This window comes from Passer domesticus, chromosome 12 (assembly GCF_036417665.1).
Source record: "Passer domesticus isolate bPasDom1 chromosome 12, bPasDom1.hap1, whole genome shotgun sequence".
Taxonomy (NCBI): Eukaryota; Metazoa; Chordata; class Aves; order Passeriformes; family Passeridae; genus Passer; species Passer domesticus.
The window spans coordinates 20,215,773-20,359,951 of NC_087485.1; the positions used below are offsets into that span (position 1 = coordinate 20,215,773).

The 144,179-nt window shown below is 42.2% G+C and overlaps 3 long non-coding RNA genes across 15 annotated transcripts; all 3 read left to right on the forward strand.

Moving 5' to 3' along the window:
- Positions 1 to 3,460: 3,460 nt before the first annotated feature.
- Positions 3,461 to 102,637, forward strand: LOC135279605 (uncharacterized). Of its 11 annotated transcripts, none has more exons than XR_010346830.1 (6): positions 3,467 to 3,572; positions 88,448 to 88,532; positions 92,437 to 92,602; positions 92,921 to 93,016; positions 96,943 to 99,667; positions 100,249 to 102,637. It is a non-coding gene; the product is annotated as an uncharacterized LOC135279605 (long non-coding RNA). The 11 variants fall into 11 exon arrangements; XR_010346829.1 differs by having other exon boundaries at positions 99,590 to 99,667; XR_010346827.1 differs by lacking the exon at positions 92,437 to 92,602 and adding an exon at positions 88,636 to 89,464 and having other exon boundaries at positions 96,943 to 102,637.
- Positions 68,454 to 72,007, forward strand: LOC135279609 (uncharacterized). 2 transcript variants are annotated; one of them, XR_010346840.1, is made up of 3 exons: positions 68,454 to 68,529; positions 70,068 to 70,155; positions 71,647 to 72,007. It is a non-coding gene; the product is annotated as an uncharacterized LOC135279609 (long non-coding RNA). The 2 variants fall into 2 exon arrangements; XR_010346839.1 differs by lacking the exons at positions 68,454 to 68,529; positions 70,068 to 70,155 and adding exons at positions 70,772 to 70,983; positions 71,337 to 71,395.
- Positions 102,638 to 108,691: 6,054 nt separating the features above from the next.
- LOC135279607 (uncharacterized) lies at positions 108,692 to 114,576 on the forward strand. Of its 2 annotated transcripts, XR_010346836.1 has the most exons (3): positions 108,695 to 109,245; positions 113,445 to 113,667; positions 113,764 to 114,576. It is a non-coding gene; the product is annotated as an uncharacterized LOC135279607 (long non-coding RNA). The 2 variants fall into 2 exon arrangements; XR_010346835.1 differs by having other exon boundaries at positions 108,692 to 109,245; positions 113,445 to 114,576.
- Positions 114,577 to 144,179: the final 29,603 nt, after the last annotated feature.

Consider the following 144,179-nt stretch of genomic DNA (forward strand, 5'->3'; position numbering starts at 1 on the left):
TTGAAAAGATTTTTGCTGAAAATAATAAATTCTCTGTGTGGGGAAGAAGAGACAAGTATCTTTTTCTGGCAGCTAGTTTGTGTGTAGGTCTGAATATCTTTCTGACTTAAGCCTTTACTTCCCTGCTGAAGTGGGCTGAAATTAACATTTATTCTCAAGAACTTGCTCCTTAGACTAAGAAACAAATTGAGATAAATTTGAATGAAGATACATGGCCTATCATCCCTGTGAACAGAAAGCCAGAATCTTACTTAACACCTTTTTTGAGAAGTGTGAGGAAATGGGGTGAAAATGGGCTGTTTGAGGGGATGCTGGTGGTTTATATAGAGTTGACAGCCTCAAGTCTTGTCTCTCTGCAAAGATAAAAGTAGAAAATCATTATTTCCATTTCCTTGAGGACTTTATTTTTTAAGGGGAAAAAACATTTTTGATCTTCAGTTGCATTGAAGCTTCATTTAGGTACTTGTGTCTGGGTGAAAGTTCAGGATTTACCACAAAGGAAAAAAAAATCCAACCATCATCTTGAAGGCACATGTTGGAAATACACCTTTCAAGGAGGAAAAAGCCTTCCCTGCTCAGCCCTGCAGTGATCACAATCTCTGCAAGAACAGTGAGGGGAGCTCTTTGTTGAGGCAGAGCTGCTTGGGTGTGGGGATGTTGTGTCACACCGGAATCGACCTGTGCTGTTCTCAGTCTTCCATCCAATCCTTTGGGAACTTCTGACTCTTCTTAAATGCAATAAATATATAAACCAGACATCAGGAAGAAGGCAAACACACCTTTCTCACAGCCCCAGTGCACTTCTGAAATTTGTTTGCATTCACAGAAATGGTCTGAATGAATGTTGTCAAAACTACTCATGTGATTGAATGTTCCTGCCCTGGACTCAAACGTTTCAGTCTCGAGGAAGCAAATATTGTTCCAAGGGTATCAAAAAAGGAAGCCTTTGAGAGTAATATTTTGCAAGTCTTTGTTAGCAGACATCATGTATCATTCCATCTCTGCCCTGCTCTAATTGATTTGCAAGTATTAGGCATTTAGTGAGTGTGGGCTTATTATTTATTGAGCTCAATTTCCCTCCTGCTCTCTCCTCCCTGGCAGCTCAGCTTTGCCCAAGGTTGGGCTGGAGGAGCCCAGCCTGGCTGTGAAACACAGGGAGAGAGAGCCCTGGGCTCTGCTGCTCTGGACAGACCTCACCCGCCCTGGAAATGCCAAAAACCAGCACCGCCCTGGCACACAGAAATACATAGAGAAACAGCCCTGGAACACAGCAATGCAGCCCTGCACTGCTGTGACACACAGAAATGCAGCCCTGCACTGCTCTGGCACACAGAAATGCAGCCCTGCACTGCTCTGCACTGGAGCAGGGCTGGCTGCAAACCTCCCGAGCGCCTTCCTGGGACAGCGGGGCCACAGGCTGCAGCACAAATATTGTGAATGCCCCCTGTGAGCAGGTGTCATTAACATGCTTGTGGTTATGTTTTAATCAGAGCCATGTCTCTGACATCCCTGTGCAGCTGGTGGAGTGACCAGTGCAGCTCAGTGCCCTTGGTCTGTTATGCATTAATAAACCCCACTGTGGGGCATCATCGTTTCCACTGTGGATTTTGAAGAAAACCTGGGGGTTTAATTGAACCTGGCTGATGATGGGGAAATTGCCAAATTAGCTGCAATTTATGGTTACCCAAGTAGCTTTCATGGCTGACAAACAAGGAATGTAAAACATACAAGGAAAGTTAAACAAACAAAAGCTGTGCTGCACTGGATGAATGGGATTGTGACCTCTAAGGAAATGTCTGTAGCTTTCAGAGCTTTCTAAGTTATAAACCGCAATCAGCTCCAGGCCCTGAGGAACTCAGTCATGTTTTCCTTGTGTGAAGGGTGCAGCCTTTGCAGAGCCCACATCTCCTGGCAGAGGGAGCAGCAGGGTCACAGGGCCACTGTGCTGCATGTGCAGGGGCAGGACAGGCTCCGTGGCCAGGGTCTTGTGTCAGCATTAACTCTGGGAAGAGCTTTTAAAATATTGTCTAATTAGAGGGAAAGGGGAGATGAGAAAGGCCCCAGCATGGCATCACTCTGAATTGCTGGCATTATGCAGAGCAAGAACTGTATTCCAAGATCACACTGATGACTCTAATGGGTTAAGGAAAAAATCATTGTTTTGCCCATTTTACCCCTCCTTTTTAATTAAAAAAAAGGAGCCAACATAAAAATACTGTAAATTCTACAGAAATATCATGGAAGAAATCGTCCCAGCACTGCATTGTTGGTTAATGTGCTGCCTTTACACGTTTTCAAATTTGGGACCCCTTGTTCCATTGCGGTGCTTCCTTGAATGTCTGGCTGCATTTAATTTTATTTCATTTAATTTCATTTAATTTAATTTCATTTCACTTCATTTCACTTCTGCCTGCCCCTGAAATCCCCTCTGCAGTTCCATGGGATAGGTGATGGTTGTCCCTCTTGGACACCCAATAATCCAGCTCTGCATCAGTGCCCTTCTGTTCTTTAGGAAAACTCTGTTTTCCCAGGTTATGTTTGGGCTGAGTAACCTTTCTGTTTTTTCATGCTGATTTATCAGGTAGTGATTGCTTTCTATCAGCTCACAATACCCATTTTCTGCATAGTTGCTATAATTAATTCCTTCTCATCAAGTTACTGGACCTTTTCTGTGCTGTTACTACAGGAGATCTCTCCCTTCCTGGGTTGTCCATTTGCTGGCAGAAAAGAGAAATACCCACTATTTTTTTCTCTAGTCAGTGGCATAAGAAGTGACCCTTCATGCCTATGAGACTCTGTCAAATTAAATTCCTTGAGATTTTTTGTTTATTATGACAGAGGTACAAAAGCGTTTTCTTTTCTAGCTATTTAGAGAAGGAGAAAATGTCCCCGAATGCTTTAGAAATGTCTGGCAAAGGTAACCTAAGATATTAAAATTAAATAGGAAGATCTGTGGATGTCACTAAATGTACCAGCTGTACCTGGATCACAACATTTCTAAACCGAAAATATAGAAACATTCTGAGATGTGCTGTGAGGAATCACTGCTTAGTTTCACATGATCAAGCTTTTTTTTCCCCTTCCTAATTGTTATTTGTGTTCCTTCACCTGAAATAGACTTTGAATTCCTTTAATGCACTTATGAATCTACTTTGCATTTCCCATCCTGGAGTTTCATTTTCTCCCTGCAATATGGACAGCTCATTACTCAGTCTATCAAGTAAAAAAGTTTCCTCCATCCCTTCATTCCTGGGGTTCTGTCTCTCTACTAACACTTAGAAATGAATCTTCTGGTATTTTAGTGGTCTTTCTGAAATGAAACGTGCAGGTGTGGGCTACTGATAATGCATTTAAAATTCCAACCTTTTCTAACAGGTGAGAATTTATCACATTTTTAAAAAAATTTTGTCTTTGGAGAAGGTGGTGAGGAATTGTCCTCCTCCCCAGTTTGGGAGCTGAGGGCTGCCCAAAGCACAGCGGCGCTTTGACAGTGGCAGCGCCTGCCGGAGCCAGCGAGGAGGGACTGACAAAATTCTCTTGGCAAACAACACTGAGCAGATGCAGATGGAGTGGTGAGGCTTGAACTGCACCTATAACTCATTGCGAGGCACATTTTGGTACTATATTTCTGAAATATGGAGTGCTTGGCAGTGTCTGGAAGCTGTCTGGTGCGGGCCTGCGTGCGCTGTGCCAGAGCACGAGGATGGCTGTGCAGGGCAGGGCCTGGGGCCAGGCCCTTCTCTCAGGGAAATGCAATTAGCAGCGACACCCAGCAGCAAGGGAGAGTAAATTTGAAGAAGAGATTTAACTTCAGTTGGGATTGTAAAAGGGGAAATTGGATCTTTACTCAATGATCCCTATTGACTGTTCTTACAGATTTATGCAGAGAGATTTATTTCAACAAAGAAGTGCCTCTGTGGTCACAGGGGTTCGATGTTGGCTTCTCTGGTCCTTCATTTGGGCTGGCTTTGGGGATTTAATTTTTTCTAATCTTAAGCACCTTTATAAGTCTCCCAAATCAGGAGTCCAATTGCTCTGTGAAGGTGGTGGCAAAAATAAGCCTGGTCAGTAGTTCCCATGGGCTGCAGTTTGAGATGATGGTTTCTCAGTTTTAGCTCTGCAGGGAGCCCAGAGTGATTGGGTTCTGCCTCAGGCTCCAAGCACTCCAGCCATCACACGTGTGACTCTGGAGCTGTGGCAGGGCTGCAGGGCAGACCCAGCTGGGAAGTGCAGCCAGGGCCAGGATGTGCTGCCCACGGGAGAAAATGCCAAGCTCAGCCTCTCTACTTTCCAGGCTGGATTTCCTTGGCTGAAAAACAAGCAGCTTTTATTTTACAGCAAATATTTCAAGAAAATGACATCAATCCCATCTGAGACTGCCCTGGGGCATGAAAATAACATAAGGGAAATGTTTGACCAGCGTGTTTCAGACTGAAATAAGCAGTGTCTAAGCAAATATTCCTGTATTGTTTCTACAGGCAGACTCTGCCAGGCAAGAGATCCCTGCTGGAATGGGGCTGATCCATCCTGGTACCTGGGCCTGCAGTGAGCTCAGTGTGAGAGCTGCTCCTTCCTGCTCCCAAGGGTGCTCTCAGCCCACACAGGCAGGGGTTGTTCCCTCCAGCAGAACCCCTTTCCTGCATGGGGGGTGATTAAAAACACGTGGCTGAGCTGCCAGTCTGGCTCTGAGGAGCTCAGCCTTGTGTCCATTGGATCTGAAACTGTTGCTGTGTCTTTCAAAGCAAGAATTCAAACTATTTTTTTTTCTTTTTTACAACCTTTTTCCTAATAGATGTTTTTTTATGGAAAGTTGGGCCATGAAAAAATATTCTATATTTGCACAAAGAATGGGATGTTTATCTTTTTAAAATGTTTTTTTTTTGAACAGCTTAAAAAATTGAAATCACTTTTGCAATTTAGAGGAAAAGTGAACTATTTATTTAAGTACTTAATCCGTTGTGCATCAAGGCACTTTAATGAATCAGACAAGAAACAGACCTGAAGCACAACAAAGGCGGTGAGAGGAATATGCGAGGAGAAACTTGATCTCATTTACTTTTATTGGTGAGGTGGAAGGGAAAAGTGGCTGAAATCTCCTAGGTTAATGGAATTCTGAATGCTATCTTATGTGACTGTGGTATCTTGAGGAGCAGATTAGCAGCTGGCTGGCTCAGGCAGCTGGCAGAGCAGCAGAATTCCTGAGCTTTGGCTGTCTCCGGTCTCGGACCCGGAGGAGCTGCGTTCCAGCTGCAGACGGAGCTCAGCCGCCCTGGGCGGCCCCACTCCAGCAGGCCAGCTTCATTAGCCCGAACTGATGATGAAAAAACTGTTTTAAGGAGCAATATTAATCACCAGCCCTAGCAAACATTGTTTGGGTCAGCGGGGAGAAAAGCTTTTGTCCGGGCTTGTGCAATTTCCTGCAGCCGGGCGCCGCCAGCTCGTGCCGAAGCCGCAATTCCCATTTTTACTGAGGAGAGTTTGCTCCCAAAGCCTTGTCTGCTTGGTCACCCCTCAAGGAGAAAGAATGCCTCTCCATATGTCTTCAGCAGAAGGCAGCCGGGGCTGACAGATAGCAACGAGATGATGTATTCCAAGAAATGCTCAATCCATGGCAAGAAAATGAGCGTGGGGGGAAGGGGGAGCTGAACCAAACTCGCAGAGATGGAAGCCAGGGGAGGACACCCAGAGCTGGGCAGCCACAGGTCAGGCTGGGCACACAGCACAGCATCTGAAAAAATAAAAATTTGAGGAGGAATAAGTTGAATATTTTTATGAAGGAAGTTGTAGAAAGTTCAGAGGCATGAAAACCAACAGTGTTTTTTTTTATTTCCTTATAAAACAACTCAGAAACATTCAGGAAGTGGTATATTGAGTGGGAGAAGAAATCAATGGAGTTTAATGGGTGGCGCAAGCATAATTTGAGAGCTAAATCTAAGGCAAAATCTGTTTGCATATACATGTGCCAACTCAAGTGTCTGTGTGAATGGTAATGTATTGGCCTGTTTTGTGCATAATAAAAATACTTCAGTGGATGAAATTCTCTCTGTGGTACAGGACTGTAAAGGACAGGGTGGTCGCTTGCACATAACTGATCAGCTGTAAGGCCATTTGGAAAATGAACCTTGTCACCAGAGCTGTAGGACAGCCCAGAACTGGCACCTGCCCTGCTGTCAGTGCTTGGGTAAGAACACCAGTGGAGAGCCTGGGCCTGTCTGGCAAAAGGCAGGAGAGAAATCATCATTACTTCTCACTCTCCAGTGTGTTGTATAATGTATTTTAGCAGGCAATTTATCCCCAAAACTGCAGCTGATGTGGAGTGTCTGGCCCTCTGAGTCAGCAGCAGCAAAAAACAATATAAACTCTGATCTCTATGTAACAGGCAGGAGTCAGAATAAAGGTAGCCAGCTTCAGGCAGCCTCATTTCTCAAGGCAGTTGGATTTTGTTTTCTTGCTTTCCCTGTTTCCTCCTGATAAACACTATTGCCCAGTCTCCAGTTTCCTTTGATTGTTTTCAGCCTCATTCATGCAGCATCCCACTTTGTTCTGTGAAAAGACCAGTCCCCTACTCTGTGGAGAATTAAAATGAGTTGCACTCAGTGTGTAACTCACTCCCAGGGCCGAGTGTCTGTGGTTGGGCTCACTCTGGCCGAGGGATGCTCTGGCAGGGCCTTTCCCCACCCTCTGCTGGGGGATTTCTCCCTGGTGAAGCAGCTCACACCAAACTCCTCCCCAACACCAGCACCATTCCCCAGGCAGGGTTTTGCAGGGTTAATGAAGGCAATTAGCTCAGTGCTGTGAGCAGGAGAGCTCCTGGGGAGCACAGGGTTCTCCAGAGGGGCTGGGAAGGCAGCATAGCACCAGGGATGGAGTAGCCAGGGCTGTGCAGGGCTGCAGCCACAGCACTGAGTTGCTGCCCCTCGTCCTCATCCACAGGGAACTCTCCAAGCGGAGACACCCACAGCCCCATCACTCTGCCACAGCAAATGGCATTTCCCAGGCATTGCATCCACGGGGATTCACTGGGGACTCAGCCCTGCCTGTGATTCCTGGGGCTGGGATCACTCCTGCGCAGTCAATAGAGGAGCCATTCCATGTTGCAAATAGAGTATGGGCAACAGAACCAGTGTTTTACTGGATCTGTCAGGTTAGAAAGACAGGACATGAGAATAAGGTTAAAACCCATAAATCTAAGTCCTCAGGTACTGGAGAGGGAAGTATTGTACTGCTTTTCCAGAGTGTGATCTGTCAGTCAGGAGCAGCTTTTCTGTCCTTCACAGTTGGGACCTGGCTTGGTCAGGGAGTGTAACTCGCAGAAGGGAAGAGAGACTTCACAAAAGCACCAGCATAACTTATTATCCACCTCTCTGTTGCTCTGTTGTGGTGAGTTTGGGTTTTTTTGAGGGCTATATTTACTGAAGGAATCCTTAAAAAGGTAATTTTGCAGTTTCAGATCATTGTTCATTCTCCAGTCTCCCTGATTAATTCTATTAAATTCTCGTGGACTTTGTAAAACCAGGTGTTGAGGAACACAAACTTTCCACAGCCCAAACCAGATGTCTCCTACAATTCAGTGGGAATATCCCTGTGGAAAATGAATTGAATGTGGTAAGGTCTTGCTGTCCTGGGAAAAGTGAGTAAGAGGAATCCATCTTTTCCCATGAGTTCTCCATTATTAAGAGTTCCTCATCTGTTTTTATACAGCAGTAGTAACCAGCCCGTCGTGTTTTTATTCTGTCCCTCTCTGATTACACTGAGCCCCTCAGGCAAATCTTTCTACTCAGTAAGTCTTCTGTCAGACTATAGAAATCTTTGTAGCAATAGATTGTAATGAAGATTAAGTTGATGGGTTCATGAGTGATTTATTATAAATTGTTGTGCAGTAAGGGTTTTTCCCCCCCTTGTGTAGTGAAAGAATTATGTGCGTGTAGTCTCAGGGCAACCTCTCAGGGAAATGAGGAGAATAAAACAAGTCAAGAGTGTCCTCAGATTGTCCTCTGCTCTTTGATGCATTTTGGAAGGCTTTCTTGGAGATGGAGGGGTTCTCTGGTGGGAATTCTGGAGAAATGCTTTCCCGTGGCACTCCAGCCCAGGGTGATGCAGACCTGGGGAGGAACTGTACATAAGTACAAGAATATAAATCAGCTTCAAGATGAAAGCTCTTAAATCTGCTCTGTGCTGCTCACGCTGATTATCATGGCCCCAAGGCGTAGTTACAGAAGGATGCACTCAGGAGGGCTACTTCAGAATTTCCACAAGTCATTACTGATTATGGATCTGCACTTCTAAGTGTTTATGGGGGGATGATTGATACACTGAGGATGTACCTTTCAGGACTGCGTAAAGAGGAGCAAGGCTTGATTTGCACTTGGATTTTCATTATTTTACCATTTCAAGTGGCTCCTATTTCATAAACAGCAGCTATGGTAATGCATTTAGGATGGTTTTCATATTCATGGATACATATATATGCATATTTTTACCAGATAGGCACCTTAAAATTTTCCAGTCATTATTATGAAATGCAATATAGCCTCTAAAGCTCATTCTGAAAGGATATCTATAATCAATTAACTGACTCTCCAGAGCAGCCTTAATATGGTGTTTTAATTAACACCATGTTGGAAAGCAGAGCAAGCTCCTGCAGAAGTCTTGAAACAGGAACTGGGCTTCACAGCCCAGCTTTGCAGGCAGGGTCTCTCTTCAGGTCTGAGGGATGCTTTTTGTATCCCACAGTTCCACTGCTCAAAATCCTACCTGTAGGATCAAAAGGAAGAATGAACAGGCTTCTTATTTCCAAGAGAAACAGAGAGCAGTGCAGCAACTTCCAAGTACATAGGATGAGATGCTGCTGGAGCATAGCCAAGCAGAGCAGAGTTTTACCAGGGAGCACAAGTGACCTCTTGCAAACCCCAAAGCAGGAGACAGGGGAGGGGGGAGCAGCCAGCAGGATGCCAGGCAAAAGCAGTGTTGGCATGTGCTCCTTGCAGAGGTGTCTGCTTCAGGATCAAGCAGCAGCATAATCACTGTTGATATCCCTTTGTCAAAACCAGTAATTCTTCAGCTGTGATTTGATAAATCTATATTTATTGGTTAGCATTTCACTGGGTCTCACTTGGCAGAATTTCATTACACTGAGTCTGCTCTGCAGCTGTTGAAGCTCTTCAGAGTCAATAATTTACACCAGGAAAAGCTCCAGTGTTTGTATTTAAAACTTTATGGTGCTTTTTGTGCTTCTGGTCTTTTCTGGCAGCTCTGGGTGATACCCCCAGTTCTGGGCTGAGTTTCTGTAGTTATTACCTATAGAACTCTTTTCTTTTGTTTCGTGATAATAAACAGAGATTATTTAATGCAGATAAATAGTTACAAATCCAGTTTGTCACTCCCATAATTTATTTTCATGCAATGACGTATTTCTCCTGCTGGAAGTAAATTATCAATTTTTCTGAGGGTTTTATTTCTTTTCACTATTTCTGACTATACAGAAAACTCCACATTTAGAAACACAAACTTTTCTGATTGTTTGGGGACCTCAGGGTGCTGGAAATGAAAACAGACATACCTGCATATGGCTCAACACAGAGGACATCCAATGATTTTAAGGGACAGCAATCTTTTCTCCATAAAAACTTGTACAGATTTCCTAAATCTCTTCTGGTGTTGAAAGACTGGAAACAAATCTGATCTGAAAATGACACCAGAACACTTGACTATTTAGCTATGTAAGAGGCATATTTGCATTAGTTATCTAGAGTTTTAATTGCTCTTACAGGTGGATGTTTACTGAAGAGACTCTTTTTGATAAATGAAAGAACTAAATGACACTTTTATTCTTAGGGTTTATATCTACATTTTCTTTGTCTGCTGGTAGAGTAAAATGTGCCACACAGCCTGCAGGGGTGTGTTTGTCCACACAGAAATTGCCTTTTCCTGGGCTTTATAAAACAATTAAAATCTTTCTGTGAACCTTGGCTGCCTCTTGGCTGCCTGACTGAGCAGGCTGGGGAAGGGAGGGAGGGCCAGGAGCTGTTCCTGGTGTGTGGCTGGGGTGGAATTCAGCCCAACAAGTGGTGGGCGCAGGCTGAGCAGATCAGGAGAGTGATTAAATTCCTGCTGTGTGTAATAATTGCTGTATTGATAGAACAGTGGGGTAAGTGAATTTGCGCTTAATCTGCTGTGTCAACCTGGAAAAAATGTGCCTTGGGAGTGAGGGCATTTTTGTGCTTATATTAATTTGATACCACTTTTGGTAAATGGGTCAGTGATCTGAGGTATTGTATTTTTGGCATTAAGAGAAGTGCTGGGCACTCCAAAATGTTTTAGCTTTTCTTTCTGTGAAAATCACTCCACTTTGTTTTCCTGGACTTGGAGATGATGAAATATGTTTGTGGCTATTATTATTATTGTTGTTGTTATTATTATTATCATCATCGTCATCATCATCATAACTATCACTATCACTATTATTATTTTATTGGAGAGATGAGCAAAATTTTGGTCTGGCACAGGCAGGAAAAAAAATGAAGTGACATCCAAACTGCACTTTGCAAATACACAAATAAACTGAATAATAATAATAATAACATGTTAATCAAATAATTTGACCTTGTTAGGGCTCTAATACATCCAGCAGAACCAGCGTGTGCTGACAGGAGTTTTCCAGCCTCCTGTTCTGCTTCTGGGAAAACACTGGTTGTTTCACAGTGAAGTCTGAGGGAGGTGACTGAAGAATGCTGTTAGATTTTGGTGGCATGAGAGAAAGTTCATTTAATGCTTCACATGCTATTATGCAGACCAAGGGGTTCAGGCATCTCAAAAATAATTTCCAGATCAGTACTAACAAATATCAGTTCTGCTGAAATATCTGAGTGCTGCCCTGAACTGAAACAGAGCTGGATAATTTTAAGCTGCACGCAATGAAAATTCCTTGCAGGCTGTTAGAATTAACTTGTTTGGTCAAAACAAAAGAGCTGAGATTAAATTACGTGGTTTCATCCCCATCTGGGACTTCCAACTTCTTTGAGAAAAATGGGATTTCAGAATCAGAATAACCCTTGGAAGAGCACAGGGAGGTGAGAAGAGGCAGAGCTGAAGGAAACCCAAGCCTGAGGAGTCCCAGGGATGGCTGGAAGAGGGAAGTGCTCCAGGCCAGCCCCTCTCCTCGTTTCCCCAGGGAGATGCCTGGGTTAGGGCAGAGATGGCAGCTGGCACAGGAGCCTCCGTGCTCTGCAGAGCCACTTTGCCAGCCTGACCCGAGCTTGCAGGGATGGAGATTCCTGCCTGGAGTGGGAGTGGGAGTGCACTAATTATGTGCTGATGGCAGGCTCTGTGTAATAGCAATTCTCACTCAATTACTCAGTGCACAGTGTCACTAGTAGAACCCAATTAATTTTAAAAAACATTCCCATTTAAAGGAAGGCAATATGTTGCATTTCTACAAGTTATCTATAGTGTTAGGATGGCCAATTTAGCCAACTCTTCACTGCATTAGACAGTGATGCAAACAAAGCAGCAAAAAATGGTGTGAGGAGAAATAAATATCTGTCTTTGTGGTGCTGAAAGCTCCCGAGGCTGTGCCTTGCAGGCCTTTCTCAGGGTCTGTCCCAGCACATGCAGGCCCACTGAGGATGTTTTAAGCCAAATTTCACTGCAGGGTAGTGGTCTGCTGTACTTATTGTTTCAGGTATGAACAGAAAGGAAGTACCAGCTAAGGCCAGTGGATAAATAAACATTCAGTGTTCAACTTCTACTGTGATTTAGGATTGAATTTCACAGAACCAAAGAGCTGTAGAATGATCTGGGTGGGAGGGGCCTTGCAGACCTTGTTCCCCCCTTGCCATGGCAGGGACACCTTCCACTGTCCCAGGCTGCTCCCAGCCCCAGTGTCCAGCCTGGCCTTGGGCACTGCCAGGGATCCAGGGGCAGCCACAGCTGCTCTGGGCACCCTGTGCCAGCCCTGCCCACCCTGCCAGGGAGCAATTCCTTCCCAGCTTCCTTCACTCACAATGAACAGGGTTTTACCTACAGGTCTTTCCTGAAGAGAGAACACCACAGTCACAGTAAATATTAACAAGAGATTGCTAATTGGAGGCTTCCTTTGGTCTATGGGAAGTGTCAGCTTCTGGTGTAACATTTAAGTAAAGAGTAATAAAATATGTAAGGTTAAAATTAAATGTTAATAAATATATAGCTCAAAGAATGGACTAGAGTCTTCTAAATTGTAAAAGAAAAAAAAATCGATTTTGGCCTGAGTGTGAGGCATGTGCTAAGACAGCTCCACTCTGTTTCCTGGCTCTTAATGTAGCTGATGCCATGTACACCTGGGGAGCCCTGAGACACCCCCCATGAGTGTGTGTGAAACAGCTGGGGAAAAGGGGAAATAAGCCTTGGTTTGGGGCAGGAGCTGTTCCTGCAGCCTTTGAAGCCAGCAGAGGAGTGGAGCCCTGGCAGCTGTGCTGTGTCTGTGCCTGACCTGGGGCTTTGGGGGATCACACTGCTGCCACAAGAGGAGTGACTGCCCTCAGGAAGGAGCAAAGAGCACCTGACAGCCCGTGGCTACAGAAAAATTAATTGGGAAGTGAGCAAACTGCTAGCCTTATGCCTGGCCTTGATGTAAGCAGCAATGACAACCTCTTTGCTCCCAGATTTTGCTGTCACTTGGTGGTGAGGTTTCTATCTGGACTGCAAGAGATGTTTTAGATTTGAAGCGACTGACTGGAAGAATTTAGTGGAACAACTCCATTTGCACTACTCCAAAATGCACAGGGCTGTTACCTGACAAGCTATTCAAGAAATGCTTGTAAATGTGGGTTATTTGTCATTGTTTGTTTGACTAGGAGGAAAACCTCACCTGTTTTCCACCAGCAGCATTTGCTTTCTGTTGTCATTTTAAAAGCTATTTTAATGCAAAGGTTGCATGGGTTTTATGTTGGGATATGATGGGGCTGTTCTCAGAGTTCCCCTCAGATGGGAAATACAAACCCACAGGATTTCTCAGCTGCCATTCCATCCCCAGATGTCCTTTGAGAGGGTGTTTGTAGCCCCCATCCCTGCAGTTTGCATTCACTGGTGCTATGATGACTTAGCCATTTGGGGAAAGAGGTGGAAGCAAACATGGTTAAAGCCCAGCCAGTGCCCAGGGAGTCAGATCCTCATTAGCAGCACCTTCCAGCCATAATCAGTGAGCCTTGGAGAGCAGGTTTTGTCTTGCTCTCCACCAACCTTGCTGCCCACAAGTGATTTGCACTCTTATGGAGCAGAACTGGGAACAGAATGGATAAGGATAATCACAAGTCTGAAAATGCTCTGAAAGCAAAAAAAACCCAAAAAAACCCCAACAAACAAACAAAACCCCCCCCAAAAACAAACAAACAAAAAACCCAAAACAAACAAACAAACAAAACAAAAAAAACCCACCCCCAAAAAAAACCCAAACACAAAAACAAAAACAAAAAAACCAAACCAACCAAACAAAAAAACCCACCAACAACAAAAACTAAAACAAAACAAAACAAAAAAAACCCCAAAACAAAACAAAACAAAACAAAACAAAAAACCCAACGACACACACACAAAAAAAAAAAGCCCTGGGCTCAGGGACAGCAAACCTGGAATTCAGAGCAGAAAATAAAGAACATTAAAAGGTCAGGTCTGTTGGAGCTACAACATTGTGAGTTTGTCACTGGATAATAAATCTTTATTGCAGGAAAATATCCCTGGGGCCCTTCCATGTGCTTCCTCTGGGGAAGGAGCATGTTTACCCTGATGAGCATTTCCTCATGGTGAAAACCATTAATAAATAATAAATAAACCTCATTTATTGCCTGGGGAAGCAGTGATCAGAGGGGAGCACGTGCCCAGGGTGAGACCCTGCTGCTGCCACAGCCTCGCCTGGCTCAGGCTCTGCCCAGCTGGAGCCGAGTTGGATTAAATGGGATTTCAGAATTGGAAATTTGATCAAATCAGATTTTCTGGGAGAAGCCACCAGGGAGGGTGGGTGTGATGGGCAGGGCTGCTGTGAGACATGGGGCTGGAGGGTGGGATGGGGTGGGGGATTAGGATGCTGCTCCTGCTTCATAAACCCCTCCTGGCCTGCACTCCTGGGCTTCTCAGAGACAGATTTTGGTGTGTGTGAAAAGTTTTTATTTCTGTAATTATCTTTCCAGCATCACAATAGCTTAATTCAGTGGTGAGTTCCCTAAACTGGTGGTGTAAGACACAGGGCAACCCTGTGTGGATGTGCAGCTGGGACAAGCTGAAGGGAAAACTGGAATTCTGGGCATGGCAGAGCCCACTCATCACAACACAGACTGGCCAGAGTTGTTCTCCAGTCTCATTACCAATTTACAGTCCTAATCTAAAAGGAGCCACCTTGACCTTCTTTCCTCCCTGTCACTCTCAGTGCAAATTTGGTGTTTGTTTAATTATATTCACTAATTTATATGTTTTAATAACATGCTAAGCATCTAATTTATATCTGAATTCATTAGATAAAATAGTGTTTCCATGGAAAATTTAGTACAGCCACCACTGGATGTTTTTCTTTCCATAGGTTTATAATTTACCTCCAGTATATTACATTTCCATGAGAAACCTAATGATGGCACAACACACTCTTACCAACAAAAAATTCCCTTATTTTGCTATTTAAAATTTATATTTTAAGAATTCTATTTTCCCTCTTTAAATAATAAACTGTAGATGAGGGTATGTGCATCTTTCTCCTGTGATGTTTAACTGGCACGGTTATCAAGTTATCTTTGAAGATTATTTGTTGCAGAGCACGAATTGGAACCAAACTTAGCAAGTAGGAGGTGAATTTGTGCTTGGAACCGTTATTGAGGGAGAAAAGCTATCCAGAGTGGAATGGCACTGTCCATGGGAGAAAAGTGAAGGGCTTCCTAAAGGATTTATTTGGATTTCACTGAGGAATACTGACTCAGGGCAACTTAAACACAAGACGTAAACATCCTGTGCCTGAAGCATGTAGTCAGTGTTCCTTTGGAGAAATCCACATATATCCTTTAATGGAGGATAATCAGAGTTCTTTGGTGAAATCCTGACTGCCTTGGGAGGTGCAGGGTGGAGTGCTGGGTTTGCTCTGGCTCCATCCTTGGTGGCAGTGGGGCAGCCCAGGCTCACCCAGGGCCCTGGGGAGGAGCTCCCCGTGCCTGGGGGTTTTGTGCATGGGGCTGGCTCTGGCCAAGCTGCCCTGTGAGACTCCAGCTCTGATTAATGGAAGCTGGGTGGCTTTGCTGCTGGCATTATTGCTTAAAGTCCAGTTCAGCAGAGCTCAGGTGATGTGCACAGGCACTGTGCTTGACCTAAGATTATTTCAAAGAGGACTGAACACTGCTTTTGAATTTAGTGAAAGCCTCTTTGAAAACACTGCATCAGCCCTGTCCCCTTTAACCAATGCTGTTGAAATGTCAGCTTTGATAGACACGTCTAGTTTTGTTCTGTGTCTGAATTTGAGCTGAAGGATGACAGCTATAGACTTTAATATGACTTATCTCCCTCTTCAATCCAAGCTTTAGGTATTCATGTTAATTAAAATGCATGGTAATGTCAAGCTGGTGAATAGTTACAATGTAAAATGCCAATTATCCTATTTTTGAATGCATCTGAAATAATAAACGAATTCATCAAGCCATGAGCCTCCAACTAAACAGATGTCTGGGATGTAAATGGATGGGAAGGACCAGTGCCATAAATCCTACAGACATTTGTCAGGCCTCTGATGTTCTCTGTACCTTTGCTGTTAAGTCTGTTGAGGTTGAAGGCTCATCCACAGCAAGAGGGGTTTGGCTGTGCCTGTGCCAGCTCTGGCGCAGAGCTGCAGGAGAGGCTGCCTTGGCACCTCCAGCTGCTCCTGGATGATGGAGAGGCACCAAAACTGGCTGTCCCTTGTAAGCTCAGGCCCCCACATTGGAGTGGGATATGTCAGGTTTGTGGGAGATTTTGGTGTTTGGTTTTTTTTCTTTTTTTTTTCTTTAAACTACCGTTCCACCTAAAGTACTTGGCAATGCTAATGTTTATTTTTTCCCAGTCTGAACTGAAGAGGTTTAAGCTTAAACTGAGAATCTGCAGGAGTGAGCCCTGCAGGGAGGCAGTTCTCTCTCTTGGTCAGTCTCCGCTGCAGGCAGGTGGGAAGCAGCCTTTGAGCAGATTGGGCTGCATTTACAGGCATTTGATCTCTGCTGAACTGGGGTAACCAGATGAAACGTCTTCTATTATTCACTCTGTATTCACTCAAATAATTCAGGACCAGTGGTCTCCAGCCACTTTGTGATACAGCTTGCCTACAACATGAAACTTTCAGCAGCTGCATTTGAATCAGCTGACAGTTCAAAAGCATGGTGTTAGTTTGTGTTTAAGGGATCCAGATTAGGATTTAGAACTGCCCTGTGCCTGGAAATGCACCAGCACATCCAGGCTGTGAGCAGAGTCCAGAGGCGTTTTCCTGCTCAGCTGGTGCACTCCACAGCTTCAGCAAAGAAGGGATGGATGCTCCAGAACTCAGGCAAGCATACACAAGATTATTTAAAGTGCTGTGCTACTAATACCAGCATTCTGTGAGAGCTAGGGATGGGTGAGGTGATGTCAGAAGTGGCTTTCAGCTAAGGAAATAGGTATTTCCATGCCGAGTTCTTTGTAGGAGGATTCATTTTCCAAATTGGTCAATGCTTTCAAGTGTCTGAACTGCTGGTTTTGCTTTCCTCCAGAGACTTTCACACACACTTCCATCCATTCAGGACTTGGGAAATGTTAAAAATACAAGGTGTAACCAAAGACTGGCTCTTTATGAGAAGAGTCAGGCAGAGTTTTGGCTCATGTCTCTCTCAGAGCAGGCTGGAACCACAAGGAGATCTCATGATAAGCTCTTCACAAGCTTGGAGAAGCCTGGTCTGCTCTGGTGACGGGAAGCACTGCAGGTGGCATACAGAGAACAGTGCCCCTCACACTGAAGAACACTGGACAGGACAGAAGGAAGTTGCATTTTTTTTTTTTTTTTTCTTACCTTACATCTGATACCTGCAGACCTGGGCTCAAATCACAATTCAAGAATAACTTCAAGGCAAAGGTGTAGGTGTGCACCCACACAAAACAAACCTTTGGCTACAATTAAGACCCCCTAGCATATGTCCTGTTTTGTCCTGAGGACTGGAAGGGCATTGTGTGCACAGTGGGCACAGCTGCTGCCATTCTTAGTTAAACATTCGGTTATTGAGGGATGTAACCGTGCTGCTCAGAAACCTGGACTGTCTTTGGGGGAGCAGTGGTGCAGTTACAGTTCTTTGTGAAGGGGATTTTTGCTCAGCACAGAAAATGTCCCTCCTGTCCAGCACTGTGCTCTGAGCAGTGGTGGCAGCACAGCTGACTCATTAATTTGCTGCTGTAGTTAATCTGCAGTTGTGAGGGTGATGGAGAGCTGAGAACCAGGGAAGGAAGGTGACATCTGGAGACCCAGGGAAGAGAAAGTGGAAGTGCTTGCACTCTGAAAAAAGGATCCTGCCAAGAATGTAAAAAGTACATATGGGTGGCTCTCAACCAAGCTGTAGAAATGTTCTTGATCTTTGAGTTTTCTTCTGCTTCATTTCTGTGCTGTGTCTCCACTCGTCTGGTGTCTGAGAAAGAGCAACTGTCAGCAGTCAGGGAAGGCAGGAGAAGTTCTGTTGGGTCTGTGAAAGCTCTGCTCTGTGGTACAGGATCTCTGGTGATTGACTCCCTCTATGTGATATGTGAGAGAGAAATCCAGACCATGTAACCCATCTGTCCTTATCTACTCGCACACAAAGGTTCACTATCTCCTTCCTTGGGAAGCCAAATTTTACACATTCCTTAAAAAAAAACAAAAAACCACAAACTCAAAACCACAGACAAACAACTGAAAAAATCTACAAGACAGAGATAAAAGTAAAACCAGAAAAGGTTAAATTTGGGTGTGGTGTTAATGACACAAGCTTGTGGGTGCAAGCCTGTGTGGGCCAGCTCTGGACTCGATGGTCCCTGTGGGTCCCTTCCAGCTCAGAAAGGTCTGTGGCTGTGATCTGTGACTGTGACTAATTTTAACTAATTGACCTTTACCAGGAGTAGAGCAGAGTGCCCCCAGCACTCTGTAGGACACAGAAGGGTGCAAGGACTGTTCTGCATTAAAAATGGATGAACACAACTTATTCTGCATATAAGGTCAAAATCTACTGTTCAATGAACAACTAGGATTTTACAGCCTTAATGCTTGGATAGCCAAGCATTTCTGGACATTTTATTTACTAGGAGAAATGTGTGTCTTCTCAAGGGATCCATGGCCACACTTTGGCTGTGTTATGAGCTGTTACTGACCCCCAGACCTGTCTCTGCAGGGCTAATCCTGCTCTCATCCTTGGGCCACCCCTTGGTGTCAGGTTCTGTCCCCATCTGACATCCCTGTGTTACCTTCTGCACACTGGGTCCAGCTCTGCTCCAAGCACTGCAGGGGTCAGTGGATCTAAGCTGTTTTCACAGAGTTTTTCTTAACAACGGTGTTCATCCTAGCAGCCCCAGTACCCAGCAGTAACCCAAAGGCCAGTGAATCCCTGAGGCCACAGAGGGATGTGCTTACAGAGGATGTGTTCCTCTGACTCACTGAGATGTCCCTGTGCCTCAAGCAGCAAGCTGGAAGAGCAGGAGCAGGGCTTTGTGCTGGGCAGGTGAGCAGTGCTGCCTCAGATTGCTCTGGTGCCACAGGATTTTAACATTTTGTCATCTGCTTCACCAGGAAAGGACAATTTCCTGCAGCAGGACCATCATTCAGAGATGCCTGACTGCTGGCCAGGGGTGATGTAGGGACTTGCTAGAAAATAAGGAAAAGGTGGGTGCTCAACTCTCAACTTCTTCGCTGAAAGGAGCTGTAGGTCTGGGTGGGGGTGGCCAGAGGTGGGAACTGTCCTGGCATTCAGGAGTGCTGGAAAAGCCCTGCTGGGATTGTCAGTGTCACCTCGGGTCCCAGTTCACAGGTCAGAACTGCTCCTCTCAGCCAGCACAGGGGGCCTGAGTCCTCTGTCCATGTGGAGGGTCCTGGCTGGGGGTGTTGGGCATCCCTGGGACCCCCTTGGAGAGGGTTTTTCTTTACATCTCTGAAGCTGTTCCGACCCAGACACCTGTGCTTGACCAGAAACCAGTGCAGAGCTGACAGACAGTTGAGCACACAAAACACACACTAGAGTGTGAAAACCAAAATGTGCCAGGGCTGTTGGCCCCTGAGTTGGGTGGGACTATTTATTTATGGACAAACTAATTGTATCCTTTCTCCTTTTACAGCAAGAGGACTTACAATGGCTTTTTATTTTCAGCTCTAATTAGGAAAATGTTCTGGAAGTCCAATGTTATTTATTACCTGCATGTTAGTGACAAAATGAACGAATTCTAAAGTGATCAGTGATGGCTATAAACTTGCTCATGGAGTTTGGGAGAGACTAAAATTAATTTGTTACTAAATGACAGTGTTTTGGTGAATTCTCATCTTATTAAAGACATGCAAAGGACTAAATTATTTGCATAAAGTGAAATTAAATAGATTCTTTAGATGTGAGAGCTCTTATGACAATTCAAAACAAGGTGGAGGGCATTGCCCCTGCAGATTTTGGGTCAGCTTATAACACTTTGTGTTTATCATAGGATAGTTAGCACAAACCCCTTACTGTTGTTTGGCTTTTTGGTTTTTTTTTTTTTTTTTTTTTGGTTTTTTTTTTTTTTTTTTTTTTTTTTTAATTTGGTTGGTTAGATTGTCATGGTGTTGCTTTTTAAATTTGTTTTTATGTTTTCATTTTAATCAAGGGAGTAAAGTGTCCTTATTTTCTTTTCCAGTCTTTTAAATTAAACAGATTAACAGCTCTTCTTAGTGCTTACTGTCTCAGAAAATTATTTATTCTTTGGGGAAAAAAAAGGATTTAATATATTTGTGTGTAGTTGTGTACTGGCAGCTGATCCCACCCACATTGCTCAGAAAAACTTTGAGTAGTGAAACTTTGCCTCTTGAATTTTGCTGTTCACTCGCTTGAATGTTGTAGCCAAACACCAAGTGAAGGTTCCAAAGCATCCTGTTCTGTAGTTGCACTGAAATCACATGCTTGTTTATTTTAGTCCATGGTGCACTTTCAATTTAAAGAGGGGAAGGTTTCAGAACTTGAGGTAACAGCAGCTCAATCACACTCTCCCCCTTAGGTCATCCAGACCGATCTGTACTGGGAGCAGACCTTTTCATTTGGAGTCTGAATTTAACAGCAAAAACTATTTACAAGAGCAGGGCTTGGGCCATGTTTTGTTAGCAGTTCACACTTCAGTTACCTCTTATTGTAGTCGAAACAAAGAAACTTAATTTTAATTAATCTGGTTTTTTGTGTTGTCATAATAAACCTACTGATCTCTTGATGCATTAAGAAACAAAAAGGTTAAATTTCAATAGCATTGCTTATTTTTGCATAAGAAATATAGATGAGAGAATAAGAAAATGTGTGTAAGACACCTTTCCTTACCTATTTCATTTCTTGTTATCTCTAAAGTAGGGGATGCAAACCAAAAATTTCCTCAATCATTGTGGTGTTTCTGCCTCAGTAATTTCTCCTAATAAACCTTCCTCTGCACTTGCCATCTCTGAACAAGAAATTGCTTTAAGCTATTAATTATACATGCAATTTCTCTCTTTTTTTAATCCAATTCTCTCTCTTTGGCCTATTATCTCTGTGGAGCAGCAAATAGCAATTCAGATAGATGTGTATCATTACCATCTAAAATGTTGTAGGATTCAGGGTTTGTTAGAACCATCTCTTTTGTTAAGGTATGTAGGGTTTTTACATTTTTTTAGTGTTGTCCAGCAGACTGGGAAGGCACTGGGAAGGGAGGTGCTGGCATTGGGATTCCATAAGTGGACAAAGTGCTGGCCAGTCACCTTGGTCTGCAATATCCTCTGGGCAGCCTCACTGATGTGCTTTAAAATATCCAAAGCCAGTTGTCGCCTCTGCCATTCACTTCTTGCTGCAGGATGGGGTTTTGGACCATCCCTTCCCCACTTTTCATGGCATTTCATCAAGCTGGGCTTCAGCAGAGGTACAGGGGCACCTACAATTAGGAATTCAGTCTCTTCAGCTTGAGAAGGTCCCAGCTCTCAGATGTTTTGCTCCAAGCTGGTTGTGCCTGCAGACTCTGCCTCACACCATTGTGTTGTTGTGCTCCCATGGTGCTGTGTCTGCTCTCTGTGCCCTGTGCTCCCAGGACAGCCTTTGCTTCTCCCTGCGTTCAGTGGGGGGTGTTTGCCCCATTTTTAGATCTGAACATTGAATTGCAGCTCTCAGCATGCCAAGGGAGGGAAGGCAGAGCTCTGCTTGGGGGTTCTGAAGATGATGTACCTAGGAAAAGTCTCTGGTAAAAGGTGAAAACAGGTGAGGCAGTCCCTAGAGGCATCTCTTTTCTATTTTGTCACTGAAGTTCCCTCTCGCTGCTGCCTGTAATAGAGTTTGCCTTGAATTCATTGCAGCTGTAGTTTCTCTGTGTCTGAGGAGTCTCTAGGGGGGTACAAAGTCGTGTGGTCAGCTTTGGATTGTTCAATTACAACATCTGAGAGCACTGGGCACCCAGCACACAAGACTTGTCCTTGGCGAGCAGGTCCCCAGTTGTGATGGCTGCAGCTAATTCCCTTTTGGAATTCTGCTTACATTGTAAAGTAGCTGTAAAATTTCAGCATTAATCAGTGCTACCTGGAGAATTTCTGAAAATATAGTACATAGGTATCAAAAAATGGTTTCAGGAATCATAAATTTCTTTTGCTGTGTCCTGAGAAAAATGATAAAATTTCCAGATGCGTCAGTGCTTTCCAAATTGAGATGTTCATCTGGCAATATTATAAAGATGATTTTAAAAAAAGAAAAGATTTAGTAACAAATAAATTTCCCTGGATTTATCTCCTATTTAATATTGTAGCAGCCAGGACTTTTATGTCAGAGGATCCTAAAACTAAGTTATTGTTAGAATTAATCACAAAAGAAGTTGTCGTGCCTACCAAGCACCCAGAACCAACCAGTAGTTTTTCAACCTCAGGTTTAAATCTCATCAATTTCTCAGCTATTCTTGCTTAATATCCTACACCCTGCGAGCAGTGCCAGCACTGCTCCAGCTGCACCTCTCCAGGGGAAGGTGTCCTGGAGGGGGAGTGACCCTGCTGGGAGGCTTGCTCAGAAATGTGTTCCCTGAGGGCTCTGCCAGGCCCCAGCAGGCAGGAGCTCACTGGGAATGGAGTGGGTTTGGGTTTCCTTTGCCTTTTGGGATCCTGGTTTTCAAGTTGTCCCTGCAGGGAGTCAGCACCAGAGGCTGCAGCAGAGGCAGGGGTGAGGGCAGCTCTGCCCCAGGTCGGGGCACCTCGGAGGTGACAGGGACAAACCTGAGGTGCTGCAGGGTGCAGGGAGTGGGGATGGGAGAGGGACAGGGCAGCAACTGGACTGAGATCCGAGGAAATCCCCAGTGCAGGGGGAGAAGGCAGTGAAGAGTCTGAGGGCTGTGAGAGCTGAGGAATTAGCAGTTGTTTTGTGTATCTGTGCATGCCCCACTGTTTGCAGCAGTCGCTATAGGGAGCACCTTGAGCAGGTTGGTCACAATATCAGAGGTACAGACTCTTCCTGCCCACCAGAATCCCTTCACGCAGTTCTCAGCTTTATCTGCAACGTTTTATCTGCTGCACTGCTGAGGGTTTGCTGGTCCAAAACTGCCAGGAAAGAGGTGCTAGCACTGACATGTATTGGATTTTCCTGTTCCTATGTTTTCTCCCACCCATGCAGAATTCTCCTTCTTAGCATCTCTGATACTCTGATTAACTTTCCTCGATTCCTTTCAAATCTGGTCCTGAAGGGGCATCTGACTGGATAGGTACAGCATTCCAATATCTCCCATTCCTGCTGCTTTCTCTATCAAAGTTGGTAGTGACAGCTCTAAAAAAAAAATTAAAAAAAAAAAATATATATATGAAATTTTTGTTATAGAATATAACACATTGCCCACTATCTGTTGCATAAGACTTCCTGACATTGGAATTGGTGAAAATTTAATCCCACAGACCTTATCCCCCAAACCCACAACCTCTTCAAATCTCTCTCAGAATAATTCTGTCAATAATTATTACGTGCTTATGTTTCTTTAGTATGTGCTCAGTCACAGGATTGCTCAGGGATCAACCCTAGTAAGCCTAATTTGGAACCCCACAGAGCTTTTAGACTGTGCATGGGGTGCTGAGCACCTCCTGCTTTTGTCAGTCTCTGTTCTGTCCAGTTTTCCCTTTTCTTTATTTTTTGCATGTATTTTATCTTTATGGATTCCAAGTTCAGATGCAATTCTAATCACTGTTTGAGTGAAAAAGGGCAGCTGGTGCTGCAGAGCTCCCAGGAGAGCCCGAGTGGTGCAGCCAGGGTGTGAGCAGGGTCCTTCCTGCTCAGGAGAGATTCCATGAGGAATGGTGGCTCACCAGCAAAGAGGACAGGTCTGAGAGAGGAAATGTGCTTCAGAGCACCCCAGGGAGTGTGCAGAGATGCTTTTTCTCTGGCTGGCTCAACGTGCAGGTTTGTCCCTTCCCTGCTGCAGCAGCAGATCCCACTGCTTAAAGCACTGATTTGTTGGCAAAGAAAATCGTCTGCTGGGAAACTGCAACAGCTGCCTGAAAATTAAGAAAAAAAAGATAAATTAAATAAAATGAGGTCCTAATTTGTTGTAGGGTTAAAAAGATCTTACTGCACCAAAATTTGCTAAATCCATCAAGCAGCAGAATGAACCCACCATGAATTGTGATATGAGAGCCACCAGGGCTGCTGCTAACCAGAGCACAGGGATTTGTGGAAGTGCTTTCCATCCTTCCATGGCATTTTACCATTCAAAGGTGTTCTCTGTCTTCCCTCCTGCCAGGTTTGTTAGCAGACCTGAGCAGTTGCTGTACTGATGTCTCTGTATTGCAGCACCATCCTCATGTGAGCTTTGCTGTTCTCCTCAGGGCTTTGAGTGACAGGTGGAACAACTGAAAACAACATATTTCAAGACCCTTTTGCCCTCCTTCAGAGCTGTGTTAAAACACTTTGTTATTTATATTTAATCTGCCTTCTTGGGGTTTGATTCAATGTAATGGCTTTTTGAAATCCAGAGGGTATGGGATCACACACTTGCACTTGGACAGAAATTGAAAATGTAATAATACTGTGAACTCCTGGATCTGACTGATCCTTCCTGTGCAGGGGCTCCTCACATCCTCAGTGGTTCCAGAGAGAACCTGGAACCAGCTCAGTGCAGCCTAAAAATGAGGCTTAATTGGCACCAGTGATGTGTCCAAACAGAGCTGCCTTTCACCATTGTGCCCCATCTCACTTTCTGCTGTTTCAACATTTTCATTGAGTTAATACAATATTGATAAGAGAAAAAAACAGAGTTGTGCAGGTTTTTTTTGGGATATGCCTGGATATTTTTGTCCTTTCTGTGTTTTCCTTTATTTGCAGCAAATTGTTTTCCAGTACCTCAAGTTTGAGAAGTTCATTTAAAACAGTTAGAAAACCCCAGCTGACCTACAGAGATTAGGGCTCCTGAGGTACAACAAGCAGTTTTCTTGCTATTGAAAACAATTTTGAAAATATTTTTTTGGGGATTAATTCTGTGATTGGTTTGGGTTTGGTTTCTTTGGTGTGGTTTTTTTGTTGGTTTGGTTTTTGGTCTTCTTGTTGTGGTGGTGGTGGCTTCTGTTTTTTTGGTTTTCTTTTTGTTTGGTTTGTTTTTATTTATTCTGTTTCTTTTTAAGTAAGTCTATTTCTAACCTTTTTGTTACAGTGCACTTAGTACAGACACATTACACTACCAAATATTGAAAAATTTCAAGAGAACTTTCCAAGAAACATCTGATATAGCAAAAAGAAAAAAAAAGCTACTGAAATATGCATCATACGTTACCTGAAATATCTTGTGAATAATGGCCAGATACTGTACCAGCAGGTAATCTTTAAAATAACTTAATCAAGTAGCAACTGGTAACATTGTGTGATGTTGCTTCTGGGAATAGTGGCAAGCAGCAGAAATGTTGATTACTTGGCCCTTTGCCTTTCTAGTGCTGAATTACTGAAATCACAGTGAAACTTTTGCATAAATGCACACCATTCTCATTTTTATTTTTAGATATTAATATTTTTTGACTGCAGAAAATGCAAGTCAAACTTTCCCCGCATTTTCACTGACGTTTCTGTCTGGCTTAGATCTGTGTGGGTCCTCTGTGTAGGAATATTTTCCTAATTTGCAGCAGACTAAAAAATGGGTAAGCAAAATATCCATGATACATGAATGCTCATAGGTAAGATGTTTCTTAAAATGAAAATGTGTGCTGCTGCAAAAGACAGCCCAAATCCAAGCTGCATCTCAGAATCATAATAATTGAGATTTTTCTTTTAATCTTGCAAGATTTATTAGAAGGCATGATGCAGTTATACTCCTACTTATTATAGGGGAGATGTTTATGGATAATAATCTGTAAAATTTTAATTTGGTGTTAAAAAAAAAAAAAATGAAATATATATTTCTTTGGATCCAAGCCTTTGGTTTTGCATTTGAAATGTTAAAGGAGCTGTGAAATTGCTAATTTGCATCCCCAGGAAATGTGGAACACCTGCTTTTTGGCAAAGGTCTTTACTGAAAAGGAGAAAATAGTTTCAAAAGATGTGTACTCCAGGGCTGATCACAGCCAGCAGGGCTGGGTCAGCTTTAGTTTAAAATGGAGTTAATTCCAATCTTGAACACTGGATGAACAGGATTATGGGCAAGTTTTAAACACAGATTTCCCTTTATGAGTGTATTTTTCAAGTTTAAAACTGGGACTTCTTATTCTGTCCCTCAGTCACTTGGGGACAGGAGCTGTGCGTTGCTGAGCCTGTCACTCTGTAGGTGTAAACTGAGATGCAGATCCTCTGAATTGTACCTTTGTCAATACGAAACATTGTCACAAGAATCCTTGGACCGTCTTCCAGAGCTCCTCCAAATCAGAGTAGGAGTGTTGTTCCTCTGAGTGCTGACCCCACAAAGAGCAGGGAGGAGCCCCCCGACCATGATGGGGAGCAGAGATCCAGCCTTTGGCAGAGCTTCCCTGACCTCCTGAACCTGGGCTAAAGGAAGCTGTGCCGAGAACCAAACCCGTTTGTCCTGCTCCTTTCACAGCACAGCCACCTGCCTGAGGCAGGCCAGGATGGGAAAGAGCTGCACAGCCCCGTGCCACAAAGCTGGGCTGGGCTTTGGGCTTTGGGCTGGGCTTTGGGCTGGGCTTTGGGCTGCAGCAGCCCTGGTGTACCCAGGCAGCAGAGCTGAACACGTTCCTTGAGCTGCTCAGCCCTCTGCCCCTGGCCCTGGCTGGGTGAGTGAGCAGCTGCCCCACAGGCAGAGAGATTTAGCGCTGTTAATTAAATAATCACTAATAATGATAATTAAAATCCCACTGGGGGTACCAACAGAGTCTGCACAAAACAAACAGAGAATACTTTGTGAAATGCTGAGGGAGGGTGGAAGCACCTTCAGCCCCTTGAGTTCCAGTAAAGCAACAAAGTCTGGCCATGGAGAAGTTTTGGTGGGCTTGCACATATCCTGAAACAGTCCCTAAAACAGGCCATGACAATGCCTTCTGTGTCATCAGGGTAAAGAGCACCATTTCTCATCCATACCTAGGGGAAGAAGTGTTTTGCTGGTGCTGTGCCAGCACCGAGCCCCCAGCACCTCCTCATTCCACGCTGCCACACGCAGGAAGCAAAGCCCAGCAGGGAGAGGGAGCAGCCTGGGATCCTGGACTGAATTTGGTGGTGGGCTTTGTGTGTGTGGAGACAGCTGCTGTTTATTCCTATCGTGCATATTGCAGTGTTCTCAATTTGCCTCCCACACCAAGTTATGTTCCTGGATTCAGCTGAAAGGGCACTTAAAAAGCAGTATGACACTTCCCTGTGCTTGCAGCCAATGTAACAAAAACTCTACATTTTCAAGACCTGCAGCACAGCATCAAATACATTTTTAATTTAGGGTAGTAAGTATTGAGGCCACAGTGATGTAGAAAATTTATTATCACTTCTTATATGACTTCATCTGTAAGTTATCACTGTGTTGAGCCTGACTGGACATTTGTATGTGAGTTTGTAACTTTGCTTGAGGGGAAAAAATAAGGAAATCATGTCTTGAAGTTCTCCAGTCATCTCTCCCGGTAGTTTGCCACTGGTTGCTTGCCCTGACTCTTAAAACGTGTGCCTTAATGCAGGCTGATTTTTGTTTGGATTCAGTGCCCTGTTTGCCCCTCTCACCTCATTAGGAAGCTTCCTCCTTGCACATCCACATTACCATTCCTGGGAAGCAGCCTCTCTGCTTTCCTGTGCAGGGCAGCTCTGCAGAGATCTTCCTGAGAGCCCAGGCAAAGTCCTGACATGCCAGTGGGATGCTGCTCCTCATCTAATTAGTCTGGCTTGGGTGCCTCCCTCCTGTTTTCTGTGTTTGATCAGCAGGGCTGCAGCTCGGAGCTGGCGGGCTCGGAGGGGCACTTCGGACAGCCCTGAGTTGCTGCTCTCATGGGTTAAGAGCACCAAAATTGTTGAGGGTAAATGTAAAGCTCTGTTTTTCCAGCACTCAAATATTGTTCTGCCATAAGGGGTCTGTTCATTCTTTGGATTCAAAAATGAGCTCAAAGCTCATTCAAAAATGAGCTCAAACATCTGAGGTTTTGTAAATCTTAAAAACCTGGAAAGCATAACAGAGAGAAGGGAACAGAGCTGGGAAGGGGCTGGAGCCCCAGGAGGGGCTGAGGGAGCTGGGAAGGGGCTCAGCCTGGAGAAATGGAGGCTCAGGGGGGCCCTTGTGGCTCTGCACAGCTTCTGCCAGGAGGGGACAGCCGGGGGCCGGGCTGTGCTCCCAGGAACAGGCACAGGAGCAGAGGGAACGGCCTCAGGCTGGGCCAGGGCAGTTCAGGGTGGACACTGGGAACAATTTCCTCACAGAAAGGGTTCTCCAGCCTGGCACAGCTGCCCAGGGCAGGGGTGGACTCTCCATCCCTGAAAGGATTTTAAATCCATACAAATGTAGCACTTGGGATGTGGGTTAGTGGTGGCCTTGGCGGTGCTGGGTTAATGGTTGAACTTGATGGTCTTGGTTGGAGTTTTCTAACCCAAATGATTCTATGATTTTAAAGTGGAGGGAGGTTAGTAGGCTCCAGTCTACTCACTTGGTGTTCTCTGGGATTATTTCCAGAAAAAGGCTGTGTTTCTCTATCCATATAATTGGTGGATTGGACAGGACAGGACAGGACAGGACAGGACAGGACAGAACAGGACAGATTAACACCAGCTAGTCTTAATTTGCAAGTTTACAACTGAACTGCGATACTTTGGGCAGTAAATGAATATTTATGTATGTTTTATATATATTAGTATATTTTGCTGTGTGGCACGAATGACTTTTTATGCTGGAAATGGCTTAGAAAATAATTTTATATCAAGTTGAATCCTGACAACTTTGTTGCAGTAACTTCCTTACTTTTTCCCATTCAGAGTCTTTGTAAAGTTTCCTTAACATGTGGTGTTTTCTCAGAGCACAGTTTTTATTTTCCAATACTTTTATCATCTGAAATGCTTTTCTCTGAGGTCCCTCTGATCTGTCTATCTCCCAGGCCTGCTGCTCCCCAGCACAGCCTGAGATCTAATGGGACTTGGATAATCGTGCTTATTTTACATCCTCAGTGCTGTGACCTAAATACCATCACTTTTTACATGCCAGGGTTCCGTTGCTGGCTTGCACTCGCTGCCTTATCCTGCCTGACACCCAGCTCTGTGTCTGTGATGCTCCTCTATGGAATCTGTTCAGGGGAAAATCCTCCCAGCCTTGCTCAGTTTCAAGTCCCTGCATCTCCCAGCAAAGTCAGGGGATATCAGCAGGAGTTGCCAGATGAACACTGAACAAAGAGCTCAGGATTTGGTTCCCTGTTGGTGCATTTGTTTGTTCCTTCCAGCTGAAAATATTTGTCATTTGTTTCTATTGAATCATAGGACAAATTGATTTAATTATTTTGGTCCCTCAGGGTCTTTGACATCTTGCATCTTGTTTAGGGGGGTTTAAAGCCTGGCAGTTTTCTCTCTAACTTCTTATATTTAATAATAAGCAATAATAAGGTTGCAATATTTGTATTCTAAATGCATGTTTGGATATTTTGAAGAGTCTACTTTGTAGCTTCTTAATCATAAAAACTTGCTGAAAACGTGGCTTTTTCAGGGAGGTGGGGAGAAAACCTTCCAAAGAAAATAAAGCAAGTGACAAAACTCTGTGTCACACAGATGTACTTCTGGAGGGGAGAAAAAAAATAACCCCAAAAGTCCCAAATCAGTTTGTGATCTTAAAGACTCTTTGTGTTTTCATGTTTAGAAATAAAGGTATGATGGGAAAGAGGAAAGTTAGAAAAGAGTTACTTTGTGCTCCTATTTTTGGGTATGATGACACATAGACTTATGTTATGTAGAACCCATTTCCTCTCCATATTTACATGAAATCTGCAAATATTTGAAGTAATTGTATCTCCTGGCATACACATGTGCATGGTGAATCATGTTGTGAGTTCATACTTAAATCAGTTGCAAAATACTGGTGTTTTGCAAAATCAATGCCTTAAAGACTGAATTTTTTTTTAAGGTGAAATCAGCAGCTTTGTCTCTTTCCACTATATGGAATCACCTGTTCAAACAGAATCACAGCATGGTTTGGGTTGGGAGGGATCTTAAACTCATCTTGTTCTCACCCCTGCCATGGGCAGGGACACCTCCCACTACCCAGCTTGCTCAATCTGATGATTTACATGGTGTGTGTCCCACAGCCTGAGATTGGGATCCTCAGGCTGTGTTTCCATGTGTGGATATCCCCCCTAAAACCTGGTGCAGAGTTTGTGGCTGGGGAAGAGGGGGAATGACTGAGATGGTTTTGAAAGGGATTGATCCTCAGCTGTTGAGGCCAGAGTGAGCTGTGGAGTGCCATCCTTGAAATGCATCTTTGAAAAGTGACATTTTTATTAATTCAGCGAGTTCATTGAGGGGAGCACTGATCTGTTTGAAGAAAGCTGTGAGAGTCTGGTGCTGTGACTCTTGTGTGAGTATCTCCCATCACAGCCATTCCTGCAGTGCAATATCAGTGCAGAGAAACAGCACAAATTTTATCAACTTTCCTGCTGTGGATGCACATGAATATGAAAAAAAAATGCTGAAAGTTTGAAGCTTAATCTGTTCTTTGTTACTGTCCCATCCTTTACCGTCCCTTTTTGTCCATTCCTCCAATTCATAATTAAAAGGGAGGAAAAAATAGGAGGAGGAGAAAGAACAGGAAAAAAAAATGAAATCTTCCCTAGACTTTTGGCTCTAATTAGATTTTCATTAAGGTTTTATAAAATCTATTACACAAATCCTCATAAGAAATGAGAGCACAGTTCATAGAGATGATTAACAAATTGGCTTAATGAACTTATCTTGAACCTCTCAGACCCACTCTGGAGTTCTCGTCCCTTGCAGTGTTGGAAGGAAACACACCCAGAGTGTCAGGATGTGTCTGCTCAGCTCTGAGCAGGGCGAGGAGGGAACCAGGACCAGACGGGCCCAGCCGTGTCCGTCTGTCACTGTCACATTTTCTGAAAAATCCCTTCACCAGGATTTCGTCTCCTGGGAAGCTGAGAAGCTTCAGCTTCTCCCTGTTTTGCTGCTTTGGAATGTGATTTGGGGATGGTTTACCCAGCATGTGAATTGTTTTTCTTAATGACCAATCACAGTCCAGCTGTGTTGGACTCTCTGCGTCAGTCATGAGTTTTTATTATTCATTCTTGTTAAGCCTTCTGATGTAGCCTTTCTCTATAGTTTAGTATAGTTCTAGTATAGCAATATAATATAATATAATATAATATAATATAACATAATATAATATAATATAATATAATATAATATAATATAATATAATATAATATAATATAATATAATATAATATAATATAATATAATATAATATAATATAATATAATATAATATAATATAATATAATATAATATAATATAATATAATATAATATAATATATCAGTCTTCTGAGAACATGGAGTCAGATTCATCTCTTCCCTTGTCCTGGGACCCTCACAAACACCACATCCATCCTTTTCAGGAGAGCACAGCCACCTGAGCTGTCTGCTCTGGCAGCTGCAGCAGGGACAGGCCCCAGAGCCAGGCTCAGAGCGTGGGGCTGTGGCAGCTGAAGGCACTTTTACCTCCTGCACTCCCGGGGCCGTACCTGGAACCAGGAGTGCCTGAGCCTTATTTCTGTTTGCCTGGGGAGGGAAGGGGCAGCAGCCCCTGGCCCCGTTTGTTTGCAATGCTGGAAATCCCAGCACTCTGATCCCATAGTGACCTGCTCAAGGGCTGCCAGCAGACACCCCAAGCAAGATTAGAACTGCCAGAACAGTGCTTCCAAAAATTATGTCTGAGAGGGGAATTAAGAAATTGCTTTAACTTCCACACCTCTAGGATGGTGAGATGACAATTCCTAGAACTCCTCTATGGTTTATTCAGTGATATATATCTATATCATCTATAGCTATATCTATCTATATCTATATATAACATCAAAACATTTTATAAAAAAAACCATTTCTTGATGTTAAGCAGGTGCAGATGGGAAAGGTCTCCTAACCAGATTTTGTTTGAGATGGTGTGCTTGGATTCAGAGTGTTCTGGGATATTTAGGTTTGAATATAACCATCTGAGGTCTAAAAGCACAGGTGAAATCAGGGAGTTTGGTCGTGTGTCATCATGAGAAAAACCCATAAAAATTATGTTCTTTAAGGAATATTATTGAAATATAATGGTTCTAGACAGGATTACCAGATCCACTGGGACAGATAACTCCTGATGGAATTTCTGGCAACCATGGCCCTGCTCTCCCTTCCTTCTCACACTTTCTCTGCCTTCTGCCCTTGCAGGTAGTGCAAGGAGAGCTGTTGTACAAATCAGGGAGGTGCCTGACTGGTTATGGTTTTCGATGGGATATTTTCTACTGGATCATTCCCATCCTGGATCTCTGAGTGTGCTGTTTGCCTCAGCACAGCCCCAGTGAGGGAGATGGGAATGTGTGGCTGAGCCCTGGCACTCCTCAGCTCTGCTCTTGAATGTCCACCTCACTCAGCTGCTCCAGCCTGAGAATTAAAACTGAGTTCTTTTCCCTTATGGGAGGGAGTAACCACCACAGCCCCTCTTCCTGGCTCTGCTCCTAACTCAACTGTGTGGGGTGTGCATGGTGCCCCTCTCCCTTCCATCTGTGCAGGAGCTCATGCTGCAGCTCCTGTGCCATTCCCCAAGAGCTGCCTGAGTGGGAATTCAGTGGGAAAAGCAGCACAGAGTGGGCGTCGCAGCTTGTCCTCATTGCTGCAGCCTCTTGCCAAGCCTAAAGCATCTCCTTTTCACTCGTTGGAGAGGTTATCAGGCACTTGGAGAAGCAGAAGTTCTGGAAACCCAAAGTTTGGAAGTGAGGCAGCAGCTGTCTGGGAGTAGTGCCCTTCAGTCCCCAGCTCGGTGCCTGAATCCACGTCTGACACTTGTCAACACAGCATGTCCCAGTCCCTTCTGGGCATTGTGCTCCAGTCCTCACCTCAGAGCTCATCTGGGACTTGGAGCTGGGATCTGCTCACTTTTGCCAACACTTATCTTCAGGATACAGCAGTGTTCAAATAATGTACAGCATCTCATCTCCAATCAGGGCTGCAGCTGATAAGCTTGGATATAGATATTTTGCCAACTCTAAGTACATATTAGGAAAAGTCTTTTATCTTTGTAATATCAAGGTTAAAAACTGCTTTGCAGCCTTACAAGTTATTTGAAAGTTAGGTCTTAAAGGTTAAGAATTAGAAATATCTTGGCTTGCCCTTGTAACCTTGAGCCACTTCTTTGTGCACACACACTATTTTGCAATTATTTTAATTGCAGAATAGCAAGCCCAGCTTCACATCCTGCAGTTCATAAAGGTTAAGGAATTGCACCTGAGGGCAACAGCTGTGTCACATCGAGGCTTTCTTCAATGTGTCTCTGCTGGAAGCAAATATGCCTTGCTGTTAAAAGAGACTTTGTTAGTCAAATAAACTGGGACTGTGCTGGTGCCACCCATGTCTGGTCTCACAGTAACCTTAAACATATATGAAGAAATGTCCCTTAAGTAGTGTAGTGTTCACTTTACTTTGGAATTACCTATTCAGGTTCTCTGCAGTTTGTTATTCATTTATTAAGGGGGAGAATGAGGGTGAATAGGGGCAGCAGAGCTGCAGTTGTGGGCTGGTTTTGGGGTTATTTTGCTGCTGCAGGAAGGGCTGGGACCCCACTGAGGGCACACAGAGGGCTGAGCTCACAGCGGGCTCTGCAGCTCTCTAAATTGAGATGTAAAAGAAACCTTGTTCCCATAAGCAATTGAGCTTCTTGTTGCAGAGGACCAAGGCAAAAGTTGGAAGAATGTTGGTACTGGGTTCATGTACCTTACATGAACTGGCCTGAGCACTGGAGAAGTTGGAAATTTGGAATACAGGCCAAATCCTGTGTTTGCAAAGACTATCAGTTAAACTGGAGTAAAGAAATTGTGGCCCCCTGTTCCCACTGCAATCAGCCTCCAAATCCTGAATGAATTCAGGAGGATGAGGATTTGGACAGTGACTCCTCCTCTGCAGACTGGACCAGGACTGGACTGATAAATCTCAAACTATATATTTCCTGAGGAGGTTTTAGTTTTGATAGGAGGACATGAAAATTAGCATTTAATATTTGCAGCAGATTTTTGATATTCTATGCTGCAACACCAAGGACTTTTACTTGTAAATGATAATTCCAAATATCAGGAAGCAGATGTTTCTTGGGGAAAAAAACCCCAAAACCATGACAGCAGACGCAGTTAAGTATGTAAATAAATACAAAATATAGGGCAGGCTTTGCTTTTTAGGGGGTTTCTGCTTTTTTGAGGGGGAAAAGATGACCTTTAAGATGGTGTATATTTGTGTTTTACCTAATCACAATTTTTAATTTTATTGTATATTTTGATCTCTAGTCACCAAATTGTTCCTTAGCAATAATCAGCTCTTTGAAACTGTTCTCAGAGGAAATATACAGGAAATTCTATTGCCTGTTTGGTGATGTTTACTTGAAAGGACTTGCTAATTAAAAGTAGAGCAAGTTGGGACACCTATTGTATTTATTGACTATTAGGATATTTAAGCTGGGTAGTTGAATGATCCATCTTAGATCTATTTTTGCACAACTCCATCTCACTGTTCATATACATAACATTAAATGATTAATGTATTTTCTCTCTTTTTTTTTTCCCTCCCACTTCTGTGAACTTTATTTTGGATGTTTCCAGCTTAATTTATTAAATCTCTCTGTGTGTATTTGTTTCTCTCTTTCTTCATTCTGAGACAGTTATTAAATTCAAGTTAAATTCAAGTTACTGAGAACTAGTGGATGGAGTAAGGCCCTGCAGTCCAAGGAGGTTTGCTGGTGGAAGTGCTGGATGTCAGTTTAATGTGGTTTATTGCACAGGCTCTACAGTAAAAGCTTTGGTTTCATTCTCCTCCTGATTTGGCTTTCCCACAGCAGCAGCTGGGATGCAGTGGCACTGGGAGGCACTGGAAACCCTTCCAGCTGCTCTGGCCCTGGCAGAGGGGATGGCACTGACTGAGAATCCCCGAGCCCCAGGAGCTCAGGGCTGCCCTGTGCCTGTGCTGCCCCAGCCACGGGGGCACTGGAGCTGTTTGTTTGCTTTTTAAATCCCTTGTGTTCTCCTTTTCAACCCAATGGCATAAGCTATTAACACCTGTTCAGTTTTATAAACTTAGCAATAGTGTCTTCTTTTTCTTTTTAAATAAAATTGGTTAATCTCTGGCTTTTTGGCTGTGGTGGCATGAGGTTCTTAACTTGTCAAGCAGTGAGCAAAGACGTTCATTTTTTCTGTTCTCCCCTCCCTCAATTATATATTCTCATCTTATAAAACCCATTTTGATTAATGTATCCACAGTTTCCAGGGCTCTCTGTAGAGCCTGTACTGGTTCAGCACACTTTTTTGGCAGTTCTCGTTGGCACAACTTCTATGACTTGCATGCTAAAAAAGAAAAAAAAAAATCAAAAAAAAGGAAGAGAAAAAGAATAATCATCTGACTTTGTATTCGTAAATGAAGATGTCAAAACTCTCCTCAGCTTCCTTGTTGCAACATCAGCCATCAGAGGTTTTTATCCAAGAGGTTTTCTCTGTTTAGATCCTTCCAACAGAGAATTGTTATCAATGTATTTTGTGTAAAATTCCATCCTGGACTATCCCATCCTCAACAGCAGAACCAAAAGCAGGATTGCTCCTGCTCCCTTGGGGAATTAACACCCCCAGTGCTCCATGACAAGCACAAATCCCAGCCAGAGCTATGGATCTTTGCATACAAATTTTAAAATGGCTTTTTCTTTGGGGCCCTACTAACAAAAACTGGTACATTTTTCCTAAAAGTGATTCAAATTACTGGATTTCAGCCTCGCAGAGTAAGAGCATATTTCTTAGTGATTTATGTACTGCATCTTCACAGTGAATGTACAGTTCTGAAGGTAAAATGAATAATTTGTAACTCTAAATAGAGACAATGTTTAGTGTTTAAAGCTTCTTCATGATTTTTTTAAACCCTTCTCTTCAGAAGGGTTTTAAAACATGAGGGAAGGCTGAGAGGAGCACTTAAACAACTTTTCTAATCATGTTTCTGATTTGAAGCCTTGCTTCAACAAGAGTATGTTAGACAATGGCCAGGAGTGGGCTGAGGGATCCAAGTGTCTGAAGCTGGCGTGTGCTCAGTCTCTTACACCAGGGATTTCCCTGGCCTGATTCTGGCATTCCCCACACTCTGATGATTTTTTTTCATCCTCCTTGAAAGTTTCAAATTCATTTTCAACAAGAAATGGCATCAGAGCAGCTGGTGTGCTTCAGGTGGTGGTGAAATGGCATGCAGTGTTGGAATGGTCTGGCTGTGCTGCAGCCCAGGGGAACCAGCACCCACCAAGTTCTCCACGTGCAAGTGGTGATCCAGTTGCTTTTTCTGGATTTCAGGTGAGGATGAGTTAAAATGTGAGACAGGCTCTCCTTGCTGATGTTGATCCCCTTTGTCCTTATGTTTTGTTCTATTTTGTTGTAAGGATTTAATTCTCTGGAAGGTTGGTGGGGAAATGCTTTAAAGTCCAAGATGCTGCCTTGCCATATCCCTCGACTCTGGAATAGCTCCTGGTGTCCTCTCTGTCTCCCCTTACCTGTTTAATGTCAGCTGGGTTTGACTTCCAGCCTTGCTGGAGCAGTAACTTCAGTTTGGAACCAGAGAGCAGCAGCTCTAGTTCCAAAAAAACAGTTTTTGGTTTGGTTGGTGGTTTTTTTTTTTGGTGGTGGTGTTTTTTTTTTTTTTTGTGGTTTTTTTTTTTTTTTAATTGAAATTGCTTATTTGTGTTCGGGAAGTTTCTGAGATAACGATGCTGTGATGTATTCATACTTGGTTTAAAAAAATAACCAAAACCCAACAAAGCAAACCAGCTTTTAAAATCAAGCTAAGTCTTTGTGTAAGAAACTCAGGGAATTCAGTGGAGCTGCTCCCACGGAGTTTGCTCACAATGTAGGGCTCAAATGGCATTTGGGCAGTTGCTACATCTGATTTCAAACTTCTGGTATGCAGATTTCCCCCCCATCAGTCGGGGGGATGAAAGTTCCTCCTCTCCAGTCATACTCGGTCTTTATTTCCATGATAACACAGGCAGTGGTTGCCCGCAAATTTCATGTGTTAGTCTTTTTGCCACAAGAAATTTCAGTGTATTTAATCTGATAAATAACTAGATGTTGCTCATGATATTTAAAAAACTAAGAGGGAACAAATTAGAATTTGTGAACTTACATTTGAAAAGTCCAAGAGTTTTCTCAAGGTGAATCAAGGCTCAGAGATTTAATTCCCTTCAGCCAGCTGCCCATGGAGCTGATTCCTAAAATGGTGCTAATGACTGTGGCAACTTAGACACAAAAAAAAGGTAAACCAAGTTTTAATACTTCCTTCAGTTGTCTTTTGCTTTAAACCAGAAAACTAATTATAACAATATTCTCTTGCTTTAATTGTGACTGTGGATGACTGATGGCAAACATGTAATTAACTGATGCAGGAGTTGACATAAGACAGTTGACACCAATTTTTTATACATTATTATATGAAGACATGTAGTGAAGCAATTAGTCCTTCATTAGTTCGGAGTTATTTCAAAAGCTTTGAAATACTTCTGTGGTTAATTTTTAATCATCAAGGAAATGTATCTTCTAATGGTGTTAACTTCAGGGACTGAAATTAAACGTGCTCCCCTGAGACCCACTGCAATAAGATAAACGTCCCGCACAGCTGCTGGGCCACAGAAGCTTTGGGAGGCTTTGAGGGCTCAGCAGGGCTGAAGCTCTAAAGATTCTCCTTGTTTTTCCCAGCTCTTGGTGCTTGCAGAGTGCCAGGGATGCTGTGCTCCTGCACACAGGGGAGGAGCTGCTGCCTGCACCCCCTGCCCTGATCTTGGCCCATGCTTTGGCTCTGTAGTTGGTGCAGCCAAGAGCTGCAAGCCAGGTTAGGTGTTCCTGTTCCATTTCATGGGTGTTTCACTCCTCCCTTGCCTCTCACAGCTCAAACAGAACTGGAATGTCACCTGGTGAGGACAGGCAGCTGCTGAGCCACGGGACAGGGGATTTAGTTCATGTTTCCTTTTGTATGCCTTTTGTCTACAATTTGTGTTCCTATTCTCACCTGATCGTGATAAACCTTTTATGAACTTTGACATCTTTCCATCTACTTGAAAACCTTTTTAAAAATTGTTTTGTTTAAGGAATTCCTGAAAAGATGATCTTGGGCTTTCACTGGCAATTTGTCACCTTTTCCTCTTAGGAAATCTCTCCTTGGCTGGGCTGGATGCAATACACAGCATACGTGTGCATTGCAGCGTGCCATGTGGGGGATCCTCCTTCTGTGCACAGTATTTTAAAAAACCCCTTTATAGCTTACATTTCTGTTGTGAAATTATAGATAGCTTATATAAAAAGTGGGAAACTTAGCTGTCAAAGGCTGAATGGGTCTCTGAGCAACCTGGTCTAGTGGAAGTCCGGGGCAGGGTTGGAATGAGATGATCTCATGGTAAGGTCCTTCCAACCCAAACCACTCTAGTTCTAATGAAATAAAACCATGCAGGAGAAAGAAACTGTTTGGAAAGCTGGAAAACCACTTTCCAAATGCAGATGTCCTGTAAAATGTTTTGTTCATAAATTTTTGCAGATTTCTGATTAAGCACTGAAAAGCTGTTCTGGAATAAAGGCCAGTTCTGTTGATGTGAGCATGCCTGGAATCTGGATAGGATGGCCTTTTTGTACATGTTGCAAAAAATCTTTTTCAATGCACTGCAAGCATTAAAGCTATGTTAGGTTGTCAGCTAACAAAAATTAAAGCAGTCTGAATTCAGTGAGGAAAAATTATAACACCTGGGCCTTTGAAACAGACATGGTACTTTTCTATATATATTTTTTTTATTTTAGTAGTAATAATTACTTTGTAATTAAGCTTTCATTATTATTTACCTAATTCTGCTGGGACAGAAGTATTTAATTTCTCCCACGATGTTTCAAGGTGCTTCTTTTCCTACCAATCTCCCTAAAATGCAGTTTTGGGTGTGCTGAAAGGAGTGCTGTCACATCAGCTCCTTTCATCTCGGTGGCAATCAGTCCTTGGTGTCCCCAGGATGACTGTGCCACACAGATTTGGCAATGCAGCACGAGGCAGCCTCTGAGAGGATGCTTGTTCTGAGGATGTGCTTCCACCTTCCTTTGTCAGGCAGGAATAAAACTCAGTGGAGGTAGCTGTGCCCAACATGTGTGAACAGCACAAGTAATTATTTTTCCTGATGCATTTGTACCTTTAGGACACATTTCCAGCTGTACTTGGTGGGAAGGGAGTGAGGGAAAAAAGGGAATCATATTGGTCACAATTTCAGCTGCACAAGTCTCCCTTCCCATACGTAATTTTCTGCTCTGAACAGGGGACATGTTCTGAGGTACATGGGGAGGACAAGAGGTTGAGGATGTTCATGCGGGATTGGAAACTCAAAGATAGAAAATGTTATTAGGCTTTTCAGTTTTTAAATGTTTTCCACACACTTTAAGAAAGTTTTAGAACAGGTTTAGGAGAACTTCTACTAGTATCAGGTGGTTTGACGTTTGACAGTTTATTTGTTGTTGGATGGCAAATTGTAGTGAATAGTATTGCAGAAAAATAGAATTTGTGTGAAAATGAGGGAAAACAGGCCTAAAGCAGCACTATACATAAAAAAAAAAAGACAGGAAACCCCCAAACAAAAAAAAAAAAGTGAAGAGAAGGAAGAAGACAACAAACAAGAAGGAGAAGGAGAAAGAAGGAGAAGGAGAAGGAGAAGGAGAAGGAGAAGGAGAAGGAGAAGGAGAAGGAGAAGGAGAAGGAGAAGGAGAAGGAGAAGGAGAAGGAGAAGGAGAAGGAGAAGGAGAAGGAGAAGAAAGGCTGGTCTCAGTTATTTGTGATTTGAAGTCTGCAGGGTCTCAGTGTCCCTTCTAAGGACCAAATCCTCTTTCCATGTGAGAGAAACATTTTCAGGTTTCAGGCTCCTGGCTGTGTTCCAGGATCACAGAATAATTTAAATTAGAAAAAACCTTGGAGCCCATGGAGTCCCAGCTGTGCCCAATGCCCACCCTGTCCCCAGCCCAGAGCACTCAGTGCCACCTCAGCCCTTCCTGGGACACCTCCAGGGATGGGCACTGCAAACCCCCCTGGGCAGTTCATTCCAACATGGAATTCTCCCTTCCTAGGAAGAAATTCTTCCCTGAGTCCAAGCTCCCCCTGCCCCAGAGCAGTTTAGGTTTGAGTTGCAGGTGAGGCTGTGTGGCACCACAGGTCTGTGCTCCAGGATGAGCTGCTGGCTGTGGAAAACTGAGCTGCACAAGCCTCCTACACGCCTCTCCCTCTGCATGAAGGTTAAATGAGAATTTTGGAGAGGAAAATTATATTTTTCTTTTAATTTTCTTTTTAATTTCACCCCCCCTCCTCCTGTTGTTCCAGCCATCTGCATCCTCTAACAAAAGGTAAGGGAAAATGCAGCATAAAGCACTTAGGCCTGGGAAAGCAGCCTTTAGCAGGGATGGCATTCTCACTCTTTTTTTCCCAGGGAAAAGTGTGTGGAATTGGAAGGAATCCTCCAAGGAATTCTCCAAGGAATTATCTGTTAGCTCACAGAGGAACCTTTTTTACTCTGCTGTGAAAAAACAAATCAAATGGTGCCAGTCTGTGCCTGTCATGTGTCCTAGCAGCAAGAGAGGTCCCAGTGGATCCAGCTGGGGCAGGCTAGTTTGCAGCACACAAATATCTCAGACTCGTTCTCACTCTTGAGCAAGTCCATAGAGGAGAAAGAAATAATTCTGGGAAACTGATGAGCAGTACCTGTGTTTTTTAATTTATCAAGCAGGCGGAGAAAAGGAAGAATGCAGGATTTTTTTACCCTTGGGTAACACACAAGGTTGCAGATGACACAGGCATTATTTTCCCTGTATGCTGATAACTCAGGAGTTGACAAAGTATTTTAAGCATTACGGATTTGACGCTATGGAAATGGAAAAATGTCAGTCATGCTGGTATTAGAGCAGGAAAAAAAGAATGATAAGTACTGAGTTTGTCACTTAATATTACTTAACAGCAAATACTGAAGGTTGTTCCATTTCCAGTGCTTCTTTTCTTCTGAATATTTAAAGTTATTTTTAATATCAGAAATAAACCAGTGGTGGTTGTCTCTGCTCTCCAATCCATTCCCCTGTCCTGGGTAATGCCAGGTGACTGCACAGTGTCAAAGAGGAATGTGCAAGAATTCAATAGTGTGAATTTCCTAATTTGATCCTTTAAATTGAACTTCTCTGCTATGTTTTGTGTTGGGAAGGGTCCATGAAGTTTTTGATTTGTAGCACTGACTGACGTGGCCCAGCTTGGCCATGGTGAGGCACAGCTGGACCAAGGTTAATGTTAATTTGAGCAGGAGTCTTTGGTGGCTTCTTAAAACCCTCAGGGTGGTGGCATCCACAGACCTTATTGAAATGTTGGCTGATCAATGGAATCTCAACTTTGACTTTTCTTTTTCAGCATTTTTAATAGTTTGAAAAAAACATTCTTCATTTGGTATAGTTCCACTTTGATTATATATAGCTGGTTATTTTAAATATATTTTTAAAAATTCTATTCTTACTGGTCATACTGGGCTGTACAAATACTTGTAACAGAAATTTGCTGGATGATATTTTAAACAAAAAAATAGAAATTCCTCTTTGTTGGAAGTAGATATTTTCCTTTTCTTCTTCAAATATAATTTGTGGCCAGACTTTTGTGCTTTGCTCTTTAGATGGAGGGATGCAGGAGAATTCTTCTCTTGTGGTGAAAAGAACACTTGCTTTTGCTGCATTGAGGAATTAATTGGAGACTCAGTTAATGGTCATTTATTAGCAATGATCAATAGGCTCCTGCAGAGCTGAATATGGAGCCCATTTTATGGAACTTTAATGCACTCTGAGGGCACCCTGTGCTCCTTTTGGCCTGGGAATAAATTAAGTTTTTCCCTGTGATGGTTGAAACACAAGTTTACGAGAACTTTAAAGAATTATAGAATTTTTTCCTTGATGTTGAGAAACAGAAACTACTGAAATGTCTGGGGTTCTAAGCAAGAGGAATGGAAGTAGACCACAGAAAATGAAAATAGATTAAATTGAGACTCCATGGAAATCATCCTCCCAGCTTTGTGCCCTTTCAGAATGGATCCTTTCTTCCAGTGCAGTTGTTTAGGGTCACTAAATTTCTGTAATTTTCTCTTTTGCTTTTCCTGACAGGCTTCCATGAAGTTTTCCCTTTGCTGTGCCCATGGGGCACGGTCCCTAAAGCATTCCATGATCCTGTGCTAGATATAAAATCAATAATGCAGCTGGCACTGTTCTGTTTCCACCATATATACAGAATAGAAGTAATTCAGTGGGTTTTTGCACCATCAAAATTCATTCCATTCCTTATTTTTTGAGGAATGAACACTGAATAATTTGTAATATACCTCATGTCCTGCTGAAATGGAGTCCATGGGAAGGGCTTGCATAATCCCTTCCTCCTGGAGAAACTGCAGTCCTTTTTCATCCGGGTCTGTTGCTGGCTTTGCCTCCTGGGTGCAGATCAGTGGGACCTGGGGGTGCTCTCAGAATTCCCTTTGAATGGATGTTAGCAGGAAAAGTGTGTGGCATTTGTTGGAAGTGACCCAAGCACTGCCCAGCAGGCTCAGGGCTGCAGACCACACCAGGTGTGTGTCAGGAAAATTGCAAAGAGGCCCAGGGAGATTACTGAAAAATTGATTGCAAATTGGCAGGCAGGCACAGCAGCCACTGCTGCAGAGTCTATGATTTGTTTATGTTTACCTAATCATAATTTAATCTTTCTGCTGCTGACACTTAATGCTAAACCAGTTTCCTGAGATCATCAATTCCCAGTGTTTTGAAGATGATTCCAAGAGATTAAGTGATAGCAGCAGTCAGAGGAAACTTAACTGGGCTCTACCACACACCCCAGATTTTGGAGCAGAGTTATCACATGCAATATGTTAATTAATAATTTAAATTATAATACTGCTTTGTCTTCAAAAAGAATATTAAGTGTTCTGAAAACATAAACATTGGTTCCTAAATCTATTTTCTAGTTTTCATTTACCTTTGTTACCCTGGCTCAGAGGTTTCCTTGAAGCTTGCTTGGCTGCTGGAATACAGATACAGCTCCTGTTTGTGCTTCTATGCATCTGATGTTTCATTTCCATAAGATGAAATATTTTCCTAATGAGATTTCTATCCTGCCAGCTGTAGTGTGTCCCAAGGAGAATGCCAAAGGAATGAGTCTGGAGAGACCAATCCTGTTCTGTAAATAGAACAGGAAAGACAGACTATTGGAGATTCTGCTCTCTGTTAAAAGAAATAAATAAAGGTGAGGGAGGCAAGAAGGGATTTGTCTCTTGCTGCTAAATTCAGGTTTTCCCTTCTGGTTTTCAGAAATCTAAGACTTTAATTTACTGCCCTTGTGATAATTTCAGCTCTGTGCTGAAACAAAGACGTTAAATTTCGACAGGAAGAATATGTCTTTTTCCAAAGATATTTGAAGAACAGTGAAGGACCAAGAAAAGAAGAAATCCCAAATTAGCAAATCTTAGTAATAAACATTCTTCAGTATTAATTCCCTGGGAATCAGAATGAAGATTAATATCAGCTGTTACTTCTGGCTTACCCAGCTTCCAGCTCACTTATATTCCCAAATACTGAGTGTTCTGAGCTTTCCCAGGTGCCTGTGGCTATTAAGTGCTGGGTGAACAACACGTGAGTAGTGACAGAACCACTCTTTTAAATTGTTGCCCATATCCACTACATGAGAAGCTTTTTTCTTGTAAGTGTGTGAATGATGCTACACCAGTTGAGAGGACACCTGCTGCCTGCAGGATGTTTGGATACATCACAAGGATTTCTGTTCTGCACTGGTTTGTTTCCATGGACTGGTGCCTAACTTGAAAATTCAAGCTCAGTATTTGCAAACAGTGCTGGGAAGTTTTCATCATTTATGTCTCCAGTGGCAAAAATAACTTGGAAGGGATGGGTGATGGTTTGAATTTGGTTAATTGCTTTATTAAAGGAGGAGCTGCTTTCTGAAAGGCCTGCCCAGGGGTGTTTTCTGGGTGTACAGATAATATACCTACTGGCAAAGTTCTGTTCCTCTGAGGGGTAACAGAACCCACTGGTCCTGCTTTACTACCTTTGACCTGTATTCCTCTCAGGGTTTCAGTTTGCTGTGTAAAGCACAGACAAGTGCACGTTGCCCTCTGGCCTGACTGAGCTGTCCCAGCCCCAGCCCCATGCTGGCAGCTCTGCTCTCCCCCTCCAGCAGTGGGAGTGTGCTCAGGAGCAGATTTGGAGCACAGTGCACAGCATGTCTTCATGCCAATATTCATGGGGTTTCTTTGTTATCAGGAAGGGCTGCTCGGAATTATGACTGGAATAATGTACAATTCTATGTGTCTGGAAAAAGAAAGCACCTCCCAGTTGGGAATCAAGAAAACATGAGCTTATTTAGTTCAATTTAATGTGTGACTGAGGAAGGGAACGTGGCCAGGGCTGGGTGGCAGACAGCAGAGTACCAGCTGTGTCTGTAGGGTGCTGAGAGGTGGGGAATGGAGCTGCTCCACTTGTGGAGAGCCAGGAATTGGCTCTTTTCCTCTGGAGCCAGCAGAAATCACTGCTCCAACCCTGCATGCCATGTCTCATCTCTGTACAAGAGGCTGAAGGTGTGAGGTGGCACCTCAGATGTCCCACTTGTGGCACAGACTGTGCAGCTGTGCTGCACCCCAGGAGGCTGAAAACTCTGAGTTGAGTTGTGTTTTAATGCTGATGAGGAAAAAAAAAAATAAAAGAAAAAGAGGAGATCAGGGAGATGGAATCTAATTCCAAAGTAACAAAAGTTGTCCAAACCTGCCACAGTGGCAGGATAAGATGTTCCTCTCTCTGTTACTCAGCATTCCCCCTGGCTCTGGCAGGAGAGTGTTTGTCCTGCTGCCACCAACAACTGGACTGGACTCTGGACTTGACTCTGTGTCTGCAGGATTCCCAGGAATTCTGGGCAATGGAAAGCCTGCTGTGCTGGTTTATTATGGACAGATCCAGCCTGTCAGGCTGCTCTGAGAGTGAGATCAATGATGGACAGATTTATTCCTTGTTTGCACACCTCCCTGTAAAGTGCTGGACAGATGTGGGGAATGGAGTCTTCCTAAAGTCTGATCTGTTTGCATGAATAAGAGACATTTATGTCAAGAATCAAAAAATCAAGCTGCAGTTGATGTGAACTTGGGTTAAATCATCCTGTTGATGACATCAGAGGTTTGCATCATGCCCATATATGTGGAAAACGTGGAATTTGCTTTTAAATACAGGAGTAATGTGGATTAGTCACTATGGTATTATGGGATCCAGAGCATATTTGGCTGCAGTGAAAGTGCTGGGGAAGGAGAGCTATGCACTGCAAAAAGGGAGAGAGCAAAGGGCAGTGAGAAACAAGTGCCTAAATGTGGATTTTTTTTCCTTGGTTATAGCTCACATCTTGGATAATCTGTTGCTCCTAAATGTCTTAAGTACTGGAGTTACATAGAAATTTCTTGTGGAAATGAAAATTGTCCAGTACAAAGGACCTTGGTGGTTTGGGTGTGTTTGGTTTTGTCTTTTTTAATTTTTGGCCTGAAAATTAGCTGAATGCTAAACTGGATAGAAAATGGATTTTTCCTACTGCATAATGATAAAATATCTGAAACAGAAAACGTGTCTAAATATGAGACATTTAGGTGTCCACATAAATGGTATTTATTCTTTTGGTTTGAATGATGTTTCTTAGTTATTGCCATGGGTTGGAGTCTCTCATTTAATGGTGCAGTGTCTCACTGGTTTTTACCCTGACTAAAAAAAAATTACAGCTAGATTAGGCAGTCTTTAATCTTCAGTAATTAAATTATGATTTGATTTCACAACAAAAGATGTGTCGATGTCTCTTAGAATAGACTGATAATGAATATCTGAATACTTAACACTAAGAACACATTGGGCTTTTTCCTTTGAAAGATAAGAAAGAGTATAGGGTACTGTAAAATGGAATTTAGATGAGTGTAGTCTGTTACACTAAAGCAATTTCAAAAACAGTTTAATGACTAAAAGTATTAAACATACTTAATATATTGAAAAATAGCAAATTAATATTATTTCATTTATTGTATAGAGTTGATTTAGCTGTGCTAAGTGGACAAAAGGCAAGTTCCATTGAGATTAAAACAGAACTGAGTTGAAAAGGAGTAAGGTGTGGAAACAAGCTGGGCTGTACTTTGTGAAGCTGCACCCCAGTGTGTCTGCTCCTGAGCAGGCTGATTCTCCCTGTGCCAGGGTTCCATTTTCCTCCTTGGTGTTCCCCTCTCCCCTTCATGTCCCAGGAAGAGCGTTCCTTGCAGAAAACCCCCTGAGGACACTGTGTGCCCCTGAGCTCTGGCAGCAGTGGAATGGAGCACCCCTGCCCCAAGGCAGGACATTCATTTACTGAGCTGCTCCCTCTCTGCTTCAGAAGAGGAACCATGGCAGGACCCCAAGGCCAAGGCCAGGCTCTTCCAACACTTGCAGCAATACATCTGAGAGTGGAATCCATGGCAGCAAAGGACAGGCTCATCCAGCCTGCCCTTTGAGGAGTGACTGCTGGGGCTGAAGGGAGCAGGGAGAGTTTCTGCACTAAACTTAAGACATGAGAGCTGGAGGGAGTGACAAGAAAGATTTCCCTCTGTGCAGCAGGACTGTGAGCAAAACAGAAGGTTATTTTTCCAGGCATGTCTTCAAGCAGTTTGGGTCAAAATACTCATTGGTGTAAGGCCATTAGACTATAGAAGAGTTACCCTGGGTTAAACTCATCCTCAGTGTGTCTGAGGCAGGGGAGGGATTCTAGCTTTGAAGAAAGCAAGCTAGAGATTTATTCTCTTTTAAGTATCTCCTCCTACACTGTTGTACCTTTTTCTCTGCCTTAAAACTTTTTGCCAGCAAGCCCCTGGTTTTGACAACCATCTGTCAGCCCTGGGAGATAAAAGAGCAGAATTGCTGAAGGCTTCACTGAGGAGCGCTGTGCAAAGCCTGAAAAGAATTGTCCACTTTTAAGCTGCCCTACATTTAATTATATGGTTGGAGCTTTTAAGTGAGCACTGGGATTTCAGATGGGATGAAGCCTGCAATTTCTGTAATAGCTCTGAGGACGTGAGTACTGTGACCTCCTGTTTATTCAGGATTGATGTTGTGTGCCTGGCACTGCCCAACTGCACAGGCTCACACAGCAGAATGCACAACGACACAAAAGGCATGAGTTGACAGCTTGAGATAAGCTTAAACCCTTTGCAAATGTAGTAATTATAATATATGTGCTAATAAGAGTGCCTAGAGCTTTTATTTCATACTCTGGTTGTTGCTGCAGCACAGCTGAGTGAGGGTTGTTAAAATGCTGTGAGCTTTGGACATTGGTCAGCTGTTGCTGAAGCACCCCCAAACACCCAGAATGTTCAGGAGCTGAGTTAGTTACTGGAATTGCTCAGTCCAGGGAGGCCTGAAATAAGGAGTCTATTCCAGATTAATATCAGGATAAATGAGGCTCTTTGGCTATACTGGAGTTTGCTGAAATGATATATTTTCTTGTAAAGACAGTGGCCACTACCTTCAGAGGCTGAACTAATTTAATACTTGAATGCACTGAAGAAATAAGATCCTTGACACCACAGAGGCATTGCAGCCTGAGTTCTTTGCCATAGCTCTGTATTGTTATGGAGGTTGCTCGAGGGTCCTGGCTGCATGTCCTGCTCAGGTTTAGAGGCAGGGGTGCTGTCAGGACCTTTTGCTGTCCCCTGGAGCAGGAGCAGCACATCCAACACTGACCCAGGCAGCAGGATGTGAGCAGGTCTAAAGCATTTTTAGATTCTTGGAAGCTTCCCTTTCCATGTTGACTACATGCATGGATCCCAGATTAAAATACCTGGTAGGTACAGAAAGCACTGAAAGCAAAATCTTTTCTCTATTAATAGCATACTTGTGCATTTAATTCTCTTTTCTCCTGCCTGTCACTAAGCCACACAGGATTGTCAGGCAAAAACAAATGCCTATTTTCACAAACAGAAATAGTTTTCCAAACCTTTGTGAATACTCTCAATATTGTTTGCCTCACTTAACTGGGGAATGAAAAATGCCATGTGAGAGAAAATATGACTGAAATTGGGAATGAGATGTGGAACTTCAGCTTTTTCATTGCCCGATAACAAGTTCAATGCTTCATATCAGCTTCTTGCTGGCACAGGAACTGAATTTGTATTTAAGGACACAGCCAGCTTAAAACATGAAAATTGAAGTTATTTTTCAGTGAACAACCTTTTTTTTTGAGCAAACCTGTGAACAGAGGAGTTCTCAGTTCTGTAAGACCTAGTGGCTGAAAATAACTAATTAAAAAGAAATACTTTAATAATTAAATAGTCAACATTGTTTGGGGTAGAAATAGTGATTACAATAGCATCCTCTCTGTGCCTGGGCCTCTTGCCAATGAGACTTTCACATGGAAATTGATGAGTAAGCAGCAAGTTTAATATTGCAGCTTTCATTGCTTTGCTGGGAACAGCATCACTTCCACTAGAAAATATAGGAGAAATGCATTATCTGCTTGCAATTTATTTATAAAGGGAACAAGTTCAGAATTAGACTTTTTATTTTCTATTTCTGATTTGCCATTATCAGGAATGCATTCCCCACTTTTTGAGGCAAATATGTAGCTGTATGAATAGTATTGAACTTATTTTTCTGATTTGGACTTCATGGACCGTAAGAAGACTATTTTCCATTTCTGTCCTTTAGAATATAAAGGAGGAAAAGCAGTATAGATACTGATGTGGTGGCCTCATGGAAGCTTTTGCCCCTGCTATGGGAGAGTAATGTTTGTTATGCTGCTGAATGCAGGGGTCACTTCTTTGTTTCCTCACCACCTTTATAAACGTTTCAATATGACCAGAATCAGCTCTGTAAAATGAGATGCTTTCCCAGTTTGTAGGAGCCCCTAAAGATGGTACTGAATCCTCACTCAAGCTAAAGGGAATGCAGATAATCTACAATTCCTTTATTCCTTCCCTGGGTCCTGCTTTGAGGCAGAATTCCCCCCCTTCACCCAGAGGCCATGCCCTGCCCAGGAGGCAGCAGCATTCCCAGCTGCAGGAAGCATGGATCCAGCTCCTTTAGCACCTGGAGTGGCTGTGCAGCACAGGAGCTGTGGGAAGGCTGGGTAGAAAATCCTTCCTGAGCTCCATTCCCACTACCAGAGGCAGAATCCCACCTTGTGTGCTTGGGCAGAGCACCCTGTCAGCAGCTGAGGGCTGTTGCAACGTTTAAAAGGGCAAGGAAAAAAAAGTCCTGATAAAGCAGGATAGCATTTTTGCAGTGGGACAATGTTCTGTGGTGTTCCAGTCTCAGGCCAGGAAAGGAAAATCTTCCTCCAAGGGTTAGATACAGCCTGAAAAACAAAGCAGCACAGCCTCTCCCTGCCTTGCCTGCAGGTGAAACGTGTGGTGTTTATCAGGAACCTCATCCCCCGAACATGAACTGCTTTGAATCTTCTTTGCTCTGTATGGAAAGTGACAGGTATAGAACAGTTCAGGGTGGTGTGAAGACTAAGAAGATAGGCTAATGTGGAAATTGGCCCAGCTGTGACTCAGAATCAGCTGGACTTTACCCCAAAAGGCCCAGGCATTAGTTTCAAGCCCTGGGAATAATTTGTTTAATTTAAGGTGAGCCTAAGAGTTCCCCATAAGCCTTTAGGGTTATTATGCTAATTTGTCCAAGTTCTATTTCCCTATGGTTGTAATTCTAGAATGTCCCACCCCCAAGTGTTACTTGGGTTATTGTAAATTCCCTTGTGTTTCAGGTCTTTGAATCCTGCCCCTCTTACTGTACACAATTTCTCCTTGTTTGTTTTCACCCTTTATTTAAGTTTTATTTTTGTGGGCAGCTTCAATGTTCCCACTGCTTTTTCTTTTTGCCACCCTGGCTCTGAAGTCAGGGGACCAGGGAGGTTTGTGGCACTGTGACAGGCTGGGGCTGCTGGAAGCACACACAGGAGTTTGTCATCTTATTCACAGGGAAATGCATGAAGCTTTCACAGAAAGTATTGTGTGGTGCTCCAGCAGAACCATTCATGTCCAAATGTCCAGTGTCAGGCTGGAAATAACATCAGGAGCGCAGCACTTTTTCCTGCACAGAGAATGCTGCACTTTAGCACATGAGGGAGAAGATGGTGCTGTACTGGGAGGCTTGGGAGGCAACCACAACCTTCCAGAATTCCACAGCTGTGGGAGCTTAAAGAGAAGGGAGGAGAGCAAGAGCAGCAAGGTAGGCAAAGGCAGCATGTTTGCTGTAAGGAGGGCAGGCTGGAAGCAAATGCAGAATATTTTGCCACATGCAGGATCATGAGGAGCCATTGTGCCCTTGCCATCTCCCACCAGAATGCTCTTTAACCATTAAATCTCCCACCTGTGACACTGCTGTGAAACCACACACAATGTACCCAAGCCCTGGCCCTACACTAAGGGTTGGGTGCTCCTGCTGCAAATAAAATCCCTCCCTCCCCTTGAGCTTCTCCTCAGTGCTCAGCCCCCAGGGCAGCTCTGGGTGCCCCTGTTTCAGAGTTCTCCCCAGGAGGTGCTGTGCTCTGTGTACCCCTGTTCCATGGCTCTCCCCCAAAAGGGGCTGTGCTCTGTGTGCCCCTGTGTCCCTCCTGTGCTCCCCTAGATTTCCTGGCTCTTCCAGCAAAGCTGAAGGCCCCTGCAGTATCCAGCATGGTGTGAGATCAGAGCACAGCCATGGACACCAGGCATGTGTGAGTCCATCACTTCATTCCCACATGGGGTTCTCAAAAGCTGCAAATATGCATTTGCATTTTTACTTCTGTCTGGCCTTAATTTGACATCTAGGAACTCTAATTTTGCAAGAATCATTCCTTAAGCATCATCAGTGCTGCCTCCTTTCCCCTGGTACATGACCAGAGATAATAAATTGGCTCAACTGAGCCATGCTGGACATGGCTGAGGCTTTTTTCTTGAGGGGCATCAGGTACAATTGGCCAGAAATGGGAATAAATCCCTTTGCACCTTCATCTCTGCCTTGAATAAACTCAAAACCTGGGGACAAACATTAATCTTTAACATGTGGTGGGGCAGGAAGGGAACTTGAGAATGGTGAAGCAGTCGGGTGGCACAGGGTCCATTTAGCCTGGACAAGGGGGCCTGTCAGGGGTTTTTCCCTACAAAACTGGGCTGCTTTGTTTAATAACACACTGTGCAAGTGAAGGGGAGATCACTGATGAGGAAGAGAAGGAATAATTGCTGTTGTAATACTAAAAGAACTTTATGAGGACTTTTATTAAATCCTTATGAATTCCAGTTATAGCAGCATCTTTCACAAGTTAAATTTTTAATTTCTGAGCTATCTCATTTTGTTTTTTTAACACTGTGGAGCACTCCATCTTAAATAAATGCACTGGTTCAGAAATAATAGCAGGGGAAGGACCAAAAAAGCAGTACATTTTTTACTCAGACTTCTACAAAAAACCTCCCACAACATTTATTTGATGATTGAAGCAAGTAAATGAAGTCTTTATTTGCTATTTATTTGCCTTAAATAGCTGAACTTATAATTATTGGTTACCTGTGATGACACAAAGCTACAAATATCACATAAACCAGGGGATGTGCAGTACTGATTTCTAACAAATACCCCTAGGAAAGCATCAATTAACTCAAATGAGGCCATTTTCACTGAAATGTAGATGTGGATAAATAATGCATGGAAACAAAGTCTGTTTGATAAAATTCTTCACGAGGTTATTCCTGGAGCTGCATTTGTATTGTCTTTATCTGCAGCACGCAGGCTGAGCCCGTGCCCATCGTGTCCTGCTGTAGATGCTCTGTCAGGGGAAAAAGTCCCTGTGTCACATCACTCTGCTGACAGAAGTGGCTGAAAACCACCCAAATTCAGCAGCTGCTGCACTGGTTCTGCTGCCATCGTGGCTCTTTTGGTGATGCCATAAAAGCAGTGGTGTCCCCTCAAGTCTCCCTGAAATGGGTTCAGTGGCACCACTTCATTGATTGTTGTAGGAAAACCTGTGTCAATAGAAATTAACAGCCCACTTGATAAGTTCTCTGGGTGTCACATATTAAGAATTCATTTAGATCTCTTCTGAGCATCCTATTCAAATAATGCCATGGTAATATTTGTCTGTTTAAGGGTTTATGTGCATATCAGAGAGGGTATGTGAGGGGGTGTGCAGCTCAGCAGCAGAACTTTAATGATGCAAAAATCAGATTTTGCTCCAGAAGTTCATTTTAGTATGTTACTGCTACCTCTGTAGGGTTCAGCTGAATTTGAAATGAATTTACTGTGGTGGGGTTCATATTTAATGGAAAATTAAAACCTGCCCAATGCTTTTTCCTTTGTAGTGTGTAAGCTCGGGACTTTTTACTGCCTCTCTCCATTTAAGTCATTTTGCTCTGGCAGAGGAAACTGGCCCTCTGAAGAGAACAGCCAGGGTCTGTGAGAGCACAGCCAGTGTATCTCAGTGCTGGTGGTGTTCCTGGCCATGTTCTTGCCTTGGGATCAGTGCAGATATCCCGTGGCAGAGAGGATGCTGCTGCCTGAGGGGATCCTGTGCTCCACAAGTTTGTCCAGATGTGCTTTTCCCTCCCTCCCACTCCTTCAGCTGGCACTTTGAATGACCATATTTTGTTGTTCACAGGGAATTTTGCACAGAGTTTTTGCAGCAGTACCAGGCAGTTATTGTGGTGGATGATTAATTGGTGTTTATGGATGTCAGAGGTTGTGCTGTGTGATTTACCCTTCCTGCTTGGGCTGGCCATGAATGGGAGCAATTGAGGGCTTTGTCTCACTCCATGTGGGTGCCTGTGTCCCATGGAGAAGGTGCTTCCTCGTCCAGGAGAAATGTCAGAAATAAAGATGGTTTCAGTCACCGCCAGCCTCAGTCCCACCCATGATCTCAGTTGTGCCTACAGTGTTTGTAGGAGGAATTGTTTTCCGGCTTTGTATGCTGCTCCTGCTCTCAGGGAATATGAGGAGCAGGATAAGATTTTTTTTGGTAAAAATCATCCCCTGCAACAGAAATATTTGTGTAGTTCAGACATTCTGATACAGGTTTTTATGGTTTAACAGATAAATCAGCAGCTTGTCTGTTTGCAGTTTGGATTTTTGTTTTATTTTGGGCAGTGAGTAGAAACTAATTCTCTTTGAAATTCTATTAAAACATTGGACTTTTTAGTTTTCTAAATATAAAGTTACATGATTAAAGATGTATTTTTGTCTAATCTAACATTTGGGATTAACTGGTTACAATTTTGCCTGTTATATAAATATTTTAGCTTCTCTCAGGGCAAAGTTCATGTTTACTTGACTATCAATCAGTGTTGGGGGATTAATTCAATTCATATAATGGTAGCACTGATTGTTACTTAGGAAATGTAAAAGCAGAATTTATATAAAATTATTTGATTGAAATCTTCAGAAAATGAGGTTCACTTTAAACCCAATCTCAGTTCTTAAATATCTGTCCCATGATAATATGATCAGCAATTTTTTCTACTGGGAACTTCATTCATCTTGGCTCCATCTGTGTTTAGTTAATGATAGATTTAAAATTTAAATAAAATCACCAGCAACTGAATTTCTGTCTAAAGAGACACCTCTGCCAAGACTTTTGAAATTGTGACATTGTGGTTTTTATTTTTCCTTAGAAATTGGTATTGAGAAAAAGTATCCTGCTATATCCTGATTTAATTCTAAATTATTCATCTATAGAATGAAAATTTTGCTCACTCCTTTTGAATGCTGCTAAGATTTTAATGGTTTTTAGCATAAAACCAATTTGGTTTTCCTGAATACTCATGGCAAATACCTGGTTTCAGGTTTTTGGTTTACAAAAGCTCCTTGACTTTGATAATAAATCAGCTGTCAGAACTGCTGTTCTGCTCTTGCATGGGATGTTTTCCTGTTATCTGCTCTGGAGTTGTGCTGAAGAAGCAGCTGCCTGTTCACCCAACAGGACAGGATCCAAAGAGGAGAAAAACAGCCAGACAAAATATCTTACTTATGAATTCTGGTTTAATAAATGTGCTTTCTATGAATGATTCATGGATTTTGTGATTGCATTCAATTATTTTTCAACAGCTCATGCTTCATTTCATCAAGAATTTCAATCAATGCCAAGTGATTAATTATCATTCTCCTAGTAGCCTTTTGTCTAATAAACAGTTCTAATGATCATGTTCAGTTTTGGCATGTATACATGTCAGCCATGTACTAATGAAACACTCCTGGAACTGGATGCTGGAGGTGGCCATGCTTTAGGTCTGGTTTTGGGAGACACAACCCCAGTCTCCTTCCCTTGGCTTGCCCTTTCCATCCCAGATAAAAGCTGTAGTTGAGCAGCAAAGGCCCAATTTCTTCATTCCTTTGTGCCATGGTGAAATACTGTTAATTTCACCGTCTTGACCTTTAATTTTTCATCTCCTTTTTGCACAATACATTCAGCAAACTTTTTGGAGTGGCTTTCACCACCCTGTTCTGGGTGTTTTCTGTGTTTTATTTCCATCCCCATCTGCTAAACCCCAGATCTCCACAAGCCAAAGGAGCCTCTGGCAGAGCCTCGTCTGTGTGTGGCAGATGAGCTGATGCTGGTGCCCTTTTTGTGTTTAATTCTGAAACATCTGCAGCCAGAACCTTTCCAGAGCAGGGCTGGATATTGCAGAGCTGCCTCATGGCTCCAGGCACGCTGCTCTTGCATACCTTGGAACAGATGGTTCATTTAAGCACTGGCAGAGTACCTCAGCTAATTGCTTGAGACCTCCCATTTTTCCTCTTTATTTGGGTAAGGAGTGGGCAGCCCTGCCTGCACAGATATGTGAACATATGAATGGTAAATGAAAACAGAATGGGAAATGTGAAACCACCCTTAAGTAGTGAGTGGCTTTCTTGAATTCTCACAAAATGAATTAAGGAGAAACAATAAGGATTGTCTGGGTTGGCACTTGGGGAACTGGATGCATTTGTAGCCATGCCAGCTGTGTGTTCCACTAAAGGCTTCCTGCCCTCTCACAGCTTCCTGCTCTCTTGTGGGAAGGTGGGATACAGATGGAGTGATGATTCCCCAGAAAGTCCTCCCAGACTCTGGTATGTTGTCTTTCAGCACTGGATTTTCTGTGTGGCTGTGTTTAAAGGCACTTGACAGATTTTTGGTTTGATAATTTAATGGATTTTTGTATTTTTTAAAACATTCCTAAAATCCAGGGGCACAATGTTCCAGTTCTGTGTGAGATATTTGTGTTAATTCTGGACATACATTCATACATACACACATAGTTGTTTTGCAAAACACTGAAACTTCCCCACCTTCCCTTGTCCTGCTGCTCTTCTCTGCACCTTTCTGTCTGTCCAGGGAATCCAGAGTCTGTTGGGGATGGAGGGAAAAAAACCATAAACAGCTCTGGGGATGTGACTGCATATGGATATTCAGTAGGTTTCCCCCTTATAATTTCTAAGACTTTGCTTTCTCTTTTTGTCCTTCTGGAATGTTGAACGATCTGTTTGAATGCCAAGGACTTTTTAGTATGTTCAGGGGATACTGGGAGGGCTTTCTGCAATTCCATGCCCACTACCCTTGGTGACTTCTCAGGAAATTCTCAGGAGCTTTGCTCCCCTTCCAGTCATTTTCCCTGATCCCTGGGAGTGTTGCTGACTGGCCCAGGCTGCTGCAGTGCTCTTCCTCCCCCTGGAAAAATCTAAACCCTTATTCCTGTCCTGGGAGCTCTTCCTTGTCCCCTGGCAGCTCGGTAGGAGGGACTTTGGGGATGCATGGCTGAATGTTTTGGGAATTGCCAATGTAATCTGCTCCATCTCCATTTCAACCCTTCAGGGTGTGCATGCTATGTGATCACAGCCTGTCCCTTTGTCCCCAGCTGTGCTGTCCCTGCTGAGGGATTGCACTGCTGAGGCTGCTGTGACAGTGCAATTTATTCAAAACTGAATCACCGCGTGGACACCTCTCAACACAAAGTTAATTTTTCCCTTTTTTATCCTAAGGCAGGCTTACAGCACAGGGAAATGCCATGCCCAGGGAGTTTGTTTGCTGAGTTTAGGCTTTATTTTGATTATGGAAAATGCTCTTTTTGACCATGTAAGCCATGATAGATTAGGCTAAAGTGTGCTGGTGTGCTGTGGTTGCTACAAAGAGAAGTCTGGTTAGTGTTGCACCTCACCAACTTTGTGTTTCCAGTTAATGAATTATGATAAATTTAAAATTATCTTTTTCATAGATCTGGAATGAATTTCATTTTTCTGGTGTTTTTGCTGTACTGTTTTATTGTTGTACTATGGAAAGTCCAAGGCTGTGCCATACAAGCAGGAACTTGTGAAGATGAGTGAGAAACAGTTGTATCCTGTGCCTTTTAAATTCTAGATGTGTACTCCAAATTTACAGTGCAAGTGAGATGGAGAGAGAAACCAGGTCCAAGAGAGTAAAATTTGAAAATTACAAATGTGTTATTTACTGTGAAATTCTGTGTGGAAACAGTCTTTCTTTTTTTCTTAGGCATGTGTGGGTGTTCCTAGCCCACTAGCCTAGCAAACAGATGTATTTCCACAGTAAATGTAATATTTCAGTCCTCACAGCATTGCAGAGAGCCTTTGAAAAGTATTTTTCATGCAGCAGGGTCATTGAATGTTTAAGTTCTGTGCAAAGATGGAATTCCAGTCTATTGCCTAAAAGGAAGAGAGAGGAATAATATGAGGCTTCTGTGGATTGTTTGTTAACTCTCTCTCTGTGACTATTGAGCATGAACAAGTTTAAAATACTTGTTCCTGTATGCAGCTCCCCTCTCCTGGGGGAGCTGGGCTGTTTCAGGGAGGTCCTTGGTGCTGGATGGAGCCTGGGTTAGGAAAACACCAGGGTGTCTCTTGCAGGGTACAATATCCAGGACAGGAATTCCTCACACCAGCAGCCTGCCCACACTGAGCATGGAATAGAAAGAACAGATCTTTGTTTAGCATCTAACAGGGGAAGGAGGAATAAGAGCCAGCCAGATAATATCTGTAAGTATTTTCAAGGAGTGTTCAGAAGGGCTACTGCTGTGAGGTAGGGCTAGCCAAGATAAACATTTCATTTCAGGGCAAATCACCTCTCACAATGGATACAAATAGTAGGAGCTCTGAAATGGGTGATAATGTAGGTTCTCAGTTGAATTTCTGCTGTACTCTGTATTTCTTATCACCTGTATACATTAATAAAAATACACTCAGGGTTGGGAACTGTGAAGCATTTAAGTGTGATAAATACTCTGTCTAGTGTCTAATAAGGATGATATCTAGCAGATAATATCACAATATTAAAATACATCACAGTATTGTAAAGCTTGCAGTTGCAGTCTTACAGGACACAATAAAAGTACATCTTAATAACAGCAGGAACATGACCAGAAATTCCAAAGAAACACGCCATGAGAAACATCATTCTTCAGCTCTTCTGCTGAGTGCTTCAGTCTGAAGGTCAAAATAGCCCAGTGTCAGATGGAAAAGGTGTGATCTGCATCTTCTTTTGAGGATTCTTTGAACCTGGGTGGATAGTTTTGGCATCCAGATTGCTTTGTTTGATGGAAAGCTGAGGATGTTCCTCAGTACATCTCATTCAGGATAGGGAAATGGAGACCCTGGAAAAGTAATAAAAGTAATAAAAGGGAGAAGAACTGAAATAAAGACATGACACTTCAGTATGAAACTTGAAGTTGTTACACACTCCCATAATAGCTCCAAAGTTATTGGCAGGCAGCTGCTGTGGTTCTAACAAGCTGACACAGCCTGTGCTGAGGAATGCCCTTCACTGGGCCCACACGATTCCCCTGATGAGTATCCATCCTCATCTGCTTGGGAGTGAGCCTTAGCTTGAGCCACTCTGGAGAACTTTACCTGAATGGACACTTTTACATGCAGACCAAGCCAGAGAAAGAAATTATTTAATTTGTTAAAGCATGTGATTGTGGGGCTTTTCTAGAAACATGTTCCCTGTTCTCCTCAGCAGAGGTTTGGAACTTGGCAGGGTTTGGCTTTGGCAGCTCTTAGTGCTGCCCACTAAACCTTGATCTTAGAACATGGGAAAGGATCCCTCAAGAGCAGGGTGGCCACTGCAAAGGCAGATTGTTGGGGAAAAAAGGAGGAATTCATCTGCTGAATTTCATGTCTCAGATCTGTGTGTGTGTGTATGTTACAAGTTTTGGGAGTTTGAACTTGCCTTGAGACATTTTGGGTATCAATATTACTGAGAGTTCTTGGTTTTCATGTGATTCCTGGTTTTCATGTACTTCTACTCACTAGGAAGTGCACAATGCCTTTTTACTTGAGGTGTCTTGGACAGTCTGGTGCTCATTTTTTACTTTAATCTCTGTATTAGCACCTTTCTGACTCAGAGTATTCTCATAAAGATAAATTATTTGGAAAACTACGAAGTCCTACAGCAACAAGGTTCATTTACAAAGCAAATTCAGTATAGAGGAATAAATAAAAGTGAGCAGGCAATAAGGAGATGCATAGAATCATTGTTTCTCAAAAGACAGTTATCATACTAGGAACCAAATTAGAAATGTTGAAGTAAAAATAATACATATTGAAGCAAGTAATTAAGATTTTCAACATACATGGAAGAGAACAGAGAAGTTTTACTGTCAACTTTGAAAATAATTCTTCTTGAAAATTCTAAATACAAACCCCATGCTGAAAGGACTCTGCAATCCTAACTGATATTTAGGGGAGAGTATTTACATACATACATAAATTTCATTTTCTAATAGAGTTGTGCAGGGGACTGTTTGTCCTTCCACTTCATATTCTGTCATTGGTTGAAATAAATTTTAAGAGATTGGTTTTTCATAAATTTTATGGATTATAGAAATAAGGAAGGACCCAATATACCAATTTTTACTTCCTTCTTTGCATTCTAAAGAATAGCTTTGTACCAAAAGCTCCATACTTATGGAGAAAATAATACTGCAGGAATACAAAATAGAACATTCTAGCATATTTAAAGTGTGCCTGAAGCTTCCAAACCCAACTGTGTATAAGAATTATACATTTATGAAGAAAATTTAAATTTTCCCAACCTACTGCTTACATTTTTGTAATGTACAAAATTGTTTTGTAGCCATGTGTCCCTTACAGTGTCACAGACCACATTTTTACTGCTAACAGTCTTGGTATTTTGATTAAATAAAATAATTCCAGTGGCTGTGCCTGAGTTTTGCATGTTATGGACCCAGATTTAAGCCATATATTATTCCTATTAATGCCATGCTGCTGCTTGAGTAGTTATTCAATTTAAGCCCCTTTAACTGGATGTTTCTTGTTGCTTTTCACCTGCTGAATTTCCTCTCCAGCAGACGTTTCCTCCTTTGTAAATGTCATATTTCCTCATGTGCACCCTGGTTTTACTGTCTCTGGTAGCTTTCTCATCCCCAATAAAGCAGATCTGCAGATGAGCCTCCACAGGTACTGTGAGTGACACGAAATTTCACCTGGTACCTTGTGAAATTTTATTGCTATTGGCAAATGACCCACGAGTGTATTGTAGCATAAACTAACATTGTCTGACTGACTGGTAATGAGCTGATTAGTAATGCAAAATAATTGCAAACAGAATTGATATTGCACTCCTGTGAAAAACAGCAAAATCAATACGGTTCCACCTCTCAGGCTGTAGTAATTTTTCTCTTTTTTTTGCTTATGTATTAAAATTGTGGAATTGACTCTCCCTAACCTGTTCTTTCTCAGTAGAAATGCATTAAATCTGCGAGGTGAAATAGGCTTAGGTGAACAGTGATACTTAGTGGTTTTACAGTCTAGCTTGTGAACTGTATTACATCATTCTTTTGTAGAGAATTAAATTCTTCAAGTCACTTCAAGTATGGTCCACATGTACAAATGATTATTGGAATGTGGCAGCTACATTCTTTGAGAGAAGCAAAGCAGAATGGCATCCTCCTAATTAAGCTTCTGCCTTCTGGAAGGAAAAGAAAAAAGGGGGAAAAGAAAAAGACCGAGGTTCTTACTTAAGTGGCATTTGCAAGACAGAATCAATTGAAAATTAACTTCAAGCTCCCGTCTCAGACAGATTTTAATGCATGTCTGAGTGCCTTTAAGCCCATTGACCAGCTTATAAATGAGTACAGAATTCTCCCTGAGGCACCCAGGTCTTGCTGGGATCACGTCCTTGGGCTGCTCACAGTGGCAGTGACAGGCTGAGGGCTTGAACCAGCCTGCAGATATCGGAACAACCCTCCTGTCAGCTGGGCATGATACCCTGAGAAGGGGAGTTTGGATAAAACTACTGTTTAAACTTGCAGAACAGGACTGGCCAATCCCCTCTGGCAGAGTGGTACCCGGGGAGAGGAATGGGATTCTCTCAGATGTGCCACAGCCATAGTTTCAGAAGTCTTCCAAAGAGCATTAGTACTGTAGGAATTCATCACCCATAAGGATTGTATTTACACCCAAACTGATAAAATTCCATATTGCTGTAGTGAGGAGGAAGGAGCCAGGACTGCAGAGGGACAAAGAAAGGACCATGTTGTTTGGATTTTTAAAATATTTTGAAAGTTTTGAAAGCATTATTCTAATGAGGTGAAGCAATTCAGTAACAATTTTGATTTGAAGACTGCTTTTCAAGGGTTTGAGCTCTTTCACAAGAGTATTTATGAAATAATTCTCATAATGTGTTTTAAGCCACTCTGTCATTCCCACTTCAGTTAGTGAGAAATAGTATCTTCCCAGATTGCCTTCCCCTACCCAAACCAAGAATTGAATTTTCAGTTAATGTTATTATGCTTTCTGTTAAGTTTTATGTTAATCTGACCCATAATGGTTTAAGTGACTCATTGATTTCCTTATTTGTTAAACTTTTGTTGCCATTTTAAACTTATTTGAGTCCTGTTTGAAATGGGAATGTAATTTCAAAGCATCAGTCCAAATGTTGCTTTAAGAAATTTCCTGGGCGATTTCACAGCTTGTGTGTACATCAGGGAAAATACTCAAAAAGCAAGCAACAAGTCCAGGGGGATTTTCATGTCAATGAATATTAAAAAAGCACAAACTATATGGTCTGAAAGTTTTGGTGGCCATATAAATTTGTATATTTCCCCATCAAATTATCCCAATGTGAATAATTTACCTTAAAGGAATCACTTTGTGAGCAAAGATCGTTTGACACATAGAATGTCCTGGGCTGGAACATCACCCAGGATCATGGATCCAGCCCCTGGCCCTGCCCAGACCCCCCAACAATCCCCCCTGTCCATCCCTGGTGTCCAAAGGCTCCTGGGGCTCCGGCAGCCTCGGGGCCGTGCCCATTCCCTGGGGAGCCTGGGCAGTGCCAGCACCTCTGGGGGAAGCAGAACCTTTCCCTGCTCTGCAGCCTGAGCCTGCCCTGGCCCGGCTCCAGCCACTCCTGGGTGCTGTCCCTGGCCCAGAGCAGAGATGCCCCAGCAGGTAGTTTGGCAGGTGATGTTTGTCTGGAAGGAGTCCGTGATGAGATGAATGAGCCCAGATGGCTCCTTGGGTGCTTGGAGCCTTGCTGCCCCTTTTGTAGAGCTTGGCTGTGTCTGCTGTCAGGCTTGGGATGATTTCCTCTCAGGCTGAGCACACAGCTACCTTTTCTTTCCCTCATTTGATTATTTCTCACTTGCTTTTCCTCTCCCTTCTGCTGCTGTTTCCAGGCCAAGTACATTTCATGAAAAATACCATTCTCCATCAGAATGCGTGCAAGTCCCAGGAAAAAATATTTCAGCTTAGGAAAAAAGGGAATTAGAGAACAATTCCATAAACAGCAACTGTAGCACCATCACCACTACAGCCTGCTAAGAGCTCCATTTATGAGTGCAATTAGGCATATGGATAGCTCAGGTTTTGTCATCAACCCAGAATGGGACAACTTAGTGAGGCAGATTCAATCTAAATCTATAACAGTAAAGCTGGTCTAAGATGTAACCCTATAATATGTCTTGAAATGAGAAGTTGTTGGAGAACTGCTTTGTTTGGCAACATTTGCTAATGAAAGGATGCAATTCCATACAGCAGGGAAAAGGATCCCTGACAGACATACCTGCTTGATGCAGGGGTTGAATGCCTCAGATTTATTAAAAATAACTGGGGGGAATCAGGGCAGGGGGACAGTGCTCTGCTCCCAGTTAAATCACTCTGAGGGGCCAAGCAGGGAAAAAAGGGAATAATCTTGTTTACAGGATGAGAACAGACTGAAACAGAGACACAGAAATAATAAATGAAGGAATTGCACCAAAAATGATTTTGTATCCTGTGTGTTTTGGGGTATTTGTGACTAAGCTTTGGGTTTCAACAGGAGCAGACATTTGTGCCCCATTTGCAGCTGGGTAATTACAAACCTTCTGCCCTCTGCTTAAAAGGGACAAAAACCCACCTTCTGTTGGAGCAAGACATAAATCAATATTATCCATGTGCTATCTTCAAATATAGCTAAATATTTTTCTGCTCATTAATTTACTGGTTTGTGCTTCCCTGTTTGTGGGGTTTGAGTGGCAGTGCCTTGTATTGCATTGCTGCTGGTGGGGGGCAGAGGGGAATCACTGGGATTAGCATACTGGGTTCAAATATTTCTGTTTTCTCCTTGCTTCCCAGGCAATAATCATATTTAGCAACTTCTGTAACTGTACACCAGATTGTCAGGGAACAAACATCTATGGGGGTGGATCTCATAAAATTTTGCTGCTTGCTGAAGTAGAAAATGAGTATAATCAAGCATGGGACTGTCAAAGTGCAGCACTCCCAGAGAGCCAGGGGTTCAGTGCCTCTCTCCTGCCTCTCTTTTGCACCAGAAATCCAAGCCCTGCTGCTGTTCAGAAGCTGTTTTCTGAGCAGCACTGTTGAAACATCCCCATTTTTTTGTCTTTCACTCGTGCTGTGACTTTGCACTTTTAGGAGTTCTCCAGACCAAAGTTATAATAAATTCATTGAGTAGTAGCTGAATTTGGGCAATTATCTCATTTCTGCTCTGATTAATTTTACTTTTCCTTCTTGTCTATTTTCAATTCAAATAGAAAATCATTCTGTAACTCGCAGTTCTGCCAGATGTGGATTTGTAAGCAGCAATGGGCCTATTTTACATATCAGTTGGACCCACAGACCAAAGGGGTTTAAGAGAAGCATGCTAGCACCTTAGTAATGAACCATAGAGTTTATCATAGGAATTTTGTATTTAAATCCAGAGTAGAATGTTTTTAAAAAGCAAATTGTTCCAGCATTTCCCCTGCACTTTTCAGCTTTGCTAAGTTGGAGTCTGTTTTCAGGAAATGAAATGCCCCTTGTTCCAAGATAGGGATACTTTGAATGGTCTTTGAACCAACAGAGCTCAGATGGTGCTGGGATAGGTGAAGCAGTTTAGCACTTCAATCAGTGCACAGACACACCCAAACATTCAGTATACAGAAATATTTTGAAACAGGCTTTTGCAAATTATCTATAGAATCACAAAATGGTTTGGGTTGGAAGGGACCTTAAAGCCCATCCAGTGCCACCCCTGCCATGGCAGGGACACCTTGCACTGTCCCAGGCTGCTCCCAGCCCCAGTGTCCAACCTGGCCTTGGGCACTGCCAGGGATCCAGGGGCAGCCACAGCTGCTCTGGGCACCCTGTGCCAGGGCCTGCCCACCCTCACAGGGAACAATTCCTAATTCCCAAGATCCCATCCAGCCCTGCCCTCTGGCAGTGGGAGCCATTCCCTGTGTCCTGTCCCTCCAGCCCTTGTCCTAAGTCCCTCTTCATCCCCCTTGTAGGATTTCTTCAGGCACAGGAAAGGTACAATGAGAGTTACCTTGCTTTCATATTCTGCACAAGTGAAATATGTTTGGATTTGGGTGGTGGGAGGGTGTTTTAGACCTATTGTTTATAGTTTGGAACTTTTTCATTTTCAAGTGTTTACAGAACTGAAGGGCAGCATTGTCAAGGCAACGAAAAGACTTGATTCATGGCAATAATGTGCTAATTTGTGTTGGCATCAATGAAACAATCACTCAGAATAGAGATGCAGGAACATGAAAAATAAGTGAAGGACATAATACTTATCAATGAATTTGAAAGTCACTACCGTTTTTGGAGTGTTTCCTTTGTGAGCCATGTAAGAGCTTCTCTGCACAGGAATTATTTTAGGTTAATTAAGAGAGGAACTGTTCAAAGTAAGACATGGCAAGTGTGGAATTTCTAGACTGGCTTTTAAACCATGAATCTATCTCCTGCCTCAATCAGAATGAATATTCAGCTGCAGAGAAGACAAAACTTAATTTTAAGTGGATTTTTTTTTTCTTGTTTCGTGTTGTCTGGAAGTCAGTTACCTTAATTTTTATTTTAAATCAAGAAAGTGATTTGCTCACTGCCTTGGCCAAAAGTAGTTTTTAACAGTGTTGCATAGTCCAGTCCATTTCAGCTTCTGACAAAGCCACTTTGTTCTTTTTTTAAGGATCTTGTGTATGGCCTTGTGATCACACAGAGCTGCACTGATACCACTGCTTTCTTTGAATAGCCCTGCTCTGCAAGTGGCTGCATTAGCTTTAATGGAACAACTTGAGGGAAAAGCGTGCTGCTCTGTTTGAGTAGACTGCAGGATCCTGGTCTTTAGAAAGCACTAAAGTAAATGAGAAAAAACTAAAACAACCCAAACTTCTCCCCTTTCATGTTTCTTATCTAGCTGAGCAGAATAAAAATGGGGATTTAGGGTTGTACATGATGCTGATGAAAAGTGAAATCTCACCATTAATGTGTGAACATTTTTGCACACCTCCACAGTAGGGATTTTCCCTAATGCCTCTTGCATTAACAGCTGTGACAGGAACTCTGCTTCCAGCAGCTTCAAGTGGTTAAATCAATAATAGAAAGAGTTTAGAAATACTAATCCAGCACTGCTATGTGAACATTCCTTGCCCAGCCTGCTGACTCTGTATGCAAACAGATAATGGTGAGCATCAATAATTTTCACTGCTGAATTTCTCCATATCTAAAACTTCAGTAAATCCTGCCTCAGATAATTTTTCAGAGGGCAGAAGTAGAGTTAGACACGTGATGTGTAACCATATGCTAAGAGAAGTGATTCACCACTGCTGATGGAAGGAATTGAACCAGTCTGAATTGGCAGTGGATAATTTGACATATGCAGCTAGGCACTGCCTAGGCCCAGAATTTCTGGGGTGTCAGTGCCTCTCATCATGCCAGGGAAACAGAAGCAGCTGAAATTCAGAAGGTGTGATGCCCTTGTCAGGGACTGGAGGTGGAATAGAACAATTTTCTTATCTCTTGTGATTTGAAATGTGTGTTAGTATATGGTTTTGGCTTCTGAAATAGGGGTGGTTTGGGAGTAAATTAGGGAGATTATAAAGATCTAATAATTCTAGCAGCAGCACCAAGGCTGTATCTGGTAGAAATAGTGCAGCTCTACTGCAGGTGATGAGGACTGAGTGAGTTGGGTGTCAAACATCCCAGTGTTCAGCTGGGATAAATACTGAGGTGAACAGGAGAACTTGGTGGGCTTGGTGGCCTCAGATAAGCCAAACCTGAGCTCTGCTGGGCACACCTGTGGGGTTTGGGAAAGCTGGGGAGAGATTGCTGAGCAGTATGGGTGGAGAGTTCCCTACTGCAGGTGCAGAGGTGGTGCCCCTGATGCTCTGGTCAGTGTGTGGAGTGATGGGCAGTTCCTGTGATGCACTGACCTGGGCTCTGCTCCTGGCTGTGGAGCTGCAGGAAGGGTTTCCTGAGCACTCCAACAGCTTTGCAGGTGCATTTCTGCACTGGAAGGTGAACAGGCAGCCTAAATAAATGTGTATCCAGCTTCCAAGCCAAGCTGAAGAAAAAAAATTTTGAAAATGCAAAGGTTTTTCATGTTGAGAAAAAACCTGGAATGTGCCTTGGAAGCAATGGTGATCTAAGGCCTCAAATCCCCATAGCATAAGTCTGATTATAAATTTCTGACTCCCATTTAGTGTTTTGAAACTTTCTGTGAGTTTGTAAAGTCCAACTAACCCCAGCCCATCCCCAACTATTCCACTCCCCCTCTAAAGATGTCCTGGGCACTAAACCAGGTGGTCCTCACCCATGGCTCTGTTAACAAGGAGCACTCCTCACAAAATCTCCTGTTCTTCAGTTGAAAGGTGCCCTGTAATCTCCCACTGCTACTCATTTCCTGCCTATTATTTATGATTCTAGCTTTGAAAATAGTTTATCCCATAATTTGACTTTGAGTCTATTCAGTCCACACTTTGATCTAAAAGATTAAGACGGCTGGGTTTTAGATGTGGTCCCTCGACAGAGATCACAGGGAATTCATGAGGGCGTGGGGTATAAAAATAATTAGGGAGAATATCAATGTACAATACAAAAAAGTTGAGCTTCTTTGCAGTAAACACCTCCCAGTAGGAAAATGAAAGAGAATCTCAGTCCATGTATTCCCAGTGAATCTCTGCCATATTAAAACCCTAAATGGGAGTTAGAAATTTATAATCAGACTTGCACTGTAGGGATTTGAGGCATTAGTTCATCTTTGCATCCAAGGCACATTCCAGGCTTCTTCTCACTGTGAAAAAACCTTTGCATTTTCAAACAGACCAGGAGGCTAAGTCATGTTTTGCCATTGCTAGTATCACAAAAATATATTTTCATATTTATAGAAACCAGCGATTGGATTCTATGGGAAGAGAGTCCATATATCATCTGTCTCTCTATCTGTTCTGCAGTCATGTGGGGCTTTCCTCTGTTCAAGGGATTAGTCAAGCATGTAATAAGCAGATCACTGACAGTTTAAAATTATTTTTCTGAAATGGTGCATCGTCAGTTGACTGGAGACAACTTATTCCAGGGATTTCTTCCAAATATAAAAGTGGCCTTTGACTTTGAAGCCAACTTTATATTTGGGGTTTTTTCCCCAAATTAAAACAAAGTAACTCACGGAGTAATGGGTTGCGTGCACATGATGCTCCGTAGTGCTGTATTTTGTATTTGTCATGAAACAGAATTGGGAAGAGAATGGGGATTAACTCTGCATTAACTCTTTGTATGTCCATATGGGGTTGGTGTTTTCCAGTGTGTCTGTTGTGGGACCTGGAAGTACCCCAGGAGAGGGGCGTGGTGCTGGGGAGGGCAAAGGGCAGCTGGGAAGTGCCTGTCCCTGTGTTCCCGTGCCTGTGTCCTTGTGTCCCTTTCCCCATGCCTGTGTCCCTGACCCTGTGCCTGTGTCCCTGTCTCCCTGCCCGTGTCCCCATCCCCATTCCTGTGTCCCTGTCCCTATGTTGCTGTCCCCGTGCCCCCATTCCTGTGCCAGTGTCCCTGTCCCCCTGCCCGTGTCCCTGGGCTCCCATGGCTGTCCATGAGCTGCCCAGGTGGCTGTGCCAGGCTGAGCAGGTGGCAGCTGCAGGGCTGATGAGGCTGACACTGTCAGATGACAAACCTGAGCATGGCACTGCCACATGCCCTGCCCCTGCTCCCTGTCACTGTCCATCAGTGCCTGTCTGGCAGTGCCACCAGCAGCTCTGATCTCCTGGGACTCTGTGCCAGCTGCAGATGCAGCCCGTGCCCCACAGGACCCAGAGCCATGGAGGGTGTGGGGTACTGGGCAAGCCACGCTTGCTCCTGCGGCAGCTGCAAAGCCAAAGGGGGGAAAACATTTGTTCTGAATTTTGTGACTCTGTTCAGATTGGGATTCTGGGTTATTCTGCCACAAGACTTGAGCTAACAAGCTTTGCTGAGGGTTGGGAATGTATCTTGAATCTGTTCCTTCGTAAACACTATTGTGCTGTCAGTAATTGCACATAGGAGGATGCTGTTACCTGAGACCTTCTGTTAAGTCATCATTTTGCCAGAAGGAAGTTCATAATCTGTCACAGCAACAAGTCCCTGGGTAGGCTGGATTCCATACAGGGGACCCTCAGCCAAGCCAGTTCAAGCCTAGATGCAGGGACACCACTGGCTAGAGATCTGGGCAGAGAGAGATCCCAGCCAACCAGCTGTTTAAAGCACGGCGTTTCAAACCCCCTAGATAAAGAACCTTCCATAATAAACCATTGCTGTTGTTTTGTGGATTTCTGAGAGTTTGTGTCGTCCCTGCCTCCGACCAATGACCCCACGTGACAATAACCTTGTGCTGTCTTACGTTGTCTGGTATAAGCTGTGTTTATCTGCCATACTTAAACAGCTACTACTCTCAAGTTCCTTCTTCTTTCAGTAAAAATGATTTTACTTTATTTTACTTTAACACAACATATCTGTGAGGGGAGCATTTTGCCTGTCAGCTTTTGACTGAAACTGATTTTTGGTTGGTAATTTAAAAATCATTCTAGAGAACAGAGTTATCAGAATTGATTCAGAATTTCTGAGGCAGTGTGTCATAGAAACAAGGAAAATTAAAGAAGGATTTTGAAGAGAAGCTTCTATAATTGTTCTACTGTTCCTTACCATTTTATCTAGAAAATGGGGACATGCCTGTTCCATAGTTCTATAGACGCCTCTTCTAGGAGTTAAACTTTGGGTTGGGCTTTTTGGTTGCTGATTTTCTTTACTTTTTAATGAAATATATTTAATTTCAAGGCAAAAATTGTTTAAAATTTGGAGCAAGACAAACATCTGTCTGGTAGTATTTATTTTGTCTATTCTCTAGGAATTCCTGCCTTCTTCCTTCCCTGTTTTCCCTTCTTCCTTTAGGAAACTGCAGGAAGCACAGCAGGCTCCCAGGTACTGTACACCTTAAATCTCCACTGGACACCTCAAATACATGTAAAAGCACAGAGAATGCTTGAATCTTGGGTGAAACTGAGTGATTTGCCCCACGCTGCCCTGCTTTATATTTTCAGGAGAGTTTCAATGTATTCAGCCTTTCCTGATATCCGCTGGAGATGTTTTCTGGTTATTTCTGCTTGGGGATTTCCATCTTGGCCAGCCAAAGATTTACCCTATTATTGCATAATTAGTCTCATTCCTTTTAGCTGGGGAACAAAATCTAAGTGAATCTGAATTACTGTTCTCAAGTGCACACCAAATTATGACATAAATACCAGTGTATAATTAATGACAACCACTTGAACAGTATTGCATAGGCAATTTAACTTTTAAAAAATACATAAATTCAATAGAGCCTGAAATATGAACTTGAGATGTTGAATGCAACACTTGGAGGATTTCAGAAGGCCGTATTTTCATATGTGTGAATATCTAGGTATGAAATCTGGATTTAGTAGTGGAAAGGGGACTGCATTTATGTGTGTGTGTATCAGAATATACAAACACATTGTGTGTGTAGGAGCATACAAGCAGGAGAGGGTGCAAATTACTGAAAATAAAATTAAAGAATGATACTGAAAACAGAGATGGTATCAGAGCCATCTCTCCCAAAGCATCCTATAGTAAATTTTGAATAAACTTGCCGAAAACTGCATTCTAGTATTAAATAAATTATGAAGTTAAAATATCTCCCTAAACTAGAAATATCTCCCTAGACAGGAATAAATATGTTTGAATTCCCATTTTATGCCCTATCTCATGGCTTGGTTTTATCATACACTGTTTCTTGGAACTGAAACCTGGCTAGCTCTTCTTAGAACTCTGATTTTATTTGACCTGAATAATATTTATCCATCACTTTTGTTTTTGAAAGCATTAATATCTTGCAGCAAGGCTTCAAAATGGATTAACTTCCTAATCTTTCACTCTGGGAGACTTGGGTTAGATCTGTCAGAGGTGAGAATGATAGTCAATATGTTATTTGGCTGGTAAAGAGGAGTAGATAAGGTGGTGCTGTGATCCAAGAGTTCATTTGCAGAGCTCTGCTGCACAGTAGATAGGTAGTTGCTTAAAAAAAAAAAAACCCGAACAAAACTCCAAATTATTTTTTACTAGCTATCAAAATAAGAGCATAAGTGGATTCCTAGGATGTTGTGAGAGTAAAGAGGTATATTCCAGCCTTGGTTTTGATTATGTTCGTTTTAAAGTGCAGTGATCAACAAAGTTATGAATATGATGAGTATGAATATATTTATTTGCCATACTAAATGCAGAATATATAGAAAGCAAACAGTTCTATCAGCATGTTGTGATAAACTGCTTTTGGCCATCTGGCTGAAATTAGGTGTGTTGGTGTCTCTATTAGTAAAGAATTCATTGGAAGAGTTGTTTATGGAAGTTGAGTGTGTTGGAAGAGGTGCAAGATGAAAATAAATGTTTGTGTGTGTGTATTCAAGTATATGATACCATGGTTAAAATCACTCTGTTTCCAGGTCCTTTTGTCCAGGAGAATGCAAGAATTGGTGGAGTCCTTCCAGAATCCTGGAAGGACTGAGCTGAGACAGGGAGTGCTGTGATCAGGTGGGGATAGGAGAGCAGGTGATTCTCAGCACACCTTGACATTGGTTTTTCTTCCTAATTAAGACCTTTTGCATCTTTTATAAGTGAATATCCCTTATAAATGTATGTCTTGGTTTGAAAAGACAGGTCTGCTAAGGAAGGCAGGAGCCCCCCTTGAAATGGGAAATGTAAACCCCCTCCCTCTGAATGGTAATAATTTTGAAATTAAGGGACTCTCAGGCAAAGATATGAGCAGGAATAACAGTTCTTTAAAAGGATTTTTTTTTAAATATGTAGTAATACATAATAACACTGACAGAGTCAGAATAGGAGCTGACCCGCTGTGGGTCAGGGTGGTGGCACAGTCCCATTAAATGGTGGCTGCAGCCCTCCTGAGTGCCAGCTGTGGTTCTGTTGGAGCAGGGATCCTGTAGAAGGGTGGAGTTTTCCTCTGAAGATCCAGTGGTGGCGTAGATGGGCCTGGTCCTCTTCTGGGAATCCAATGGAAAAAGGCTGCTCCTCTGGGAATCCAGTGGGAAAAGGCTGCTGTGGTGTTCCAAATGTCATAGTATATCCAAGTAGGAATGCTTGGCTCCTCCCCCTGGGCAGAGCATCTCCCAATGGGATGATGTCATTCTTATCAGTCATGCAGTGACACTCAATGGCCCATGAACAAAGAGATCTCCTGGAGGGAGGATGGGTCATGGAAGAGCTAAAGAAAACTGCCCCACCTGGTTTTAACAGCTGTCCCATTAACAGAAGATAACTGCCCCACCTCTAACAGATAGCAATAGAACATACACACCTCAGCCACATCGTGCATTTGCAACCCAAGACAATGTATCCCTTGTAAGTGAATATCCCTTGCAGTCTTAATAAATTGGGAGGCTTTTGCCAATTCATTTTTATTTTGTCTTTTCTCTATTGCTGCTTTCTACCTTGTGCTGTGAGGAGAAAAAAGCATGAGCTTTTTTCCAGTTTTATTGCATTGACTAAGCAGATAAATACAATTTTCTCTAAGTTCATTAAGTGTTTTTCCACTCTCAAAGCATTTAGGTATGTGCTTGCCACATATAATTAGTCCCTCAAATTAAATGAATGTCATAATAATGTTTTGTTTTCAAATAGAATTAAGAGAGTATGAGGGATTTTAGAGTCAACAGAGATGTTTATACAAGCAATTCTTATTCATTTTATTATAGGTTAATGATTAGGTTTAATGGGAAATTGTTGTGGACATTCCCTATATGGCCTTGCAAAGGTGAGTGCTGTTTTCTCACCCAAAATTCACTAAAAAGTCAATAGAATCTGGGATTAAGGACAAAAATGTTCAACATACTTTACTAGACTCTCTAAAGTTCTTACTGGTTCCAAAGAAACAAACCAAAACCAAAAAGAACCCCCCCCCTCTCATATTTTCCCAGGACTTTAATTAATTTAATAACTTAGCATCAGGATTGCATTTGCTTCTTCACCTTTGCTGAGATTCAACTTCTGTCATCCTCATGGCAGGAAAATGCTGGTGGGATCAGGCAAACAGGAATGAGCAAGACTGAAACCTGAGCTTGGCTGAATCAGTGGCAAAGAAGATTGAAAAAACAAACCAGCAAAGCAAGGAACATAGAAATGAAAGAGCTCTCCCTTAAATCACTACTGGATCTGGTCACTGAGGACTTGTTCTGACACTGACAAACACCTGTTTCATTTCCAAGTGCACAGTCTAAGTTGAGAGTCTTAATGAGTGTGTTTTATCTTGAAGATCAGTGGCCAGTCCACTTTGCAGGGTGCTCTATTTCTTCCAGCTTTTCATTTGCTTCTCTCACACTGTGAGTGCACCTTGTCACTGACCAAATACATCTTTTTGAGCAAAGTGCATTAATATGCTGTAACAGTCTACTTAAAACTATGGAGTGTACCTTGTATGCCTGTGCTAGTTAATCCAAAACAAAGATTAAGTAAGATTTTTGTATATAAGGGGAAAGCTGAATTTGAAATTAAAATGTAAATCAAAAAGTAATTGGCTTTTTGTGCATAGTTTAGATAAGATTTACTTTTGAAGAATGACTTTGTGTTTTAACACAGCAGGCCAGACACCATGTGGCACACTTGCACTTAATAATGGCAACCAATCTGGGCCATAAATATTGCAAACGATGCTATTTGAATGAGGAGCCCTATGAACCATAATAAAAACTCCCGTGATTAATTCTAAAACTGCTCTGTTCATATTAGACCTGCAGTGGCCTCCCTGATGAGATCAATACAGCGTAGCAGAGTGATTCTAATAGAAGTGTTATTATCTTTTAATCTTCGGGAGAATGCCAACTTGGAGAATTCTTCAGCATTGTGGCTGCTTATTTTCTTGGAGCAACCTTGAAGGCAGTTGTTTTCTGAAATGAAGATGCATTAGAGTCTTTTCAAGGCTTTATCAATAATAGGACACGGTCACTGTTTGGGGAGCCAAAAGGCACATTTGTATGCTGAGACTCACAATTGGGCACAGTGACCTTCCCTGTCAGCCTCGATTTGCTCAGCAGACAAATGCCTCCAGTGAATGAGGAGAAAGGACAGGCAAGGGAGTGGGGTGATGCAGAGTAGGGCTTGCCAGGCAGCCAACAGAATCCTGCTCTTCCCAGAGCCTTGGCTCTGTGTCCTGGGCTGAGCTTGGAACCTTCTGTGTCCTGAAGAGCTGCAGGCAGTGTGAACTGGACTGAGGACTTTGTAACAGAATTCTACCAGTACTGGGAAAGAAATTTCAGTGAGCAAATGGTAGAATCACAGAGCCTGAGGCTGGGTGAGGCTGGAGGGGCCCACAGGGGCTGCTCTGGTGCCACCTCCCTGCTCCAGCAGGGCCATCCCAGAGCACAGGGCACAGCAGAGTGTCCCTGTGGCTCTGCAATATCCCCAGGGAGGAGACTGCACAGCCTCTCTGCCCCATCTGCTCAGGGCTGGCACTGCCCAGGGCAGCAGTTCTGCCTCCTGGGCAGGGGCAGCTCCTGGGCTCAGGCCCTGCCCGTGGCTCTGGGGCCATGGCTGGGCCCGGAGCAGAGCCTGGGCCTGCTCTGCCCTCTGCACACAGGGACACCCAGGGCTGAGGCCCCTCTCAGCTGGGGCTCCTCTCCAGGCTGAGCAGCCCCAGCTCCCTCAGCCTTTCCTGGGCACCCAGATGCTCCAGGCCTTGCTCAGCTCCAGGAGCTCCTGTCCCTGCTGTGCTGAGGATCCAGAGCAGGACACAGCACCCAGAGGTGCCTCCAGGGCTGGGCACAGGGGCAGGATCACCCCTGACCTGCTGCCAAGGCTCTTCCCCATGTCCTCCTGGGGCACCCTTGGCCTCCTTGGCCCCAGGACACTCTGCTGGCTCAGGGACAGCTCCGTGTCCCCAGCACCCCCAGGACACTCTGCTGGCTCAGAGACAGCTCCCATGTCCCCAGCACCCTCAGGACACTCTGCTGGCAAGTCTGTAGAGATGCTTTGCAGTCAAATCATTCATCCAAAGCAAATGAAAAGGCAGAAGAGTTTTGTTCCGCTGTTTACTGCACTTTTACATAAAATAACAGGAAATCATTCTTTAGCTTGTAATCCAAAAGTGGCAAGATAAGGTTAAGTATCCATCAGACATTTTTAAAGATTTTTCCAGATGTGGGCGGGGGGAGCGGTGTCACTAGCCTCATACTGAACTGCTGAGGAACAGATTTGCTTGACCAGGTTTTATATGTTGCTGCAGATTGTTTGCAGCATTATCAAACCCACAGCATTATATAACATGCAGCCTGCTCAGGGGGGAATGGAGCATCAGAGTGAAGAGACACCACAGCAAATCACGGAAAGGGAACTTCTTTGATGCGTCTTATTTGCCTCTGTTCTCTAGGAATAGAAATGCAGTGTCACTTATTTGAAGTATCTGGGTTATAAATAAGTTTTCTACAAGAATCTTAAACAAATGGGAAAAACATGGTGAAAATGAAGCTGTTGACTGTAATAAAAGGAAAGTGAGAGTTCATGGTGATTCCTGTGCAGGACCTGACAGCAGAGCTGTCTGCACATAATGTGCTGCTGGTGCTGATGGGGTATGCAGAGATGCTCCTGCATGGAATCTTAGCAGGGAAATGGTGTAAATAAAGGTATATTGCTTCCTGTTTAGACTTGTGACTAGTTCTATGATTAAGGGTAGAGATCAAGGATCTTTGTTTTTGCTGCCGTTTTCTGTGTTGTTTGATTTTTGGTGTGAAGGTTTTTTTTTTTGTTTTGTGTGTTTGTTTGTTGGTTGGTTATTTTTGCCAAAATTTCTGTGTGCTCCACAGAAGTTTCTTTGCTCCCACAGCTAGTTCTGGATGTGCCTGAGGCTGGCACACAGAATCCCATGCTCTACATGAGTACAGCTCTGTTTCAGTGCTGTGCTCCTTGGTGTGCACTGCAGCTGGGGGAGGCTGCTTACACACCCCGGGCTTTCCAGGGAAGGGAAAGCTGTCTCACCTTGGAGCACAGACTACAGGCAATTTGCCTTTGCAGGAGCTGCCTGCCTGTGTTTGGCAATAGTTCACTGTGCACCCAAACTGCTGTACCACTGAAGGGCTAAAATTCCCTGAAATTATTGAAAATCAGTCCTTTTGAGGACACATCATCAGAGGAGAGCAACTTTATATTTTGGGGTTTAGCAACAAAAAAAAAAAAAAAAAAAGACCAAAAATTCTGGCAGTGCTAAATGGGTGCTCTGAAAATATTGACATTGTTTCATTGTTTTCATCTTTTCTTTGGCAACACAAGTTAATGCTGTTGTAGAAAATAAAGGTCATGTCAGATGAGCTACTCACCCATGGAATTCATAAACTGTTTATGGGTTGAAATTTTGTTGTACAGGCTTTCATTTTTAAGTGTTTTTCTTTCTGCTTTAAAAAAATACAAAGTTTCAAAGGCCATGATCTTTTTTTCTCTTTCAGGAAATAAAAAAAAAAGGAAAAAAGCTCCCTGGCAGACACTGTTAATGATGCTAAATGTCTTTGCAAATGTAATCCTCATCTTAGTTTTGTTCTCATTTAATTGAATTAAGAAGGCATAACAAACTGAAAAAGGTTACTTTCATGGCCTTAACTTTGCATAATAGCTGAGGTGGGATATGTGTTTCTCTTGTAATATATTTCTGTGCATGTTACTTTACAAAGGACGATTCTTCTGCTTAGGAATTGTAATTCATATTCATGTGCTTGCTTTGCATCCTAATTTTAATCAGTGTTAATTAAAATATATTTTCTTTGTGCTCTTTTTCTTAATCTTAACCTACTAACACTCATACAGGCTGTTAAACAATGGGAAGTCCTTTTGAAAAATGTGTTTTGCAGCCATAAAATGTTTCTGAAAATGGAGGTGAAGTTGTTGTTTGTCTTTGCTGCACACCTGCTGAATGGGCAGAGATGCTCAGGGTACCTGAGTTGTGTCAGGCAGAGCTCAGGATTAGAGACAAACAAATATCCTCCTATCTGAGGCTCGTGGCAAGCAGACCAGCTGAAAAAAAATGTGGCTTAATTAAGGCATAACTTTTACAGTTTAATTCGCACAGAACTATCTGGCAGAAGTTCATACAGCACAGATCATAATGCCTAAGTAATTTTTGTCAAGTAGAAGAGCAGTGTTATCCTCACAGTCTGTTACTGGGACTGCTGTGCTCTTGTCTTGTGTGAATTTTAGTCTTGGCTCATATGAAATTTCAGAGTCCTGTTCTGTTAAACAATAGAATATCCACATTATTTTCCTCCTTAAAGGGAAATCCTCTCTCAAAACCCTTTTCCATTGTAGTTACACAGGGAACTGTGCAGGATGTGTAGCAAACATGCACATATTTTACCCTGCATCTGGACTCCTGCCCTATAGACTAAATCCCAGTAATTATATGGGGAACAATTTCCAGAACCAGTCAATAGCAGAAGAAAAAGAATCTTAATTCTCAGGTGGTTCATATAACACTCACAGAAAAGCAGGATAGGATCTCACAGGGTGAGAGGTGGCACTGCTGCTGGAGGGGTGGCTTTGAGGGGTCAGGGATGTGCCATCTTCTGCTGAATCACAGTACCAAGGTATTTTTAAATTCCTTTGCCAAGCTCTGTATGGGACACTTAAGAAATGTCACTGGAGCCTTCTTCCACAAGGCTAAAAAGGTGTTTTATTAATTCTCATTCCCCCTTTCTGAGTTAGCTGTTACATTTCTGAGTCTTGGCTGGCTTGGAGATGTGCTGGGGGTGTGCTGGAGGGCACACCTGGAACTTTACATGCTGGAAAGGAACTGCTCCTGATTCTACACACTGTTTTACCTCACCCTAGGGAAGAAATTCAACATTGCTCTTTTCCAATCATTTTCTGAGGGCTGTCTGGTTAATCCTAAAATTTCAAGGAGTATTTACAAATATGGATGAGATACATTTATAGGAGATTGGTCCTTGATCCTTGAAAAGCAGAATTCCAAGTAACGTTTGAATAGGAATTGGACTATTGAGCACCTTTATTTACTTTTACATAAAACCACACATGCACACAGATATATAAGAGCAGGAAGCTCCCAGGGATTGATATGTGCTTGCAGGAATTTATGCTGGGTAGATTAAACTTCTATAAAAGGTTCCTTTTTTCACTTTAATATTGAATGACAGTTGTGCTGATAGCCAAAAGACACAGTTTGCTTATATTCCATGGCTTATTTACAATCAATCAATCAATCCTGATAATTTTTAAATTTGTTGCTTCAAGTCTTGTCCCTCTTATTTTTAAACCAAATGAATCATAAATATACATAGTGATGATAATGAAACCTTCCTAAAGAATGTTAAAATATTCAAGGCATGGCCATTGGCTTTGCTTTTTGCTTTCCTGTTCCCTCAGCCTTTATTTCTTTCTCGCTGTCTTTACTGTGCAACAGCCTTTCCTAAGAATGCTTTGGATTCTGTACAGACTATCACAATCTGAATTCCAAAATAAAAGTTACAGCCATGGTCTGTGTCTGGGGGAGGAGGGGGAGGAAATGATCCTGGGTGCTGTTGCTAAAGTGAGCTGCAGTTTTGGGGATATTGGCATCATTGGAGAGTTCTGAGGCTGAATATAGGAAAGTAAAACTGTTCCAAATTACTCGCCCAAGCAGATACAGAGATTAAACCTTTTTATTTAAGCCTGAGCAAAACTGGCTTTCAAAGCAAAGCTGTATAACAGGGCTTAGGAAAGGTGCAGATTGATTTACATCACTTTCGATATATATCCAAAACAGAGAAAAATGAGGAATGTGATTTATAGATTTTTTTTAAATTGTAATGGATGATTTTTTCTCTCCATTTAAAATTTCTACCACCTCCCCATATATATGTATATTTATTGCTTAATTTTGCTGACACTGTCAGTCACTCTAGAATTAGGTGTATTCTGAGATTTTCTTAGACAATGACAGTAAAATCTCCAACCTAACACCCCATGCCTGAATGAAGTCTCCAAACATGATTTGAGAACTCTGTACAGAATTCTTGGTTTGTTGTGTAGTTGTCTTTTGGGTATTTTCTTTGGGTATTTTGAGTATTTTCTCTCTTTGTTTTATTAAGTTATCTAAAGAAATAATTGATTGCTAGTAGTTGTGTGACCATTCAGAAATGTGCAGGGAAACAGGAGTGCTTTTAGAAAAGACCTACAAGTGTTATATCTGGAATAAAGAACTGGTCTTATTTGAGCAGATAAAAAGGTCTCGACTTGTTTAGGTAGCAAAATAAAAGTTGAGAGGGGAAATGGCTGCTGTTTCTGAAAATCCACATGCAATAAACTTTGGGAGAAGGATTACTTTAAATTAAAAATAATAATCCTGTGAGATAAGCCAGATATAAATTAAGCATAAAACAGTTAGACTGGAAATCAGAATGTGCTTCCATTGCTGCTAGAAACATGAAGTTCTGGAATCGCTTTCTATGCTATTTTAAAAGAAACAATCCAGCTTAATATTCCCAATGTATTTGTACTTCATTAGAAATGAAAATTTTAGCTATTCAGAAATATTTTTACTCAGAGATGTTGTGCTTTTTCTACTCTTCCAGCCAACACAATTCAAATGGCTCCAAACCAAAGAAGAATCCCTACATTTTAGTTGCTCATCGTGGGAGCTTTTTGACAGTATCCAAGTAGGAATGAAAATTTTGGAAAACGGAGGGAAGAGATTTATGCTCTATTTAGGGTTAAGTAATGAGATGCGTTTTACTGATTGGATACTTAGATCCAAGCATTAGTTTTCTAATGTAAACTTAAAATTATAAGGTTTTTTTTTACTTTGATCTTTATATTTTTTTGCAAGTCTCTGGCAGTTTTAACAGATTTCCTTATGGTCAGCAATTTTGAAACCAAGACAATGAAGGAATTTTTTGTGGATATATGGGGTATTCTTTTGATTTGTTTTAGATTTTTTTTGCAGAAAGTTGGATTCTAATGTTTATCCTTTACTGAATTTTCTTTCAATAAATTATGAGTTGCTTTATTAGACTGGGGGGGGTGATATTCTGTCAATATTATCCTTTGTTGGAAAGCTATGGAATTGTCAGCACAGCACCTTTGTCATTGGATAAGGAGCTTTAAAATGTTTGTCGCAGGTATTTGTTGAGCTTTTGGGTGAAGGTAGTTGAAAATACCTTGGTATTTTGGGAGTTGTCTTTCTCACAAGAAAGGGATTTCAGTGGGATTTGGCGATGTGGCTGCTGGTGCCTCTTTCACAAAGATGAAATATGTGTGTTAAAGTTGTTAAGGATATTTCTTTGTCCAGTTCCCCAAACTCAAGGATGTTTATTATTCTCTGGTTAAGAACGAGAGAATGATCTGATGAGTCTGGACTGTGTGAATGGAGCTCATTGCCACTTTAAACTCCTGGCTGTGTGGTAAAGCATGTAAAAAACCTGGACTGAGAGGGGATCAGGCTGAAAGGCACTGTCTGGTGTTGCACCTGCCTTTATCCCATCTGCATTCAATTCCACTGCTGAAGCACCAAGGAGGAAAAAGTCACTACAACATGAAGGGATAAGAGCAGTGAGAAGACAAAAACATTCCTTATTTGAGCTGAAATAACAGGAAAGGCTTCCAAGTCTCTTGTTTATGCAAAAAAAAAAAAAAGGGGGGGGGGAGTAAATAGTGTTTGTTTTGCTTCTGAAAGCACTAGGAGTCATTTCCTAGAGATTTATTCTCCTGACTTGTTGTTGTGACCCTTTTTGCAGCTGCACTGAAATGCAGTGATGTGCTCTCCTTGGTGTGGCTGTGTTAGAGGATCAAGATATAAGAATTTTGGTTTTAAGTCCCAGCACCTCATATCAGAGTTCAGTTCTGATTTAACAATCAGAGTGGGAAGATAAGCAGTGAAAGTTAATAGAAAATAAGACTGCACTTTATTAATTCTCCATCAGTTCCCCCCATTCCTGCTGGTAGGACCTTACACCTGTAACTCTCAGGAGGTGGCACATGTGGCAGTCCAGCCCCCAGCGGAGCAGCAGACTCACAGGGACAAGCAGGACAAGGTGGTAGCACTGCCACCTTTGGAGGTGGATCTAGTGGTGCTGTTGCCAGTAGACACCAAGATAAAACATTGGTGAGAATTAAATAAATTCTTGTGTTCACAAGTACAGGAAAACACAAGCTATTGAATCCCTGGGAGATTCCAGCTGTCCCAAAACCTGTTGGATAGTAGGCTTGGGTGCAGCAGAAGAGAATTTCTTAAGGCAGGTGAATGCTGAGCTGAGTACAGGAAATGTTCTGCTCAATCTCCTCCTCAAAAACAAGGAAAAGCTGGCCAAAGACATCAAGGGCACAGCAATCTTTCCCTGCAGGAAGGACAGAATTGGAGCTTTAAATCCTGTCAGACAACGTCAGAAAAAGATCACGAGCTTGGATTTTAGGAAGGCAAATTTTGGCTTACTCAGGGATCATCTTGGCAGGCTTAATGGAATGCTGCCCTGGAGAGTCAGAGGGACACAGGACAGCTGCTTGGTGTTTATTCACAGGCAGCCTCCTCAAAGCACAGAAACAGGCAACTGCAGAGTTCAGAAAGCACAGAAGGAGGCCAGCACGGCCAAGTGAGGAGCTCAGACTCAAGCAGGAGGCACAGGGAAAGTGGAAGCACTGATGAGTTACCCTGGAGAAACACAGAGACCTTGCCTTGGCATGCAGGGAGAGAATTTGGAAGTTTGAAGCTCAGCTGGAGCTGAAAGAAGAGAGGGCAGTGAAGGCAACCATGATGTTTCACATAAGTGCACTGAGAGCAAAGAGGAATTATGAAAAAATGTGGGTCAGTTGCTGTAGCTGGACATTCAGCTGGTCCCCAGCTGGACTGGGTGATCTTTGTGGGGATTGTCTGGCCTACACTGTTTGGGGTGAGGTTTTAGGCAGCACCTCCTGCTGGGGAGTCCTTGTGGAACGAGATCATCACCGTGACAAAAATGGGCATCACTGCACCGTTTTCACTTTTTCACAAAAATTTGAAGCCAGCCCTTGCAGCAAGCCTATCAAATGAGTGGATGTAGTCTAAATATGTGTGGTGTGTATTAAAAAAAAGTGATTTATCAAGGTTAAATGTCTGGGTGCAGAGATACCATTCTCAGGGTCATGCACCAAAAGAGAGGAGTTCAGTTCTTTTTGAGCCAGGAAAGGAGGTTTGTCCTATAATGACAACTGCAATCCACCAGCACACAGGGACAGTTTCTGGAATTTCCCCAGAGCTCTTCACCTCCAGCAACCCAGAGAAGGTCTCATTTAATGACCATCTACATGGTGCTACTAAATTAACCTTTTAAACTGTTATTTATGCCATAAAATAATACATTAAGGTCTTCATTTTACCTCTTTCTTCCCCCTGCCTTTTACTGTAATTTGCACCTGTGCAAACTGGGGTAATTTCTTTTTATAGTTACAAAAATCTCAGTTCCTCTACCAAAGATCACAGAAGTCAAAAGATATCTTTAATGAGCTCCAGTGGAGTAGGCCCTAAATGACTGCCTGATGTACAGAGCAGAGAATTTTATTGGGCCTAGTAAAATGAATTTATTCATTTTAGATGCCTGTCTTAGCAGTTTCTTAGGATTTCCTTGTTGTTGATTTTTAGGTCTTGTCAATTTTTTGTTCTGGTTGAACCTTTCTAAAAAATGGCTCCACACCACTGGCTTTTCCCTGGAAAGCATTGTTATTTTTCTTTTACTCAGAAAAAAAGCAGTGTGTCTGTAGAAAATACCAGCATGACTTTCTTTCTCATCTGTCAGTTCTGTCTCATTACTCCTGGGATAATGTATTAGTCAGGAGCAAGTTGTCTCCCTGTTCTGCTATTCAACATTTATAAAATCAGAACATTAAATGACTGTGGTGTTATCCCAAAGCCTCGTTTACTTTGGATCTCTCAATTTCAGAGGCTTTTGTGTTTGTTCTGAACTTATTTGCACAAGCCAGCATAGAGAGCTGATTCTAGGTTTGTGATGCCTGCTCATGTATTCCATGGCTGCAGCACTGGGAATTTCATTTGGCCAGACCTGGAATTGTTGTAGTAAATGGCTGAACATTTAAGTCATATATTATTATATTTTATAAGTAGTTATCAATGAAACAACAGAAGGTCACACATAATTTTGAAGATTAAGGGAAAAAATAATACCAAGGTTCCCTGCTAGACAAAAGAATTCGTCTCAGCTAAATTAAAAGAGTATTTTTGTGTGCTGTTGGCAGCTGTAAAACAACAGGGTCAGGCATCTTTTCCATGAAAACAACTCCTTTTCACTGGACTTTGTAGGTGGTAACACCTGTCAGGTGATTCTGTTGAAGGCAGACTATTTTCCTGAGAATTGAAGCATGGTAATTAGCAAGGTATTTTTTAGTTTTATTTTTAAATGATGCTGTTGGGAATTTCTGGAGGCATTTATCCATTTAAGGTGGGGGGTTCATAATTGCAATTAGATGTGTAGCAGTGGGAATTCTGCAAAAGTCTCTCACTGTGGGGCTGTTGCACTTCAACACTTGAAAAGAAAATGCTTTGAAGACACTCTTAAAACTTCTGCCCCAGTGTCTCACTAAATATTTTCCTGGAAACATACCAGCAGTAAAACCAGACAAAATGAAGTTTGCCATTTAGCCAAAGAATGCACTGTTGGTAACTCCAGTTATATTTCTGTTGCCTTGCTGAGGATGGAAGGTACCTGTGCCATCGAAAAGTGATTCCTCTGAAAATTTTGTAAATTTGGAGTCCTTTAAATTAGAGACAATCCTCTTGTCTGCTTGAACAATACTCAAACCAGTAATGAATGAAGGTAGAGGTTGATATTGGTTTTATTTATTTGTTTTATTTGCGGGAGTTTTTTTGGTAGAACACAGAAAGAACCATCTCAACATAGTGATATAATGTTGGTGTAAAATTCTAAAGTCTGCTTTTGAAAAATGTTGTAAAACTGGTTAATGATAAAGTTCCATCTGCTCTGTTGAAAAAACATAATATTTGTATTAGCTGCCATTAAAAGTAATATTGCATAAAATACTTCTGAAAGTATTATTCACCTAGAATTTTTATAACAGTTTGCCTTCCCAATCTATTTAGCAGTTGCCAATCCTTCAGGATTTTCCACCTCTTTTGCTCCTAATGGACCCTAATTCCTAGCTGAATGTGTATGAATCTTTACTGATCAGACCTGTCTGCTTTTCCAGATGTTCCCAAAACCTAATTATGACACTGGGGCTCCATTTTGTTCTGAGAGAATTTGCTTTCTGACTCTGGTTCTCAGTTGCCTTGCTCAGTGCTCTGTGCCCCTGTGGGATTTGTGTTTAAAGTAGGTAGGGTAGTCACCAAACATTTCTAAAACATAATATTGTGGGGTTTTTTAATGTAAGAGCTGATGGGAGGAGCCTCTTTCACACCCATGCATACAGACATTTCTGTGGAAAGTTTTTTTGCTGGAGTGAGATATTCTGGTAAATTCAGAGGAACAAACCTACAGGGGGGAACCTGCTGGAGCAGTTCTGGGGGAAGGACCTGGGGGTGCTGGGGACATGGAGCTGTCCCTGAGCCACCATGGAGCTGTCCCCTGAGCCTTGGTCCCGGGGCCAAGGAGGCCAAGGGTGCCCTGGGGACATGGGGAAGAGCCTTGGCAGCAGGTCAGGGGTGATCCTGCCCCTGTGCCCAGCCCTGGAGGCACCTCTGGGTGCTGTGTCCTGCTCTGGATCCTCAGCACAGCAGGGCCAGGAGCTCCTGGAGCTGAGCAAGGCCTGGAGCATCTGAGTGCCCAGGAAAGGCTGAGGGAGCTGGGGCTGCTCAGCCTGGAGAGGAGCCCCAGCTGAGAGGGGCCTCAGCCCTGGGTGTCCCTGTGTGCAGAGGGCAGAGCAGGCCCAGGCTCTGCTCCGGGCCCAGCCACGGCCCCAGAGCCATGGGCAGGGCCTGAGCCCAGGAGCTGCCCTTGCCCAGGAGGCAGAACTGCTGCCCTGGGCAGTGCCAGCCCTGAGCAGATGGGGCAGAGAGGCTGTGCAGTCTCCTCCCTGGGGATATTGCAGAGCCACAGGGACACTCTGCTGTGCCCTGTGCTCTGGGATGGCCCTGCTGGAGCAGGGAGGTGGCACCAGAGCAGCCCCTGTGGGCCCCTCCAGCCTCACCCAGCCTCAGGCTCTGCTGTGGGGTCAGAAGCAGGACAGGAGCTCTATGACAGTGAAAATTCCCACCACCAACAAAACAAATTAAAATTTCAGAAGTTATCTAAACTATGTCCCAATTCTTTTGATCAAATTTCTCTCTGTAGGCTTGGGTGACTAAACATTTTGCACCGAATCACATTAGGGAAAAAGTTGAAGACTGTAAGCATTTCTGGGTAATTCTGCTGAATCATAATGAAATCATAAATTTTCTGTTGATAAAATGTATGACTGTTTAGGCTTCATAAGTCATTAAATCCTAATAATGAGTTAGATGTTTAGCAAAATTATGTTTAAACTTGAAAGCAGTTGGGATTTTTTGCTATAGATGACTTACTCACCCTGCAAAATTAAGAAGAATATTTAAGAAGGCTGCTTCTGATTGTGATGAATTTGTCCTGAAAACATGGAAATGTCTATTTTAGGAGTTATTTTCTTCATACAAATGACAGTTTTTAATGTGCTCCTTTTTTGTTTCCCTTGAAGCACATTGTACCTCATGTTTGTCCAGCTTAAAAAGGCAGCTCTGCACTACATGTGTATATATATATATATATATATATATATATATATATATATATATATATATATATTTATATATATATTCCCCCTTTTGAAGCTGCCTAAAAAGAAAGCCTGAAGCAGTAATCAAATGAAAAGAGGCATGCATTTTAATCTGCTTCCAAAGTACACCTTCAAACTTCAAGTGATAATTTATTTTTACTCAGAGGTCCAGCCAAGCATATCAAATGATGCGAGGAAGTGGTAAGATAAAGCTTCTGGAAGCTCTCCTCTAGAAATGTAGGCTCATTTCTTTCTTAGGGAGTTATTTCTGGGACAGTAATGTGGCAAATAATATGGCTTACAAATAATGGTGATGAAAGTGGCATAAACAAAGGTCTTTTTGTGAAATGCAGGAGGAGAAATTTTATTTCATTTATGATACTACAATGCCTCAGACAGTCTAAACACTGGGATATATATCAGGCTGTCAGTGTGTCTTCAAAGCCTGAGTAAAGTCATGTCCTTAGCAAAGCAGGAAGACCTCTGAGTACCTAGCAACATTTCCCTAGTTCAAATTTATATTTAGGAATACAGGCTAAAAATCAGTGTTCAAAGGTATTTGAAAATGCAGGTAACAATGTTGCTTTGTTTGGTTTTGTTTTTTTTTACTGTTTTGTTTGCCTTTCACGTGTGTGGAATATTCAGATAGGACATAGAGCTAGCCCAAACTGCGATGTGTATAAAAATAACGTGAAGAGTTTGAAAACTCAGTAGAAAAGGTGTGTTTAGTCTTTTTTTGACACCAAGCTGAGCCTTTTTTGACCATGCATGACCAAGGAGCCTTCCCAACAAATGAGCAGTCCCTGCCAGGGAGGGTTGGGGCACCAAGCAGTGGCTGCTGTGTTTTGTTGGGCCAGGGAAGTGCCCATGGTGCTGTGTTCTCACACCCAGCAAATCCAGCTGTGTAAATCCAGCCAGGGACTGAAGCACTGAAGTCTGCTCACTGCTCTTCAGCCCATAGCAGAAGGACTCTCACAATGGAAGATCATCACCTCAGCAAGGCCTGGGAGAGGTCTTGGGAGGTCTGGGAGAACCCAGGTCCTTGGTCTCCTCTCTTCTGGATATAAAGGAGTTTCTCCCAGTGTAGAAGCCGTGTCCTGTTTTGATTTGCTTTCACAAACACAAAACACTCTTGTTTCCATCTTAAATGCTTTGATACTTATTTTAAGACCAGCTTTTGTAATTCTTAAAAATGGATTGGGTTTTTGGTCATTGAAATGGGAAGACCCTGATGATTACCAATTTTATTAAGAAACTCTTGTAAAATAGAGATCCTCACACGAAATTAGGAATGCTGCATTTTGACAGGGTTTGCCAACCCCAAACCAAAGCTGTGAGCTGTGAACTTATCAAGTAAGTTTGCCATGAATTTCTTAATGGTGTTATAAATAATATTTTAAGCGCTATTGAAAAATTATAGAGGCTGCAAAAATTTTTAATTCTGTGCAAATGGGGGGAAATCCAAATACCTCCTTGGGCATTTTTGCTGTTTGTTCCAAACCAGAAGCATGTAGAGCATATATAAGGTATAAATGATGCAAGAGAAATTGCCTTTGACTTATTTGATGTAAGAAGATATGATTTTATTTGTATTAGTTGCATTTTAAAAATTAAAAATTTCAAGTCATTTTAAAACATCTCTAAATAGAGGCTTATACATTACTGAATTGTTACTAAACCCAGAATTTTGTTTTTCCACTTGAGTCTATTTACACAGTACAACAAATAGGTTGAAATGAAGACTCTAAAGATTGATAGGTATCTAAGGTGTCAAATTATATGTATTTTTACTAGTTCACTGTAATGTAATCATTAAAATTTTATTAAGTACAGGGGGTTAAATTGCAGTTCTAAACCTGAGAGAATGCACAAGTCCAAAATCAGAGACTGTTTACAATAAACTTCCAGTACTTTTGTTTCCTTTTTGCATCAGGGTGGCTGCACATCTCAGGAGAGATTGCCAACTACAAATATGAAAACATTGTATTTATTTATTAATCAAATGTGAAAAATCAAAGCAGCAGGGTTACAGCTGAAACTTGGGGCTGCAGGTGCTTATATGAGAACAAAAATTTTTCATAGAAATCCCTGGATTTCAGCTTCCTTTGATACTAAGAAGAAACATAAATGTTGACAAAGGTAAAACAGTGTATTATTTAAGTAATCATAGGGGACAGAGAAACTACAAAACTAGAAAGTTCTACATAAAAAAATAAATAATTCTTCCAGTGTTGGGGTTAGTCATTAGTAGATAAAACCTTGGGAGATTTGAGTTACACATGGATCTTCCTGTGGAAAGCTGGAGTAATAGAATGTGTTTATTTGTGGTGAGGACAGTGTTAGCAACAATAAATATAAACAAACCAGCAATCAGTTCAAGAAAAGGATGGGTTTGCCAGTAGGTCTTGATCTCTTGGGGCTTTTTTTCCTTCTGTGGACTTTCATCCTCAGCACATCTTTGTTTTCTCATCTCTGACATGATAATAAGATTTTGCAACATTTCTCACTGACCATGTAATGATAGAGCCAAATTTTGGGGATTCATGGCTTCTGACCCTCCACAACTCCTCCTGGGAGCTGGGACAGCAGGTCCTGAGTTTTAAACAGTCTTTTGACCAGAGAAGAGTTCTGAATATTTAGTTTAAAAGTGCGAGGGTGTGGGATTCTAAATGTTGACTGGGTGTAAACATGTAAAGGTTTTATGCTGCTCTGTAGTCTGCTTTCAGAAGCAATCTGGTGGAGGTGGTTGTTAAAACATTTTTAATAACATTCAGTGCCATGAGGTACAAATGGAGTGTATTCCCTGCCAAATCATTACATTTTGTCTTTTTGCTTTTGGCTGAGTGCAATAACCCCTCTGCAGCTGAATACTTGTTAAATTCTGTACTGAGTATTTGGCCATGTGAGGAGTCCACAACTCTTAGCATTGGGACCTTCAGTGAAATATAAACTTTGCTGTTGGAGCTTCATTGGTGATAGTCTTGCTTTTTAATTAGATTTAACTAAGTTTGTAGGTGGCATCCTGCATTTTGAGGGCTTTTTGGTTTGAGGAAAAGGGTTAGAGATGCACTAAAATGAATCAGTTTTAACATCTCATGCCAGAAACCTCTTTTAACTGAAAGCAGAAAGTATTTAAGTTGGTTTTGGTCCAGAATGAATCATGGTCTCTACAGGAAATCACAGCAGATGAGTTCTATTACAGAGTATCCATGAGTGCCACATGAGTTACATGTATTAACAGGTATTTGTCCATAATAAATTAGATTAATGACACAAAACACAAGGCCTGGACAACTGGGGGTTCCTAAACCCACTTCTCAATTAATTCATCATCACTTTATACTTTCAAATATCCAAATTAGTACATGTATTTCTTAATACTGGAGAGTTTGGGAGAGTGTGGAATTCTGACATGACTTTTCATTCTTGCACATTTTGTGCATTTCATGGGAACATGAAGCCAATATTTTTGTAATTTATAGATAACATAAGTAGAATGACTATTTTTGGAAATGTTGCTGATCTTATGCTGAAGTGTTTGTGGCATTTTTTTGGGGGGGAGGAAGGCCCATTTCTGAAACCATTTAAGATGCTGAGCAATTTTAGGAATAAAAAAGTCTCTGATAAATCCTGTATAAATATGGAAAAAAAAGAAAAAATTGAGCAGAGGTCTGGTTACCCACATTATTTACTGATCAGAGATTCCAAGTATTTTAGATGCTCTAGAGAATTAGATGTTTTAGACTTTATTTCGACAACAAATCCCTTTGAAGCAAATTAAGTCCATACTTTATAGTTGTGGTATTAGGACTTAGAATCCCTTTTTATGACTTTTTTTCCACATATAGAAATTATTAATGTCCTTGTTGCCTTCCTGAGCACTGCTGTGTATTTATTGTTATCAGCCCTATGCTGGCCATTAACAGTCAGGGTAAAAGAAAATCTCTGCTCATTTATGGAACTACAAACACACACCAAGGTGCATCTCTTTTGAAGTACCTATTTTAAGGCTGCTTGTCCATGGAAGCTCTTCAGCTAAGGAAAAAAAAAAAGTGAGAGAATGATGTATTCTGAAAAATATTCTATGTGGTTTTTTTTATAGAGATATGAGAACTGATGCCATGTCACAGTAAAACTTGAGGTTTGAAACCCTTTTGCCCTCTGCCTGCTGTTGCTTTTTAATTGAGGTGAGAACAGGAATAAGCAGGGTACAGTCTCATGTGAAAAATATTTTTAACGTTAAATTTATGTGGATGAACCTTGATACAACTGTATATAATTTTCTTCTAGTGAAAGCAGGATTTCCTTGCCTTTCCCCACTGCTGCATCTCCTAAACAGAGAGGTGAAAGAAAACTATGAAGCAATCATCCATAGTCTGAGCATGTATAGAACACGGAGACTCCACTGCTGTGCTTAAGGCCAGTTGGCAATCGCTGTCCAGAGGGAATGGAGGGGTTTGGGATGGAATTCTGTTTAAAAAGCCAGCTCTGCTCTGCTCTGCTCTGCCCTGCTCCTCCCAGGGAGAGGAGGGACCTCAGCCTACACCACAGCCTTTGGCTGCAGCATCATCTGTAAAGATACATGAGGCAGGGTTAGGAGGAAGGCTATGTTTTGCAAAGCATTTAAATGTCCTAAATTTCAGTTCCTTCCTAAGGAACACTCAGGGGTTGTGCAGAGCTCTCTGGTTGCTCTGAAAGGGCCCTGCAATCCAGGGTTGTCCATGGTTGTAAATCCACTGTGTCCCAGGTGGGCTGTGCCAGGGAAACTGCACCTGGAGACACAGCATCCCAGGAAATGTGGTGTGTGGCTTGTTAGGAAACACTCTGAGGTCCTCAGGCTTTAAAATGCAGGAGAGGGATTTCCTGGGTGAATTTTAGCTTCTTCCCACTGTGTGTTTAGAGAACTCACCTTCCATGCCCAAGGGGTGAGTGATGATCCAGACCAACATTTGGCAAGGCTGCTTCCGACCCAGACTGAAGTTCTTCTCTTGAGTCACAAACAGAAGCCAGCATTATGTGCTTCTACAGCCACGAAACAACATTTGAATCCCAAAAAAACATCCCCCTCAGTATCACTACTGTCTGGCAAACAGTGAGACAATGCCCTCCATAGCTGTAGGTAAGTTCTTAGAAGTTCATCCTTTTCCTGTCTCAATTAACCAGCTCTTGCCTCAACTTAGGTGCGGCCACCTCCATTTTTTTCTTTTTTTTTCCCTGTCAGACTAAGTGTCTTAAATTTGTGGGTCTCTCCATGATATTCATGTGTTTGATGTTGAGAAGAGATGGGCTGTAAAAATTCTGGCATAATTTAGGGCTCCTTGGAAGTATCTTTTGATATGTAATCAGCTGTGTCTGATGCTGAGGAGAGCAAGCTGTGCTTTAGAGATAGGTTCAAAAGTGTTGCTGTGAGACTACAGAACAGGGGACTTCCCACTTAAATGGAAGATTGACTTCTCATGTATGTTATTTAATGGTGGCTTAAATCCTAAAACTTTGGGTTTTACTCCTTTCCCAATTTAATTTTCCCCTTCTTGTAAGCTAGACAGCTAGATAATAAAAACCTAGGACATAGAAAGGACTAAAAGTGACCACTGGCTTTGTGGAGACCCTGCTATGAATAGATGCCTCATTCAAAGTAGTCCCACTGCTGTGAATTGTACATCCTACCAGGAGGAAAACAATGGGATGAAATACCAGCAGCAATAGTGGAAGAGTTATTATAGGCTCTGGGGCTGTAATCCTCTGGAAAGTTTCATCACTTTGCAATGAAGCAGAGGTTTGGAGTGTGATTTTTTTTTCTAGTTGAGTTGGTTGGTTAAAAGGGTGAAAGAAATCCGGGCTGCCTACCTGTGATCCATGTCAGGGATAGGTAATGGCAGTGCTGATTGTTCCAAAGGGGCTGGAGGTTGGGATGGCTGTATGGAGACCCAGGGGTGGGCAGGAGCAGGGAAAAGTCAGGAAAACTCTCCCCATCCCTACAGGATGGACTTGTAAAACACAGTTTGTATTTGAAAATGGCTGTGGCCTTATGTTATATTTCTTAAGGGCTGTGTGAGGTTCTCAAAAAAGATGGACCCAAAATAAAGAGGAGACCAATAGCTAAAATTAAAAACTGTGATCTCAGAATACTAAAGCCTATCAGTGACACTGATGTGAAGGGAAGGACTATAAAACACAGTAAAATAACTTAGAGACAGATTTAACAGTCATGACTAGATTTTAAATAAATAAACAAACGAATAAATAAATAATTTTAACAACATCAATTTTATTGAAAGTGGTTTAGGTAATAAGTGGTTGTAAATAGCTGAAATTCTTTGGTTTATGATTATTGATATATTAACAGGAAAAGCTGACATGGGTAGCTGTGTCAGCTTTGGTCTGACCCATCTGCAACGGGTTTGTGTTATGCCAAAGCTTGTGGATCAGTCAGAAATGTGGTACAAAAAGGAGGATATTTCCATCAGTAAAACAGCAGAATGTTCAACATCAAAACCTGAGAACTACTCAAAGAGAGTCCAGTGCATTCTGCCTAGAGCTGGCTGCTTGTTGGAAGTTGAGATGAATATTCTGCACTCTGCCCTTATCCTGAGTTATTAATAAAAGGGAATCAATATTTTCATTATTATTACTGGTGCTTGGCAAAAACAGTCTGGCAAACTTCTGAGTCTTTTTTGAAACTGATGGCTCTGTTGCATCACCAATAAATTATTTAGCTTCTGGAGGGGCAGGGGATTTTAAGAGGCATCTCAGCATCTCCTGTTGATGTTCTTTGTTGATTCCCATAGCAGCCTATTTCCTCTAAAGCAACTAATACTCCTACTTAGGAGATGTTTAATTATGAATTCCCCTGCCTTATAAAACACCCAAAATGTTGTACTTAGTCCTTAGCACTAGGGAGGACTGGGTTTTTTTCTGGTTCTAATTCTCTTTCCTTATAACATGAGCTGCTAAACCTGCTGATCCAAATGTCAGGATCTGTATGTGTCTGTGCATCAAACCCCACCCAGACATGCAGGGGCCATGGATTTGATGCTCAGATGAATCAAATCACATTTGCTTTTTTTCTCCTGTAGTATTTTTCTGCTATTAAAAAGTTCAACCCTCAGGCTGGTCTGAAGCTGTACAGAATTCCTGTGATTTCAGGGGAAATCTTTGCATGTAGACTCACAGAGGATATTTTAAAGAAACTGTATCTGTAGTGTTGTCTGGCTTAATATAATGTTGCTCTAAGGACCACACTTTGAAAAGCTCCACTTTCCTCCTTGAATGGCTGATTTGTTGGATTGATCCTTTTTTTTTCAGACAGGAGGAGAAAAACTCTAATACTGTGGATGTGGGTGTTTAAAATAGTTAATGTGATGGAGCCTGGGCATGTGAGTTGAGGTTTTAATTTGTTAATGATTCTAGCTATGTTGTGCAAGGCTGAATGAAGATCACAAATCCTTGCAAATTTACAGTTTGGGGTTTTTTTCATCTTACAAATTCAAGACTTCCATAGATATATATATGATTTGGGATGCTCTGTATCTCTCCTTTCCCATTCAGGTACAAAAAGTATATTATATTTATCATATCATATCATATCATATCATATCATATCATATCATATCATATTTGTAATGATTATAGAAATATCTCAGCAAAACTAATAAAATATAAAAAATATAAAAACAATGAGAATTTAAAATATACACAATACTGAATTTTATTGGTTCAATTCTAGAAAAGTGATTTTTAGCAGAACAAAGACTGCCACCAAGGCCACTAATCCACTAAGGCTTGTAGATGCAGCTTTTGAGTTTCTGTCCTGCCATTTGCCATTCTTCATGGCTGAAACTCTGCTGAAACCACTTTAAACCAGTGCTTCTCATTCCTTTCCAAGCCATGAGGGAACCTATTCTCTTCAATATTGCTTAAATCCAGGACTTCCATTTATAGAGGAACAGAGAATTCTCACTACAGGGAGCTTGTAAAGAATTTGGTATGAAATGATGCAATTAGGCAGTTGTGGAAATGAAGATGTTGGAGCATAAGAGAACAGGAGTTTGCAAGGCAGTGTCTTCTATTATTTCTAATAGGATTTCTTAGGATTAATGGATGAGTAAAAAATGAAAACTGACAGCAAGGATGCCTCTATCAAAAGCTGAACAATTCTGTAGATCCTGGTCTTGGAAATATTGCTGGCCTGGAATTGGACGTCTCTCACCCACTCCCCCCAGCTGAACACTAAGCAGCTCCCAAAAAGAGCATGCAGGTGATTTTTTCACTTTCACAAACAAGGATTAGATGAATCTAAGGAGATTATTTTTGGAGTTGACACTGAATCTTTGCTGAACCACACTTAGGCTGCTAAGTTTAGTAAGGGTGCACTGATAACATTTAGGTTGTCACTGAGATGAGTCTTTGGCTGGGTTTGCCCAAATTTGGGTTCTTTGGTGCAAACAGCTGAATGAAACCAATGAAAAAAGGAGGAGAGCAATGCTCAGGTTTGTTATGATGTGGAAATATGCAATTATGTGGAAATAGCAAGTTTTCAGTTAAGAAAGAAATTTTTTTTTGTTGTGTTTTTAAGGAGAGAGAATCAGAAGAAGGGTGGAACTCCAGTGGGGGAAAAAAAGAAGCAGTGACAGAAATACAGCAAAGCAGGACAGGGTGGCTGGCAGGGAAGGTAAGGGATTTGAGGAAATATTTAATAATCTTGTTCCTGTTTGGGGCTGAACTGGTGTGGTTTCATACCATGAACAAAGGTGCTGTTCCATGTGGACATGGTGTCCAACTTGTTCTGGAATCGTCACTTAAACTCTAATCAAAGCACCTTTTGTTTCAGCAATTAATGCATATTTCATGTCCTTGTTTTGGTCCTGAACCAATCACACAAACGTGCTGCAGTGGAGGTTTTCCCAGAATGAGGATTTGTGTCCCTTTCCCTGTGTCACACCAATAGGAGGGAGCAGGGCTGTTCCTTCAGCCCAGTCCCAGTGTCAGGGCTGTGTGTCCTGAACCTGTCACCTCTGGGCTCAGCACAGGATTTCTGCCAAGCAGACTTTCCTTCTTGGTTAAAGCATCACTGCTTTCATCCTTTTTAAGCTTTCCAGGGTTATTGCTTATGTCAGCAGGATTGGACATTGCATTACTGCCCCAAAATGACTGCAAATTTCCTTAAAATTGTAGCAGTTCTGAACACCATGCCAGCCTGAGAACCTGTACCAAGAAGGCACCAGCAGCAGCTGTGTTTGTTACTCAGACTGGACTGCAACTCTGAGAAACATTTTTAAAATTATTTTTTAAAAGGCTTTATAAAGAAATGAATTGTATTTGAAAGGTATTAACTGAAACATAATACAATAAAAGTAGTCCAGCTATGAAAATGACAGGTTTGGTATAAACAGGTGCATATTTGAAATCTGAAAGGCCAAAATTTGTTATGACAGTAAAATATTCTAAATTTCATATTAGCTAATGAGACACTATGACCTGGTCTCAACTGGCTTTAAAATTGCAACATAAGAAATTGATGGAGGAAGGAAAAGAATAGGAAAATGAAATTTCAGGAACTGCTACTGTAGGAAGGGGTTTAAGCAATTTGTAGATAAGAGTGTGTCCTTCTCTCTTATGGTTCAGAACCGTGTGACTAAAAGTACCTTGTAATTGTCTGCTCTCTGCTAAACCCCTGCTGCTGGAGCCCATTGGAGTTTCCAAATTTTCAGGCAATTCAGATGATGTCACCACCCCAAATTTGTTGGGTTTTCATGGCTTCCCATTTTCCTTAAAATCAAATTAATCCAGGACACCTGGAAATAATATTTAGTCCTGATTATGAATGTATTGCCTCCCATGAAACAACTATTTTTAAAATATAAATAAGATGCTAGTTTTATTTTTTTATCATTAGGAATGGCAGAATGCTTCTTCCTGGGAGAAAAATCTGCAGTGCCAATAGTGGCAAGTATCAATTGCCTCTGTATTTCAAGCTAATGAAATAAACTACATTTGGTTTATGATAAATAACCTTGTATTTCACTAAACCTTCAAATATTTTACTGTTATTAATCTAAAAACCATCAAAGTTGTATACTACATAGAATCTCCATAGGAACTTGATTTATGCTAAGATGCATTGTAAAAAAAAAAAAAAAAAGAAGAAAAACACAAAACTTGTTAAGCCACATAAAAAATCCTGTTAAAAAAAAGTGAAGGAAAACAAACCCCAAACACCATTTGGGAGAAGTTGATGTTGTCCAGGTTTCATGTGTGGGTGAAAAGAGCCATTGAGAGCAAAGCTGATTGGATTGAACTGGTCCAACCCCCCTGGAGGGGCCTTTGGGATGTGGAGGAGCTGGGCTGGGCTGGGCTGAGCTGGGCTGCTGCCCAGGCCTGGCTGATGGGGAACGGCACAACTGGAACATGAGTCATTCCCCCTTCTTCTCCTCCTGCCTCATGTTAGGCAAAACACATTGCCCATGATAATTTATGAGTAATAATGTTAATTGCCAGCTCTGTGTAATTGGTGTGGTTCAAGTATGGGCTGTTAATTGTCGTTTGTATCAGAGCCTTGACTTTTCTGAGCAGCCATAGAATGTGAGTTTTAATTACCACGTTCCTTGCTGCCATAAATGTTCACGAGTGATTTAGGAAACACAGGATGCCAGAACAGGTTTTGACAGGTTTTTTTGCCTTGCAAGCCCTTCAGCTTGCTGGGGAAAATAACTTCAGTAAAACCAAAGCAGCACCATCAAAACATGACAAATAGAGTCACAGCTATGCTGCAGCTTCTGTAAAAGGGAGATCTTTATTTGGCCAAAAACTTGCTATAAAGATGGGTTAGTGATGGCAAAACAAATGAATTAGGAAATACACATTTCTTTACTTTTAACTGGTTTCTCTGTCACAAGAAAATGGGTAGGTTTGAAAATTCATAATTTTTGTAAGTGAAATATAATTCCTGGAGGGGTGTGGTTGGGTTTTTTGTTTGTTTGGCTTGGTTGGTTTTTGTTTTCTTTTTTTTTTCCCCTTTTTTTCCCCCCTTTTTTGTTTTGTTTTAATTAAATGTAACTGAATCTGTATTCAGCAAAGACTAGAGCTGGTTGTCAGTAGCTGATTTGGGGTCACTGATGGCAAGGTAGACTGCAGCTTGCAATTTGAAGGGTACATAAAGCACTGGCTGTGTTCCACAGTATGCATTGGTAAACTGCAGACTGCAGTAAAACCTCCCTGTTGCAACATAAATATGGCATGAAAGTTGATTAACCAGGTTTATGTTGTTAGCCAAGCCTGCAATCCTTCTGGACTAAAAGGATAAAAATTAAAACTAACTTGTTTAACGGCAAAATAGTGAGCCCAGGTTAGAAAAGGCAGAGGTTTGGACATTGAAGTTCCCAGCAAGATGAGCAGTTATTTGTTCTATCTGGTGCCTTGCTTAATTTTTTTTTTTTTTTTTTTTTTTTTTTTTTTTTTTTTTTAATCATTTGAGGAAATGTTGTTTGTGTGTCTGAGTGGAAGTGTGGAAGTGTGGTAGGAAGTGTGGTAGAGTCTTCCCCTGCCCTGAGCTTACTGTGTGTGCTCCTGAGGAGAACTGCTCATCAGGAACATTCGCTTTGGAACTGGAGCAGTCCAGTATCTCTGAGACCTCCATTCTGCTGTTTGGAGTGTCCTCAAAGCCATGCCCTGCCCACCAGTCAAGTTTGGAATAAACTTTCACTCGTTGTGCTGATACATTTGAAATTGAACCTTGGTATTGCAGCGACTTTATGGATCAACGTGATGACAATTAAATATTCCAGATGTTGGTGGTGTTTTTCAAAGTGGCTATTTAGGAAAGACAGTGTCTGAAGGTAAATTTATTACCCCAGATTCTGGAGTGGGAAAGGTGTGCTGAGGCAGCAGCTCTGCCCCATGAAGGACTGAATTTGATGTATTTATTCATTATATGAGCATGAAATCAAGGCATTGTCTGGCTGACATGGGGCCCTATTAGTGGCAAAATGGGCTCAGTAGGAATCTTTCCCCTGGATCAGAAGCAGCCCTGCTGATTTGATTTATGTTTGCTGAATTCTGCTGGCTGTCCTTGCGAAGTTTTATCCCTAATCAATATGGGCAGAGCCCTGGCAGTGGAGCAGCTCAGGAAATGCAGGAGTTTTATGTGGCTCTGCAGAAAGCCCTGGGGTGTGTGGTAGATAAAGGGGAACAGTTCTCATCTCCTGAGCTCTAAAGGCTCCATGTCTTTTCTTTCCAATGAAAGACTCCTGTTTATTAACTCTGACTCCTGCAGAACTCCCCCATCCAGGTTGAATCTGCAGCACAAAATCACTTTGTTTCGAAAGAAATATGATTTTCTGCTCCCAAATGGATCCTGTCTTAACTACTTTTGTACTTATCACCTGCTTCTTCCCCCTTGTCCTGCTCCTTTTGGTCACATTTAAATTGCAAGGCTCTTTTTTAATCACTCAAGTGTGATTGAACCTAAATTCAGGGGAGATCTCTGCTCAGCATTGCTGTTTTTGTAGCAGGTCCACTGCATATTGATGTTTGGCATAAAAAAACAAGGGACGTTGCCTATTTTAAGTGAATATCCTATTTTTTTAATTGAATTGTCAGAGTCCTAATTCAGTAACCAGAATATGAACTTATTTCCATTGATTGCTGAACAGTGTGGTAAGTAATGTGCTCTTGCTTGCTTTTGAGATTCAGAAATTAAGCCTATTTATTTAAGATTTAAACTAATTATAGTTGCATAATTGTGCAATGTATGGAAACAGAATCTCTCCTAAAGAGCTGGTGGGGAAATAGAAGTTTAATTTGAGCCCACATTAGCTATTATTGGAATTTCAGTAGAATAGAGACTGGTCTGAAAGTATAGAAATGGTTTGGTTTATCCCAGTCTCTTAAAGTAGTATTATGAATATGAATACTTTTATGTAATCAAGCCAGCTGTATCCTGGGAAGGTGAAAGACTGGGTGTATTAAAGCCAAATACAAAAGCCCATGTTCTTCTGGGGATGGTGGTTCTGACACTGCAGGGCCAAGGTCAGGAGCTCTGCAAGCTGAGACACAATAACCTGTCAAGATTTACTGGTATTAATTAGGGCTTGCAAACAAATATTATAATATGCACATAATTCCTTCATTCTGTTCTGCTAATTCTTGTTCTGCTAATTCACTGTTATAATAAGCATGCTAAAAATAATACTATTTTTAAGGTCAATGAAGAATCAAACCTTGTATTTATTTCTTGAGAAGAAGCCAGGAATTTTGTTTATGGAACCCAGGAATCTCTGTTTATGGAATTTATGCTGCTTTTCTGTTTGGAAGGAGGGATGGTGTAAAAGAGATTCTCACAACACAAACAGGAGTGGGGGATGTTTTTAGATTGTCTTGTAATTCTCGGGAGGAGTGAGAAGTAAAATTATCCACCTTAGAGAGAAAACACTTGCAGCAAGGAAATTCTGGTTCAAGCCTTAACTGCGAGGCAGCTGAGAGCAGCTTTTGCAGGCAGAGGAATGCCACGTGACTGTGGTGATACAAATTTTATTTCAGGAGCACTTAAGAAGCATATGCTAATGTTTTGTAAGGGAGGATGGTTTTGGAATGTCCTTTGAAATGAGAATCTCTGCCATTATTTAAATAGAACGTGTGTTTGCAGCGTGCCTTAATTTATGTCTTGTCAAGGGCAGATGAGACAATTCTTGTCTGTCGACATGAGATACAGGTGCCTGGAAAGAAATGCAAGGAAATCCAGCACTGAGTGCTTTGGTGTGGCTCTGTGGCACCTTTGCCCTGCATCCTCACCCATCTGGAGCATCCTGCTGCCCAGAACATGCACCTGCCCCAGAGGCTCTCACACACCCAGGGCGCAGTGCTCCTTTGCAGAATAAACCCAAACACACCCTCCATGCTGAGGCTCCAACCAGTACAGAGGTGTTCTGCTGTTCCTTCATGCAAGAGGAGCTTGTGTGAATTCGTGCTTCCAGATCCTGATTGTTCAAGAGGCAGAATTAAAAGAGCAGGACAGCTTCTGCTGGTTCAGCTCTGCTTCTCTCAGGAGACCTTTGGAGCTGCTCCTCACAATTCAGTTGCCAGCTTTGGAGGGTGGGCCCTTCTATAAATGAAGTTGTAGCTCGAGACATCAAGAATGTACGTGGGAGTGGAGCAGCAAAGCTGAGGGAAGTATTTCTGTCATTTAGGAGTATGAGAAAGCACCTTTAGGTTGTTTTGAACTGGGATTTCTCTTCTGAGAATGCCTGGAAAAAGTGAGGAGCTGAGTTAGAGCAGAAGCAATGTATATGACATCAATATTACACCAGGAGGGGGAAACGCTCAGTGTGGATGTACTGGGGCACATATTGAGGAAAAATATTTACTGGGGGAGCAGAAAAAGAAACAACCCTTATGATCCAGGCTTTCTCATGGTTCCTGTGAGTCAGCTGTCCACACAGATATACAGAGAATTCCTGTTCCTTAAAATATGGGACTTTTTCTGCTACTGGCTCCGTTTATAATCTGGATACGTGGCTGGAAATCTAAAACCAAGCCCCAAAAGCCCCAGACTCTGCCAACACTTTACACAGTATGGTGGAAAAAATTTGAAGTGAAACAAAGCCCTTGGGTTACATTTCTTTAGAATTCCTCAGGTTTTGTTGTTTTCTTCAGAAGGTGCATTCTTGGATGCAGACAGGTTCAAGACTTCAAATTTCTAACAGAATATCAACAAAAATTTAAGATGGGTATTGAAATAACCTGATTTATTTTCCTAGTGATGGTACTGTTGGCATCTGGCACAGTTTTTTGTATTGTAGAATTATTGTCAGATGGTCTTTTTTTAAGGGCTTTATAAACAGTAGGATGAACTAAACCAGAATTTACCAGTGAAATCATATGGATTTCAGGGTGAGTATTCCAGAGGGGAGAAGATTAGAGCCTGACATCTATGAGGAGACTTAACAGCAAATGTAATATGAGACAGAGGCTGAGGAGGGAAGGTGATAGGGGGAAAAGGACAAAATTGTTTTATGCTGTTCAGCTGCCCTTTTTATTCAGCAGCAGTTGATATTCGTGTGTAATTATAGGGTAAAAACAGTCTCTATTTTAATGACATTTTAGAAAATAAAAGCTCAAGTTGGAATAGCCAATTGGACACTTGTCCATGAAGCTGAACCAGCCAAAACTATGTGATGCTTTAAACACTATTGGTTGTTTATGCTGGACCCTAAAATTGCAAAATTATTTGTATTTGCAACCTCATCAGATTGACTGAAAAACTTCCAGTGATCTTCCCTCTTCAGCTGTGGACAATACCTTAACTGCAGGGATGATGCCATGTGAGGTATTGTTAAATAAACCTAATTTTTTATTCATAATTTTACACTTTCATACAGCAATTATTTTCCTTTCCTCTTCATCTTCCCACATTTATACAGATCATGAGAAAGATATCCTTATGAAATTATATTTAACAATTGAGCTCTTAACACATTTCTGTCAAGGCTCTGAGCATATTGATGGTGACCCCCTTATTTAACAGTGATTATAATTGATTTCTCACTACTCTTAATGCCAGGCAATGATTAGAGAATGAGCTATGGCCAACTCTCTCGTGGTGAGATTTTTTTATCAGGCAGTACAAGATTGGAGTAGAACTGGAAGAGTATTTTATGGTATGAAAGCATTTATGACTATTAAAAAAAAAGTAAAATGTGCTCATTTTAAATGAGTCTACTGACAAAACATTTAGCAATGAATGCTACTGTTTGTGTTATTGTATCAGCTTTAAATGCCAAGCCAGATTATCAGTACAGAACTTGCAGTCTGGCTCCTTTTGGCACTGGATATTTGATATTACTTTACATTTTCCTTACCCTCAACAAGTCCACTCTTGATCCTGATCAGATGCTCTCTTTTCCAAAGGGAGAAGAGGAATGGGAATGACAGAACAATTGGGTTTAACTCTGCTGGGACTTCTCCTTGAGGCTTTCACAGGAATCATCAGAATTGCACACTGACGTGTGCACATATTTACATCTGACATTTGTACATATTTACATTTAACATTTGTACATATTTGCATCCTGACATTTGTACATATTTACATCCTGACATTCCCCCTGCAGGGGTGGTGGAGACTGGCAAGGTAACAGGATCTTCATCACTGGGCATGGCCTGGGAGGAAGGAATATCTCTGGATGAGGAGCTTTAGGAGGAATGCCCCCAGCCCTGTGGGGATCCTTGAGCTCTGTGCAGAACCAGCAGTGGGGGTTGCTTTGCTCTTCTCCTCAGGCTTCACAGGGTATGTGCACAGTTCTTCTCCCCCTGGAGAGCAAAACTCCTGCAGGAGCTGGGAGTTCCTCCAGCCTGACTATACCAGGGTCAGTTCTGGAAGTGTAGAGCAGACTGCAGCACCTGACTTCATAAATGAGCAATCAAACATTTGCAGAATATAAAAAAAATGTAGAGGAAATCCAGAGCAGCAGGAAAAACCACAGAATGGTGACCTCTTGTCCTGCCCCATCACCTTCCACCTTCCCCAATTCATCTTCTCAGTGTTTCTTTACTTTTTATTGTTTTTCTCTTTTTTTTATTATTTTTCTGCATGCCCCAGCTTGGCTAAATCTAGTTTTATTCTCATTCCAGCTCTGCCCTGTGCAGTCTGTTGCTGATTGCCATTTCTTCCAGATAGTTCTCAATATTCAGATCCCACCTACCCACAGCAAGATCTACTTTACATGGTTACTTACAGCAGACTTTCATTTGTAAACAATGAATGACTTTCATTTGTATACAAAATTTAATTGCTTTTCTTGCTTCCTGTGTTGCCTGTGCTATCTTTTTAGCCTAATGCCACACTACATCTGACAACATAAATGAGAAGGAATGGCATAAAATTTGAGGCTTTTGTTCAAAATATCATGTGGATTTGTGAAACTTTGATGTAAGTTTTCTTCTATGACTTAAAGTCTTAAGAAATAGCAATATAATTGTGTTTCCCAGCTTTTTAAAGGAAGGTGAGTGTGGGGAGAGTGCTGTGACACAGAGAAAAAACCCAACATTTAGTCATTAAAAATCCTCTGGCAGCATGGTATGAAATCAGAAAGTTGGGTTTTTTCATGTTCACTTCCCCACTTTGCTTTTTGGCAGAAATGAGGAAAGCTGTGCTCCCTGAACTGCTGACCTCAGTGGGACCAAAGCTGTGCTGGGGACCCCCAGGTTGAGAAGAGCGGGTCCTGACATTGATATTTATATTTTTTTCCTCAGAGCTTGTTTGGTTTTGGTGTCCAAGGCGTCCCCTGGGGCGGTGCCAGTCCCGCTGTGCCAACCTCGGTGGGGAGGGGACACAGAGGGGACAAGAGCTGTCTGTCAGAGCTGGATGGGTCTAACCCAGGTGTGGAACATCCTGGGAGCCCTGCTGTGCTCCCATCCCAAACCAGCATGCTGAGGAGCTCTGCCTGCTCAGATCTCCTGCAGTCTGGCTGCTGCAAGCCAGCCCTGCCCAAAGACCTCAAACTGCTCCTGCTCCATGAGCACTGATCCTCTTTGAGCACCCAGCTGTTCCTCAGCTTGCTCAGATTTTAATATATGAATATGCATGGCTATGAAGGAAAAGGAGAAAAGCCATCATTGATATCAGTGGTGCTTCACACGCCTACAAGCATAAATAAAGGTTTCATCACAAAGCATCACTTTGTCCTGTTCTCACTTTTTCATACATGATTTTTTTCTCTCTGCTCTTTCAGTTTTAGAGAGTTGGTGTGAGGTAGATCTCCGGGCACTGCAAACAGGGTCTGGGAGGGCACTTCTCTGTCCCAGCCCTGTATGTTTCCATTGCTGTGCTCTCAGCACGAGTGGGAGAAAGATCTAATGGGGTCCTCTGCAGAAACCAGCAATGTTATACAAGATCTAATGGAGAGCAATAAAAATTTAATTCCCAGGCACTTCAAGACTACACAAGAATTTGGGTATCGCACATCTGTGTTTTACTTAGGAACTTTTATGATTTTATTTTTATTTTATTTTTAAATCACTGTGGAAGTGTTGCTACAATAAAGGGTTTGGGGAACTCATCTCTGTTTATGACTCCATGTAGCTGGAGGTACTAAAAGAGCCCGTCTGGAGAAAGCTTTGAACAATCAGGGCCTCAGCTGCCTCTCTTTTTCTAAAAAGTCCTGAACTTGCAGGCTTCCAAAAGGAAAATGTGCTTTGCAGGGTGTTGTCTTTTGGTACAGTGATGATCAAACCAGAGGCTGGTGTGGGAGTAAAAAATTAAAAGCTTCTCTGTCTACCTTTATCTTTGCTCATTTCTTGGATATGTCCAAAAAAAAAAAAAATAGGCTAAAATGGCTTTTGGCTCTCCCTGTTTGTATTTCTGATCACCTTGAAATGACAGTGTCAGGGATTACATGTCATGGGGGCCGTTGTGGGATGAAATTTGAACCATTATAAACAGGTCTTCATTGTGGCCTGCTTTTGAAACTTGCTTGCACCAAACATGAATTATTTGAAAATACTTTCCAAGAGTAAAAGATTTAAGTACAAATGCAAATTTGAAGTGTTCAAGATTAAAGAATTACCTTTCCCAAAAGTAGAAAATAGTGCATATTGCTCTTTTTTTCTTGGTTTCTTCATATTATTTTTTCTTTTATCCAATTATAAAACTGGAGAATGAATACACTTGTTCAACAGTGGATGAGAACAGAAAGATTTGTCCACCAGCATTGTTAAATCAGAGAGATTTTTTAGTTCTGCTGTTATTGAGAAGTTGAATGGTTTTTCCAATGATTTGAACCGATTAAATATTTAAGATGTGGTAAATCTATATTATATATCTATTGTATATTAATCTGTATGTATCTAATGCATTCAGAGAAATCCAATCAACTGCTGAACTTTCTGTCCCATTAAAGAGTCTTTCAAATGTGCATTCCCAAGTTAAAATTGACTTTGTCAGCACAAATAAAAGTAAATGGAGAATATTTCTCTGTTGTGGATTTGTTTTGTTCTGATTTTTAAATATGTTATCCTAGTCACACCGATATAGTAGTTTAGTTTAGAAATTCAAGCTTTGAAGGCCCAGTTATAAAGAAAAAAAAAAATCATAATTTGATGGGTTTGGAGATCAGTTATCAGCACATAAAGATCAAGGTCAAGAGCAGGATGCTGAAGAAATGAAGAAAAGTCTCTGCAGAGGACTGGGGATGTGGAGCTTCCTGGATTTTGCAACAAGGCTCAGGGGCAAGGTGGTTATTAGGATGAATTTATGGCATCCTAAAGATGTTCAAGGCAGAGCACAATCTGAAACAAGGGCAGAATTTAGTCTGGGTCTTGCTCCCAGTTCTTCCTTTGAGCTGTTTTTTCTTCGAAGCTGCAGATGGGAAAAGCTGCAGGAGGGAGGACAAAGCTTCATCACGGCTCCCATGCCCTTAATTTGGACATGTCTGCATCTCAGATTATTATGGGCTAGGAGCTGTTTCTCCTCCTTGAGGAAAACAGGATATTTTTTAATATACCACAGGAGATTAAAACAAAGAGAGCACAGTGCTGCCTTGCTGAAAAATAGCTTCTAGATAAGGTCTGCTGCTCCCAGTCCTGGAGACTTATTGGGATCACATTTTCATTTGCAGTGAATGGAGAGGATGCCATGCAGGCTGTAATGGACAATCCTATAAGTTAAGGCCATTGAAAGTGTTACTGTTAAATGTGAAGTTTCAATAAGTTAAGCGTGTTAATTATGTTGTTGTTAAAATGTAAAACTTCTAATGTTACTGTTGATTTGAAGTTGTAATAAGCAAAGTTGTTGTTACAAGGTTGAACCTGTTAGTCCCTGCAGTTCACACCCACCCTTGTTACCTCCGTCAAATGCTGCCTCCACTGCTCTCTAAAATGGCGCCGAGGAAACCTCCCTGGGAAATATGCAAATCAAGAGGAAGTCAAGAGAATCTAACTAAAGACCCTGAAACCAACAAACTAAACTAAAATTTAAGAAACTAAGTGAATGGTTCTGCTTGCAAAAGGTACTCTTATTCAATTAGTGAGGTTTTAGAACTCACTGTAATTTCAACAGAACAGAGATGAAGTGAGGACCCTAGACTTCGAGCCAGACAGTTGTCTTCCTGGGCACGCTCGTGAGGACGGAAGCCCCAGTTCTGCTGTGCAGCAAAACTGCGTCACCTCCTCCTCCACGTTGCTACCGGGAGCAGTGGCGGTGTGCGCGACCCCTCGGGCCCCCACCCAGAGCTGATCCTTTAATAAAGGCACTGAAAAGGAGAAAGATCTCCTGCCCATTTTTATATCACAGACAATGGTGGGGTGCTTGGGCAAAAGCAAATCAGGGCTGATATGAAAAGATGTGACAAATTCAAGCAGGAGGGTGTTCCTGAATGTCTATGAAGGCTGCAGAGTCAGGCTCTTTATTTGAGCTTCATCTCAATTATGGTGGCCCCTGTTTAAATAAAGGACATAGTAATATTATTCTGATGGTTTGCTCAGTGCTTAATGAAACCTGTTTCTATTCTATTAGAATTGTGTCTGTTACAGACTGAAGACTGGGAGTTATCTCTATGAATTAGCTTTTCCTTTTCATTCTCACTAATAACTCTGTCTGTGGCACTTTGTTTCTATGGTAATGTTTGTGATGCAGCTTCTCCTTTTATTTTAAGTAGAATTCTGGAATGCTTGTAGGGACAAACACTTTTGGAATCCCATATGAGACTTTTCTGCAGGAAGATCACAAGATTTGACTCCAGAGGATGAAATAATCAGAAGAGCACAGCCATTGTCAGATGAAAATATTGTTTGACAAAATTAACAGGGAGGTCAGATAAATTTACTCAGAGTACTTGGAGAATAAATTGATCAAAGGATGGCTTAAAGGATGACATTTTTTTTCCTTCTGAATATAAACTCCTTAGAAATGCATATCCACCCCTGATTCCACAGCAGGGTTTTCTCTCCTGTTCACACCCTGGGAGGTATGAACTGAATCACCAGCTCCACACAGGGAGCAGATTAGGCAGAGAGTAGCCAGGAAACTGTGGAAAATTTTGAAGCTGAAATTGGTTTGGAGGACAATATTGTTTTTACTATTTAAAGCCTGTACAAAGCCACTGAGGATGAGTCCCAGGGAATGTGGGGGGACACATCTGCAGCCAGAGCTGGGTGTTCCTATACACATCATTTCTTGTGTACTTTTTAAATTTCCAGCTACTGCTCAATGGAAAAGTCATTGCTTTAAAGAGAATTAAAAGAATAGTAAAAACCTCAAAAAGGTAACCAGCCTTCCCAGTGCCGTGAATTTGGGGACAGTGGAGTCCCTATCCTTTAGAGCCCTTTTTGTTCAGCCCTGACAATTCTCCACATTGATGTTTCAATATTAGAAAATCTTTTCCTTGGAGCTCCAGGGTTACCTGAGGAGGGCTGGAGTTGTACAGAAGGGTTTGTATAGACACATAAGGTTTTTCAGGCCATGTATATTGTTTTTTTATGTAGATAAGGAACCTTTTAGTAGGGATTTTCACCCCCTTCTTTGCCTTTTATGTTTTTCTTGAGAATGTCAGGAAGGTTTTCTCCCAGCTGTGCTGTGGGATGTGACACTTCAGAGAAACAGATTCCCTTTCAGAGGGAGCTGCAGCTGAGGAGGCAACCACTGAAAAAATGGGGCTTGCCCTTAGAAATGCAGCTTCAGTGTTAAATTATGGAACAAATAACACTCCTTGATAATAAATACATCTTAGTAGCTGTGCTTCTGGGGGTTTTGCAAATGCTGAGAGTTGATTTCGTGCTGGAACACAAACAAGAGACTTATGAGCTTCCTCTGCCTCATTTTCATTAGCGCTGAGCGTTTGTGGTGCATGGGAAATTCAGGGTTGGGGCTGCCAGCTGAAATATGGGACATTAGGAGACATTAGCAGCAGCCCCATTTGCATTTTCACTCCACAAACACTCTAAAGATCAGCCTAATGCTCTTATAAATTGTGGGCTGCACTTGAGAAGCCCTTTAGTGTTGCTAGGAATCTTTATATGACTTGTCACTAGTACTGGGAGGGTGATGATGTTGGAAAAAGAAAAGAAACTCCTTGGCTCAGCCCAGGGCATGGATTTGGTTTTGGAAGTGGCCCTTATGAACAAGAACTACACATCTGCACACGTGTTCATCAGCATTGCTGGCACTGCTTTTTGAAGTTAGGAAGATTTAATTATTTTTTCCCAGGGAGGATCTGAGGATGTGTATGCAGATTAATCATATATACATGGAGGATTTGGATTTTTAAATTTTTATCATTTTGTTTTGCTTGTTTGGTTTATGACAATATTTTTGTAGAAAGGGTCAACTTAAAAAAGTATAAAGATAATAAGTAATACTCACATCAGCCTGTCAGCATCTAATTCAGAGAATACTTGATGGCTGAAACCCAAGATTTCTGATAAGCCCTAAATTGTTTTTATTCTACATCAAGATAAAATAAGCCTTTAATTTCATTTATCTATCAGTGAAAAGGCAGATAATAAAAGACACAGAAAGTCAATAAACACACTGATTGAGGCTTCAAATGTTAGAATGCTGCTTCTAATTCCTGCCAGAAAGCGTGGTCACATCCTGACCTATCTGCTGGGCTGCTCCTTGTTTAACTTCTGCCTGGAAGTTTTCTTGAGCCTGAAGAATTTTACAGACAAAAGTGATGTTCATAACTACATTTCTAGGTTATCTTTTTTCAAATCTGATTTTTAAAAATAGGGTGTGGTTTTTTTTCCCACCATGGAAAATGGATTCTCAGAAAGTTCATGAGTTGTTCCTTTTAATGGACTTCTAAAAGTCATGGACTGAGGAGGGATTGGGGAATAAAAATGTGTTTAGGTGAGCAAAAGAAAAGGAAAGTTTTTTTCTCCAGTTATCTGGGAACTAATTGTCATGTCTCTCTGTCACTGTATGTTATACAGCAATAAAATGCAATCTAAAATGTCAAAGGTGCATTTTAGGTAATGTGTAAATAAAAAAATTCTCTGTGACTTTGAGAATTTGTGTGTTAAAAGCCTGAGCTGTGAACATTGGGGGTCCTTCAGATACAATGTGCTTTAACAGGCCATACTTTATGTTAAACCAAGCACTTGAAATGCCAGAAACAAGACCAGTTTAATGATTTTTAGTCATAACTGTAATTGGGCTTGGGTTGTTTTTGTTTTTTAAACCAAAACAAACCCAACAGCAACAAAAAACTCCCCATAGAAGAAACACCCCTAGAAAATGAAACAACATTGTTAATAAGACAGTGAAGCTTGTTCAGGGGAACATGAAAGAAGAAAATCTGCCTTTAAGGATTTTAAGGTCACAGGTATCTTAATATGGGTATTTTGTATTAGGACAGGTGAGCAAGGCAGCTGTAATCACAAAAATGCCCTGTGCCAGGCAGGCCTGAGGGACCCTTAGAGCAGCCTGCAAAGGGGCTCAGGGCAAGGGGGAATGGGGCTCCCAGTGCCAGAGGCAGGGATGGCTAGGATCTTGGGAATGAGGAATTGCTCCCTGGCAGGGTGGGCAGGCCCTGGCACAGGGTGCCCAGAGCAGCTGTGGCTGCCCCTGGATCCCTGGCAGTGCCCAAGGCCAGGTTGGACACTGGGGCTGGAGCAGCCTGGGACAGTGCAAGGTGTCCCTGCCATGGCAGGGGTGGCACTGGATGGGCTTTAAGGTCCCTTCCAACCCAAACCACTCCATGATTCTGTGATTCTGGGTGAACTTTGATTAGAGGTTGACTTTGAAAGGTGATGATGACTCCAGCAATTCAGGGGAATTGCTGAATCCCTCATGTGTTCCTTGCTTCCTAGGGAAAGGGGTTCAGGTCAGAGCCCTGAACCTGTGGGTTAAAGAAAATGCTTCCTCAATGATAGGCAAAGTGTAGAGGCTCTGATGATCTCACACAGCTGATGGAAAACTTGAATATTTACTCTTGTTCATGCATTCTCTGAGTTTACTCTAAAGTCTGACATCTAACTAATATTGTGCTTCATAAGAGTTTGTGTTTTTCTTCATCAGCATTCAATAAATTTTTAAAGACAAATCTTTCCTAATTGGCAGTAATGAGCCAGTAAAACTTACATTTGATTAAGAGAAGACAGACACCCACAAGAGCTTCCTGTGCAGTTTAAACAGTACAATTCTAGAAGTTCACAGTCTCAGTTCTGAAAGCTGGCACTGCCCTGTGGGCTGCCCTGGGTGCTAAATCTGATTGGTTTTGTTTCCTTCATGTAATTCCCAAAGTTTAAAGCCTCTGTAGCTGTTCAGCTAAGGTGTGCAGGGCAGAAACCCCACACTTTTAAAACTGCAGGGGAGAGAATCTCCCCGGTAACTCAGCCAGTTCTAATGAACTCTCCTCACCAAAGTTCATTTGTGAAACTCGCCTTATGGCTGGGAGTTGTTTTGCAAAGCACAGAATTTTAAACTTATGGAGCATTGTTAGACACCTTGGTCTAACAAATTCTCCAAATCCTTTCTGAGATTTCCAGGGCAAGATTTAAAGCTGAGTAAATTTTGTGGCAGATCTGCACTTGATAGCAAGTTCAGAATCTTGTTTGCTTATATGGACCATGGTGATTTATATCAGCTCAGGTTGTGTTTGTATGGACTAGGGTGATTTACATCAGCTGAGGTGATGTTTGTAGGGACTGATGATTTAGATGAGGTGATGGTCTGCTGCAGGTGGCTGGAGATCCTGAGGTGAAAAAAGGGTCTGGGGGATGGAGTAGAGAGGAGGAAAAGTTTAACAGTTTTTAAAGTGGGTGCCTTTAGCCAGTTCTGCTTTCTTTAGTCCAAAAATCTCAAATGTCATCTCTTCCCTCATATGGCTAAAGAAAAGAGCATTTGGCCTTCTGGTGCTTTGAAGAAATCCTGTTTCTGCCTGAGTAAAAGTTCTCACCAGTGAGAAGGTAAGTCAGCTCTGTCACATCTTTTTATCCTGCAGTTGTTAAACCCACAGAAAAACCTCCCAAGAGAGGCTGAGGCCTCACCCTGTAATTGTGGCTGAGCCTCATTCACAAAGCAGATGTTGGCCATGCCATGTGCTCCACTGGAAGGTTTGCAGAACAGCTCAGGTGGGTTTTGGTTTGCTGACCAGAAGCTTCTTCTTTATCTGCCCAGGTGGGGTCCAGGAGCCCCTCTGCTGGGGTGACACACCTGGGAACAAGGTGGGATGACTGGAGGGTCCTGCCCTGTTCTCCTTAACAAAAACAGGGAACTGAGGTTTCGTGTCTGCATCCCATGGAAGCTGTTGAAGAGTGCCCAGTAAAGTCACACATTGGTTCCTAGTGGGAAATGAAGGATATGTAAGTGTGGTGGAAACCCAACACAAACTGGGTTTTATGGAATCTTTCAGTGTTTGAAATGTTCACGACATTTCTTCTTCGGGTTTCGGAAGCCTGGTTGTGATTAACTCCAGCATGGCTTTCTTTTATAAAACAATACAGTTGTGATGGGAAGCTTGAATCAATATTGACTCAAAGGAAGGGGTGACACTAAGAGGGAATAGAATATTTACCTTTTTACCTGCAGGTTTAATGCCTAATTTAGGAGTTCTTTCTCTTGTAATTTTTATGGCTCTAAGCTGAGCTGTGTGCATCACCTATGTCAATCACCCGCACCACTCCTTGCAATGGGAGTTTTGTCAAGTAGGTGTTTTATTTCTGTTATTCCTGACCTTTTTGATATTTCTCATGCAGCACAGCCATCGCATCAGTAGTGCATTTTGTATTTTCCTTGGTAATTTGGTACTGCAGGGGTAGAATTTATTTCAATTTTTGTGTGGACATAACACATAGACAAAGAAATTTCATGATTGTCCTTCCCTCATGGGTCAGGCAATATTGGCAAGGGTTTATTGGGTTTTTTGGTCTATAAATACTCCCTAATCTATATATCCTGCTTGTGTCACTGTGCTTGTGTCACCTTTCCATCCCCACATGAGTTCATGGCTGCTAAATTTAGTGTTTGCAATGCAGGGAGCAAAACTGCTGCGTAGGGCAAGGGAAAAGTTATTTTTAAATGCTCTGAGTACAAACAGTGACTTCTGGAGATCATGGAAACCAGGGGTTTTCAGAACAGAAAGAGTCCCAAACAAACAGACATTCACCAGTTCTAAGTCAGCTTTTAGTTCTTCACACCCAGGTTTCTACTGCTGCTGCTGAATGTTTCTGGAGATGTTCAAAGTGGTGGTGTCCAACTGGTAAAAGACATTTTATTTCTGGTAGAAACAATTCACCAGTGGTGTAAAATATCTTGATAGCAAATCTTTGAATTCTCTGGGTTCTGTTCTGGGTTCTGTTCTGTGTGTTTCATGGGCTGTTGTCCGTACAGAACAAAAAGGCTTAAATACATCTCATGTGAGAGAATGTCCAAAACCTATATGTGGTTCCAGTGCCAAAAAACAAACAAAAAAAAACCAACTGAAACAAAAGAAACCAAACAAAAAAGCCACCCCAAAACCAGACTTTCCCTGAAAGTTTGCAAAAAAAATGAAGCCATAATTGAATAACTTATTTTAGTTTATTGGAAATTTTAAGAGTGATTATTCTAGTAAGGGCAACATCTACAAGTTGTTCATGTAATTTGAACTGTGGTCAGGATTTTGGAGATAGAAGATTTTTCCTGACAGTATGATTAAATATATACTAATGTAAGGTAGAAACTAAGGCCTTTTATCTCTCTAACCAGAATCTGGGTTTTCCAAGTCCTGCTAGTGTCAACTATGGTGATTTTAATGGTAACAGTTCGCTTTTTAAAAGAATAGGTCAGTTTAGAATGAATAAGAAAAGAGAGTAACCCTTTCCATAAGTGATTAATCTTTAACAAATTAATACATTCCTTGCCTTATTGGAAAAGTAAAGGTAATATTGTCCAGCAACTGTCTTCAAATTCTGTCTGTAGAAAGACCATAGCTTAATATGCTTTTGTTTGGGAACAAGGAATTGTTTGTGGGGTTGAAACCAGGACCTCCCATTCTGCAGAAGCTCCAGTGTTTCACTTGGAGTTTTTTATTATTGCTTTGAATTAGAACAAAAAATATAAGTATCTCACACATGAAAATATTTAAGCAACTTAAAAAAAAAAAACCAAAGAAAATCTTAATGCCAAATGTACCGGAGCACATTGTGAAACACATTGCATTGAACTGATCTATTGTGTTTTCTGCTTAGAAATGTTGACAAATTCGCTAATAAAAATGATTATAATGCATAATGTGTCTGACCTGTGAGAGGAGGGGAGCAGCTCTGGGCAGGACACGCTGGGCAGGCAGCCTGCCTCTCTCTGCCAGCCCAGCTCCCAGGCAGCCTTCCAAGCCAAGCTGCCAGCCCTCCAGCCAGCCTGCCTGCTTGTCACAAGTTTTAGTGGAATAAACATTCCCAGAGAACGTTTTGATCCAGAAAATCAGCAGTTTTTGATGGCAAATTGTTCATCAGAAGAGTTTTAGCCTGCTCTATTAAGAACATAAGTCTCTGAAATTGTTAGTCTTGAATAGAAGTGTTGCCAAACAATTGAATGTAATAGCCTTCACTGCCTGGAAGGCTCGCTCACTTTGTCTCTGTAATAGCTCTTGGTTTTCTTTTAACACCCCCTGGAAAGGAGTAAAAGTTAATTAAAGTGGGTATTTTTCTGTGTTTGCAGGCTGTTGCCATTGAAACAAGTGAGGACAGGGTTCAACAAAATGGAGTTCAGAGTCAGCTGAACTCGGAGGTGTCAGGAAAAGAGCTGTACCTTGCAGCAGGGGTTATCAGCCTAATTAGTTTGGAGGAAAAAATTGTGCATTTCTTAAAAATAAAAAGGTGGAATCCATTTCATTGATATCCCTAACATTTTCACTTGTAATTTATTTATAGAGCCATTGAACTAATAAAAACTTTGTTCAGATCTGGGTGCAGCTCCCTGTGCTTGTGTCCTCCTCTGTCGGAAGGAGCACAGCAGAGAGGGGCAGTGGGACTGGGGAGGCATCACTTCTTAGGGAACTTCTGGACACTTCTTAGGGAACTTCTGGACACTTTTTAGGGTACTTTGGATGCTTTTAGGATACACCCAGGCACAGCTGCCAGATGATCCAAGCCCAGCTCCTGTGTGTTCAGCTCTGAAGGAAGGGCCCTTGCAGGGTGGGCTGCGGTGTCCTGGGCAGGGCTGCAGACCCTGAGTGCCCCTGTGCCAGGCACTGCCCTGGGGCAGGGCTGGAGGGCAGGTGGGTGAGGAACCTGCTGGGAGCACCTCAAGGAGTGCCAGGTGTGTGTGGGAGCACCTGGAGCTGTTCCTGTGCAGTCCCAGCCCCAGAGCTGTGCTGTAGCACAAATTCCCTGCTTTTCCATGCCTTGGCCTCAAACACCAAGCTCTGTTTGCCAGTGGCTTTTGCCTCTCTTCAAATCACCCGTTTTCTACCCAAATCTCTTTTGCTTTCTTGTTGTTTTCCTTTCTTCTCCATTCCCATCCATGCCATTATGGTGCCATCTGTTTCCTAGGTGGGGAAGATCCATTTCAGGCCACTTACACTGATAGCAGTGCCAGATTTACATTCATTGAAAACTCTTTCATGCAGAGGAAATTTGCATAAGAATACTTGAAACCTAATTTTTGTCTTATCAACAGCAGTGAGGACTGGACTCACACCAGTGTGCTGAGTCCTAATGAATTTTTCTGTTGTGACTTTTCATGTTATGAATCCCACTCAGAGAACAGAAATGCAGCAATAATAGCAAATAAATCTACCTGTGTGGTCTCTGTGTTGTGCCATTGCAGACATTCATGTTTAAATGCTGTTCTGAAACTTTGATCAGGACATCAGCCACGTAAGATCTCATTTTTAAAACCATCTGACAGATTTTGATGTAGAGAAAGACTTAAGAGACTTTTACACTCTATTAAATAATAAACCCTCTTTCCCCTCCTTATGCATTCATCTCTTTCACAAACTTTGATGTGTGACTTTGATTAGGTATCAAAAAAATACAGGGTACTTAATTTTGGCATATTTTGAAAAATCTCATCAGTTTTCAGGGAGCAAAATGCCCTTATCTGCTCAGCATGTCTGAGACTGAAGAAGACTTCAATCAGGCCTGGTTTTCATAGCAAAAATCTCTCACTGTCTTTCCTGCAGGACGTCCTCTGACTCATCAGCACCTGAGAGGTTTGGCTCCAGGAGAAAGGGGTGAAAACCAGCAATTCATAAACTCTTCAGTAGCAGCAGACAGAGATTTGGATAGCTGGGCATAGAGGAGGAGCTGAGGAGGATGAAGGTCAATGTGCCTTTACCATAAAAATCCTCACTGGGTGCCCCATCTGGGTGCAGAAGGACACTGATGGCATGGCAAGGCAGCTTGGTGTGTGGCATTAAGTGTCTTTTCTTTCCTGCTCTCTCAGATTTCCTGTGGAAAATACCAACCCAGATTTTTTCTTTGTTTCTGGGTCTCTGACAGAAAACAATCACCATTCCAGTTCCATAACCAGTAAGATTCCACAAGGTTTCCAAGGGGCTCTGAAGGAGAATGTGCTCAATGAAAATGAGAAGGTGCATCATGGAACAGCCAGAGACAGCAGCCTCTGAAAGCTCCTCTTTTTCTCCACAATGTCAGCTCCTAAATTGCTCATGAAAAATCCCGTTATGTAACTGAAAACTCTTTGTAAGGAAAGATTTCAGCATAATGAGGAGCCTGCTCACAACAATAGAGGTGATGGACCTGACACTTCATCATTTCTTATTATGCTGTTGGAGCAGCTTCACGTCTGAGTTATCTTTGCCTTGTTTGCTCCCCCTTTCTTAGATTGCCATTGAGTCAAAATGAAAAAGGGAAGAAAAATCAGGCAGAAGGGCTCTAAGGTTGTGTGTGTCTTTAAAGAGATTGTATTTACGTGAGTGGGTGGGAAATAGTTATTTTTTTCATTGCATGTGGTTTTATTTAATACTGGAGAAACAATTGAGTGGGAATGGCAAGAACAGAATGGCTTTGCTCCACTGCTCAAATCATGAGCAGTGGAAAGGAGCACGAAGTGGGAATTCCATGTCCTCCCTACAGGAAGCTAGGTGCTGTTTCAGAAGTAGAAACTTTCACCAGGAAGATATATTGACATTTCAATTATTACCCTGGTATGCTCTCCTAATGCACCAAACAGCAGATATTATTTATAAACCTTTTAATGGAAATAACTGGAGCCACTTCATTATTTCAATGAGCTCTTAAAATGTTGATGAGTAGTGTGATGTTTTTACATAATAATACCATTAAAAATTACTGCTTTTGTGTATGTTTTTTTGAGAATGCATTTATTTGGCATTGTTAAAACCATTTAACATTTTTCAGAAGTTCAGTGTCAGAACACCAGATAATGGGAAAGTTTTAAGCCTTATTGACATAAGAATAAAACCTTTAAGAAGACATAAATATAACAAACCCAAACCTACTTTGTTCATGTGCCATTCAAAGGAAATAAAATTCTTATGAAAATAATTAAAATTTCTATTATCAAAATAATTGAAATTCCTAAGATAATAAGCATTCCACTGAAATATTTTTTACCAAAAGGAATATTGAGTGAATCAACCCTGAGGGCATCCTAAAGAGCATCTCTGGCTGGAAGTATTTGTGTGTCAATAATTAACATTTGATAAGGAGAACAAGAAATGGCCGAGTATTTTAATGACATGGGCTTGAGAGAGATATTGATTAATCTCTGCTCGTGTGCAGATTTCAGAACACTTGATAAAGGCCAAAGGGGTTTTTTCCTACAGTCATTCCAGAGGTCACTGAGGTCAGGTGAGCAAGTGACAGCAGGACTCGGGAGTTGTATCTTCTGTTTGAGCCATCTGCTCTTGAAGGGAAGAGACCAGCAAAGCAGGAGTGGAAGAAGGAGTTAAAAAGTCTAAATTTATCACTAAATGAGATGCTCAAATATTCTTGGAACTTTTGAGCTGAGGCTCAGCATTTGTTGGTTTTTTGTGTGTTTATCTACATCCTTATCAGCTGGTCCAAGCTTTTGTAGGGTCTAACTTAATTTCAGATTTTTAGCAGAGCTAAGACTCTCCTGAACCAGCCAGCATCAGCTTAAGGAATAAATATCCCCTGATATTTTGTGTGACATAAATATTTGGCCCCAGTATTCGTAGTCAGGGTTAGAACGACTTGAAAATAAAGAAATAATGCAGTTCAGGATATTTTTTTCAGGAGAGAATTGGTTTTTATTTTGCTTGTTTTGGAGGTACAATAGGCAGTTCTGTTTCACAAGTACTGGCACATTATTTGTTAAGTGACTGCTCTGCTTTTGTCAAAGAGGGGTAACAGTGCATTAATTCACCTATGAAACCACTCCATGTTGCACTGAAAAAAGGGAGTAAGGAAGGACAACAGCCCCAGTCCTTTCTCCCATGCTAGATTATGGTTTTCCACAAAGCACAGAGGAAATTCCTGGACTTTCCTACATTTCTAACAAATGGGTTAGAAGTCCATTATATTCTGCAGGGCACAGTCCTTGAAAAAGTTCAGTGAGGATACAGTGGCATGAGATAAAGCATTTTTTGTCTTTTGAGCTATGACTGAGCATTAGCAAAATTAAAAATCCCATGTCTAGGTTGATATTCCTTCTTTGTATAGCATTTAATGCCAGACTATTAGGAGCACAGAGAAATACAAGGTGAGAGGTGTGGGAAATAAGGCTGGTTTATATTTGATTCCCAAAGAATGCTGAGGAGTTTCTCCAGAAAAGTGAATTTCAATCAAATCCCTTGAGATAATCCCCAGGGCTACAGTTCTGCTCCAAGTTGAGTTACATGATATTGTAAATTTGGAATGGATCCCAAAGAAAGGATTATCCACTGATATCCTGTCCTGCTGAGATGCACCCACAGTGCAGAGGATGGGATGTTTCCAGAATATCCCCCCTCACCACAACTTTATCACTGATTTTCCTCTGGATTTAAAATTCCTTATTCCTGAGTGTCTGAACTTACCACAACACTGTGACAGGAGAGAGAATACCATTAAGAAAGCAAATAATTGTACCTGTGATGCTCTTATTCTTCAAGATGAGGTGATGAAAATGGAGTCTCATCCTGAGAATGTTTAGAAAATTTTCAGGAGCTGCTAAGATAAAATATCAGTTCTTATTATTTTGTTAAATCATCCATGTCTGAGATAAGCACAGTCTTCAGTGAAGGTTATTCAATTTTGAAATGGATAAAAAACTCAAGATAAATAAAAGCAGAATGCAGGCCTGGTAATTCATCTCTGAGTAGAATAGAATTAATTCAGGTTTACCTGGTTCGTAGGAAAATAAGAATTAAAATTCAGATCAGTATTAAGAACAGTATTTAGCAGTGTTCAGGTACTGTAAATCTTCCATCTGTTCCAAGAGCTGTCTGAAGTTCCTCAGCAGTACCAAGATATCCCCATGTAAGTGCTTATTAAAAATAAAGGCAGCTGGATATTTGCATGGCTACAGCTTTCACAGTGGAAGAAAAGAGCCAAAGGAATAAATGCCTCTTTGTTCCAATATTTTCTTTCAGAAGTGAAATTTGTTTTAGATGTACTTGTGCAGAATTGTACAGAATTGGGTGTATTGTGGAAGCCAGTCAATAAGCAGTTCTTGAAATGCACTTTAATATCTTTAACAAGGACTTTTGTAACAGTGTGCAGGGCTTGTGTTCAAGACTAAATTTTTGCACTCACCCAGAGTAGTGAATAGGCTATTATTTTTTAATTAGTATCCTTATTATCCTGCTTTAATCACATGAACCTGTCAGATCTGCTGTGGGGTTTCCAGTTTGAAAGTGTGACCTTAAAATGCATAAACTGCTGCTGTACACTCATTATAGAGCTGCACACAAATAGACTTTGCTGCTTTAATCCCTGTTTGGAGGTGGCTTTGGTGAAATCCTGGTATACTAGGTATTAGTCTGAAAAAAACCCTTTAAATAAAGTATCTACTCACTATCTAAGTATTATTGCTCTTTTTTTTTTTGGGGGGGGGGGGGGTGCTTATTACTTGTTATGTGTATGTGGAATAATGGAATAATGTCACATCTCAAAGTAACACTGAGCTTCCCCCAGCTCTGTGGCAAGCAGTGAGATCATTATTTCTGTTCTGAAGCTGAGGTTTGGAACCTGCAGCCTGAAGCAGCCCCTTGCTCCTATTTCCAGCTGATCTTTGGTGCCTTCCCATGCAGCGGCAATTTTTACCAAATGGGACTTTGAGTAACAAATTCAGAGGACAAAACATGTTAGCACTAAAATTATTCAGAGAAGGAAATGAAAAGAATGGAAGATTTTTTTTTTTCAAGTCAGAGCTGGAATAGTTTGTGCTACAGGTTCCAGTCTGCCCTCAGTTGAAATAAAATGTCTTCCTAAAAGTTAGGGTTTGGTTTATTATTTATTATTTATTATTTATTATTTATTATTATTTATTATTTAGCATCTTTCACCCCACGGAGCCACCATAAGCAATGTCGTCTTCTTTTTGGTGACCCCCTGCATCATTTCTTCCCCTGTGGCTTTCTTCTCCTCACACCTTTTACCTTTTCCTTCTTCTCAATTGCATTTCTCATTTGATGACTGAATTGACCCCAGCAGGCTTTAGCAAATCCCTCTGTTTAACAAAACAACTCTCAACACCCTAACAACAAAACTCTTCTTGACTCATCAGAGAAGGAACAAAATTTGCAAGGAATAAAAGATTGAGGCTGCCTGGCTGGTGGAACTTCACTTAATTAACCTAATTGAAATTACAAGTGTTGCTAATGAGACAAAAATAGGCCAACAAATAAATTATTTCCATTACATGTCATTTGAAAATAATTAGCAGAAGATAAACATTTAGTTCAGTGACCAGATTTGGCCTCTACTTCTCTCTGCTGCTCTTTAGCACAGGGGACTTTGTGATGTGTAAATGAAATTAGAAACTGCAGCTCTGTAGCAATGTAATGTGGCCTTCTATAAATCCCTGGTAAGCTCTGACAGCAATATCCAGGTTAGTACACAGACCTTGAATGAAAGGGAGGGATTTGCAGTACAGCCACAGGAGGGTAAGAATTTATTGAGCACTACCTAAAAAAAAAAAGAAAAAAGAAAAAAAAGGGATGTTTACCAAAAAATAAGGACAAATATGCACATTATTTTGCAAATACTGCTTTGATCCCTATAGCAAAAGTACTTCTATAGCTGCATGTGTGCTAATTTGCCTCTTCTAAAGAAATGAAATCTAAATATTTTTAAATTAATGGGTTTCAAAAGCATCAGGTGAAGACATCTGTAGCAGAACAGGGCTCTGTATTTGGAGCTCACAGTCAGATTTCTGTCTCATTAAATCAAGGCTGTTTAGACAGGAGGGTTTCCAATTGACACCCTGGAGTTTGAGCCATGAGGAAAGTTCTGCACAGAAGATTAGGATGAAAAATGACTGCAGGATTCAGCTGAAGTTTCTTTGGTTAATTTTGTAGCAGAAGGGAAGTTTAGTCCCTGTATGGCAGAAGGCCTTGCCAGGAGGACAACTAACAAAATTATGTATTTTTACATTTTCTTTGAAATTTTCTATGTAGAATCCGAGATCTTCAGGCAAATGAATGTTACATATACCAAAACTGCTTTGAAAGCCACTTTTATCGCTCTAAACCCCACAAATTAATTAATTTTGTTACAGTGCAAGGTGTTTGCCATGTTTGTCATAAAATCTGAATTTTTCTACTGGACAGCAAAGAACATTCTTTCCTAATTGATAATTTATAAGTTCATAATTTATGGTAGTCTCCATTTTTGGCTTTCAGATTTAAGCCACCTGTAATGTTTGTTTTGGAGCAATCAGTTTCAAGCCCTACAGCGAGAGGGGATAAAACCCCCCCAAACTGCTGCTTGTTTTGCAGTTTGCAGTCTGTTCACCTGTAATTTGATTTAAAAGTGGCCAGCTTCCCCCACAGCTCCTGTGGCTGGGGACTGAAGGGGTTTCTGGCCTTGGTGGTGGCACCATTTTCTGGCTGGCATTTGGCTGAAGTTTCATCTTGTTCTGAAGATCTTCTTGTCTCCCTGGGGAATTTAGGTTATCCCAGGTCTGTGGGCAGACTAACTTAACAGTGACAGAAATAATTTATATCTTGTTGTTGTTGTTTATTTTGTTTCTTTGCTGCTTTGGGGTTGGAGGGGTGGTGCAGGCGGCCACAGCCACAGCTCTCTGATGCCTTTGCATCCTTTGAGAGCTCAGGATTCTGACAGGAGATTCTGTACCTCCCTACCTGGAAATTTGGTGCCACAGCACTGGCCAGCAGCCTTTAGAGTTTCCAGCTGAGGGCATCATTTGCTCAATCTGTATTTGCAATCAATGCATTTCTTCAGAGGTATTTATTTCCTGGGAAAGGAAATTCTCCCGTGCTCCTCAGGCAGGGGCAGGGTTTGCTGTTCACACAGTGTGTCCTGGAGAGGTTCCTGGGCTGCTCCTGCCAGAGCTGCTGAGCTGCCCCCATGCTCTGGGAGCTGCCAGCACATACCTGTGGGCAGAATTCCTGGAAATTTGGTAGGGACAGGCTGTGTCCACTGAAATCCCCTCTGGGGCTGGGACACCAGAGACACCTGGCAGCCTGGCAGGAAAGCCCTGTCTGTCAGGAATCAGGGATCATGGCTCCCAGGGGGAAGGAAGTCAGGAACTCCTCACATTTTCCCAATAACATCACCACCACTGCTGAAATTAAAATTTCTCCTTTCTGACTATGGCTGATGGTTCTGCTTCAAACAAAACCCAACACCTTCTTTGGACCAACAAGTTTGTGACTTACTGGGATGTAAAGCAATGCTTAATGACCTACTAGGATGTAAAGCAATACTTTATTCAAAATAATTGAGCTCTCCTTTTGCATAAAACTCTTGTGTTATTTACCATCAGTACAATTGGTAAAAATTTGAACATTTTCTGCAAGTGGTTTTCAAATATGTCTGTCAGGGCCATCACATCTGTGTAGCTCTGGCAGCCCATATTTATCCAGCTATCCAGACTCAATAATATACTTGACTGATGTCCCATGTGATGCTCTGGTCTGGCTGCTGAGAAGTCAATGTTGATTTTCTGCCCAGCCTGAGCTGCTTTGCTCCCCCCAGAGAAGGGGAGCTGCAGAAATGATCAGCTGGCTTTTACTTTTGTCCCAAACTGTACTTGCAAATTGGTTCACTGGCACATTCCTCTGAACACCAATTTATGGAGTCCTTTGCAGGATCCAGATCTATCAGATAAACAAGCCTTTCAAAGCTAATAGGTCAATAAATAGTCAGCAAGTGAATTCTTTATTTATTCCAAGGTTGAATGCTTGTCTTAGTGTGTCTCTGAGGAAAGCAGAGCCTCTTCAAACAAACAAAAAAAAAATCACTCACAGAAAGACAGATAATCATCCTGGTGTGCCACGGGGAAATTCAGGCTTGTTTGTGTGTGGGATGGAGCTGAGGTGCTGGGAGGGAAGATAAGGGTGGGAACAGGGAATTGTGCAAGGCAGGATGGAGGGAGCAGGGACCAGCCCCAAAGAACCCCTCCCTCCCCCCAAAACACGCAGGCAGGGAGAGCAGATTGAGTGACTGAATGTTAACAAAACAAAGCCCTCAAAAATAATTGCATTTTTTCATATTGTGATTCATTTCAATTTCACGAGTCTCAAAACACCACTTCTCAGGTGATTAATGCTTTCTCCATTGATTGCAACTGCGCTCGAGTGAAGGTCTTTCTTCACAGTTTTAAACCAAGAAATGTTTTAAGGGTCACAAGATTAATGGCCTGACAAAAGGAGCCTTTCCACAGCTATAGAGGAGAGCAGGTGGGTTGTAAGAGCAAACTCAATCCTTAGGTGATGTGAAATCCAAAATTATAATCCACGCTTGGATATAAAATTTACCTCATGTGATATCCTATTTTTAGGTAATTTTCCCCACTCTTCCTGCCTTGCAATATTTTAAATGTTTTTTTTTCTTCTAGATTTTTTTCCTCCTTCTTTTGTACTCTTTTCTTGTGATTATGGGGTTTTTTTCCCCTCATCACTGTATTTGAGTAAATAAAGGAATAATAAAGATGTCAGCTTCAAAAAAGTGTGAATGCCTTCACTCATTAACACTGGTGAGTTAGCAACAGAATTTGGTGTACATTGTCTAAATGTGAAGAAATTATGTAGTTTAGAACCTAAAAAAGCTCCCAACTCCTCTCAAATATGCAGCATAGCTAAAGGTTAATTAACAGCCCTCTACATACTTATTTCTTGGATATTTGTAGCTGTAATTTCTTTATGTCCCCTGGAAGTGGTAGTTGGGATCAGTGTGTGTGGAGGTTTGGCTGCCTGGATGCCCAGGGGACAGAGGGGACAAATTTTGGGCTGGAATGACCCTTTGGAACTAGGGAGACCCCACCTCAGGCAGAGCTTTCCATCTTGGTCCACCCCAAATCCCTCCAGGCATTCTGTGCCTCAGTTTACCCGTTTTTACTGACTCACAGGATCTCTTTGGGAGGTGATTTTAGGGTTCTGCACCAGTGCTCTGGGGAGCTGCTGAGACCTGTGCTTATCTCAAGTGTATTAAACTGCTGCTTGTTTTGCAATTTGCAGTCTGTTCACCTGTAATTTGATTTAAAAGTGGACAGAGCCCATTTCAGGGACTGCAGCGCTCTGAAGGGGAGAATTGTGAGAATTGTGAGAATTGTGAGAATTGTTCTGAGCAGGCACCACTGGAGCTCAGGGCTGGAGGGACCCAGGCTGGCTCACCTGTGCCAGGTGTTGCTGTCAGACTTTTAGGCCTCAACTTTGTCAGTTTTCCTTGATTGAAGAAAGACAAAATTCCAAGCTGTCTCACTTGTACCTGTAGCTTATGAAAGAATTTAGTTGTGCTGCCACGGAAATGTTGTTTTTTGGCTTTAGTAAGATATTTGAATCAAGTTGACTGCTTTTCTTCTAGGCCCCAGCCTTAGCAGGGAGGGTTCCATCAGAACTCATGCTTTCTCAAAAAGAATCTTTCTTCCTAGGATGACCTCAGGTTTGAAGCTGTTTTGTCACTGCTCCTTGTTGACATTTATGAACCAAAGATTGTGTTTAGACAGGCTCAGCAAAATCTCAGAGAGGGACAGAACAACCATGAAATTCTCATGGTCCAGAGTTGCTTCTGCCCAGGATGTAATGTGGGGTGAGAAGGAGTTGGAATCTGTAGAGAATATAGATATTTTTATGGGTACTTGGAATTTTTTAATACCAAGAGGAAAAAAAATACAAAATATAAAAATAAAAAAAATACCAATAGAAAAAGCACCATCCATTTGTGATGCTCACTGGCACAAAACTGTGAAAGGTGCACTAGGCAGCGATTAAAAGGCTTTTAAAAAAGAAAAGTATGTTCTGGAATATTCTTCATCAGTAGGATGCTCATTGATTCTGGGTTTACAGTAGATTAGATTTTAAAGCCTATTATTTGTAGATAAAATTAATTCAGGTACTCAACTTTGAAATACTGCCTTGTGCATTCTCTTTATTCTCTACACATTTTATGGAAGAGTGTTTAAGATGTTTGGTTTCAGAGTATTTAAGGTGTTGGGTATTGAAGTTTTTCGCTTTCAAAAAAAATAAATTAGTCTGAAAAATGTGGGATAAACATAACCAAGAATAACAAATCTACATTTCTAGAATTAAAAAAAAAAAAATTATAAGTATTAATTTGAGGAGTTGTGTTGGTGTTTGAATGTGTGGCTTTTGCAGTGGTTCTGGTTTGTGCTACAGCACTCTCAGGGATCTCTGGCTGTGTCTGAAATCCAGCACATGAATTCAAAGCTTTTGGAAACTATTGTTTCACTGCAATTAGCAACCACACTCAGCTGAGATGGCAGCAAGCTGAAAAATTAATTGAGAATTTAACCTTCAAATGGAAAAATGCATAGGACACACTTTATTATAATCAGCTTACACAGTCACTGATGCCTTTAGAGATAATTTGAGTTTCTTACTTCTGGCCAATTAAAACAAAAGGCATTTTTGCCAAGCAGCATTGATGCAGTGTCTGTGATCCTGTGTGAGGGGAGGCTTCTGAGGCTCCCTGCTTCTCTTTGCTGGGTGCATGAGTAACGAGATTAACAGCAAAATCTCTTTGCAGCTTTTAGAACAAAACCTAATCAGCACTCCCATAAAAGTTTAAAATTGTTATATTCTTTAATTTTGCATATTGTTAGCTGCAAGCTGATCCTTATTGTTTGTTTTATTTTCATCTGTCAGAAGCAATGCCAAAATATATTTTGTCTGCCTCGAGTGGGTGCAATTAATCCTGAGCTGGAGCAATCCCTGAGTTTGTGTTTGACTGAATGATCTGATCTGGTGGTGAATATTCCACAACCATTGCCCACCAAAAAAGCATCACATTGTATCCATGTATTGTGATATCTCTCTTCAAGTAAAATCCACTGGCATAATTTTATAAATGAGTGTGGAAGGGAGGAATGAATAATACAATATTCAAACATGAAAACATAAGTCCTACTGTACTTTGGGATGTTTTCGTATATTTTTTCACATATTTGTGTTTTTTAAAAAGTCAAAATCAATTAGCCCCCAAACATCTACCAAGACCTCCAAATTACACTTGCTTTAAGAGACTTTTATGATATTTTATATTACTGAGTCACTAGTAGTCAAATATAGTGAATTATATTACAAAAAACCACACATTGATGTCTCTTCAACACTGAATCAGGATGTCATCAAAATTCTTGACACAGCACTAAAAAGGCTTATAGAAACTGTGAGAATTTCCAATGCCTTTGTTCATAGAAATAAAACTATTTTTTAAGGGGTAAACCTACAGCATCTAGGAATTTCCCCACATTTATAAGGTGTTCACACCTTGTATTTTTCTCACACCTGTGAGATTTGCATTCTTCATTAGGGTCCACTTTTGATCTGAAATCTTTCAGTGCTTATAAACTGTAAGAAAAATTACATTAAACAAAGATTACTCTGCTCCTACTTTCTTTACAAATATGAGGAGGCATCTTACAAAGGCTGTGTTTCTGAAATTTTCTGTCAAAGCTGGCTCCAAACCAGAATTGCCACCCATGTTGATTCCAGTCCTAATATTTTTGGAACACACATTGAGGCTTCACGGCAGGCTCAAGGTGGGGTCCCAGAGAGGGACAAAGGACTGACAAGCACAACTTCAGTCCCTGGGGAGGTGGAGGGATTCACCTAAAGGATAAAACCACTGAGCACAGGAATAAACGTGGTCTGTTAGGATAAGGTTTGCTTCTGTTGGGGGAAATTCTCTTCTGTGACTGCTGGAGTTGCATGAAGATCTCCATAAAGGATAAGAATGAAAAGGATCCAGTGGGCATGAAATATATTTGCATTTTTAAAAGGTTGTGAGTTTATGCACCAAAGGTTGAATAAAAGTAAAAAAATCAGTTGCCCTCAATGTAGATGAAACAAGGACTGCAGTGGTCAGTGCTTGGTTTGGGAAGAGTCCATGTGCTGCTGCCAGAGGCTGTCTAATGCAGGACGAGGATCACAGAAGGGTTTGGGTTGGAAGGGACCTTAAATCCACCCAGTGCCACCCCTGCCATGGCAGGGACACCTCCCACTGTCCCAGGTGCTCCCAGCCCAGTGCCCAATCCCTGGGCACTGCCAGGGATCCAGGGGCAGCCACAGCTGCTCTGGGCACCCTGTGCCAGGGCCTGCCCACCCTGCCAGGAACAATTCCTCATTCCCAAGATCCCATCCAGCCCTGCCCTCTGGCAGTGGGATGAAATAGGTTTGGTTTTTTCCCCTGAAGTGGACACTGAAATGCCCAGCTCTGTAGCTGGCACAGAGCTGCCCTGAGCCATCACGTACTTTATGAGTGACAAGAAAAGCCAGAGGAGCTGCGGGCAGGGAGCAGCAGTGCGGGAGCAGATGAGCTGCAGTGAGCAGGAGTTTGGGTAACGGAGGAAGGGAACAGCCCAGCTTATGCTTATTTGCAGCAATTACACCTTAGGAAGAGCCACACTGCAGTCGCTGCCCATTTTCCAAAATCAGTCAATACTGAGGGCAGCCAAACTCCCAGCTGAGTGTCAGGGACCCCCTCGAGGGGGAGGGACAGGACAGAGGGCTCCCTTCTGCCACAGAGCTTTGTGTGCCCACATCCTGCACGGGGAGTTTCCCCTTTTCCTGGCCCTGCATTGCCATGGAAATCCCCACATTTGGGGTTGCAGTGCCCTTTCTATAGGTGGTGCCCTGGTCATAATTTGTCACTATTTGATTCCTTCTGTGGGGCCCTGCCACCCACACGTTCCTCCTCCCAAATCCCAGTGGATCCCAATATTCCCTCTGTGCCTTTTGTGCATTCCAAGCAGCACTTACACAATGTGCCTGGATATTTTCACAGGCTCTAGGGGTCTTTGGAATATGAGTGCAATCTCTGGGGTTTTTTTGTCTGGGACTTTTTTAAGAATTAATTAAAATTATTAGGAATTCTGTGCATGACAAATCAGGCAATTGCAGCTACGTTAATAAACCCTGTTTCAAGGTATTTTGCACAATCTGTTTTGGAGTAATGAACAAGTAAATAAAATGTCCCTATGCTGAATAAACCCATATATTTTCCTGAATCTCCACTACTAAAATGACTTTTTCAATTAATTTCAAATTATACTGTTCTCCACTCAGGTAACTGAGAGCCCAGAGCTAAATATTCCCAATGTCAGGGCACTGGGAGAACCCCAGTCCTAATTTGAAATAATGCTGCTGGGTGCAGTGAAGTTGCAACGACAAAAGTGAGTTTGGAATTTATCCCTTTTCATGGATATTCTCTATTTTCTTCTGTACAATTCCCCTGTCACAGAAACAAGGGCAGTGTTGGTTTGTACTGATTTGATTCACCTCTTTTCAAATGAAACAGGGCTGTTTTTTCATCTTCTCCAGGAGTGATTGTTAACTACAGGGAAATTGTCACAAGCAGTGGGTCAATTAATTACTCCATTTTAAAGCTCTCCCTTGTAAAACAGCAATTAATTTAACTGCATTTTGGTGGATTTTGTTCTCAAGACTTATCCATTTGAAATCAATGTAGTAATTCTAGGCAGATAACACTGCTTTATTGTATATGACAGCTTTTCAGAAGTTCATATTTTCTTCTTTAATGAGTGCTGGAACTGAGTTTGGTTTTAATTATCTGTGGCACCTTTTTATTATTAGCAGAATGGGAAAGCAGTAAACCTGGAGTTTGTGAAGTGAATGGGGGCTATCAACCTCCTAAAAGAGGATGTTAAATAGAATGGATTGCAATGTCCAGGTTTTATAGGATGACATAAAAATTATAAATATTTGCAGTTCAGACACAGTGTAGCTCCAAGGACTTTCACAGTTTTCTTACCCCTTCTTCCATTTTTTTTCATTTTCATCCCAAATGAGGAAGAACCATGGATTTTCAGTGAAGCCCCTGTGTACGAGGCCTCCTTGTTAAACAAAAGAGAATTTACAGCACTCTGCAAATGTTTCTGGGTGGGAAAATGAAAAAAAAATTGTTGATCTTTAATAGTACAGTGACTTTTGTCCTTAGGCGACTTTATTTCAAATTACAACTAGCAGAGTTGGTACATGTAGAACTGGACAGTTTTAACCAGGTGTAAGTTACTGTGAAGTTGCTGTGTGGTTGGTAGGGACACAAAGATCTTTAAGATGATACTGGTGAATTCTGCCTTTTAAGTGCAGAGGGAGATTCCAGCTGCTTGTCTCAGATGGATTGGCTCAAATGACTTGCAGGAGATAATTTCCATCCTGAGAACTGAAGCAGCAAACATCCACTGCAGTGGCTAGAAGGTTTGGAGAAAGGATGAAGAACAGGGAGGTAATTAGAGGAGTGTTTTATATCTGGAGTATTTGCTCTTGTAAAAGGCTGACTGACTCATTAGCATCTCAAATGATTTATCAAAATGTGGTTCAGACTGAAAAAGAAATAAATACAACATTATCCTTTTGTGTTGCCAAATGTAGGGCACCAAATGTTTGCTTCTGTGGTCTGCTCTGATCCGTGGAGTGGCTCTTTTGACTCCGGTGGAATTATTCTTGGGATGAGCCTGGCCCCATGACCCTAATCAAACTGAATAAGATGAAAGGTTTGGGGGGAAAAAAAGAGCTCAATCTCCACATAAGATCTTTACAAAGTATTATGGGATTAGGCCTTTAAGAAAGGGGGGAAAACTATATAGTGGCATTTTAATCATGGTAAAGGAGACATAGAGCATTAATTTAATGAAAAGGTTTTTATAGGCTCATGATACGGCTAAGGAATGAAATAAATCACATAAATGTAAAATACAATGTGGTTTCTAGTACAAGAGGATCTGGCTCTTTGACTGTGCATAGCAATTTGTGTTTTTCTGAGTTTCCTGTGATTTACAGATTTTTAATTGCACTGAAATCTGCACTAGACCACTGAGAGGCAACTTTGTACTTCAGAGGTCACCCCAACTCATTAAGTGCAGATTGGCTCTGTGTTTATTAGAAGGCCATGTCTGCTAAACCAGCCACCCTGCACCCCTCAGCTGCTTGGTGCAGAGCTGATTGTCTGCCCCAGATTAGTGGTGTGAGCTGCATGTCCCTCCCCTGTCTGCCCCAGATTAGTGCAGAATACCCTGCTCTGCACTCGGGGACTCCTACCAGCCTAATCCCCATGCAGAGGGTGGGGGTACTTTTCTGAGTACAGGAGAGTCAGAGGCATGACTGAAGGCCAGGGATTGTTTATTTGTGTGCCTTCGTGTTTCCCTTTGCTTTTAGGTGTTTATTTCAGGAGTGCCCACAGCAGAGTCTGGTTTCTGTTTCTGCAGCCCTGTGGCTGCCACACCAGACCTCTTCCCTTGCTTTTGGCTGAGGAAACAGCAATACTGGGAACAAGAGATGATTCCTTTTGATGAGTGCCACAGAATTAAACCAGGCATTCAATTTTGATGTCGGCTACTCCTTCCCATTTTGTCATTGTTCTTTTGTGATGGTCCTTTTATTCTTATTCACTTGGAAATGCCACAAGAAAAATGAATAATCTTCTGATAGCCTCAGAAGAATGAGGACCAAACAGCTTGTGATGTGGCAGGTTGAGTTGTGGCATTAAATGCTTCCCATCGGTTATTTTTGTAAGAAAATTAGTGAAAAGAGAAAACTTATCCATCCCCCTGATCCTGTAGGAGGTTTACAGAGGAGGTTTTTTCAGGTCACTGTTTCCTGGCACCAGCTGACAGACCAGGTGCCAACACAGTTCAGCCCTACAGCCATTACAATATTGCTGTGTGAGAAGTGACTTTGTGTCCTCAAGCTACTCAGAAATGCCACAAGTCCAATATTGAAGGACTAAAAAGAAGGAAAAGGGGACTTTGGATAAGAGAAATGGGATGTATGTTGGCCAGACTGGTGTTTGCCATGCAAAAATGCTGCCTGGAGAGGTTTTGGTGATAGGGATGTCCCAAAGTAGAGGTAAATGGGTTCCTTGGGGGGTTTTCTCATGCTGTGCAAGGGTAGCAGAAGGGAGAAAATCCATTTACAATGCATATTTGGCTGTCATTGAGCCCTGTGTGTACAGCACAGGGGATGGAGGGCTGCTCTGTCCTTCAGCCTCTGAGCTGCAGCTCCCCTGGCTTGCTTTGTCCTGCCCCAGGGTGCCTGGGGACTGAAACCAGTTACCTCAGTCCAAACTTTTAGGAAGTCAGGACATGGAAAATAAGGAGGTGGCAGTGCATGCTGAGCTGCTGGAGACCAAGGAGGAAGGGAAGGGAAAGGAGGGAATGTGCTCAGCCAGAGAAAAGCTGATCCTGGGGGATGGTTCTCACTCCCAGGGAATGGGAACTGCTCCTGCTCAGGACATGGAAAGAAGGACCTCTGCTGCCAAGAGCAGGGACACTGAGGGGTCCCCTCTATTTTATATCCATCATTTGTGTCATTTATAGTCATAATCATCACCTGCTCCAAGGTCTGCTATCAACCATGCTAGGGATCAACCAAGAGCTGGGATGGAACCTCCTGGTGTTCTGGTGGGTAGCAAAGAGCTCTAGGAGGGGAGTGGAGCACTGCTGAAGGTGTTTTGTCACTATTTCACTCATTGGCAGGCAGACACACACAGGAGTACTTGAGAAACTTATCCCTTTTCCTAAAGGAAGCTGAAGATTTTAATCTGTCCTGTAAGAATTTAGCTGGCAAGACAATAGACAGAGAAAATGATATCAACCCAAAAAGACTCTGCTTTTCATGTCATTGTGATGAGAAGAGCTGAAAACCACTTTAAGGTGGTCCTTAGGAAATCAAGATTTGATGAGAGTCTCCAAACTCTTTGATAAAGGCAAAACCATGAATAAAAGAGATAAGAAAGGGAAATAAATATAAATCAAGTACTCTAGGTTCATCCTAACTAGGCCACAGCTGGGAGAGACTGGCAGAAAATGTGGGGAGTGGGCCAGAATGAGGGAAGGAATGGGAAGTTCTCCATTAGGCTGCACTCAGTGCAGTTTTAGCAATAATAAGTGGATAAATCTGATATTATAACAGCTGCCTGTGCACTTTGGGTTGAGAACATGGTGCTATGTTTACAGCAGGGTTTATAAAGCACAGGTTGTGAGTTTCCTATCCCAGATCTCCCTGTTTTATTGGCTATGCTATCACTACAAACATCCTTGTCTTGTTCCTGGAAGAAAGTCCCTTCCAGCATCAGGGCACTCGCTTGGCTAAAGCAGATGCTGTGGGGGAGTGGAAGAGCAGCCAGAGTCCCCTCAGCTTCCCTCATCTCCATCCTCCAGCAGCAGTCCTGAATAACCAGCAGGACTGGGAGGCTGGAGCTGCAAGAGCTGAGCTCCTCTGGGTGGCCCTGCAGGGGTGGAAATGAAGGAAAGCAAACCCAGGGCACTGAGCTGTGCCAGACAGGAGTGGGGTGTGTGGGACAGGGACACTGTGGGACAGGGGTGTGTGTGTCAGGGACAGGAGTGGGGTGTGGGACAGGGACAGGAATAGGGTGTGGGACAGGGGACAGGGATGGGGTGTGTGGGACAGGGACAGGAGTGGGGTGTGTGGGACAGGGACAGGAGTGGGGTGTGTGGGACAGGGATGGTGTGCGACAGGGGTGTGTGTGACAGGGGACAGGAATGGTGTGTGTGGGACAGGGATGGTGTGCGACAGGGGTGTGTGTGACAGGGGACAGGAATGGGGTGTGTGGGAGAGGGGACAGGAGTGGGGTGTGTGGGACAGGGGTGTGTGTGACAGGGACAAGGATGGGGTGTGTGACAGGGGTGGGGTGTGGCAGCACACAGGGATGGGGTGTGTGACAGGGGACAGGGATGGGGTGTGTGGGACAGGGACAGGAATGAGGTGTGTGGGACAGGGACAGGGTTGGGGTGTGTGACAGGGGTGGGGTGTGGCAGCACACAGGGATGTTTAGGGCTGTGCAGGTGAAGCAGAGCCCAGCTGCAGCACGTGCTGGGTGTCCCCAGTGGCTGTGACAGGGCTCTGGGACAGCCCCATGGCATGGGGCACTCGGCAGGCTCCCAGGGGCTCCTGCTGTGGTCATGGTGGCACTGGGGGCTCAGCGGGGTCACCCCAGGTGTCATCTTGCTGCTGGGGGTGCACAGACACCGGGGGTTCAGGCTCCTGCAGGGCTGTGGGGGGCTCCAGGGGCTCCCCAAGGCTGGTGAGCAGCACGGAGCCCTCCTGGCTCCATGTGAGGACAGTGTGAGGACAGTGTGCCGGCAGGAGCTGCAGGAGCCCTGGTTTAGCACCCAGTGTCCCTGCAGGGTTTGCTGCCCCGGGGTGCTCCTGGCCACTCCTCACTCACAGGGCCACCAAAGATCAGCAGCTGGGGACAGACAGCAGCCAGCTCATGAATGGCAAAGAGATGCTCTATAGTTTTAAGGGGTTGAAGGATCAATAGGGGTGTGGGACATGAGGTGGGATGGGGAAAACTGCACCACACCTGAGCATGGGACAGTGACAGAAAAGTTTAAAGGTGAGGGCAATTAGAAGATAAGGCTTGGATCGCTGAAAATACCCAAATGCTTCACCCTTGGCCAGACTGTCATTCTTATTGGTGCTTTGTAGTTGTGTGAACTTGTAAGAGGATTTTATTTAGCAATGAACAAGAGATTGAATGGAAATATTTTTATGCTGTTTTTATTGAAATAATTTTGTTTAAATGTAAACCTCAATTTAATTTTATTAAATATTAGTTACAGGAAGCTTCAATTTTTGTTTTTTTGACTAGTGAACTGAGACATTTTCTTATGTCCATTTTTCCCCCCCAAGCCGGTTTTGTTGAAAAAAACTTCATCTACTCTGCCAACATTCATAATACTTAGGTGCTATTCATTCATGTAGTAAGTTCTTATCTGTAAAATTACCAAGCAGTATTTCAACATTTTACAAGGTTTATTTCAGTCCCTCAGCTCAGCACACGGCGTGGCAAGCCTGCGCTGAGGAGAGGGAGAAGAGAGCCTCGATGTGGGGTCTTTGCAAAGAGAAAAGCTCCTCGGGGATGGTGGCTTTTGAATCCTATTCCCAGTTTAAGCATAAGTGTTGAAAGGCAGCCATGTGTTCAGATATGTTATATGAATTGTTCTTAAGGCTAGTAATTTTTTCCATGGGTAAGGCTTCCCAGATTTCTTCTGAGCCATCTGTCGAGGAAAGAGAGCATTAGATCCTCAGACATTGTTTTCAAAGCTCCCTAAAATATTATCTGTTTAACCCTTGCATTGCTTAGTTGGAGGGAGGGCTTTAAGTGAGGGTTGTTTGTTTCACTGCTTTATTTTAATTTTCTTTTTTACAAATGGAGAAAGAGAGAGGAAGTGTTGGGCAGCTCACTTAGTCTGGAGTAAGCTAACGCTGGGATGTGGCAGTTCTGGTCTTGTGACTGGAAATTCATTTTGCATGTAGAGGTAATGTGCTGCTGTGACAACCTTGAATAAAATAAATTTTAGGTGATCATTCTGAACCCTTCATCCTTCCTTCCTCGAGCCAAGGAAGGCAGTGAACAGAAATCATTTTTGCTCATTTGGTGAGTTTAAAGGGGGTGACCTGTAGCTCCTGGGGCAGCTGTGACTGCCACTGCCAAATTTGTTGCTGAAAACTCAGCCTTATTTAGGTCCTGGGATGAATTCAGTTCTCAAAGCACAGGCTTGTCACTGGCTTTATAAACTATATGGAGTTATTTGTAACAGTTTTGTGGTGTGTGTCTGAAATGAAACCCTTTTAATAAGTTCCCCTTAAGGAATTTAAATGTAGCATTTCTTCAGCAGGTTGGAAATAGCTGCTTAGAGGAAAGAGTGGGGTCCTGAAGACATTGGGGTATGCATAGCCAAAAATAAAATATAATTAATATAACATAACATAATATAATATGGCAGACAGGAAGTGTGTGCAGTGAACAGCAGGTAAAAATAATTTCCTAAGGTAGGACTGGTCATTCCTCCAGATGTGACCCTGCCAAGGAGCCCTGCTTCCCTGGGACGTCTCAGGAAGCAGGAGGAATACCCTGCAGCTCCTTCCTTTTCCATTTTGGGCAGCCAGATTCCCAAAAACCTTGGAAAAATGGCCCTGCTTTGTTCCTCTTTCCCAGCTACACAGCATGGGAAGAAGAACATGCTCAGTGAGGTTGGATCAGCCTCTCTTGCTCCTGGTAGCTGGGAAAAATGCCTGGAAAGCATGGTTCATGTCTGCCCAGGCCTGGAGGCAACGCTGTGGGAGCATGGCAAGAGAGTTTATTCCCGTGGTCCCATAAATAAGGTGAGGGTGCTCAGTTGTGACAGTTTGGATCTAATAAAACCTGAGTTATATCTGTCCACTGGTCCCTCACAAAAGCTATTTCTGCAGGGAAAGAGCAGGCACTTCATTCTCAGGTCAGAAAAGAAATCCAGTTTGCAGGAGGCAGTAGGTGTAGGGATTTTACAACCCCTGGGACATGGATAGGAGAATATAGGATGTTCCTGCTCCCAACAGGGTCCCTTTCCCTGGGCCAAGCAGTGAATTGGGATTTATCACCAGCAGCATCAGGGGGATCTCAGGAAAAGTCTCACACTGCAGCTCCAGCCCAGTTTGTGAGCCCTTCTGCTGGTCCTCAGGAGGACGAGGGAACAGGAGGTAAATCCTTGACTTGTGCTCAGCCTGCAGCTCCCAGGGCTGCCAGAAGCAGGGAGAGGAATAACCACGGGTGTTAAACCCCATCCCCACCTCCAGGGATGGCTCCCACAGCCACAGGGGTGCTGGGAGGGCTGGGCTCCCCTTCTGGGAGGGCTGGATTCCCTTTCTGGGTGGGCTGGGCTCCCTTTGTGGGAGGCCCTGCAGCATTTTTTATGGGCTGTGGTACAGGAGCAGCGTGCCGTGAGTGTCCTTGGCTGTCACAGCCATTGCAAAGTGCTGTAAATCATCCTTATTTTACTTTATGAATTGTAAAAACTATCATACATTTCACAGGTATCTCAGGACAAGACAGTAAATTTCAAGGTTTTTTCCCCAGAATTTATGGCCAAGCCTCAAAAATAGCTGGAAAAAAAAAACAGCTGTAGATCTGAGGAGCAATAGATTGTCCTCAGATTGGGCACACCACCCACTCCAACATCAAGGGCAATAGGTGGCCCACAGGGTAATTATTTAGTGCAAAATGAAGGAAAATATGAATCCAAGTGTACTAAGAGAGGCTGAATGTTGGAAGGGTCATGAATAAAATTATTTTCCATTGGCATTTTGTTCTTGGCTCACTGTTTCCAGGAACACAGCAAATCACAACTCCCACTTCTCTCCTGGATAAACTACCTCTTGTTTCAGTGGGGGTTTCTTTCATGTGCTTCAGAACTCTGGTGCATCCCTGTCCATTTGCAAGGGGAATTTCCTGTTTGGTACATGCAAAGAAGAAATTTCCAAAGAAAACTTTGTGTGTTAAAGGGGTTTTTTAACCTGTTAAGGATAAGTACATAAATCATTATCTTGCTCAAAACAGCTGCCAGATTCTTCTGGAGACATTTTTTGTGTGCATTAAAAGAGCAAATCTTATCAGTGTGGACAAGCTGAACTCTTCAGGTGGTGCCCAAGTTCATTCAGATATTTCCCACATCCCCAAGGATGAAATTTGGCCACAAGGGTGGAAGGAAGCAGCAAGTGAGACGTTACACTGTGAGCACATCAGTTCCTTGCCTTCCATTCACGTTCAGATCCTACATAATTGATACAATTCCTGGCTAGAGTTCTGTGGAACTGTTATTTCTGTATAGGGCCAGATGCACTGTTAACTGCTCATTGACATTAACACGTTCTTATCCCTGAAAGAAAAATGAGCCCTGTTTTTAGCCCTCTTCACACGATCTCTTTCAATCTCCTGTTCTTAGGTTTATCAAATTAAAATGCTTTTCTAGGAATCATCTACTCTTTCTGAGAGATTGGGCAAATAGAAATATCTGCAAAGACTAAATAAAATTTTGCATTCTATCTTGTAGTAGAGAGGAGAGCAGAAGGATCAAGGAAAGCAAATGTTAGCCTTATTTCTTGTGGCAACACAAATCATTTTGGTATTTATTTTTTTCCCACCTTTTGTCTCTTATAGGAGCCATGAGCTTTACATTTCATGCACAGTCATGGAATGTAATAGGATGATTTTCATGCAAGGACACAGTGTTGCCAGCTGAAAGTAGTTAGCAGTTTTTATTACAAATATTTCCTAATTTTCTTTCCTGTAGTTGTAAAGTATTATGTGATGACATTGAATTAAAATATCTGTGTTTTATGAGTAGTCACTTACAAAAAAGGGGAAGTTTTGTTATGTAGATCTCAGGAGCAATCCAGGTAGTCTGTGCATACAAAAGACAAAGATCCCTAAACTGCTTCTGAGGTTTTAAAAACACCACTGCACAAAATTCCTGAATTTGGAGGGCTGCTTCAATATGAAAATGCCATTTAAGAAAAATGTATGTATCCATAAATTTTTAGCTTTAGAAATCTATTGTGTGGCCACTACCTTCTGCTTATTAGATAATTTTATTCAACTGGTGAAGGCCAACAAGTCAGTTAAAACTAAGGATAGTTTTTTATAAGAATAGAAGAATTTTCAGACTTTTTTAGGTGGCTTTTCTTCAGGTTGCATTTTATCAACGTGGCCAGTAGGTTTTTCAGCAGCGGCCTTAATTTTATGATCTTTTTGTAAGCTTGTCTTCACTTGCGCCTACAGACAGAAAAGGCACCACAGAGAGAGGTGGGCAGCTTGTTCCTTGTGAATGGAGGCTCTGTTCAAAGCTACAGCTCAATTAGGGAGGATTAATCTGTGAAAACAATGAGATCAGCAGATGTTCATGGAGAACCCAGAACCCCTTCGTCTGCCGAGGCTTCTAAAACCATGCCGTGCATTTCCAAAATGTGAAGGGGGGATGGTGAGGAGGGAAGGAAGGACTCAGTAAAAAATAATTTCTTTTCCTTAAAAGTGCCCAAGCACTAACATAATTATAAAAGGAAACAATGAGATTCTTACTATTCATTGGCAACATAGAAGGAAAAATGCAGAAGAGAACAACAGCTGAGAGAGTCTTTAATCAGGGTCCCTTACAAAGTCCCAGAAAAAGACACAAGAGGTCTGATGAGACACAGCTGCACTAATCCTTGCATTAAAAAAACAACACCAACATTTAGGGAAAAGGGGATATGTTAATGAGAAATTGATAATGCAAGAAACAGTTGGCTGGAGAAGATTAATGCATTGAAGCAGCCAGCACAACAAAGGGCCCAGCAAGGGACCTGCAGCCACATCCTGCCACGGGGCCACACCTGGCATCACCCAAGCCCTCAGTCCCAGCAGGAACTGGGGTGTGGCACGGGGACATGCCTGGAGCTGGCCTGGCTGCAAGGACACCAAGACTCATCCTGCTCCTGGGATGGAGCTGTGTGTCTGGGACGTGTCTTCCTGGAAAATCCAGTGTGCAGCAGGATGTGTGCAGGAGAGCACTTCTGCTAGAAAAGGAACTCAAACCATTATGTTCTTCTGAATCATTTTGACTGGAGCAGCCCAACAGAATTCCTTTTCAGGGGAATGCTCAACCAGCTTTACCTTGGACATGTTGCTTTGGGTCATGTGCAATCCCCACCAAGCAGCTACAATATTAAAGAAGAAAAGCCACATTCCTCCTCACACAGAAGTTCTGTGGGTTGTTTTAGAGGGTTTTTTTTTCTTCCTGGTGCTGAGCAATGCAGTGAGGCCTATGGCACATCCCATCACACACAAGCTGAACTGTCCTGCCATTCTGTCACTGCAGGATGGCCTGGATGGGTTCCCACTGAGCGCGCGGGCAACGCGATCGCGGCTCGGGGCACCCCCAGGTTCTGTCCCGCCGTGCTGCTGGGGCTGGCCCTGAACCCAGCCCTGCCAGGGGCTCCTCCTGGGCCATAGCTGGGGGAGGGGCTGCCCCAGGAGGAGGGGGATGGGGTGGGTTCAGCAATCTGAGGGGATGGATGATGGATGGATGGATGGATGGATGATGGATGGATGGATGGATGGATGGATGGATGGATGGATGGATGGATGATGGATGGATGGACGATGGAGGGATGGATGGATGGATGGATGGATGGATGGATGGATGGATGATGGATGGATGGACGATGGAGGGATGGATGGATGGATGGATGGATGGATGGATGGATGGATGGATGGATGATGGAGGGAGGGAGGGATGGATGGATGGATGGATGGATGGATGGATGGATGGATGGATGATGGAGGGAGGGAGGGATGGATGGATGGATGGATGGATGGATGGATGGATGATGGATGGATGGATGGATGGATGGATGGATGGATGGATGATGGACGGATGGATGATGGATGGATGGATGGATGGATGGATGGATGGATGGATGGATGATGGATGGATGATGGATGGATGGATGGATGGATGGATGGATGGATGGATGGATGGATGGCACTGTAGTGTTTCCTTATGGGGAGCATTGAGACCTTGTGCTCCCCTTCCTCCTCCTCATCCAATTGCTGCTTCAAGAGACCTGGGGGCAGGCTGGGACCCCCTGCAAACCTGGGTAAGCCTGGAGCCCAGCCATAGCCAGGCAGACTTGGACTTCATTAAGTGATATAGCAATCCAGGCTGAAAAACTGCTTTTTCCAGCATGGCTGAATTTGCCTTGTTTTTGCTCTGATTTACAGTTTAATTTGCCTTTGACACCTTCCTTTTCCAGCAGCACATTTTTGTTCATGAACAGCCACTAGCTTCTGGCAGCGTTCCGTTGGATCCATGAATTAGTGTTGTTTCCTGTGTTGTTTCATCATTTGCAGGACACAAATCACAAGCAATTGCAAAGAGTTGAATCCTCTTTTAAGGAAAACTGAGTTCCTATCTCTCTAGTTTTCGAAATAAAACTGGTTCCTGAAATTCCCATATGCTTCATGGGATGTTTTCCATGTTTACCAATAAATAGTTTAATGGAGGAAAGAGGGAGTTTTGGGCACTGGGATTGCTGCAACCACAACTGACCAAAGGCTTCCTGGCAAATATCAGGTGGTGTCATTTATTCCAAGCATGCAGCAAGGAGGATGTGATATTGGCACTGGATGCATTTTCAATACTCTTCACATTTCCAGAGCAGTTAGAAGCTGTCTGGAGAATTTCTGGCAAACTTTCCTTGAAAACTACCCATGTGGAGCAGCACTTTCCTAATTGGCCATAATAACCCTCCCTATTAACTTCTCAGGGACACACATAAGGAGTAATTCCAGAGTATCTTGAAACCAGACTGGCAGGACTTGTCTGGCCTGCATTAACCCTTCCTCAGAATCTTTTAAAATTTACTGCCTAACCAGGAAATATTTAGAATTCTTTGAACCTCTTCCAAATCAGTAATTGTAAAATAAAGTTTGTGTTGCTCTCTTAAGCAATGAATTTATTTTGCAAGACATGCTTTTAAATTCACATTGACCTGGACATCAAGATGTTTAATTATGTTGTCTTTTGAGTGTTTTAATTTGTCTTTAAAAAAAGTTTTAAATATTGTCACTCTAAGTATTTAGAACTCTTGTGGCAATAAATTCCATCCATGCTGCTGTCAATTACCAATCTCCAACATTAAGAATTAATTTTAACTCAATTAATTTTAAGCCTGTTTCTAACCTAGTGAAAGCAATTTCCAAACTTCGGTGAGGGAGAGTGTTGCTTCTGCCAAAAATGACTTTGCTCTCTCTGGTGTATTTATGTCTGTAGACATACGTTGAAATCACAGCCATTCCTGCAAAGTTAACTGCCCCAAGAAATGCTTTTACAAGATTTTTATTTTTTTTTTAACACACTCAAGGCATTGACTCGAGTGAATTTTCTTAATTCTGTGATTTTTTCTCTTCTTGCTTTGCACTGTCTCACTTGTGCCTATTAGAAAACAACAGAAGAATCAGGATATTCCTGGAGCATCCTCTGAAGCTGGTTGCATTACTGCATGTGTGAAAATCTGTTTTTGGTTGAAGTGGCACTGGATGGCTGCTCTGACTTCGGGGTTGTCACAGCAGGGACCTCTGGAGTGCTCTGGCCCAGCCTCCTGCTTGAAGGGGCCCTGTCACTGCCACTCCATGAGGTCAAGCACAGCTTCATCCAGCCTGCAGCTCTCAAACAGCCATCCAAGAATATCCAGGCTCTGAGCAACCTGTTCAGGGCTCTTCATCCACATCCTTCAGGAGAGATGATCTGGTGCTCCTTACACAGCTCATGTCCACAATGAGACGCTTCCTTAGACCAACACTCAGGACTTCTAAGAAAAACCTAGGGAATTTCAGCATTTCAGAAAGCAAAGTACTTTGTTAGGTCTAAACTTCCTTCCTGAGAAGCTGAAGGTGTCATTCCTGAAGTCCTGACTACGAGCAGAGCACTGGAATTTTAGAAGCCCGAGCATGAATGTTTGATCGCCAAATGTTATGCGAGAGCAGGTGTTTGTGGGGACACACACTCACTGCATACATTGGTGTGCTGAGGCTGGTTTGCAACATTTAGGGTTTGAGCAGAAACATATCACCAGGCTTGTATTTATATTGAGCTTTAATAAACAGAAATTATTGGAAACTTTATGGGACTTCTTTCAGGGAGATACATACACAAATGAGTTTCTTTCTGTGCCCTGATTAATCTTTTGTAGTGACAGGAACACTCAAGGTCAGCCTGCTCGTGTAAGGTGTGGAAACACAAATATGTTGATTCCCAGTACTAACCTTAGAACAAGGAGTTCAGGGGAACAGAAAGAGCTGGATTAATGGTGTGACAGCCATGCTTCCAACAAACCCACCAGGCCTAAACAGAAAGCACTTCATTTCCTGCTAATGAACACAGCTTTGTCTAATGGAGCCATGGTGGACAGCAGTGGTGCTTAAAAAGCAATCAGATCAACTAATGCTTTCATTAGAATAATGATAAGTGCATCAAAGGGCCACAGTGCTCAGCAAAACACCTCCTGCAGTGCATAAACACCACCACCACAGATGATGTTTATTGCTTTAGACACACTCCCTTTGATGTATTTATCAGTTAAATGTATTAGTTCTGCTCCGCAGCTGTGTGCAGAAATGGCACTGAGGAAGACCACGTTCCACGTGTGCTATACATAGCATCACAGCCTCTGAGCACCAGGATCAATACAGAAAATCCAGTCAGAAGAGCTGAGCAAATTTAGAGTCAACTCTGTGGATGTTGACAACTCATGGCAGTGCTGAAACTCCAGCTGCCTTCGTGGGACATTTTTGTCTCAGCTAAAAGAAGCACAAATTCCAACATTTTGTTATGCAAAGAAGCTTTTTTGTAGAGGAAGTATTGCTTATCATTAGGATGGAATTCATTAAGTCATGTCCTTAGATGGGAGAGTCCTAAGCCCCACTTTGTGCATGTTGTTGTGTGTGCATTTATTTTTCCTAAAAGTTGCTATTTCTTCTCCCTGGGTTTTGATCCTGTGATTTAGATAATTACGTGGTGAATTATTGTGCATTAGGTTCAGCTAAAATCAGTTCTGTTGGAGGCTATTAGTACATAGTGTTCATTTGTCTGCATCCATAATTGCAAATGTTGATGTCTGAATCGATTTCAGCTACTGAGAGAAAAGAACCTTTCTTCCAGAAAAGAGCCATTCACAAAATTTTATTTTTAAAAAATAATTTCAATATAATTCTAGCCCACAGATCATCTAACTTGAAACTCTCCTGTTCTGTGGCTGATGCTGCTTCCTTTTCCTGGTGCTGTGCAATTTAGATGTAGAGAAGGGGAGGCCAGCTGCTAGACTATCACCATGCCAGACACCCACTGCTGGGGTTTTGCATCTCTTTTGTTTTTTCTTTCCCTTGGATTGCAGAACTATGAAGAAAAGAGAGTGATAATTAGGGGTGTGTGTGTAATTTTGTGTTAATTCATGTAACACAAGCGGATAGATCCAAACACCCTTGTTTAGGTTAAGGTTTGTAAGTATGGGATAATAACAGAAGTTAAGGTTTTGTTGCCTGTTGTGAGTAGATTGCACAAATGCATTATGAAAGTACTTAATTAATAATTTCATTTGTTTCTTGCAAACTAATGTATATTTTGGTTTGTTGGATAGTTCACCCAACACTTGAAGATGCAGGAGTCCATGGATGCTAGAACTTGGTTTACCAAAGTACCAAACACATATTTTCTGTGGCATACAAGTTTACTCATCTGCAGCAGTGGAGATTTCTCCATGTGCTCTCCCTCACTGGAACAAACACCAGCCCTTGACCCTGCTGCTGTGGATGCCCAGGAACACAAAATCAGCAGTGACTTCCAGCTCTTTGTGCCTTTGTGCCAGGAGGGAGGGGATGTTTGAAGCACCTCTGTCTGTCGAGCAGAGCTTGCTCAGGGAGACACCTCAGAGCTGTTGGTGTGGCTGTGACAGCACCAGTTAATGAGAAATGAACCATTCTGCATCACTGAAAATTATTTGTAGGTACTGAAATATCGCCTCCTGTGAAGGGCATTCCTTGTGCCAGGGCTCATGGATGTGGGGAACTCGACACTTGCATCCTGTCATTCCTGACATGCAGAGCTCATCACTTCAGCCAAGCCAACAAATGCTCACCCAGGAATGAAATATATGAGATACAAGTCACAGATTGCACAAGACGGGAAAAATTCCTTCATCATACCCTTTCCAAATAGATTTTTTTTTCTGTTTGAACTTTTAGTTTAATTTTTAAATGTGTTAATCTCTAAGTAATTACCAGTTAATACTGATAATTGATTGAGTGTGGCTCTTAAAAATCATATTGTTGATCTTTTATTTATAACTAATCAGAGACTTAATTATTTACTGGTTACATTTCATGTCACATTTAATAGGGTGATGTCTGAGCATAGGAGACTTCCCTTAATTAAACAGGAAATCTTCTTTAAAGGCAAGTAGCTTGATCAGCCCATTTCTTGTAAGCTATTATTCTAGTCATACACTAAACAAAAAGAATCCAGAAGAGAAATTGTCTTCTGAAATCTCTGTGATTTTTTATAAGGTCAGGAAAATGGATCTCTCAGTCATTTGCCTGTCATTTTCCTAAGCCAACAAGTGTGATTGTTTGTATACAAATATTCCCTTTTGCACATTGATTTGGGCTTCTTTAATGCCAATATACACAATGTTACATGCATATCAACTGCTAATTTCCATCATGTCTGTCACAAATAAATCTGGGTTTATATAAAGACATCCTCATTATTGTTGCTGCTCAGTAGGGCTGATTTTAGTATCTAAAAAAAACCAAAACCCCCTCACTTCCAAAGCAAATTGGAAGTTGTGCAACTGAAAACACAGAGTTTGAAAAACTCAGGAGTTAAATACAAATTTCCAGAGTTTACTTGGACATCAGGAAAAAACAACAACAACAAAGAACCAAAAAACCAAAACCAAAATAACAAATTGAAATCTTTGGATTCCTCAAGAAATCCAGTGTTTCTTTGAACTGAGGAACTCATGGGCTGTTTTGTTGGGTTTTTTTTCCCTTTCTGGCTTCATTCCACAGGACACCTGTGTTTCTGCATTGCTCCCAAACTGCTGTAACACATTTTTTAGATGCCTGACTGCATTGGATCTGTTCTATATTCTACTGTAAGTGTGGCTGGATTTCATCTGCCAGGAGAGAAGCCTGGTTTGCTTTTTCTGTTCATCTCGTCTGCTTTTCCAGGTGCCTCGTCTCGTGTCTTCAGTGCAAAGCTCTGAAGTGGAACCCTGGACAAACACCAGGCTCCCTCTCCAGAGGCAGGGGATGAGTTTAACATTTGATGAGTTTCCAGAGGCAAAAGCCAAGTGTAAAAAGGGGAGGTTTTCACAGGAGACGGTGCTTTGATCCTGCAGATGGAAGATGGCATTGGGATGTTCTGCTGTGAGGAGCACAGGGCTCCTGGCCATGGACACCGGGTCTGTGACCATTGGGAGAATTTTGGGGGCACTGCAGTCCTGAAAGGGGACCACAGTGCCCCCACAAAAAGTCCTCCTGACATGGCACAGTGATGGATCCCTCAGAATGGCAGAGGGTGGAAGTACTGCAGGAGTTCCCAGAGAGCTCCCAAACCTGAGACAGGAGCCTGGCCATGGTGACCCCAGAGGACATGGGAGAGGCCTCAGGAGAGCAGGCACAGCTCTGTGACAGTGACAGGGCAGGGGGATCTGCTGGGACAGGGCACTTCTGACACTGCCTGGGGTCTTACAGGGGCGAGGGGAAAAAATTGAAACTTGGAGTACATTAGAAAACAGATCTAAATGGAGGTTTCTACCGGAAAAGCTTGATGTTGGAGGGTCAGGACCTGTACATATCTCCCAGGTACCTGGAAAAAGCAGCCTGTTACCTTGTTTTAATTGGAAAGTGGCCCTAGCTTTGAATTCACATCACTCCTGGAAGTAAGATCTGATCCAGATTAGTATCAGAGCGTGCTAAAGCTGCCTAAGAGCTCAAATCTCATTTAGAGATTGCCTTCATGTTCTCCCAAAAATGTCATATCACTCAATTGTTATGCTTTTTTTCCAGGTGCTGGAGACTATAAAACACACTAGATGTCTTTTCAGTAATGTGAAATGTGATTTTTTTTTCCCCCTCAAGATTATACTGCACAGGGAAAACATTGGAGTTGAAAAGAATTTTTTAGTAGCAGTACATGAGTCTGCCACAAATAGGACGATGGAAAATAAAACAAAATGGATTTATAAACCATAAAAGCACTGTCAGGTTTTTAAAATGCTGCTAGGTTTAAAGCTGTACATGGCTTTTTCTTCGTTCTTTTTGGTCCTGCTGCTCTGTGTTCCTGACAGTGTCCAAATAAACAGGGAGGGCTGGTGATGTGCCCCACACCCTTGTGCTGCTCCTGGAGGACAAACTGGAGTGACTCCCACAGGTTTGTGCGCAGGAACTCAGCTTGCCCTGGCTGTAAAAGAGAGCTGCAATGCCCAGCCCCACCCGAGGATGTGGAAGGTGCTCTCATTGCATGGACAATATGGAAAAAACTGCATTTCCAAATGCATTTCCTGGGGGCAGCTTTTCTGAGCTTCCCAGCTCTGGAGGGTGTAAGGGGTGAACAAACCCAGGACCTGAGCTGCAAATGCCTGTTGTTGTTAATAATTATAAAGTAAAGCAGGTGGTGAGAGGCTGATAAGAACAAGAAAGCTTGAACAGGACAGATCAGTCACTGCCACTGAATTACAGGTTGAGTAGGTTCAGTTGTGGTTTCAGGGCTGAAACTTTAGGGCACTCATCTGGCTGTGGTGTGGCAGGGTGGGAGATGCAGCCTCTGTTGCAGGGTGGGAGATGCAGCACTGTCCCTGCATGTGCCACATCCCCCTGGCTGTCACAGCCCCTGGCCAGCCCTTGGCCCAGCTCTGTTCTCTGGCCAATCCACCCCGGGAGCA